The following is a 141,601-nucleotide window of genomic DNA, read 5'->3' on the forward strand; positions in this document are numbered from 1 at the left end:
AAGTTGCTCTGTAGGACAAGAATCAAAGGCTGGCTACAGCAGGGGTGTATCGCCAAAAGTAACGCAGCCCTTTGATCACCTATCTTTGTTTATCCGAATGCTTGAGATGAACTTGAAAGACAGTGGATAAATAGGCTAGAGCTGAAAGCCAGACAGATTTTATTTTCTTATTTTGCATGGCTTTCTGCACCAGAATCCAGTTAATGAGAGCTGCGTTTCTCTTAGTGCAGGAATGCAGGCACATGGCTAAAATGGACTTTTGTCTTCAGGCTGCCTCATGAACCTTTGAGTGATGCAGGTATTTATGACTTTATACCCACATGTTAATTAGCATGTGTTATCTGGGAACAGCAGAGCTGCAGAGCAGTGGAATGGATTCACTGGCTGCTCTGGGTTTCCTTGTCTCTGGAATCTGCCTTTGATAAAAGCTGAGAGTGACGTGAGCAGGGCAGGAGTGAGGCTTTCTGTACAAACACATCACAGTGAGAGCGGGTTTCTCACCAGAACCATAAAAATAAAACACTTGGGCTTTTTGATGAAGAAACAGAACAAAAAATGATTGTGAAGAGATAAAGGAAGGTTTGTGTATTTTTCAGCTACAGTCTAATACCAGCCTCCCATCTTACCCTGTCACTACTCATTCCACACTCACAGAAAAATGAAATTTTGCTGTCATCCTCTATGTTATTACAATGAACAGCTGTAATTCTTCTGCTTGGAGAGAAACTAAGTATTGAGTGGACTTCAGTGACCACGAGAAATTGTCAATGCACAGCTTAACGTCACACTAAATCAGGTGATAAATCCTTTATGTAGCTCTCTATCAGATGTAATTGCTCTGCTGCAGAAGAGGTTTTTTATGATATGTTCAGGCTGGGTTCTAAAAATGTTTGTTTAGGAAAGAGCTATTTATGCTTTGTTATTTTTAAACTGTAGTACCTAGCTCTGAAGATATTTTGTTGTGGTTAGACTTTTTCAAAAAGTCAAAATAAACCAAATAAACCAGTTTGGTTAGGTTTCAAAAATAGAATACATGTGTAAATCAAAGTGCTGTATTTATTGTCTCTGCAGTAGGAATGACTGTTCAAATAGACACAAATTATAGCCTAGATTTTTAATTTTTAAAAAAATTGTCCTCTTTTGGAGCTCAAATGATGCTTATTCAGCTGAGTTTCTATTCCCTGTGCAGGTGGCACTCATCAGTTTAGCATCTCCACATTAAATTTATAAAACATTATTCTATAATTATTTTCATGCTTTGATATTCTCGGTATCCAGTACTACCCCAGATCTCCTGGTGCATCTGTCTTGTGCTCTTTGAAACTTCCTGTGTTCTGAAAGGAGATTTACCCAGACTCTCAATGCTTTCCAAAATTATTTGGAATTCAACTGCTACTCCTGCAACACATTTCCATCAGTGGGGAAAAAACACTTACAGTCACCTGATAAAATACACCTGCACCTGTCAGACACAGTAGAGAACACTGTGAAGCCACGTGGCTTTAGGGATATTTTTCTTTTTCTCAGCTGATCTGTACAAAGAAATGGGCACCGAGGTGTGGAACAGCGAAGGACTCAGAGGATGGGCTGGGTCACGGGGGACAATTGTCTGTGAGCAGGACCTGCACTTGGCAGCTCAGGTCTCACAGCTCTGAGCAGCATTCCTGCACACCACAGCTTCTTGTCACACCAGGAGAAAGTTCAGTCTTGGGCGTAAGCGCTGCAAACGGGAATCCAAAATTCAGGAAAGCCCCGGAGCTCAGCCTGTCCGGAGGAGAGTCTCAGAGAATTGCCTGGGGGAGTGCAGTGCCTTGATTTTCCTGGAAGCAAATTGCATGGCACTGAAATTGGAGAGGCAGCAATGCTCTGCTGCACTGCCCAGAGCCAGGCCAGGGACACTGGAAACTGCTGCAGAGCTCCTGGAAAATTCTAAGAATCTTTCATGTAAGATTATCAGTAAGGAAGGGCTAATATAACTTTATTTTTTCAGCAGGAGATTGTTGTTTACTGTTTATAGAGCTGCACTCTCAGAATAATTTAATTACTTCAAGGCTTAATGAAAAGCTGTTTCAATTTATACTCTGAAGTGTTCTCACACAAACTGGTATTGAAAATCTACATCACTGATCTTTTCATCCAACATATTTATTGTTACTTTTATAGAAAGACACCCAAGAAACATATAAGTATGAACACCTAATAGATTATAGTAAAGAGATTTTCATATGGAAGAGAAAGATTTGGCTCCCAAGATGTGGCTGAAAAGCTGCTGGACAGGGTGAGAACCACTGTAACCAGCCCAACAGCAACCACCTTTGGCTGGATATGGTTAAAGCAAAAAATGGACCATTTTTTCAGGACAAAGCAGCAAAAATAGCACTTTTCATTCCAGAAAACAAATTTACTGCACTGTTAACAGCTTCATTTATAAGGTGTCCTGTTGTAAGGTAATTTATGCAATTTAAATTCACCATGCATAAAAACCCCAAACTAAAAATTGTATTTCCACTCTTTTGAAACTTTAGTGACACAGGGAAATAATAAAGCCTGTCAGCTGGATGATAAAATATAAATAGTTTATGCATCATCATACAAATAAGAGATGCCTTATTTTGCTTCTCCTTTAGGTGGCTAATGGTTGATTTGTCCAAGGCCACTTTCTTCATGGTCTCTGTATGCTGGACTTCTTTTGTATCTAACTTGACTTAAATTTTTTCCTAAGCAATGATCTATTACTCAAACAAACAAACAAACAAACAAAAAAAACCCAAAACAAAACAAACAAACAAACAAAAAAGAACCCAAACAAAGCCAAGCGAAACTTATGCAGGAGTAAGAGGATAATTTGTAGCATAATCAAACCTTGCAGAAGGACAATGCTTTGACTGTGGCTGGATAAAATGGCTAAGTTTACCTACAGCAATCCTTGGCTTGAGGAGGAAGAAAGGAAAATTTGATACCCAAAATTCCGTAGGAAAGTGTGTATATGCATTTCTTTTTCCCAGCCAGCATTCCACTCCTAATTCTTGCTGCTCACTCTTCTGAGGCTTAGAGGTATTGAGGATACAATTAAGGTTATGTGGTGCCACTTCAAACATTTGCTATTTTTTGGAAAATCCCCAAGGAAAGACTGGGAGCACAGGAATATTACACATAGCAAATGGAATCACCACGAACAAGGAAAGGTTTCACTTTTCCATGCTGCTTTCCAGCAGTCAGTGTGAAAACTCTGCTCAAAGATGGGGATCATCCCTCCTGTGTGACAAAGCCACTGAAGGAAAGGGAATTAATCAATGCCCAGGCAGGCTGGCCTCACACCCCAGCGGTGCTGTCACAGCCTGAAGCCCAGTGGTTTTCATTCTGCTTCTGATCACTCCCCAGGCTGCTTTTTATACAGGTAGGAAACTCTGCAGATGGTGAAGACGTAAGATCTGGTTATATGCCTGGACAAATGAAAGGCTAATACCTGGACATTCACACTCTTAACATCTCACCACAAACATAAACCAGATCAGCCTCAGGAAGAATGCTGGTAATTTTTAGTTTATTTTACAAAGTCTGTTCAGGTTTTGTTTCCCTTCTACTTCAGTGCTGTAATGTTTCAGTTTCCCTGTTTGCTTTTCTGTTTCTTTCTTGCAGTTATTGTCTTCCTTTGCATGTGCTGCATTGTTTAACTCTGAACTCTGGCTTGCTTTCCTCCAGATCTGTGTTTACTTGCTCCATGACTACACTCTTTCACTGTTCTAGTCTTCTTTTAAAATAAGTTTAAAACTTTATGAAAGGTCTTCATCAAAACCTCCTCTTCCTGAGGTGGTTTTCCCGCCTTCCCCTCTTTCTTTTCAAGCCCCTCATTGTGTTTGTATTTTATATTACAGTATTTCAAGATTCTTTTGCATATTTTGCTAGAACCTCCAGTACTCTACCGTATTACAAGGACATGCTTAGTCTAAAGCCATGTGAATATTTATTGTACACACTGCTTTGAGTGTATTTTTGTATTTTTTTCTCCTGAGCCAAGTTTTGCAGTCAGATACATGCATATGACTCCTGTTCAAGTTGTATAAATAAACTGGATCTGTGCATCATGGGACTTCCTCAGTTGAAACGTGGAATTGAGAAGTTACTCTGTAAGAATTTGAAAAGAATGATTTAAATTTTGCCCTCAGTGGATATCACCTTAGTCTGGATTTGATTTTCTGGTAGGTCTGAGCCCATGGCAATGGGGAAAATTAGAGAGCAAGGTCTTTTTTTTAATAGCTGAAATCTCACTGTGGGGTTTGTCTGGTAAAAGGATGCTATGAAAGCTTAAATATTTCTTTTAGCAATATCCTCTAAAATGATGGCATGGTTACACTGGAATCAGTGGTAACTTTCAGAATAGATGGGAATCACAGTATTTTAGAGACACGGAATCTTCAGTTTCAGCATTCCAGAGCTCCTAGTTGCCATCCCCATTTCAATCCCCAATTACTTGGCAATCACACCTCTTCCTGGAGGGCACCAGCACCTAAAGACTCAGTTTTGGCATTTTTCTCTTGTTTGGTGCTTAGGAGAGGCAAATCCACCAGTGCTGTGTTTCCTTGTCCTTGCTATGCCTCTCTGAGGTTAATGTGACTTTAGCTGAACTCAGGTTTTGGTTTGTATCAGAACTTTCTCCACAGAGAAATCCAAAATAAGGCTGAGAATTTTGCTGGAGGCTCTTTTTTAGAGTAACGCTTATTTAATTAACAATTAATGTAACTTATGTGACTGTGAACGCAAACGTGTAATGCTCTTTAAAAACAGATCTAGGAGAATTGTTTTCCTTTGCAATGGCTACCCTGAGCAGCTGTATTTTGGGGTGATAATTTGCTTACTATTTTGATGTGCCGTTCTGTACGTTTTCAAAGCTAAAATGAGCGAGTTAACAGCGAGCAGAGCCCTTTGGTACTCCCTACTTTCCCATGGAGGCTGTGTGGAGTTACACAGGGATTGCTGCCTGACAGCTGGTCCCTGTCTCCTCCAGGAAAAGAGCTCGCACGTTACTTCTTATTTATTTATTTATTTTATTTCTCCCCAGATACCTTTCCCAGCAGCTCACACCCCACCCCTCAGCACGTACCGCCCCTTGGGAATTGCTGCCTGCTCCCTTCAGAGCCAGGCTTGGCTTTGCACAGGTAGGAAGGGCTGGCTGTGCCCAGGTAAGCCGGCGCTGGGCTGGCACAGCTCAGGGCTCTGCTCCGCCAGCGCGGCCGCTGCTGTCGGACCGCACCGCTGCCGGCGTCCGCGCATCGGGGCCGATTAATTTACTAATTAATTGTCAAACTCCGGAGGCAGGGCTGCTGCGGGGGGGCAGGGAGGCGGCCGGGGGCTCCTGTGAGGCGGCAGCACTGCGGTTCCCTGAGGCAGCCGGCTCCGCCGCCTCACCGGCGCTCACCCCAGCGCTCGTGCCGCGCTCCCGGGCCGGGTGGCGGCGCGATCCTCTCGGGATCCCCTCCTTCCCTCCCTCAGCCGAGCCCGCGGCGCCTCAGCCGCTCCCAAATGGCGGCGGGGCGGAGCGGCCGATCGATCCGTGGCTCGGCGCTCCCGCGCCAGGCGGGGAGGCGGGGGCGGCCGGGCAGACGGGCGCAGGGCCGGCGTCGAGCGCCGAGCGGGCGATGGGCGGGGATAAATGTCTGCCTGGGCGCGGGGCCGCCATTTTCTCTGAGGCGCGGAACGAGCGGCGCCGGGCGGGACCGGGGCGCTGGGGACCCGGGACACAGGTACGGGTGGCCGCGAAGCGCCAGGGGCGAGCGGGAGAACCGTTCCCCGTATTTCCTCTCTCTGCTCTCCGTTCCGCGCTGGCGCCGCTCCGGGCTCGGCCCCGGGCGCGCTGACCCGGCCGCCGCCTCGGCCGCTCGGCCCCGGCGGACACTGGGGAGGAGGAGGAGAACGGGGGCGGCTTCGGCCCCGCGGAGCTTCTCGGCCGGATTGCCCGGGCCGGGCCGGGGGGAGATCGGTGCTGAGAGGGCCGGGGCGGGGGAGGGTGCCCGCGGGTCGGGGAGAGCGGGGCTGGGTCGCGGCCGCCGCCTGTCAGCGCGGAGCGGTGCGGGTGGGCCCGCAGCGCCCGGGGGGAGCGTCCCGCAGCCCTGGAGCCGTGCCCTGTGCAGGGAGGATGAACAGCGGGCGTCCCGCAGCCCTGGAGCCGTGCCCTGTGCAGGGAGGATGAACAGCGGGCGTCCCGCAGCCCTGGAGCCGTGCCCTGTGCAGGGAGGATGAACAGCGGGCGTCCCGCAGCCCTGGAGCCGTGCCCTGTGCAGGGAGGGTGAGCATCCCGCACAGCTGGAGCCGTGTCCTGCCCACAGCCGGGGCTGTGATGGCCCGGTCTCCTCGGGTCCCCGCTGTGGTGCTGTAGCTTTGTCCCTCTTGTGCTTCCAAAGGGGCTGCCTGACCCTCTTACTGTGATCCAGTGTGCTGAAGTAGGAGTAGAAAACGCTTTTAGGTGTATCAGCACAACTGAATTCTTTCTGGTGGGGCATTCTTTGGTTTTAATTACTTGCTTGCTTATATTTTGCAACTTAAAATCCGTTAGATATTTGCAGGCAGGAGTAAGATAATTTCGTGTGGTGATTCCTTGTCAGCTGTTCAGCCTTGCCGTGTGGCAGTGGTGCTCCTGCAGAGCCCGGGCTTCAGCCCTGTCCTGTTCCCTGCCTCTCTTTGTCTCCAGCCTGACTGCACACACCAGTAACCTGCCTGTCCCACTGCTGTCTGTTGTTCATCTCACCTGTGACAGGCCAAATGACTTGTGTAGGACTGTTTTCCTTCTTAGCCTTGAAGTGACATCCATAAATGCTGGGACTTTGGCTGGCCAGTGAGACTGCAGAGCCAGTTGCAGTGGGATTGCTGCAGCGCAGTTTGTGTTCCAGCTGCAGGATGTAGGTGTGCAGAACCAGAGGGATCTACAGTAGTGTAGAGCTCAAAATCTTTGCAAAACTGAATCCAGCTTGAAATATCTGAAGTTGTTTTTTATTTTAATGCTTCTGGAAACCTCAGTTCCAGCTATTGCCTGAGGGATCACTGCACTGTGCTAAACTGGGATATCATTGGAGTGGGCATGCTTATTCTTCAGGACATGTCTGCAGTGTTGGTGCACAAGGAGGGATTGAGTTGATGAATGTGAGAGTTAATTCCAGGCAATTCACTTAAATCTCTTCTGGGGACACCCACTCAGAATGGAAGTGGCTTTAGTTTGGTTTGTCTTAATGAGAATTTTGTGCAGGGAAACCCTAAGGCTGCAATTAATCATGAAAGACACAGGGATCTCTGTGTGTGCTCATGAAATGACTATGGTGACTGATTAATGTAGTAAGCAATTTAATCTTGGATTATTAAATCAGAAGTGAAGTAGCATCGTTGGGTTGGGGCAGTGATGCTTTCAGAGAATATGGAATATGTTTTTCGTATGGTTTGTTGCTGTTCTTAGTATCTTCAGGACTGGACAACTTATTGTGCAATGCTGCTGATTAACCTGCTTTGACAGAAAAGCTGGAAGTTGCAGAAAAAATGCCTGATTTTTTTTTCCTTTCCAAAGAAGATCTAAACCTTATTTTTTTTTTCAGTTTAATTCCTTTTCCATTTTTTTATTCTTAACCAACTCTGCATTCTGTTCGAATTACGTATGAAGTCACTGCTGTCTCAGGGCCTGAACATACTACATCTTATTAAAATAACTCATTTTCTAAACCACAAACATGACCCATGGAAATCATTGGTCAGCACTTCTTGGTACGCTACATCAGCAGTAATTTCTTCTGGGACATCTACTCCCCTCCTCCTCCCAGATTATTTATGTGGCTCTTTGCACTGTTGGAAAACCAGGAGTTGAGAAGAAAACCAAGTTTTCCTTGTTGGAAAACATGAAATTTGGAGCTGTTGGTTTCCAAGCTCCTGTAGGAGATGGGAATCAAAAGCTGTTAGGTTGAATTATTTTATATAAAGGAGCCTTCAGTCAAGATTCAGTGCAGGAGTTGACTTAATGTTCTGGATACAGGATGTTTAAATTGTTTTTCTATTGCTAATTAAGTTAGTAGAGCAAATGAACTTGGCCAGTTCAATGCAGGTTGGTGTTTGGTTCTGTCTGCACAGTCTGTCCTTTCCTGTGCTGCCAGAGTCCTTCCCTTTGCCACACCTTTGTCACACCTCCAGCACCCCTCTGCTCCTGCTCTCCTTCAACACCCCCAGATGTTTTCCTCCTCCCCTTCCCCTGTTGTCAAGGTTCTTGTCCTGCTCCCCTGTGCTGCCAGCTGGGCACCAGGGAGGGATTTCCTTGCATTTGGCTCCTCACTGGGGATATGCTCCTGCTGTGATGCCCTGGTTGATGGAGAGCCCATACTTCAGCTTCCTATTTCTACATCCTGTGGGAATGTCCTGTTCTTCGTGCCTCTGCCTAACTTTAAAAATGAGAATTACCCAAGAATTGCTGGAGGAGAGGCAGGACAGTTGGGTGCCACGATCACCTGCCACCAGTTGCCCAGGGAATGAGGATAATGGGATTTGTGCAGCTGCATCTCCAAAACTTTCATGGCAGTTCAGGGAAAAAAAAAAAAAAAGGAATGTTTGGCCACTCTGTGCAAAGGAATGATTGAAAAGGATGATTGGGTTGTATGAAATAATTTCCTGGACCGTCTTCTAAATTAGAAGAACAGAAATCTAAAGAGTATGTGATGAAAAACAGTATTTGGTGTTCTATTTATAATAAAACCACCTAATTGCATAAGTTAAAGTGACCTTTATTTGGGGAAGACTTCTAAGAAAAGTCATCAAAACAAGATGAAAAGTTGTGATTTACCAAATTTCAAGCACTGTGACTGAAGCATGATTCCAGTAAGTTTCACATAAGTTTAATTTGTAAACGGACACATTTACATCTACGTTGTACCACCGATTTTGATTGATTTTATGTGATTGCTTATGCAAAACCCTTTGGCATTTTCTGGTATGAAATATATCCACTGTGTATTAAATAAGGTTTTGGAAACATTTAGTCAGCTCTACGAATTAATTGAAAGAGGAGTTGATGTAACAGTAGAGACTTGGCTAAAAATTCTAACTTTATGACAAATTAACAAGGTATTTTAATGATGAGCATGCCTTAGCTCAGGGCTTTTGAGACAGCATGAAGAAGATACAATTTATTCTCTATGGGTAACCCATGTTTTGTGATGTTCTTAGTTTTTCTGAAAAGAAAGTATCTTTTGGCCCAAGTTCTGTGGATAATTCTCCGAGCTCTGCTGGCTCTTGCTGCGTGCGCTGTTTTTTTGTAAACAACTCTTTTGCTTTGAAAAGCAGCTGGCGCACGTTTATTCCTTTAGTGACTTGAATATTGTGTTTGTACTATAAATGTCATCTGTTTTACACAAAGTTGATTTTATTGCAGCAGTGTGTACTGACCTTTTACAGTTTAATAGAATATGGTCATCTTGTGTACTGAAATGCTGCAGTGCACACAGCACATGAGGATAAACAAAGTGCTGGTCTGGAGTCATTTGTAAATGAGAGGCATTTTCAGAGCTGGGAATTGGAACTGATAATTAATACATAGCATGTTTAGGTAAGTATCCTTATTGTCAGGCTTTTAAGTGATGTCCATGCGACTGAATTGTGCATTTTGCTTCTGGGGAGGGGGAGATTTTAACAGCGGGACTCTGGAATTTCGTGGCGCAGCAGGGTGGCCTGTGCAGGTGCGTGCAGGTGCGGCAGCTCTGCCGTTTCTCCTGCGCTGCTCCAGACGCATCCTGGATGCAGCAACGGAGCGGAGCAGCAGCACAGTTCAATCAGAGCTGTTCCGCTTCAGGCAAAAGAGCTGGAGAATCGCCTCGCAAATCATCTGTGCCTGTGGCGAGTGTGGGAGCGGCCGTGCCGGGCGCTGTCCGAGCTGTGCAGGTGGCACCTGGCTCTGCAGCTCCGGCCCCAGCCCGCTCCGAGCCGCTCGCCGTCCCTCCGCGCTGTGCCGTGGCTCTGCGGGTGCCGCCTCCGTTGCTGGCCGCTGCTGTTCTCGCTCGCTGCTCCGTCTCAGGTTGAGCCCCCGTTTCGTACCTGCCGGCGCTTCGTCCCCCAGACGCCGCAGTTGCGAGGAGCGGCTGACAAAGGGCGTTAATGAACGGGGCGTTCCGATGGACGCGCTGGGGTCCCGCAGCGCTTGAGCCATCGGGGCGTTTTTAGTTCAGGGGCGCAGGGAGGTTGCTTCCCCGACTCTCAGCTGCGTGTGGCGTGGGCTTGATCAGATTAATTAAAGCTGGCTCAGAGGCTCAGGCTTTAAGAAATGGCTTGGAGCCCCCCGTTGCGGTCTTCTGTTACGTAATTTTTTTGACTGTAGAGCAAGCTAGAGTTCTGAAAGTGAGGATTTTTGAAACACTGAGCTGAGGGACTACCGAGAGAGATGCAGGATAGTGCAGAACTAGAAGAAAGATGTCTGTGGTGCTTTCGTAGGGGAAAATATTTAAGGTATGTATTGAAATATTTTAACATACGGCAAATTTCCCTTTTTCTGTAATGTCTCTTAAGTTTACTTCCAGTTTATGTCCCTGTCAGCTCTACCAGTAATTTGTGCAGGCTTTTGCATATTCCTCTTTATTCTTCTCAGCCATTTAAGAGTGTTTGCTCAAAGTCTGATCATACTTTCAGTATTTTATAGTAGTTTTTCAGTCTATGAGCACACCACAAAAGGCACTGCTCTTTTTACTCACTTGCTACCTGTATCAGAGATGACTAAATTGTCTTTTTTTTTCTTATTCAGATTTTCTTTGTTTATAAGAAATGTGAGATTATACATAAGAGTTTTTTTGTGAAACTGAAGGAGCTAGTGAGGAGGTGAGGTTAGTGAAGATGTTTGTACTCCCTTTTGTTTGCATGGAGTTGTTGCAGAAATGTAGGAACACACATGGAGAATCCTGCAGAGCAGATGTAGGGGGGACTGTTAGGCTGGAAGTGTTGCTGCGAAGAAAAAATACTGGTTAATCACACTTCAATTTTTTTTTTAAATTCCTAATTTATTGCTACCCAAAAAATGCTGTTTATATTGTTTCCAAATCATTACCATGGAAAGTACACTATTAAAAGTTTCTTGTAAAAGAGAAAGTAAAATGGATTTTTAATTCTACTTAATGTGGAGGTAAGAGTGCCTGTAATTACCTCTTCAGCTTTCACTTGGAAAGGTATATTTTGATACATGGGAACCTGGGGTTATTTAACCTTTACTTCAGAACCTTTGTTTTAAAGTTTCTCTGAAAGTTGCTGATATTCATGGTGCAGGATGTGACTCCACCTTCACAGTGAAGAGGACCTTTTTTTTTTTTTTCCCCCAATTCCTGAAGTTCAGAACTTACCTGGTAATTGTTAATTCCAAGACTACTATTGAGTTAATATTTTCCTTATTTTGATGATTTCTGATAGAAATTGAATACCTTCAGGTCTAATGTATTACATAACCCCATTAAAATATTTTTTCAGTTCTTGTGTATTTCTATTGTAACTTGATGCATTCGTTTTTTGTTTTTTTTTTTTTTGTGAAACTTGAGTTATAAAATTCATGCATTAAAAGTATGTCTAAACTCTCTTTACTGTTGAACTTGCATGAGACTGATGCTTAGTTTTTAAAATAAACACACAGTACTGGGGCCACTGTTTGCAAATAAGGAACATCTCTGATTATTCCAGGACTTGCAGGTTTAACAGAGTTACCAGTCAGTTTTTCTTAGATTGAGGCAGAAAAGTGTGAGAGCACCTGTGCCAGCTCAGTGACTCCCTGCTTTTCCCAAGCTTTTTCCCTCCCCATCTGCCTCCAATGACTTCGGGAAGCTGTGTCCAATCAATCCCGATCTGGAGGATGAGCAGGCAGGAACCTGTTTGTGGTGTTGAGATGGGAGGGTGCAGCTTTCCCTGGTGCCTAATTAGAAAGCTAAGCACTTTTGGTCACCTGCAAGCCAAGCTGCTGGCTATTGAGCAGAGTCTCTTCTGGTTAAACAACATTTCTGCCTTTGTTTGATCACTGGGCTCACAGTTTGAATGCTCAGGTTGGGGTGGTTGTTATCTTGATGTGAAAACATGGAAAAAACCCATTTTGAGTTCAATGCTGGGGAGGGGTTGTTCCAGACCGCAGAAATGGGATAAAAGGAATTCTTCAGAGAATGGGTCGTGTGGTTGGCAGAGAATGAAGTAAATGAAGGAGCTTCCAGTGTGCTGCAGCCAAAAGGAGCAACAATGTGTGCAAGCCTTTAATTTTATGCTGACATTTTAAAGAAATACGCTGAATTCTGAGTGACATCATCCCTCTGTGCTGAGCACTTAGGAGCAGGTAGAAAGCTTAGGCAGGCAGTAGCAGTGCTGCAGCAGAGGCTTGGGCTCAGGGTGATGCAGGGCATTGATTTCAGCTCAGAAGCAGGGCAGAGCTTACTCTTGGATTTCTCCAGCCTTTTAAGCTGCCTGTGTAACTGGCTCGCTGGCAGTCGTGAGGTTATAAAAGGAGAGCCAGCTGATGTTGCAATGTAAGCACTGCCCCTGCAGTGGAAAGACTGTCCTTTGGCATGTTCCCTGCTGCTATTTTTACCTATTCCAGTAAGATCCGCCCTTGTGATGTTGAATTACAGGACAGTACCTGGAATAATTTTCTGTTGCATAGTGCTGTACGTACTGGAGAAAACTTTCAATAAAATTGGGCTGATTGACACTAAAACTGTCTTACACTGAAAAACATTTTTTCTTCTGTCAGCACAAATAATACTGTAGCTGTGACCACAAGAGATTCGCTTTTGTTTGCTTATTTGATTATTTGCTTATTTTTCTTTTTTAAAATTTTGGGTTCCTTTTTTTATTGATTATTTTGTCTTTCTCAGTTTCACATGTGGAGACTCTTAAATAGGCAATGTGGGTTTTAAAGATGGGGTTTAACAGTGTAGTCCAGGAATAAGTGGAGTATGAGCTTTTGTCCTAATTTCTAAAAGGCCACGCTGATGTTGGCTAAATTTTATTTTGTATTCCTGCACACTGTAGGAAATCAATATTTTTTCTGGGAGTAAAATACCTGCCAAAGCACTACCAGTGACAAAATGCTCTGTCTACCCGAGTATTTGTAGCAGAAACTGGAGCAAACAGCAAGAATGCTCTGACAGTGGGACAGGGGGGCTCAGTGGCACCAGTGTCACACAAATGTGTGACTGCCAAAATGTCTTGACAGTTGTAATTACCTCAAATACAAATCTCTCTTGGAACTCAAATACAAGGTGTATTTTCTAAAGCCATCAACATCTGTAGCTCAGAAGTGATTGACAGCACTGAAACCCAAACCTCAAGCTTTTGTCCTGGTTCTTTGTGCATTTAGCAGTAGATTTGGAGCAGAAGCTTTCCAAAGCAATGGTTTGACACTGAAGTGTGATGAGTGATGATTTTTTGTGAATTCAGCATTCCCCTTACAGGCCCCTGCTGGCCTTGCTCCTTCTCCTACTCCTCAGAGCATCTCAGGTGGAAATCCTGCAAGCAGTGAGCTTCCTCCAGGACACAGGGATATTCTTCTCCCTCGGCTCTGCCGTTGTCTTAGGTGAACAATTCTAGTCAGGTTTAATTGAATCTCACATCTGCAGTAACAGCTGGGCTTTTTGGCAACTCTTTTATTTCTTAAACCCTCATTGTGGCCAATTCTGTTAGCAGATGTTCTTACTGATTTTTTTTATCACGTCTCTTTATCTGTCAAGAAAAATAAGTCATTTTTCCTGCCTGACAGCTATTGCTTTGGTGGCAGATAGAAGTACTGCACCTGCTGCTTCAGCCCAACACACTTGTTTTGTGCTGTGCTGTCTCTTTTTGATTTATGCATGACATTTCTTTTTCTTCTTGCTGATTTTACTGTAGAAATGCTTTGGGTTTTCATTCTGTAAATGAAATTTCCCCATCAGTTTTCTCTCCTTTTTTTCATGTAACATTATCTATATTAGTGACTAGTCTCTTGTATCTGGTTATAACTAAAGTTCTTACTTTTTCCTCTGATGTGAGAAAACCAGAATTTCTTCCTTTCCTTCTCCAGTCTCCCTGCTTCTCTTATTCCATGATGGAAGGCATATTTACAGTATTATATATGCCACATTCCTTCATGATTGTTGGAGTCAGGTGTGCTAAGTCTAAGCAGGGTAAATTCACAGTTCAGACTGTCAGTAGATTTTACTTTTAAAATGACTGAAAATGGCTTGAGGTGGAGGTCCCAAAGCATTCATCTGGTTTCTTGTTAATATTTGAGAGTTTGCTGGCTTGGTAAAATCATTGTAGCTTCTTTTTATTTATTAATTTTAATTTTTTCCTGTCTGTTCTGTCCAGAAGAGACGAGGCCTCTAACCAAAAGTGAGCTGGCAATATAAGATCTCTTCTTGATTTTTTTTCCCCCTTGCATTTCTTACAAAGACATAAGGAAGCTGAGACTTACTGGTCTGGAGGAAAGCTTTGTGTGGGGGATGATCCCATGAGGATTTCTTCAGCTTCTCTGTGAATTCTTCCTCTTACAGTTGGTGCTTTTATGCAAGATACAGAGAGCCTTCAGAGGCGTGGCTGCTTGTTGCTGTTTGTTTTGTCTCCAAGATTTGTCAACATTTGTGAGTCAGCAAGGTGTTTGTCTGAGCAAGGAACTGTTGTGCGAGAAAAGAGTGTTGAACACCTATTTAGTTTTTACTTCAGTGGATTTTTAGGTCAGAGATTTTTCTGATGTTCTGGAATAAGAGTGAGATGCTGTTGAGCTGGGTAATTTTTGGATGTTGTGCACTCTGTGTCTCATTACACAAATTCTGCATGAAATAATGAAAGACTGGAAGACCCTGAAAATTCTGAAAGTAGAAGGATTATAATTTATCACTGATGTATTTTTTTTGTTCTTTATTTGGTATGTAGTGCATGTATGTGTTTGTCTATTAAAATGTAAATATCTTCTGGTTTTTTGTCTTCCACAGATGATGTGCTTCATCCTTTTGTCATAGGACTTCGTTGCTGAAAGGAAAACTAAAGGTACAAATAACTTTTCTCGTTGTTATTTTTCTCTTCCTTCTTCTCCTGCCCCATTCTTTCTTTGGAGATGCCTGGGCCTTTCCTTCAGGAAGGGAAGCTCAGCTCAGGTCCGCTCTGTGCTTGTATTCTTGCACTGCTGCTAAAATTCACTTTTTTTTTTTTTTTTTTAATGCCACAAAATCCATGTGGAATTACAGTTGTTCCAGGATTTGCTTTATCAGAAGTGTATATTTAACTTAAGCTCTTGAGTCAGTCTCCCTGGATATTTATTTTGCAGGGGAAAAGCCCTTCCCCAGTTTAGAACTTCAGCTCTTGATATTTGCCTGTCTTCTCCAAACAGCATTTGCCTTTCCGCACAACTGCAGGTCTGTTGGGAATAATCCAGACCTAATGTAAATCATGTCTGTGACATTATCTTCAAACTCTATCTCTAAAACAAAAAGGCTGGTAAGGCACTTTCTTAAATAAATAAAAACCCACCCAAACTAGAACTGTAATTTCATGGGTGTATTTAATAAGATAATGTTAAAATGAAGCATGACTTCTATTGGAGGCTCTTGGGACAGTAAATGTTTGACATAGCCTGAAGTATTGTTTGTTGTATACAGTCTTAAATTTTTAAGTACATTCCGTTTTTATTTGCAGTTTTATTCAGGTTTCTTGGCAAATACAGATGCATACAAGCAAAGAAAATAAAGCTGTTACAGCTGTCCAGGCATTATATTGTGGAAGGATATATCCAGCTATTCCCAGGTGCATTTTGTTATAAAATCCAAGGGAGAATCCTTGGTTTTATCTCCTCCAGAAGATCTCTCAAGGCTGTTTCCAAGGGAGGATCAGTGCTCCAGTCCCTGGGCCCTGCCCTTTGCCCGTCTGGACGAGGTTTCCAAGCTCTTGGAATGACATTATTGACGTCCACGTGGCACTGCAGGCTGGCACAGAGCCCACACTTCATCAAATCAGTTTGTTGGCTGGAAGCTGCCCGGGGTGAAAGCAGGGAGCACCTGGCTCCGGGACAGGCTGGGGCACTGCATCCTGTAGAGATGTACAGATAATTCAGCAGTGTCTGGTGCTTTGCAGTGCTGTTGAACAGCACCACACAGGCTCTCTGTACAGTGAGACATGAGCACAGCTCCCAGCAGCTTCTTTGGTAATCTTCAGGCTGTTCCTTCTCTCAGAGCTCTAAATCTGGGGTGTTCAGTGCTGCTGTCCTCAGTGTTGCTGCGTTTCCTACACGCGACTGAGGGAGGACAGAGCCAGGCATTCTTTGTGCTGAGGTTCTCAGTCACTTTTTTGTTTATTCCTTGAGAACTCGTGTGGGAAGAGCATTTGGTGGATTGCTGACATTTGAGTAATTTTTTTCATCCTTGCTGTAAAGTGGATGAGTTCCAGGCAACTGCAAACACAGTCTGGGGCTTTCAGATTGGGAACAATTGGGGCATGAGCAAGTGCAGAATGCAAATAGGCACATGGCTGGGAAGGTATGTGCACTTGATTGAGAGATTTGGGGGGGGGGAAAGGCTTGTCCAGAGTGTTTTGACCATGTAAAGAAAGACAAAACACTTGTAGTTCCACTTCTGTCTGCAATGCAAGTCCCATGTTAGAGAGATATTCCCTGTAAATCTCCCTTTGGGGGATTCTCCTGAGAAGAATTTAACATTATGGCACAGAAACAAGAAACTGGAGTGACAGGACTGTCATATAATGTGATTCTGATACAATCAGCTATAAAAAGCAGTGTTCAGTGCTTTTTGTTTCTAATAATGAGTTTGAATTTACTGAATTAAAAAGGAGCATGTATTAAATATCACTTCAGCTTTAATAGTCTTCATTATGTTAAGAGCACACTAGATTAAAAATAATGCAAAAATGTACTAAAGAAAAGTAGAAGTTTTATTCCATGGCAGAGTTCTGGTGCTTTGTAAGTAAAACTTGTACAAAATGTATGAGCACTTCCCTTGCTTGCTTTTCCCTTTTCTACTGTTTCAATTCCATAAATTTGTTTGTGAATCTATATAAACTCTGCAGCTGTATGTAAATCCAATTTAAAAGCACTTTGACTGATTAGAAACACCTGCTGTGTTTTTCTTTTTACCTGGGATTGGTTTTTTGCTTTGGGAAAGGCAAAGCTTTGGATTCTGTATCCCTCTTTTAGATTCAGTGTATTCAGTGCTCCTGTTTCTCTAATGTAGGAACTGTGGTTTTGTAGGGCAACTTAGAGATCCACATTTGAATTTCACAGAAATACCCTTTGGAGGGAAATGGGTGTCTGACACGGGAATGATCTGTGTGGAAAGGACAAACCAAACAGATCTTCCTGGGAACTGGCTGGGAGAAGTAGCCTGGAGCTGTTACAGCCACCAGAGAGCAGGCACAGGGTGGCCAAAGGTGCAGATTGTTTTGGTGACAAATTCCTGCTCAGCAGAGCCCAAAGTACAGCCTGCTGCAGCCAGGGAGTCTGACTTGGTTTGTACTCACTAGCCAGAGTTTTAATCTGACAGCAGCTTTTAAATATAAAAAGGTACTAATCTTGCAAATGAGCAAGTCTGAAAGCAGGTTGGGAGTTGTATTGCTCATGTCCTCCTTAATCTAAGGCCCATTTGTTGGAAAAGCAATGTTACTTTTTTTCCTGAAGGCTGAAGTAGTGACTAAAAACAATACTTCTGATAAATAAAGAAAAAGAGCGGAAAAGATACTTACAAGATCAGACCAACAGAGGCAGAAATTGTGTGTTTCAGTTGGTTTTTGTTCTTTTTTTTTTTTTTTTAATTTTTTTCCTGAACACTGATATTTGCTTCTGTTAATTTTTAATTTTTGTCAGTTGTCTTAGGGAGGAGTTTGTTTTTTGACATTGATCTCTTAAAATGAAGGACACATGAAGGAAAAGCACCAACCTTGTAGATGTAAGAGAGATCTGCCTGGGTTGTTACACTGATCCCAACTCATGCCCTGCATTCATATTTCCATAGATCACAGCTTTATTTATTAATATCGGAATGGATCCATATTTACCCTCTACTGCTCTGAAAAGCTACTTTAAAAAATACTGCTGTAGATCACAACAGAGATTTGTCTGGTTTGAATTTTTGGTTTTCCCCCAGATAGTTGGTCACCCAAGCAATATTAGATGAATTAATTGCTATATGGGAGAAGAAAAGGCCACATTTAAATGGATCATTAATCCTTTTGTGTCAGAGATGAAAACTTTGCCTCTAAGCAGCTTTTCAAGCTTATGTTTACTGACAAAAGTGTTCAGTTTGAAATGGGTTCTGGACTTTGTTCTGTGTGCTGTTCTTTGTAGGTGTATCCCATGAAACATGAAATTCCATGAATTTGTGTGGATAAAAATGGCAGCACGTGTGTGTGTTGGCAGGGGGAACTGCTTTGACCTGATTTTAAAAGCTTTGGGTGTTTGTTCCAGAAAAAATAAAGGACAAAGTACCTAAACTCTGGAGTGAGAGTTCAGCTTTGTAACATGTGAACTTCCAGCCTGGTTCATTACCAGTTTTGGCATTTCTTAGGGAGGGGAACTGAAATTTTGAACGGTTCAGACCAGCAGTCTGTCTGCTCATAGAAAAAGTCAGAGTAACTTCCAATACCTTTTGACCTGCAATGAATGGCATGATTGTATTGATTTTATATGAGTGACTGATCTCCAGGAATTTGGTCCTGTCAGATGTGCACATTCCAGAGCTGTTCTGTGCTTGGGTTTAATACTTGTTCGATGATTCATTAGCAGAATCTGTAATGTGTGCAAAAAGCACTAATGAAAAGTGCAGTCTTGGTCACAGTGTGCAAAATTCCTGGGGGACTTGCAGCAATAAATGACATTCTTTTTCTGCTTAGGCTGAACATTTAATATGAAACCAATCAGTATCAGTTTCCCAGCAGCCCTGGATGCACAAGGGGACTGATGTACTTTAATATCTTAAAATATTCTTTGAATGCAGCTGTTGCAGTTTGTCAGTTGGAGAAAGGCTGCTTTTGAAGTCATTTTCATGAAAGTGATGAGCTGCAGGAAGAAAATATTTAAAGAAAATTTTCAGATATATACATGAAAACATCCAGCTGGCAGTGGATTATTGGAGCATGGTGTAAACATAAATCCAGTATCTGGTAATGATTATGTTTCAGAAATATGCTTGTAATTAATTTAAAGGGAGAAAAGCGAGTTTTTCTGGACTATAGTTAGGAAGGTATTATTGTAAAATCTTTCTTCCTTTATTTTAAATTAAATTTCTCTGTAGAACCGAGTTTCGAACATCTTTTCACTGGAGTGAATTGGTGTGGATGTTGGGGGAGCTGGAGAAAATGAATCTAGGGAGTAAAAATGCCTTTAATCGATTACTGTTTGGAGCAAAATACCCAAAGGAAATAAAATCGCTGCCAGGGCCCAGGTTAAAGGACGCTGTAGGGTGGGCTGTGCTCTGCACATGAATTACCTGTTAAGGTGCACTCAAACCTGGGTCCAGAGATGTCCTCCCTGCTTTGTTCTGCTGTTGTGCCGCTTCTGGGCTCTCTGAATGAGCCAGAAATGGTGTGTGGCTGTGCCGTGTCAGCTTGTGTCCTTCACTGTAACCTTCTGTCAGCTCTGAGATGCTCACTTCGGTGCCATGTTAGTTCTCTTCTCTCATTCCTGTGCATGCAGTGAGCTGCTGGTGTTCTGAGGGGATGCTTTTGTATTTGATGTATTGATAGCAATTTGAAACCAGCTTTCTTTGCACTGGAGGGCAGGAGAAAGGTGTAAGTCATTCAGAAATCACCTCCTAAGATGCGGCTTTTCTGGCTGGCTGTTCTTCCGTGATAATAATCTGGAATAAGGCTTGAGAAGTGAGAGCGTGGCTGCCCGTGCTCTGCCAGAATTTGAGTGTTCTTAGCCAGAAGAGGTGTTTGGAACCTCTGGCACCAGTAGCTGCAAGAGTCAGCAGCCGGACAGTTTGGGTTCCTTCAACGAGCTCCACCTTTCCAGCTGCAAGCCCTGGTGCAGTGGATGCCAGAGCAGGTTTAGCAACTTCCCGGCAGGGATCCCTGTCTTTCCCCAGGAGTGTGTGAAGATCTGTTAATCTTCCTTTTCTTCTCCCTTGCCCCTGCACCCTCAGGCCACTTGGCAGGTTTTTGTCAGCTCCAGGCCAGGTCTGACCTCGGTTCTCCTCTTTTCCCTTCAGTGCTGGCTCCTCCGTGAGTACCCTCAGGTTAGGGGGGAAGGAGAGCTAAGGATGGTGTGTGTGTGGTACATCCATTCTCTAGGAAAAGAATTCTCAACACCTGTGAGCAAACCCGGACTGCCAGGGACTTAATCAGCCAAAAGAGACGGCAAAACCCCGCTGATGGCAAGAGAGAGCAGGGCATTGCTGGAGGGGAGAGCTGTGCCAGACGGGCCCGGTTCTGAGACTGCCCAGGCAAAGATCCTGGGAGAGAAGGCTGCAAATGCCTCATTAAAGATAGAACTGACATTTGGATCTGCAGAAGACTAATAACAGTTGCTGTCTGTGTTTTTCTGTGTGTGCAACAACCTTAAAATACGTTACTGTGATCTTCCCTGGTAGGCTGTGCTTCAGTGTGCAGTGTTTGGGAGAGAGAATACCCCGAGAGCAGGGAAGCTTTCTGGGTATGAAGCTTATCTTTTGTCAAAATGCAAGGCTGAATTCTTTGTCATTTCCTGCTTTTGCTGGAATTTTTTAGGAAACGTTGGCAGCATATAAAAATAGTAAATATAAAGGCTGTAATGTTGAGGTATTGTCAGCTTAAATCAGCAGAACAAGGAGGTTTTGATGGTCCTGCTATTTATTCCTTAGCTCAGCAGAAAAATCAAGTTGAGCTCTTCTTTTTGTTTCTTATCTGTTACCTGGAAGGGTTGAGACAAGGAGTTTCCCATAGGGGATAAGAGAAGCTCTCTGGGTTTCATCTTCCCCCTCTTATCTAACAGCTTATCTCAGTTTTTATTGCTGCCATCTCCACAGTTACTCTTTCAGCTGCCATGTACATTATATGGATGCTGTAACTGAACATAACTTGTTTTTCACCTTTCTGGTGCCTAGGAATTTTGGGATGTTGCAGGTGTTCATGTGTGGTGAACTTGGTTGTATTCCTCAGTTTTCTCTCATTTTTCAAAATGTCTCAGTGTCTTTCTATTCCTTATTCCCTTTTTACATCAAATATAAAACTCTGGTCATTTAGGTGCCATACATTGAAAAATTAAAAAGATCCAAGTATCTCAATGCTGTTAGATGATTGGGCATGAAGTTTAAGTTGTACGGACATTTAAATATTTTGAGCCTTTGGACAACTGGACCTGCAGAGCTGATGGATTGGGGAATAACAGGGATTGGCAGGAGGGAAGGTGAGGATATGTTGTCACTGTTCCTTGTCAGTGAAGGAGATACTCAGGAACTGACTGAAAGTTCCCTTTGAGGCTGAGGTTTCTGCTGCTCTGGGCTTTGCATGTGGTGGTAATGATTTCACCTAAACCAAACCTTTCTCTGGAACTTTGTTGTTGCATTTCCTTTCTGGCTGGGTTTAGGTCTGGAGCAAAGTTACTTTCAGAGCTGTGTTGTGAAGGAAAACACTCTTAAATTCAGCTTATCCCTCTGGGCACCCCAGAATGGACACTTCACACTAGTGAAGATGTTTCTTTATCCAAGAATTCCATTGTTTTAACTTCTCAAGTGAAACAAGCAAGGTTGGCTTTTCTCTGCCATAAACGTGAGGAAATGTATTGGAGGGTTCAAATAATTTGCAACCCAGGAGGTGCAGGACCACACATGAAATGAGACTTGAGCAGCTGCAGGTGTTCAGTCATGAAGTGTTGGGTGTTCTGAATAAGTTGTTTGATTTCAGTACAGACTTTGGTTTTGCCTAATTTTGAAGATGTTTAATTTGGAGTTCAAGCTGCATTGCAGTTGGGATAGCTGGGGAAAAATCCAGTGACACCTGCATCTTTGTCCCTGCATGTGCAGAAACCTGTGCTGGTTTGGAAGTGTGCAGGGGAAGGGGTTGTTGGTGTCCTTGTGCTGGAAGATGTTTGTAAAATCATAAAGTGATTGAAAAGGGACCTCAAAGCCCACCCAGCTCCACCCCTGCCATGGCAGGGACACCTCCCACTGTCCCAGGCTGCTCCCAGCCCCAGTGTCCAGCCTGGCCTTGGGCACTGCCAGGGATCCAGGGGCAGCCACAGCTGCTCTGGGCACCCTGTGCCAGGGCCTGCCCACCCTCACAGGGAACAGTTCCATCCCAGTATCCCATCTGAACCTGCTGTCTGTCAGTTTGAAGCCATTCCTTGTGTCCTGTCAATTGTAAATAATCCCTCTCCATTTTCCGTGTTGGCTCCCTTCAGGTACTGGAGGGGTTCAGTTGGGTCACTCTGGAGCCTTCTCTTTCCCAGGCTGAACAATCCCAGTTCTCCCAGACTTCATTTATGCTGAAATATAACTGAACATAATGGGTGTGAGGGTTGAGAATTTTTTTTTTTTTTGCTGTTTCACACTATGTAAATTGTGATAGTATTAAAAAAAAAAAAAACAAAAAACAAATAATCAAAGCCTCAAAATCAGTTATAAAATCAGATTCCTTAATTAATTATTTTTATTGTAATTCCTGTTGAATCTCTTCTTAACAGTCTGGGCTAATGCTTGTGTGACATATGTGGTTTACAGGACTGTTGTGCTGGCTTCTTTCAGAACTCTTGACTCTTATGATCAGGGGAGGGTCAGGTTGGATCTCAGGGGAAGGTTCTACCCCAGAGGGTGCTGGCACTGCCCAGGCTCCCCAGGGAACGGGCACAGCCCCGAGACTGCCAGAGCTCCAGGAACAACGCTCCAGGGATGCTCACTCAGGGATTGTTGGGTGTCTGTGCAGGGACAGGGGTTGGACTGATGATCCAGTCCAGAATATTCTTTGATTCTGTAATCTGGCCATCTTTCTGAAAGGCCCTCAGGCACTGATAATATGGATTAGCCTGATGGTGAAGTGCTCCTGTGAGCGTGAGGTACACATCTATCAGTCTGTTCCTTGTGCTCTGTATGTAGAAATTCCAATGCCTTCAGGAGTCAGGCTGCTTGTGCAGCTGTGACAGCTGTACCCTGCATGTGTAGGTTCATCACATCACATCACAGTGCAGCTTCAGTTGCTTCCAGCAGAGGCTGAGGTGTGTTGTGTCAGGAGGAGAAGGCCCCGCTCCAGAGTGAAGGACATGGCCATTCCCCTGACTCTGCCAATCTTCCGTAGGCTGCGCCAATGGAGCACATCCAGGGAGCTTGGAAGACCATCAGCAATGGGTTTGGACTCAAGGATTCTGTGTTTGATGGCCCCAACTGTATCTCCCCAACCATTGTGCAGCAGTTTGGTTACCAGCGCCGTGCCTCCGACGACGGCAAAATCTCGGACACGTCCAAAACCAGCAACACCATCCGTGTTTTCCTGCCCAACAAGCAGCGCACCGTGGTGAGTCTGTGCTGCCTTCAGCTCAGAAGTCCTGTCCTGTTCCCACTGCTGGGAATGTGGATGTGCATCTGGCACGAGAACTGCCCAGCTTCCAAAGGGTCTTACTGTCCTTAAGTGGTGCTCAGCACTTGGTTGGTTTTAGAGGAGGTATTTTATTTTAGACGTGCGCTCTGTCTGTATTTTGAGAAGCCATAGTGCTCTGCCCCAGTGCTGTGAATTTTCTGATGCACATGAGTACATTAAAACTCATTGTTGGCTGGCCTAGACAATGATGCCTGCATGACGCTTCTGTCATTTTCCTCACTTGGATGCCCACAGTGAAGTGTGGGGGTTAAAGCAGAAGTGAAACTTCTTGAGGGCACACTTCTGTTCACTTTCCTGGGGCTGAGTGTACCTAATAGTCTTACCCAAAGTTCCCTGGAATCTAAATTAAGCCTTTTTCTGTATTTGAGGTAACTCCATTTGTCTGTGTTTCTGTTCCTTCTATGGGCTGCCTACTTGTGTAAAATGCTGCTTAATAGAAACTCAGTCATTGTAAGAAACTGGGAGGTTATAAAATGGCTTCAGAGCGACCTTTGCACACAAGTGCAGTTTTCCTGGAATTTCTAAAGAAAGTGAGAAAATGGACTTCCACTCTTGGAAAAGCTTAAAGAAACGGTGCAGTCACTGCCTAAATGCTTTGTTGTTTTATTTCCCTTTGGTCACAGGTGAATGTGCGAAATGGGATGACCCTGCACGACTGTCTCATGAAGGCACTGAAAGTCAGAGGTCTGCAGCCAGAATGCTGTGCAGTTTTTCGACTTCTTGCAGAACCAAAAGGGTAAGACTGAAACTTCCTCCCAGAGAATGTAAAAATCTTGGGTTTGGAATAGCAGCAGTAATGTTTTCTTCTCCTCTGGCTAATTTCTTTTAAAAGCAGTCTGGTTGTGAACACTTCATGTTGCTTTCTTTGTCCTCTTCTAGGGTAACTGTCAGCTTCCTTTGTATTGGCAATTTCATTTTTGTTTTAAAGCTAAATACTGAAAATATTTAAAATGGAGGGGTTCACTCAAGTGCTTGCAGCCCCTTAAGTGAGGGTTTTGCCATGCTCTAGATGAAGTGATGCCTTCCTTCATGTTTAAGGTGCATTTCTGTGCTGTTTTTGTAGTTGGTAAATTCAGTGTCAGTGGTTCTTAGCCCACTTCCCTGTGTGCTCAGCGTTAAGGCTCTGCATCCCTCTACAGCTTCCCAATGTTTGGATTTCAGTCTCACTTCACATAGTCCCTACTTTTCTGTAGGATGCTGCTATTAAATACCAAATGATTGTTTTACAAGCTGAGGGAGTGAAGGTGTCTCATGGAGCTGGTGCACTGAACTTCGTTTCACACCTCCTAAGGCTCGGCCTTAAAGCTCCCTGCAGCCTCAGGCATTTGTGGGGTTACATCTCTGAGCAGCTGAGGCCATTCTGGGGGCAGTGCCCAAGCACCTGATAATGGCTTTTGTGTCACCGAGTCTGTCACTCATGATTTGTTACATAAATGTATCTCTGTGACTCCACTGAAGATTCCAGGTGCTTTCTGTCAGATATTTTATAAATAAGTAACATGTTAAACTGAGCAGAAAAAGAGGTGACTTGCAATGTATTCCAAGTTGCTTCTGATTTTTTTGAGTGAAAGACTCTGAAATCTATCTAGCTCACAGTAAGAGGCTAGCTGTGCTTTTTTGGGTATTTGTTTTCTCAAGAAAACTCACAAAACATAATTGTTGATGAGGCCAGACTTATCTCCAAAGTGATTTTGTTGTCCCCATTTTCTCCCTCAGAAAGAAAGTGCGTTTGGATTGGAACACAGATGCTGCCTCCCTGATTGGAGAGGAGCTGCGAGTGGACTTCCTTGACCATGTCCCACTCACCACACATAATTTTGTAAGCTTTTCCTGCTCTGTTTTCTGGTGTGAATTGTATCAACTGAACCCCAGATTTGGCCAAAGAATGTTGTGGCCATTAGACAGCTTTTGGCTTTCTGGACACGCAGGGATTTTCAGAAGTCTTGGTTGATTCCTTTGCCCTTTTCCCCCACAAATTGCATTCCCTAAGTATCAATTTGCAGTGAAATGCAAGAATTGTATTTATTACACTGGTGATCCCCAGGTGTCAGAGACTGTCAAAGCTCACGTTCTTCACAGGTCTGATGACTGCCATTTTTGTTTTATGTAAATACCTATGTCTGGAACTGTTGTGCTAAGGTATCCATGTCTTTAAAGTCCAGAAAAGGGAGAAAATTAGCATTTTCAGTCTCTGGCTCATCAGTCAAAAGAGGCTGGATAAGTTCAGCAGCTTTATTGGACTGATGGTCCAATATTTATTATTTGTACTGGATATTCAGGGCTGCTGTTAATTCTGCAGGTCATGACATTATTTTGTGAGCTGATGCTGCCTTGTAATTTGGCAGTGATCTATGGGGGAATGAAAGGCTTTACTTTGTAGTTCCTTCTCAAAAATTGATTATTTATCCCATACAAAATGAATAAATAGAAGGTGGTTTTGTGCTTTATGGTTTTTTAATTTTTAAAAATTGTTTTAAATGATTTTTTTTTACAAAGAGATAATGCTCAACTCTAACAGTTTTACCTTACATTGCTGTCTTCTCCCTGGGAAGGAACTAGGTTCCCATATTTTAGCTTTTTTCTTGTTTTGTTCTAGAAATATATTGTGGCCATCCTAAATTCTAAAGGATTGTCATTTACATCCATTAGAAAGGTTAAGATTGATTTACAAAACCTGAAAGTCACCTTACTTCTATGTTACGTTAAAAAACTACAGAAAATATTATCTGCAGCTGGTCAGCAGAAAATGAATATTTATCTCCAGATCTGGAAGAAGCTGAAATTTGGACCCATCCTCTGCATTAGGTTCTGGGGGAAGAAACCCCTTGGTTCATTTTAATACCTTTTCATACTTCAGAAGCTTTAAAGAAAACAAAGTAGGCTGCCATTTAAAAAAGTAGAAATTCCTTAGATTATTTTGATTACTAAGGAAATTATTTCTCATGCAAGGGATGTTATTGGTTAGTCATAAAAGCCAAGAGTTTTGGCTAATAAAAAAATGAGGTGGGCCTTCCAGTCTGATCCTCTTTCACCTCTTTGGTGCTGCTGAAAACAAACAAAAGCCCCAGCTCTTGGCTCACACAGCTCTGTCACCTTGCTGAGCAAAAAAATTGCTTTTGTATTTGACAGAACATTTGTCCATTTTTTTCCTTGTTTGGTAATTTTGTTTGTAAATAAAGCCTTCAGTGTTTCTAAACTTTGAAACTGGAAATCCATGCTAGAATATTGGAGTGTGGTTTTAAGCTCAGTAGCAACCTGGGGGCTCTGATAGCATTTTAACATGGTTGTTTATTTCTGTCGGGTTCTGAAGGTGCAAATCTCTGTTAATGAAGAGATAATTAGCTGGGATTAATCACTTGCTGTGTTTTCCAGGCTCGGAAGACATTTCTGAAGCTTGCCTTCTGTGACATCTGCCAGAAGTTCCTGCTCAATGGCTTCCGGTGTCAGACGTGTGGCTACAAATTCCACGAGCACTGCAGCACCAAGGTGCCAACCATGTGTGTGGACTGGAGCAACATCAGGCAGCTCTTGTAAGGACTGCTCCTTTTTCATGGCAGCAGCAGTTCTGGGTGACACTTGGTTCTGTGTCTCTGATCTCAGAGATCCTTTTGGGGCTGTTGGGAAGGCACTCCCTGTGATCAATGTGCAGAATGGTGATCTCTTGAAACAGCCAGCAATGAGTGTCTGTTCCCAGGGGAGAAGGCCATGCACATCAACTGCGTTTTGTTCTTGCTCTGGATTTTAATATTCTGGGACAAGCAAACAAACACCTTGAACAACCAGGCAGTTGCTCCAGTGCCCTCTTTTTGAACAGGGGGACAGCAATTCCTCTCACACAACACACGTTAGGAATAAACCAGGCCATGATTCAGTTGGTTTTTAGCTGTTGGAAACATTAGTGTTCTAACACTTCAACTTCTGACAGTGGTGAAAATGGTGAATGGTGGGAAAACAGGTGGAAGACAGTCCTTTCCTAATAACAGTTACAAAAAGTTGAAAATTATTGTGTTAGAAGTCCTTTTATGCAAAAGTGATAAAGCCTGTAATTGTTTTTGTGTGTCTTAGTGGTTGTATTTTTTTATATCTTGGTCATGTAGTTCTGCATTTTCTCGTAGTGTAGGATGACTTGTGCCACTTGGTGCTGCTTGGCTGTAATGGAACTTAACTGTATCAAGTACCCTTTCAGAAAAATCTGAAGTCTGATACTAGAAGATTTTTGTCTCTCAAGTTCTGAAAGAATTCGTGGAACTTTTCTTTGGGAGTCTGAAGGCAGAGGTTTTAGTTGCACACAGAGGAAAAGCATGATGTAAATACAGGAATGTGTTTGTGAAGTTAATCATGCTGCAAAGAAACAGCCCTTTAAAATTTCAGCTTTCAAGAGCATTGTACAGGAGGTAGTGTAGCAGTTGAAATTGTAATTGTTTCTGTTGATATTTCAGATTGTTCCCAAATTCAAATATCAGTGACAGTGGTGTCCCTGCACTACCTCCCTTGACAATGAGACGGATGCGGGAGTCTGTCTCCCGGATACCTGTTAGGTAAGCTTGTATTTCCTGTCATCTCTCTTTTGGGAAATACACTTCTTTCAAAACAATCAGTCCAAAGCAACTAAAGACCCCCAGCTCCTCCAAAGCAGAGCAGTCTGATAGAAGGTTGGGATGAATGTGCAAGGCAGCAACACCACTTCATCACAGGCGATTCTTTCTTGTTCTTAGATCTACCAAAGCATTGATTTGAGATTTTGTATTTTCAAGTTTTAGCCTTGAAATTTTAAGGTAGAGTATTAAAGGCTTTTTGGAGACCTTTGTTTTCCTGCCGAAGAAAATCCAAGGCTCCCTTTTGGTGTTTTTGTGAATTAATTTTATTCTGTCTGATCAGGTAGTGTGCACAGAGTCTCACGGTGGATGATTCACATCCATAACTAAAATAATGCTCTGATATTATGATGATAGATAGGAGTTTAAAGAGAGAAGAGTGGGAACTGAAAATACGCTCCTCTTAAAAAAAATTCTCATACCTAAAGAGAACATTCCTGTAGTTTTAAGTGCTGAAATGAAACCTGTGTCCCTTTCCAAGGGGCCTGGCCCCTGACCCTAACGTGTGCCTGTATTCTTTCCCTTGAAATTCTAGAGGCTGAAGAGAGCAGGCCAGCTTTTGGGTTTTTTTACACTCATTTGAAAAATCTGGTCAGGAATGAGGCACAGAGCACGTAGCTGACTTATAAATGGTTCTATGTATTTATTTCTTTATTTTAATGGGAACTGCATCAGGAATTCATCTTTGCCACCTTACTTTCATTTCCAGTGTTGTTGAACAGTGACTTACTAACTTTTTAGATGTTTGGAAGGGTTTTGTGAAGGCTGGTCTGTTTCAGTTAGGATACATTTTTGTTTTGGGATCCTTATGGTGTGAGTGGCCTTAGCTGTGATTTATAACTCTTTGTTAAGCTGGATTTTAGTCTTGGCCTCCTTTTTAACTGGTGTTGGGTTTCATGACTTCCTTGCTGGCTGTTCTGTGCAAACCATTGAACAGTCTTGCAAATCTTTACAAATTCAGGGCTTAGCTCTTAAGCTGTGCATTTAACAGGCTTGAAATGAGCAGTTTGTTTAATTTCACAGTCCTGAATTCATCTCTCAGAGCCAGTGTTTTGTCAGTCTATTAAATGTGATTTGATGGGAATTGAGGTGAACTGTGGCAAAATTTGTAACAGCAAAAACAGGCCTCCGCTAAACACACAAATATGTGAGCTGACAAGATCTTCAAGTTTTTCAAATTTATTTCTTAAATTAAACTGGGAATGATTCAGCTGACCAAATAGTTTAGTTGATGTGTAAATCTCAGCTTTTTCTCTGCTTGGAATTGTGTGCGTATTGCTTTTGGACAGGTTACACTGAACAGGGTTTTTCCCTTGCCAGAGAGAAAAAAAATAACCACAACTCTGTCTCTCTTTCCTTCTCAGCTCCCAGCACAGGTATTCTACACCTCATGCCTTCACTTTCAACCCATCCAACCCTTCCTCTGAGGGCTCTCTGTCCCAAAGACAGCGCTCCACCTCCACCCCAAACGTGCACATGGTCAGCACCACGATGCCTGTGGACAGCCGGATCATCGAGGTAAGGCTGGGGGCAAAGAGCACAGAGCTCAGCCCAAACTGCCACTGCCTATTCCCAGCCACTGGGGGGTTTTCCTTCCTGCCTTTCTCTCTTTTCCTCACTGTTTGCCTCAGCTGGCTGAATCCCGAGGAGTTCAGGAGGCACATTTGTATGAGAGGTCAATAATTAATTCTTGCAGTCTATCGCCTTTGCTGGAGTAATTGGTAAATTCTAGGGGTGTGTAAAGATAGGGTGGAGCTGAACAACTGAGCTCAGCTTTGTGTAGAAATGCTTTTTTTAGGCATGTCTGAAAATGTTCTTCCAAATTTTAAAATCTGGGTTTGTGGGGTTGCTGGTGTTAATTTTAGATTGGATTCAAGGTGCCCCAAGTTTGGGTGTAGTTCTTGGACTTGGAATGCTCGGGTCAAAGCTTCCTGGTGAGCTATTCTGAGTTACACTTGTATGGAATTAATGGCAATTCTGGGCTTGTGGGCTGATGCCAGCTCTGTCTGAGACTTTCTGCTGTTCTTGCCTTCAAGCACCTTTTTCTTGTGTTTTCCTACCTTGGACTGACAGTGAGGGGCATCTCTTGGAAATCAGGCCTAAAGTGGTTGGGTTTGCTGAATTTTGTTTTGTGATCGCCTTAACAAACTGGTGTGCAGGAAGGGCTGGCAGAAGAAAGTGCTGAGCTGCAGGACTTGGGAGAGAGAGCAAACACTGTTTGCTGCTTTTGCCTCTGGAATAGTTTAAAAATTCTGGAGGCCAAGCAAAAGCCTTTGGCTGTTGAGTTCACCTGTGTCTTCAGATGGTGATTTATGGACTTGAGTGAAGTGTGGAGGTGCTCTGAAGTGAGTTAGAGAATTCCTCTGGACCTTGGCAGCAGAACAAAAGTGCCCTGCTGCCCCAGGAAGCCTTTTTGGTCAGAGGCTTTGTGTCAGCTGGGTTTATGGGGAAAGCTGTCTCCACCTTTTTCTTTGGGTTTCCTGGGCTCCCAGCCCTTTTTGCTGCTTCAGAGGCCTGGCTGACCATCTCTGATGGAACAAACCACAATGAAGCTCTCAAGAAAATCTGAATTACTGACTTTGGTAGGGTGGTGGATCTTGAAGGAGACACTGCCTTCTTTATGCAGAGCAGTAAAGACAGAAATACTTTCTATTCTGCCTCTTTGCATTATCCTAAAAATAGTTCTTGTGTCCTAAAGGCTTTTGAAAGGCCCCAAAGCAAAGCAGAAAGCAGAGACTTTCTAGTACACCAGGACAAAAACCATCATAAAAAAGTGATTACCCAAGGATAGATCCTAGTGAACCTCTGGGTTTGAGCAATACTTAAAAATTTTACTGCACTTAATTATCATTCATCAAGCAAATTAGGTTACTTTTGTTTTTTTCATTTAACCTAACATTGAGTTTTAAATTTTTTTTTATACTTCCTCTGTTCTTTTCTTTTATTTCTTACTGTGTTGGCCTAGAATAACAGCCTGAATGCTTCTCCCAGCTCCTGGTGCAGACGCTTTTGTTTGAGGGGAAGAGTAGGTATTTCCTTGGTGCCTTTTGTTTTCTTGTGATTAACAAGATTGCTATAACTTATAAGCCATGGCAGTGTCCACGTGAAGTGTTTAATCTGGAGCTGATTTGATGAGAATCTTTCCAGCATGTTTATACTCAAATATTTAGGCTGTTAATGGGAAGAGGCAAATTGATAAAGAGTTTCATGTTTAGTTTAGCTGGCTGAATTCATTCTCCTCTGAATGTGAATAGGCTTGGATTAGAATGCATTGGGTCACACAGCCTTTAAAGCAAAACCTTCTCAAAACACATCCATTGTGTGGCTTTTTCCCCTCTGGAAATGATTTTTATTGACTGTACCCATCCAAAGCCCTGGGATTAAGAACATGTTGTACTGCTTTTATTCCCATCAAAGTAACGTTGACAGACTACAGCACTGGGGATGGTGTTATTTGTGTTGTAAGAACAGCTTTGAAAAACAGAGGGTTTGATTTGTTTGCTGTTGAATTCAGAAGCAAATAAGCAAATATTCACATCAGGACTGAAGCTCAAAAATGCTTTTTCAAAGTAAGAGCTCCATATAGATAAGTATGAGAAACAGTTTAAATTCTTTAGTTATCCTTTGCCAGCTTCCTTGAAAGTGATTACATTCTCAGGCTGGTGTACAAAACCAATCACTTTTTGTTATTCTGGCTCTGAAAGGTTTTTATTATCCTTAAATTGAACAAAACTAGTAAATTGAAGAGTTCTTCATTGGTTGTTCATGCAGATTTTAATCTACTCAGATGTGGAGCAGTGGCAATCTGCAAGAAAGCTGTACTTGGTCCAGCCTGCATGAATGCAATTAATTAGCTAAAACAATGTATTTCATAACTGAATCTTTGCTAAGGATAATTTTAATTTGAAACCGTGGAGTGGAATGTGGGCTTGTTCTGTCCTCCTATGAAATCTTACATTTATTATTCTACTAATTAGTTGGAGAGTTTGCATTGACTTCTGTTAACTCTGACAGTGTTTAACCTCTCTGTAGTGCATGTTCTTGCTTTGTACTCACACAGTCCCTGGATATTTTCCCTTTCCTGTTTGTACTTTGGGATAATACAAATGGCAGGTGAGAAAAGCTGTGCAGTGCTGTTTGTCAGAGCTTAGTTCTCTCTTGTGCATGGCTGTAGAGTTGTGTTGTGCCCGTGGCATGAGGTGACACTTGTGGCACTGTCCTGGTGACCTGTGGGAAAACACTGCTCAAATGCCAAATTCCCTGTGGGAATGTGCTTGGGAAAGGAGAGGGGGTTTGTGTAGGGGCACTTCTTTGTGATGGAGCCTTCTTTGGGGGTTGAAGCAGTATGTGGAGTTATTTTACAATGGATATTGAGTTGGAATATTTTGGGGGGGTTGAAAGTCCTATTTTAAGCCAAGAGCTGTTTGGGAGTTTGTCCCCTGGGGACAGAGGCCACCTCAGGAGCTCTGTCCACACCTGGAACATGAGCACGAAGTGCAGGGGGAATGCAGACAGTGTTGCTGCTGGTTCTTCTTGTTTTGTGTTCTTTTTTTTTTTTCTCTTTGTGGTAGCAGTTCTTTCGATATGCTGTGAATCTCTTCCCTGTTTTGTAAGAGCTCACAAATTGCATGGGTTTCCTGCAGGATTGGTGTGATGAACAAATCCCCAATCCTGGAGCTGTTGGCCAGTACTGTATTGCACTTGACCAAAACTGGCACAGCAATTCCCACACCAGCCCTGTTTGTTCCTTTGTGTGCTCTCTTACATTTATTAACTTTATTCTCCATCTTCTGTGTTGCAGGATGCAATTCGAAGCCATAGTGAATCAGGTATGGTTTCAAAAATGAAAACGTTTTCTAGTCTGATTTGATTTGGTTGTTTTCTTGTTCATAAACTCTTTTCTTCTTAAAGCCTCACCCTCTGCTCTGTCTGGAAGTCCTAACAATATGAGCCCAACTGGCTGGTCTCAGCCTAAAACCCCAGTCCCAGCCCAAAGAGAGAGAGCCCCTGGATCTAACACACAAGAAAAAAACAAAATTGTAAGTGAGGTGATAATTCTTTTAAATAAAAAATCAGTTAAACTGTGCTGGGAGGAGTGGTGTGGTGGGATAAATTTCTGCACTAAGAGGTGCAGGTAATCTTGGATTGCTCTGCACTCTGTATACAGGAGCAATTTAATTGTAATTAATTTGGGAATGATGGCACACTTGCCTTGGGTTATAAATAATCAGAACAACGTGTTCTGGGTTGCAGATGAATTTCAAGCAGTGCTGTGACATTGTCAGTGCAGGTCCAAGGATTACCTTTTAAAATCTTTAGAGGTTGCATCTTTATGATTCAGTTTTAATAGATTTAAAATTGGCTTTATTAGTACTATTTCAACTGTGGTGTTTCCATAGAAGGTGGATAATTACAATGCCTTCATTTTCATTGGTGAGTCATGTGTCTCAGGGAAAAAGAGATTTTACAGAATGCAACTTTTCCCTCAAAAGGTTTGATTTAAATGGGGGGAGGGGAGAAGAGTTACAGTAATAATTGATAGTATTTTGATATTTTTGAAGACTGCTAAGCTTTCACTATGAAAATACAGTTGCTTAGTGGGATTCACAGATTTTGCTCACTTAGACATTTGAGAATTTTGCACTCATCTGTTTGGCTTATTCCATTTAAATATGTAAGAGTTCCAGAATTTTAGCATTGTACTTTTGAAGAAACCACTTTCTTAAGTATTTCAGATGTTTAACAATAATTGATCATAAAATATATGTTCCTTTTAGGATCTCAGATTAGGGTTTAATTTCCTAGTGCAGACCATTGTGATAAATAGTTCAAGGCATCCAAGAAAATGTGGGGATTTGTTGTTTGGGGTTTTTTTTAAAAAACCCACCACCCCTCCTAAACTGAGGAGAAAAACAAAAATCCAAACTGCAGGACAAACCCCTCAGGGTTTTCAGATCATCTTGAACTTGTGTGAAGGAAGTTATTTAGGTTTTTTTTGTGTGTATAATGCAAGTGATTAAAAATTAAATCCCTGTGAATTGTTGTTACAGAGGCCTCGTGGACAGAGAGATTCCAGTTATTACTGGGAAATAGAAGCCAGTGAAGTGATGCTCTCCACCAGGATAGGCTCAGGCTCTTTTGGGACAGTTTACAAGGGCAAGTGGCACGGTGAGTCCTCATCTGGGGGGACAGCAACCCAGGGAAGGTGGATTTTATGGTGCTTGAGTGCTCATCTGCCTCCAAAGGCAAAGGGAAAATGGATTTAGGGGTGCTGGGTGCTCATCCTCCACCTTTCTCCAGGCAGAAACAGGAACTGCTTTGTAAGAGCAACACTGGGATTAAAGCAAAGCACAGACACCAAAACCTGAATCTCACAATGGCGTCTCCATTTTCATTCCACTGATCTCTTCATTCCCCTGTTCCACACCAGCTTGCTTTCTGAAAAGGATTTACTTTTTATTAGCTGGGAAATTCCACAGCCTGCTGTTAAATTATGTTTACCTTCTGCCTTTGTGGTTTAGGTGGCATGCTTCATTTCAAGGTGGGATGGAAAGGAAATCAGCATAAATTGTGGAATATTTTTCAATGAAAAACTGCTTAATGGGAGAGTTTGATCTGTAGGTAGTGGGAATACTTTGAAAACAGGCACCCTGAAGAGCTGCAGAATTTGTTTCCAAATTCATGGCTTGTGATTTTGAAAAGAAACACAGAGAAACTCCTCCAGGCCCCAGTTTAAACAGCAGTATTGACAGGGAAGAAAAAAAAGCTGATAAAACAAATCTGGAAACTTAACCTGCTGCCCTCTACTTATAATGAGTAAATACTTGCATGTCTTGAAGCCCAAATACTGTCAGCAGCAAGGGAAAAACACTATTGTTACACTAAAAGTAATGAACAGTTTCTGATTTTCATTATGGAACTGAAATAGCACACAGAAATCAAGAGGAAAAATAAGTTCAGCAAGATTTTGTAATAAAAAATAAATTCATAGTGAGATTTATTTTGATAGAACATTAACACTTCTTCAAGTATCAAGAATTAATTAATTTAAAAATTTCTGTATGAAGGAGAGAATGTTAGGTGTAAACTTCAAATGAAGTTTATACATATAAACACTTCATTTTTTAAATTTGATAATAAAACCACAAAGGTGTGTGTCCATATGTCCTGCAAAAAAGCATTCTAGCCAAATATAGCCCTTAAAAATAGAAGGGAGGTATGTGAATAATTAATTAATGACTTTTTCCATTAGACTGCAGTTCAGCTAAATTAATTGGTTGATACCACAGAAATTTGTCTGCAGGGCAATCTTGACCTTTGTACAAATTAGTAGAGGTGTGCTATGCACAAATGAGGAATTTTAATTACATATCAATGTTATTTTGAAGAGGAAGGGGAAGCTGCATTTTCAGTAACTTTTGTGGTAATTCATTTCCAGGGGATGTAGCAGTGAAGATCCTAAAGGTTGTAGACCCTACCCCAGAACAGTTCCAGGCTTTCAGGAATGAAGTGGCTGTCCTGAGGTGAGATGGTGTTTCACTGCTGAATTCTGATATTCCAGGTGCTGCATTTGACTCCCAGCCCTCCTTGGAGCCTTCTGGCCCACTGTTCTGTGTGTGATAGGCACAAAAAGCACATTTCCAGGGAAGAATAAAAAAGGCAGCCATAGTTCAGAGTATTTTTGTGGTCTCTTAACACCCACATTGTTCAGGCCACACTGGGCAGTAAAGGTGAGGATTAATAAATTCGGCCCTAATTCTCACCACCAGACAACACTTGAACTGTTCCTCTTCAAATTGCAGCATAACTTTTTTTTTCCCCCCTTAAACATAACATTGATCAGTGTAACTGTTTTCTGCTTTCAAATCCTGAGGCTTTTATTGTCTAATGAAGTGTCTGTGATGTTACTCTTGAAAAAGAACCAAGTAGATACAGAAAAACCATCTTCTCATCTGATAATTCCTTTAGGGTTTATAGTTATCCTTTGGTTTCTTCTTGGGATTCAGTCTTCTACCTAAAGCTGGCACTTTCTTCCAGCTTTCAGGGTGATTTCTGTCATTCCAATCTTTTCTAATACCACTTGCAAGTGTGGCTGTTGCTTATCGATGTCAAACCATTTAAATTTTCAGACATCCTTTTCTCAAATGTTGATTTTTAAATAACTAAAGGGAAGTATTGTAACTAAAAAGAAAAAAAAAAACAGCTAAAAAATGGCAACTGTGGTATATTTTAATTATTTGCAAGCCCAAACTTCACTCACACATTGGCCTAAGATTGTGAAGGTGAAATCATTCAGCCAGGGGTGCATTTGAGAAACCTTTGAAAGGATTTTTGACGCAGCTGCTGATTTCTCTTGGTGCTCCTCTGTTAGGAAGACCCGGCACGTGAACATCCTGCTCTTCATGGGCTACATGACCAAGGACAACCTGGCCATTGTCACGCAGTGGTGCGAGGGCAGCAGCCTCTACAAACATCTGCACGTGCAGGAGACCAAGTTCCAGATGTTCCAGCTGATCGACATCGCCCGCCAGACGGCGCAGGGCATGGAGTGAGTGGGGCTGCCTTCGTCCCAGCCCTGCGGAGCGCCCAGACGGGCACCAAGGAGACATTCCCCCCTCAGCACTGCTGGATGTAGCTGTGCTTTCATGTGGTTCTTTTTCCCCACAGATTCTTGCCTTAACTCTTGTCTTTCACCACTTCTGTTTTCTCTGTTTTACCTGCTGTTACAGCTTGAGGTCCTGCTGTAGTGCAACAGGTGAAATCCTGTTCCAAATACAGAACGAAGGGGCTTTTCCTCCCGGGTTACTGTAACACTGCAGCATTTGGCAAACTCACTGATACCCTGTGAGATGAGGGGTGGCTGCTCTGTTCCACAGGACTCACCCAGATGGATTTGGAAGCATTTCCAGCTGTCTGAGTTGCTCCAGGCCCCACCTCTTTGCTTTCAGCCCTTGTTCTGATGTTGGGAGCACAGAAGTGGCTGCTGCTGCTGCCAGAGCTCGTTCATTTTGTAGATCATTGCCCAGGTTTCCAGTCAGACAGCAGAAAACTGGGCCCATTTAAATGAAGGGAGTTTGGAAGAGTCAGCTTCCAAAACAGGGTACAGATTTCATGGATAGGAGGACAGTCTCAGTTCTCCAGGGTTCATGGAACTTGTGCCACTCCTTCCTGACATTTCTTTATTGCACTGAGCACAGCTCCATGTCTTTGTTCCCAAAGTAGACTCGTGGAAAGCCAGAGGTGTGTCAAGGGGTGGGGTGTGTAATAAACTGAATAAACTGTCTGTGGGGAATGAAAGTGCTCTCTGTGAGCAGCCCTGCTAATGGCTCTTCTGCTTTTCCCTTCACAGCTATTTACATGCAAAGAACATCATCCACAGAGACATGAAATCCAATAGTATCCTTCCTGAATCTTGCTTCTCTGCGGGGAGGGAGGGATTTGTTGCTAATGTGGAGCTTTCTGTGGGGGGTTGCAATAGCTATTTTAAATAGATTTATATGTATAAATACCAGTGGGTAATCCCTGTTGATGAGCTAGCAAGGACTGCCCCAGCACATCTGTGTTTGTTTACCACACTTGGGATAAAGATGTGCAACAGCTGTGGCTCCAGAAGGCTCTTATTTTACTTAAATGGGGTTTATTCAGTCCTCTGGTACCCAAATGCTGCTCTCCTCCTTGATGGGAGGTGTGTGTGCCTGTTCATCTGTGTGCACACATGGGTTTGTTTCTGTTTCTTGTGTATTTTTAATATATTTAGAACTCCTCATTTGACTGGCAGAAATGAAGCCAAAAATCTTACTTGAAACACAAGAAAGGGCAGCCTTTTACCATTCTATTTCGTGCATAAATATCTATTTGGTAGCACATCTGGAGTGAAAATGTTGTGAGCTGATGTCTTCCACCTTTGAAATGCCTGCTTTTGGAATTACCAGGACATCCATGGAGCTACCAGCAGGAACTGGGGCTTCCTTCTGTCCAGTGTGAGCAGGATGTTTTGACAGATGTCATCATAAGAAAAATCTGCTGAGTTCAGTAGTTCCAGCATGTCAGTGGATTCCATTTTCAGTTAAACTAAAGAAAAAAACCAAACCAAAACAAACAGAAAACAAACAAACAAACAAAAGCAACAAAAAAAAACAAACAAAAAAAAGAACCCGAGCAAACAAAAAAAAGCCACAAAAAATTCCACAACCAATTATTTTACTGTATAGGAGGCATGAAATTTGTGATTCCTAGTAATGATGATCATTTTTGTGAAATAAATTAGCTCATGGAAATGAGGAGTCAGTCATGTTTATATTTCTGCATTATCTTTCTGAAGTTAAAACATTCTTAAGTGAAATTGTTAAATGGTATCTTCCTAAGATAACCCCAGCAATGAAAATGCTGGTCCCAGTAACAGACCCATGAAGGAGATAATTATAAGTAGTGTGGATATATTTTCAGTTAAAATCATAGTTCAGACTCAGGAAATCTGGCAGAGAACTTTATGGAAATAGATTTTATTTTGATACTTCTCCTTGTAATTGTTTTTTTCTTATTTTTCTGAGTTGTGAGAGCTCTGTACTGTTTCTCTTTCTCAGCAGCAGTTATTTAAGGAGCTGCAGCCATGGAGGGTAATGAACTGTTGATTTGTCCTAGCTCACCATAAAGATAAATCTACAAATAATGCTGGAACATCTGCTCCGGTTTAGTGTTAAATATTAATTTAAGCATGGCTGCCATAAAATCTCTTTTTCTTCGTTTCACATGGAGCACACAGCAGGTTTAAATAAAACAAGCAGCACTTGCTAGTCAGGTCAGAAAATACAGAACTGTTGACTGAATTGTTTGCACTTTCTTTAACAAAAATACAGATATATTTCTTCATGAAGGCCTCACAGTGAAAATAGGAGACTTTGGTCTGGCAACTGTAAAATCCAGGTGGAGTGGGTCCCAGCAGGTGGAGCAGCCCACGGGCTCGATCCTGTGGATGGTGAGCAAAACATTCCCTGCTTTGAAATCTCCTCCTCATGCCTGTCTGCCCCTTGAACATTCAGGCCTGTAAATCCTGTGGAGATCTTTATTCCAGCCCTAGGACGAGTCAAAATGGAAGTGCTGGAAGGATTAATTGTGCAAAGTAGGCACCAGGCATTTTCCATTGGGCTTTGTGAGTTACTTGAAATATTTAGGGCTGCCAGTATATCTGGAAATATGTATTAAAAATATCAGGATGCTTGGCTAAGACAAGCTCTGTGAAATACACACATCACCTGAAACAAACTTCCAGAAACAGGAATGTTCATTTCCTTAAAAAAATGGTACAAAAAGCTAATTTTTAAAAATGTTTCCATAAAAGGGTTTAAAACTAATTTACCCAATGCTAATGAATTTATTTGTATACATGACACAGACCTAGGGGGGGGGAAAAAAAAACCCCAACGTTGCTTATTTGCTTGTTGCAGGCTTTTTAAAAAAATGTATTTATTTTAGTCATTTATAGCCCATCTTTGCTGAGCTGTCATGGAGGGGAGGTTTTTTCTGTTTCCTTGCAAGTTCCTGTGACCCCTTACTGTGGTTTTCATGCTGTTGTACTCTAGTGCTTTGCTCAATAATTCTGAAGGGTTTCTTTAGGAGGGGAAAAAAATCTTAGCCAATGGGAAAGTTCTTTTGCTGCTTCACACCTTGTTTTGTTCAATCATCTGACGTGTTTATTTTAAGAACCTTCATAATTTTGCAAATACGTTAAAATGTTCCTGCATTTCTTCCCTGATCTTCAATATGTGCTGTTTTGTGTTTGGCTTTTGCGTTTCCCGACCATGTTTTGGTACCAGTTTACATGAAATTAGAATTTTGTGGTTTTCCCCTCTAACCTTTGATACCAGGTTAAGAACTGATGGTGAAATTCAGGCTCGGTTCTGTGTAACAGGAGTCAATAAACATTGCAAATCCAAATAATACTTTTTTCTAATGGCAAAATACTTGTTCAGTTGAAGCATTGATATTTTTGTGTGGTCTGATCTGTATTGGTATTTTTAACAAGATGTGAAGTAGTCTTGCTCCAGAGCCTTAGGTAAAGTTATCAAAGATTTGGGGGTACCCTTTGCTCACTCATGTGTAGCTGAGCTCACTGTCTGCTTCCCGAATACTTTCCCTCCTCTTGTGCTTTCTGGTTTTGTTCATCATTTGTTTTTTCCCCCTGCCAGGCCCCCGAAGTGATCCGGATGCAGGACAGCAACCCCTTCAGCTTCCAGTCAGATGTCTACTCCTATGGAATAGTGCTGTATGAGCTGATGACAGGAGAGCTGCCCTACTCCCACATCAACAACAGAGATCAGGTGAGGAACCCTCTGGGAGCACTCCTGTTTATTTCTGGCCGTGGCATGCCCCCTTGGCCTCCAGAAACCAGGATAAGTACAAATGCAAACCAACTGAGGTGGTGTTGACAACCTGCTTTGTTTCAGCAGCAAGTGTGTAACTGAATGTTCACCTCAGTATTGACAGTCTGGGTACTCAAAGGAAAATAAAAAGTCCTTGTTTATGTAAACCTTTGAAGTGCCCTGTTAATATATTCCCAGGTTACAGCTTTTGCTGCACGGTAAAATATTGGTTTGTACAGTTGCAGTTATGGGAAATTGTCATTTTGGTGTTAAATATGCTGCTGCTGCATTGGATTAGTGCTTTTTACTAAGGGGAAAAAACCCAGTATCTATTGTCCAACCTTTGAATATTGAACGTTTATTTAGTTTTTACCAGGCTGTACTGTTAGCAGCCAAACCTGCAGGGCTCTGTTGGTGCCCCTGGGGACTGGGTTCCATCACCTCGGGGGGCATTAAAGCTGCCCAGCAGTGAGGCCCCTTGTGTGACCTGGCTTTGTGCTGTTGTTTTGCAGATCATTTTCATGGTTGGCCGGGGCTATGCTTCCCCAGACCTCAGCAAGCTGTACAAGAACTGCCCCAAAGCCATGAAGAGGCTCGTAGCAGATTGTTTGAAGAAAGTTAGGGAAGAACGACCTCTGTTCCCACAGGTGAGTGGGCTGTCCTGCACAGGTTTATAGAGAGCCATTAGCACACACCAGAGTCTGCTCAGATAGAAATTTTGGTTAATAGGAAGTGCAGCCTGTGTCCTGATTTTGTGTTTATCCATAATGCAGCTTTCTTGGCAGTTTGTGTTTTGTTTGGACTCGTAGGTTCTGTGAAGTCCATGAAACACAACGTGCAGCATGTGCAGGCTGAGGCTGTGCTGGGCTAACGCAGAGCAGGCTTTCAGCACCTGACCTGTCTAGAGATGAGCCAAACCCCACCCTCACACGAAAGAAGTGAAATCTGTCTCTGCATGTCCATGTGATTTTAGAGTAGGCTTGAGGGGAATGAGAGGCCACTCCTCCTTTCCTTCCTCACAACTCTGAACGAGCACACAAAATCCACAGGGGGGAATGTAAATTCATGTGGCAGTTTTTGGTGTCTTTACAAGGGATGCTTTGTTTTCCTATCACTATGGGGATGGGGAAGATACTTTCTTATACTCATTAAATAATTAATTAAATATTAGCAGGTCCAGAAATACAACTTCTTCCTGTTGCAATCAAGCATTGCTTAGAAAGTACTTTCTAAATGTCAGGCACAAGATGCAGTTCCTTCCCTGTTACTCTACTGGAGGATGGTTTCGATGGTCGTTAATTGATCCTAATGTCTGTGAATTGATGAAAAACACCCTCCCAGCCTCTGAAACTCCCTGAGGCCCTCGCAGCACTGACAGTGGGGGGCAGAGTTGGATTCCACCAACTCTGTTTTCAGTGCCCCATGGAGCATTAAAATCAAACTTAGGGCCATAACTGAATTGGGTAAGAGTTGAACAAATGAATGAATGAATGAACGTTTCAATGAAAGAGGGAGCTGCTGGTCCCACAGGGCTCTCTAAGCTGCCATTTCCCCCCAGATCCTGTCGTCCATCGAGCTCTTGCAGCACTCTCTACCCAAAATCAACCGCAGCGCCTCGGAGCCGTCCCTGCACCGCGCCGCCCACACCGAGGACATCAACTCGTGCACGCTGACCTCCACCAGGCTGCCCGTGTTCTGAGCTGTGCTCTCACTGCTCCTGGCCCCTGCTCCCGGCTGGAGCAGCAGGAGGAACACCAGCTGTGCTTCCCAGGCTCCTCCAGCAGGATCCCGCGTCTCCCACTTGTACAAAGAAGCTGCTACGGATTCGTGCAGTTCTCAGCCTGCAGGGACGCAGCTCCTCATTGCCTTTGCTACCATCTCTTGTTCTGGGAGAGGTAACGGACTACAAATCAAGAGATCTATTACTATTTTTTTAATAGATGCACTTGAGCCTTATTTTCCCCTCCCCAGAAGCGATGGCTGTTTCTTTGGCAGTGGTTCTGGCTGGGTTTGCTCTGTGCTCAGTGAGGTGGCTCTGAGGACAGGTGACGTTCTGGTGCTCTGACTGCCCCATGCCATGTGCCACCTCAGCCCGGGGAGTTGTGCCTGGAGTGGGAAGAGGAAATAACTCTGGAAATCAGCTCCTGCCTAAGAGCTTCACCAAGCCAATGAAATAAGTTCAAATGCTAATTCAACACAAAATAGTTTTGCACACAGAAGAAAAACTCTTGCAAAAGGATGGAATCTGTTGTGAATTGTCCTGCTCAGAGAAAGAGGTGAGCCAGTCCTGCTTTGGTCATCTTGAGAAGCCTCCCAGCTGCCTTTGGTACTATGGACCTGTTCCTGCAGCCCAGGCAGGGCTGAGTGAGGAATGCTGGGCTGGGGGCTGGAAGAGGCTGAGGGTGTTCCCACCTCGTGCAGAGGCTGCATCCCGGCGGAAGCTGTCGTCCCAGAGATGCACTAGCAAGAGGAAACTGAGCATATACAGTTTTTCTTGTTGATTTGGGTTTTAATTTTGTTTTTATTGCTCCTGAGAAAATGCATTTATTGTAAGCCAAGGTTCCTCTGATTATCTTATTTTAATAAAATAAATTAAATTTTAGGTTTAAGATTCAATGTCATTATTTTAATGTAGTCATCCACAGTTCTGAGTGGGACATCTGCAGTTGGAAAACTCAAGGAATGACATTCTGAATATTTTTTTTAAAAGTAACTGATAAACAATAGCAGTGCAAGTAAAAACACGGTACAACAAACTCTACATTTCCAGTCCCATGACAAGACAGTTTTTGTGTACTGAAATGATCTTGCAGCAGCTGCTTTGGACACCCACCCTGATGTGCTCTCAGGCTCTTTCCCTGCACCACTTCTGCTCTCTTCTCTTGTTCCTTGAGGTGCAAGTGTTTGTTGGAATTACAGGTGGATGAATCTAAAAATGATTTTTTTTTCAAATAGCAGTTGTTTTTAGGGCACGACTGGAAGCCCAATTTGGGATTTTGCCTTTCTGTGGGTGCACAGGGAGTGGGGATGGGGCTGGCTGTGCCCTCTGCCATCTCTACCCCAAAGCTGCTGCCTTGGCTGGGAGCTGTGTCCAGCTCTCCCTGGAATGCCCAGCCACTGCAGCTTCCCCTCTGCAGCAGCAAAACCCCACAAGGCTCCTGTGAAAGGCAGGAGAGCCACAGAAATCACCTCCAGTTTGTCCTCAAAGTATTCTGTAACACAGCAAGGGTAGAATATTAATCCCTGGGTGATAACTGAGAATGCCCATATGCATTGCTGCCTAAATACAGACTTGAAGGAGACTGCTCCATATAGTTCTGCATGGTTTCTAATAATACTATTGGTATTTGGACTGCAACTGTCTTTAAACATCGTATATCTCTAATTTTCAATTTGCTATAATAAGCTTACAACAGGGAAGAATTCAACCCCAGAAGAGGTAAGCTGGTTTTGCTTCAATTCTGATTTCCCATTAATTTTATTTTTAAACCAAATCCTGTGTCTCTTGAAAGAATGAAGTGTTTTTGATAAGTAGGTTTATTTTAACCAGCACTTGATGTCCAATTAAATGAAAGGTGCCGAGTGAAGAACTTAAGAGACTCAGATATTTTAAGTCCCTGGGTAGCTTTGAAAAATGAGTTCTCTTTTTAATTTCTGCTACTCAGACTATTCCTCATGGCTTCTTGGGGCAAAGGAAATCAGGAATGTCTTGTCTAAGGTAAAGAACATCCTCTCCATAGATTTTTTTTTTTGGTGTATTCCTGACAATATTATTTTCTGAAAAGAAAAAAAATGTGTGTGCAGGAGCAGATGGGAATGTGTGTTAGTGGGAGGGTGAGGGCTGGTGAAGTATTCTGGGGAGTTTGGGTGTCCTTGAAACATTCATCTTAGTGTGTGACATCCCTCGTAGGGATAATTTACCTTCTCCTTTGTAATTAGTGCTGACCAATTGCACTGATTGCACTTAAGACCTTTGCTGGGCCAGTTTTACCAAGAAACTGGGAATTGTTGCTTGTTACAGACACTGCCAAAGCCAGACTTGACTGTGCAGTGAGCACTGCTAAAAACTAACTTTAGAGGGGAGTAACGATGGGAAAGTTTAATTTCCAGGTCACAAGAGGGCACAGCTGGCAGGGGCAGAGGGGAGGAGTTCCTGACCCAGAAATGCCAAGAGCAGCTGAATGGATAATCCTGGAGTCACTGCTCTGGTGCCAGGTGACGATGTCTGAATCCCAGATGAAGGCTCCTGCTCTTCCCTCCCAGCAGGGACCCAGATCCTGGTGTCACCACCCAGGGGTGGCTGTGGTGACCCAGCTGGCAGCAGCTTCCTGCCCACGTCTCTGAACACATTTTGCTTCATAATTTTCCACCCCTGGTGGATCAAGTCTGTGACCAGCACTGATGCACAAGTGGCGATTTCAAGCCTTTCTGCTCTTGGCCTTTCTTTCTTTCTGACACATCTTTAAGTATTATTTTTATGCTTTTATATTGCTATAGATAATAACAAAACCAGTTCCACAGCTGCCTTCCATTGCAACCAAACTGTTCTGAAACAAACCCTGCGTCTCACTTTGTATTTACAAACACTGATGAGTGTCACTCCAGCCCCAGGGGATTTACAAGGACCTGAGTCAGGGCCAGCTCCTGCTCAGGTGTGTCCATGCTGTTACTCAGCAGCCACTTGAGTGCACACCGAGTTCTTGATGTAACTGCAAAGTCAATACAAGTGACTTGGCAGAATTAACTTGGTAGCAGATCTCACAATCAAACTGCCTTCACCACACCAACAGAAGTCATGTTTTTAACAAAGCCAGAATTCAGTAACAATTCTGTTAACTCAGCAGAGATGTGCATTAATCCCTCAGCCCTCCTTAGCTTTCAGCATTGCTGGGGAAAAGGGGAATGGAGGCACTGAGCTGCTGCAGAGCCACTCCTGGATGAGTGAGAACCTCACTCTACTGCTGCAGCTCCCAAGCTCCAGTTTGTGCAGTGAGTTCAGGTTAGCTTTGCCCGAGTTCAGCAATCAGTGCAGCTGCATTTGCTTCCCAGCAGGAGCCCCTGCCGACTCTGAGCACTTGAATTAGTGTAAAACAGGGCTGGGAACTCAACTGGCAGCACCTGGAGAGCCAGGCCCTGCCCAGACCTATGCCCACACACCCAGAGAAGCCACCCAACTCTCCTGTGAACTCTAGGTACTATTTGAGGTATAATGTACCAGCTCCTTTTTAAGGAGAAAACCCTACACTGACCATTATTTGCTGTGGGTTGTGTAGTTATACATTTAGCTGATTTAGTGGAGAAAAAACCCAAAAACATCCAAACTCTGTTTAGCAACAGTTTTTACCAGCTTAAGCTTTCACTGGACCTGTATTTACACTACCACTCGGCTCACAAGACAGCATATGTTAGGCCAGAAAGGGAGAAAACCCTCCTGGGATTAAAGGATTTTTTTCCATGCAGCCAACTTTTTTTTTTAATATATTTTAGTCTTTTTTTTGTTGTTGTTGCCATATAAAAACTATCTGAAAACTTTACCAGGACTGCACAAGTGACCACCAGGGCACGTTTTGTTCTACCTGTGCTGGAGAGAGTAAAAGCATGGCTAATAAATAGCTGCCCTGCTGGGCTCCGAGGGGCTGTGTGTCCTCAGGGGGCAGCAGTGGGATCTTCCTCAGCCCCGGAGAGGTGCATGAACAGCTCCCCCAGCTCCGTGACCTCACTGTCGGTGCCCGGCGCGCTCCTGCTCTCCCTGTCCTCGATAAAATCCCACAGGCGCACGGAATTGAAGAACTGCAACAGAGAAAAAGCTGCCTGAGCACCAGCAGCCAGCACAACGCTGGCCTGGGCACGCATTTCCTCGTTTAAAACCAGTCAGAAGTTGAGATCCCAAAGCTGGGTTTGAGCTCAGGGTGACAGCCAGGCTCTCGTGTCCCAGAACAGGCAGCGAGGGGACACAGCTGGGGCAGAGCCACCACCACTTCCCTGAGGTTTTACCCTTTCCAGCTGCCCTTAGTGCCAGCACAGGAGAGCAGCTTTGAGTTCTGTGGGTGAAAGCCTTAAGGGCAGAATTCCTGTGAGGAAAGGTTTGGACTGGTTGAAAAAACAAGGCAGTGATATTTTGTAGTTAAATGAGAGATGCCTTCTGTCTCCAAGATCAAGGAACAGAGAGGTGCTTTTTGCACTTGTCCTGCATGGCAGGAACCATTCCCAGCAGCACAGGGGACCCCGACATGAGGTCTGGGTGACAGCAGGGCACTCCTTACCCTCACAGTGCCCTCGGAGCTGAGCTGCTTCCTGGGCTTCTCAGGCTCAGCTCGGGTCCCGTCGGGGTAAGCGTGGAGGTAAAGACACTTCCCTCCAAAGGGACACGTTCCTTTCCCTTGCTCAAAGTACTTGCAGGGCTTCTTCCTGAGTTAATCAGAAGAGAGAGGATTATTGCCTTCATGCTGAAAAGGAAGGAGATGAAGTTCAATCCCCACAGCCTCAGTGATGCTCTGGTAACAGCCAGAGCTCTGGCCTCCCATGCCAAGCTGAGAGTAGTGGAACTCTTCCATTTTCCTTCCCTGTCTGCTCTCCTCACTCAGTCACCAACAACCTTCCAGGCAATTATGGCTGAAGGATCCACAGAAGCCACACGAAACCAGTCTGAACTTACCCCACGAAACCAGTCTGAACTTACCCTACTCCCTGCTTAAATGCTTCAATCAGCTCATTTTTTTTCTCCTGCTCTTCCACCCAGTACACACTGGGGATGACAAACTCAGAGATCACTCGGCACTCGGGGCAGGACCTGGAGGAACAAGGCAAAGCAGAGATGCTCTGGTACCTCCCCAGACTGAAACCCTCCACAAATCTGCCACAGTGAGGATCCTCCTGAGGGAAAGGGGATCTTTGTCACCTCAGGCAGCAGACACCTCTTCCCACGTTAGCACAGCACTTTGTCTGCACTTGCTGGGAGCTCCAGTTGGAATAACCCAATTCAGGGCACCCAGGGCTTGCGTTTGTTTCTGGAGCAAAAGCAGCAGGGATCTCCTCAATGTACAGAAACAACCTGTGTTCCTGAGTGCAGCAGGAAGCCAAAACCACAAATGAAGGTGTCTGAGCCTTCTGAAATGCAAGAAGCTGATGGTCACTCCAATGAAATTTGGAGTAAAAGTTATTTCCCACCTTCAGCATGCTTGTAACTTGAGAGATGTTTGAAAAAGGAAACTTCCCTAACTGGATGTTTTAAATTCTCTCATCTGAGGGGGAATGTGTTTGGAACACATTTTTTGTAGAGCTAGAAGATAAAGGCATTTACTGAGACAGATAGAAGTGTGGTTAGTGAGATATTTACCTGGAGCAGGCTGTAATTTAGGGGAAAATCCCATAATTAAGCACATACAAAGGAAACAATGGAGTTCTTGGTTTTGCACATAGGTCAATGCAAGGAGCAGACCTGTGCAAGGTCCCAGCTGTTCCAGAGTCTGCCCTGCCCACTGACCACATAATCGGAGTGGGCTGAGCTGCCAAACTTCCCACGCAGGGCCATGGAATTAAGAGAACTGGTACCAAAGGACACCCAGTGCATCTTGCTGCTTGTCCAGGTAGCTCTCTCAGCCAAGTCCTGGGCCTGGCCAGAACCTGGAGCAGGCTTTGCTGAGCTCTGTTCCCATCTACAGCTTCAGGCTCCCCTGTGAGCAGGTTCAGCCCCTCTCAGGTCCCAGAACTCACTTGATGATGGGGTTCTCAAACTGCTTGGCACACCTCCACTGGCGGATGCAGGACAGGCAGTACGTGTGGGTGCAGTTGGACAGGATCCCAAACCTCCTCTCTGAGGCTGAGGGCTTCTCATACACCACCTCCATGCAGATGCTGCACACCTTGTCCTGGCTGGCCTGGATGGCAAAGGCCCTCTCCATGTCATGCTCAAACGTTGCCATGCACATCTGTCAGGGGAGAGAGTCACTGTGAGTGCCAGCCTGACAGAAAAAGTCCCCTCTGGGAATGATCTACTGCTGGGAAAACGTGGAACACTCACTGAGGGCATCATTCCTACCTGTCACTGTCAGAGTTTAAATTAAAGAACGTTAAATTCAATCATGCATTTCAGCCTTCAGTGTTCTCTCAGCTGTCAGAAATAAAGATGCCAGGGTGCTTCATTCACCCCTTTCTGCATCTCTGTCAGAGAACAGGGATTGAATTATTTGATGCTTCAAACATCCCAAAAAACATCTCACTGAATGGGTGCCACACTCAAGGTGTTCCTCTGATTACAATTAAGGCCACGTTCATTCACCAGGTGCTAGTTTTTAACCAGTTAAGGAATTAGTGTCTTATTTCAGGCTTTCCTCCAGCACTTCTCATCCCAGCAGTGCCAATCCACAACCCATTCCCACTCCCACAGCACTGCAAGGTGGGTCAGAGACCTCCCAGAGACATTCTCCTGGGAGACTTTCAGGGTGCTGTGGGAGAAGGCTGCAGGCCAGTCTCTGATGAGGATGAAATGGGAAAAACCACAAGCTGCTACCTTCAGCATCATTGCCAATTCAGCTCCAGGGGCTTGGGCTGACCACTCTTAGCACCATTCTTTAGACAAACAGTACACCAGAAGCTCTTTGCAAAAAAGCCCTTCTGCAAAGCCCATCTTTAGAGCAGCCAGCCCCAGCCACGCCCTGAGCAGAGCAGCTCTCCCAGCTCCCCCTTTACCATCTCGTGGGCCTTCCTCTGCTCCTGGTCGAAGGGGTGCAGCACCTGGAGGCCGCAGATCTCGCAGAGCTGCCCGTGCAGGTAGAGGCAGCGCTCCCCGAAGTGGCAGGTGCCCGCAGCAGCGTAGGGACACAGCTGCTCTGCAGCCCCAGGGCAGCCACCGGCCCCTGGCTCCTCCAGCCCGCTGCAGATGGCCTCCAGGTACGAGTGGGGCTTGGCCTCCTCGCTGTCCCCAGGGTCACTGCAGCACACCATGGCCCCGGGGGCACTGGGCCGCTGCTTCTCCTCGCTGGAGCCGCACAGATCTGGAGGGACAAGCACAGGGCACCGCGCTCAACCCCCGCCAGCTCCTTTCTCTCCAAACTGCACGTTTTCTTCCCAATGGACTCTCAGCTCTGAGCCTTTTCTGCTCATGAATCACAGGGATTTTCCCAAGCTACCTACCGACGAGTTCAGCTGCCGTGTTTATTCAGGTGTTTTCTGGTCACAAATAGACCAAAAAAATCACAGAATCATTAAGGCTGGAAAAGACCTCCAGGATCATCAAGTTAGAGCAATCCCCACTTTGTCACCCAGCCCAGAGCACGGAGTGACACATCCAGGTAGCTTCTGGACACCTCCAGGGATGAGGACTCCCTTCCAGTGCCTGACCATCCTTTCCATGACAAACTTCTTCCTGATGCCCAGCCTGAAGCTCCCCAGGCTTGAGGGATCAAACAGTTCCTCTTGTCCTGTTGTTGATTATCTGGGAGCAGAGCCCGACATTCCCCCACTCCATCCTCCTGTCAGGGGGGACAAAACATTTCCCTCTCATCTCTCAGGGAGCAGAATGGAAGCAGACACTTCACAGAACCACGGAAAAGGATGACAAGCAGAATGTCTGCAGGAAGGAGGCTCCAGGAGGGAGTTCTGGCTGGCCTTGAAACTCCAACAATCACGGGAGACGACACCACCTCCCTCCCTCCCTCCCGCAGCCCCAAGGCTGAGCAGAGCAGCCTCCCACTCACTTCTGTCCCGGAGCACCAGTGTCTTCTTCTCCCTCCTGCTGCGCAGGGCGGTGGGGCCGGGCTCGAGGGGCGCCCGGGGGCTGCACGGGGCCGCGGCTCCGCCCGCCGCCGGGAGCCTCACGTGGTCATACCTGCGGCAGGAAAACCGGGATCAGGGCACCGGGACACTCAACCCGACAGCTGCTCTGGGCAAGGAAAGGATCCCAAACATCCGGCAGGACCGGGGAGACACCCCAGTAAAACTAGGGAGACACTCCAACGGGCAGGGCAGGGAACTCCGAGGTCAACTCCAGGCTCCTCAGCCAGCAGGGAACGCTTTCAGGAATGATCCAGGGGCTGCCCTGTGGCACATCCCTGACAGATCCATGCCCGGTATTCCCTAGAGCATTCCTGTGGGAGTTTTACCCTGAAGACTCCAGGGAAAGCTGTGGAACTGCTCAGCCTCCCCACCACCACAGGGGGACACGAGGAGGGGGCTTTGCTCTGAGGCAGAGCTGAAAGTCTCCAAAATTGTGCCCTGGAATGTGCAGGAGGGTGGCTGGGAGCTGCACAAGGAGCTTCCAGCCTGTCCATGGCCTTTCCATGAACACCTGCAGCGCTGACTGCAAGAACTGCACGGAAAACACACGTGAAACACAAAACTCAATTTCTACAGAGTAAACCAACCCCTGAAACTGAGCCAGAGCAAAACTCTGCTACTGGGTGAGGAAGCTGCTTTCGGCTCTGGCAAAACTCTCATTTAAGGAGTGATTTCATTCCCCGGGTGCTCTTGGCTCACTCTGTGACTGCCCTGGGGTGACTCTGACAGGACAGGAGCCCTCCAGGTGCCCAGGGAGCGGGGGTTACCTGCAGCGGGAGCCGTAGGCACACTGCCCCTTCTGGTAGTACTTGCAGATAGTGGAGGACTTGCTGGTGGCCAAATCATGGGAGAAGAGGCACTTGCTTCCCTCCCGACACACGCCCTGCAAGTAGTATCTGTGGAGAAGCGCGGGTCAGAGCCGGCACTGCCGGCAGCAGGAACGGTTCGGTTTGGTTTGTTTTTACAGCATCCCCGAGGCTGGAAAAGCCCTCCCACCCACCGAGCCCAAGCTGTGCCCGATACCCAAGCTGCCCCCAGAGCAGAGCGCTCCATGGCCACCTCCAGGGATGAGGACTCCGAACACTCCCCGGGCAGCCCCTGCCATTATCCGGGCGCCCTTTCAGTGAACAAAACTTCCCTGAGGAGCCTTTCTACGCTGACCCCGCTTGTTTCCCGGGCACCCGCGGGGGACAGCGCGGGGTCGGCGCAGGGGAGGGGACAAGGGCTGCTCGGGGGGCATCCACGACCTCCGCTCGGCACGGGCGGGCCCCGGACGGAGTGGGGGGGGGGGCACGAGAGCGGCGTCAGAGGGCAGTGAAGGCGCGGGGCAGGGGCTGAGGGTGCGTGAGGGCTGCGAAGGCTCCGGGCCCGGCCGGGCCGCGCTCACCTGCACGTCACCTGCTTCGTGCTCATCGTGCCCCGCACTGCCGGGCCCGGCCGGCTCCTCACGCCGCGCACGGAGGTTCCGCGGCGCGAGGCTGGGGGGGGGGGGGGGGGAGCGCGTGACCGCGGCCCCGCCCCTAGGGAGCGTTTCCGGCCGGCCGGTTTTTGCCGGCGCGCCGGGTCATGGCGCTGCTGCGCGTGCGCCACTGCAGCGCTCTCCTGTACTGCCGGCGCGCGCCGCTGCGTTGCCCCGCGTGCGGCGGGGACCTGCGGTGCGCCGGGCTGGCCGCCGCGCCTGTCCGCCTGCGCAGCCCCTTCCGGCATGGCCACGGGCAGCCCCGCGCCTTCCTCATTAGGCCCAGCCACGGCACCTTCCTGGAGTAACCGCCAGGGGGCGCTGCGGGAGCGGGGACGGGCGTGAGGGGAAAACGGCGGGAACGGGCACGGCAATGGGAGGGGAAAGAGGATGGGAATAGGGCATGGAAATAGAGGGGAAGGGGGAGGGAAATAGAGAATGGAAATGGGAGGGGAAAAGGGAGGGAATTGGGGAATGGGAGGGGAAAGGGGCGGACACTGAGACGGAATGGGGCGGGGAAAGGGCCGGAGAAAGGAACGAATAGGAAGGGAAAGGGAGGGGAAAAGACAAAGGGAAGGAAATGAAATAGGAAGACGAGATAGAGAGAAGGACAGGGGAAGGGAAAAAGTAAGGAAGAGGGAAGGGACGGGACAGGGCTCACGCCCGCTCTGGGAGCACAGTTACCTTTTTGCGGGTGTCCGTGGAGCTCTGCCTGTGCCGGGCTGGACAGGACACTCCTGTCCCTCACAGCCCCTCTGCTTGTCTTCCAGCGGCTACGACGGGCACAGCGACCTCCACGTGGGGATCACCAATTCCCAGGGTAACCAGCGCCCTGCGGGGCCCTGCCAAGCCGTGCCCCCTCCCTCTCCCCGCAGGAGCCAGATCTGCCCCGTGTCCCCTCGGGTCACCCCGTTCCCTGCTGCCCTGGGAATTCCAGCTCGGAACATCCCGGGATGGGGTCATTGGCAATGGTCCCACCTTGCAGCAGAGCTCCAAAGCAAATGTATTCCCCTGAATGGATTAGACAGGCATTGAATGGAATAAACAGGTGCCTTCTACCCCTGGAATAACGGCTAGCCTTGCTGTAAAGAATTTATGGTTTAATTGAGTTTAACACGGTTTCTGCTAATTCTAAATACACCCCTAATTACAAAACATTTTAAAAAGCTGCATTTAAAATCCTATTGGGTTCTACCTAGAGTAGGCCCATCCTGCAAAACATCATTTCAGATGTGTATTTAATACAAAGCCTCTGGCAGTTAAAAATGAAGCCAGATTGTCCTAAAGTTTCTCCGATTATTAAAAGAGCCAATTTTTTTTTTTTCCAAACCGCACTATGAAAATGAGACCAAGTTTTTTGCTGGAAGTCAGGCCCGCATTTTCTACTGGGCTGATGGGAAGCTGATTCAGAAGAAAACCCCACAAGGGCTCTGTGTGTGCTCCCCAGCAGCCCATTGCTGTGTTTGCAGGCGTGGTGTACAACTACGACCAGGAGGGTGTGCACAGGGCTGGCACTGGCTGGGAGCAGTGCATCAGCATCCCCTTGGTGCAGCCGGACATGTGGGAGCTCCTGCAGCACTGGGACAGCCTCCTGGAGGAATTCTCCTTGGAAGAGGCCTGGCTCCCAAACAGGTGTGTAGCTAACAGCTGGGGTAGTTTTGGGATGGGGCTTGGGGTTCATTCACAGCCTGGTGTCCTTTGGGACACACGTTCCTGGCAGCCCAGCCTGGATCAGCCTCAGCCTGGCCTGGATGGACAGAATGTTCTGAATTTTAAGTAAAATTCAGCTGCTGGAATGTAAAAGGTCTAAAGCAAGAGGTGGGTTTAGGGAATTTTGCATTAAAGCCCCATTCAGTGAAACATTACCTGCATACTGCTGAGTACAAAAGTCCAGGCACAATTCCATAACTGTTTTTCTAGGCTTCAGCAGTTTGAGGTGTATTTGTATTTAAAGCCTGAGCACAGTGATGGGATTCTTGACCAGCTGTTGCTTTTGATGTCGTGGTGAGAAATGGAAACCAGGCTGATGTCCAGCTCTTGTGGTGACAGAGCAGCTCTCCAGGAAAACATTAGTCCTGGGATTGTCCTTCAGTGAGAGCAGCTGTAACAGAGCCTGGGTATCACTGAATGAATGTAACCATAATACAAAAGGAAAAAAAACAATAAATCAAAAGCATTTTTTAGCAATTCTCTATGTACTGACTATAAAGTTTCAGGGATCAAACATTACCCCCCTAAAGGTGATGGAAAATTTGATTTAGAGCAGAATTTTTACATGTTTACAGTGCTGGTAAAGCCAGCGGAATTTGTGTCACTTTTACAGTTCCAGGTAATATTAAAACTGCCTTGGTGTCAAAAAATCACTGGCAGAAGGTGAGAGATGTGTGCATCCCTTCTTCTCCAGGCTTTTCCCTGGTTTCCATCTGCCACCTCCTGACACAGTGACCTTTTTCCACAACCACACCAGTGACCACTGAATTGAAAACAACTCTTAATTAAATCCTCTATTTTTTCAGTGGACAGGAACTGTACCAAACTAATCCTTTAACTCCTTTGGGTTCAGGCCAAGCCTAATTCTGGTTTTCTTGATAGCTTTTCAGTTACTGAAGGGTAGTAGAAAACATGATGATAGAAGGATTTTAAATGAGCTCCCACACACCCGTGGTGTGGGCACACAATTGTGGCACACAGTTAACTCTGGGGCTGCAGGAAAGAGCTGGCAACAATAGCTGGAAGAGCAAAGGTTAACAAGGTGAAAGCCCAATAAGTATAAGAAGATGGGAACTAATTTTTGTCAAGTCTTGCAGCCCTCTCATAGAGTTCAGGCTGGGAAGTACCACATGTAATGGATATACTGAACCATTGGGATCCATGGAAGTACCTGGGGAGTGTTCCTTGAGTAAAAACTCCCCAAGAGTGGGGCTGAGAGGGAGTGCCCTGCTCAGGTGTTTGGGTCAGTAGGAGTGCCCTGCTCAGGTGTTTGGGGCAGTAGGAGTGCCCTGCTCGGGAGGTGTTTGGGTCAGTAGGAGTGCCCTGCTCGGGAGGTGTTTGGGTCAGTAGGAGTGCCCTGCTCAGGTGTTTGGGTCAGTAGGAGTGCCCTGCTCAGGTGTTTGGGTCAGTAGGAGTGCCCTGCTCAGGTGTTTGGGGCAGTAGGAGTGCCCTGCTCGGGAGGTGTTTGGGTCAGTAGGAGTGCCCTGCTCGGGAGGTGTTTGGGTCAGTAGGAGTGCCCTGCTCAGGTGTTTGGGTCAGTAGGAGTGCCCTGCTCAGGTGTTTGGGTCAGTAGGAGTGCTCTGCTCGGGAGGTGTTTGGGGCAGTAGGAGTGCTCTGCTCAGGTGTTTGGGTCAGTAGGAGTGCCCTGCTCGGGAGGTGTTTGGGTCAGTAGGAGTGCCCTGCTCGGGAGGTGTTTGGGGCAGTAGGAGTGCCCTGCTCAGGTGTTTGGGTCAGTAGGAGTGCTCTGCTCGGGAGGTGTTTGGGGCAGTAGGAGTGCCCTGCTCGGGAGGTGTTTGGGGCAGTAGGAGTGCTCTGCTCGGGAGGTGTTTGGGGCAGTAGGAGTGCCCTGCTCGGGAGGTGTTTGGGTCAGTAGGAGTGCCCTGCTCGGGAGGTGTTTGGGGCAGTAGGAGTGCCCTGCTCAGGTGTTTGGGTCAGTAGGAGTGCTCTGCTCGGGAGGTGTTTGGGGCAGTAGGAGTGCTCTGCTCGGGAGGTGTTTGGGGCAGTAGGAGTGCTCTGCTCGGGAGGTGTTTGGGGCAGTAGGAGTGCTCTGCTCAGGTGTTTGGGTCAGTAGGAGTGCTCTGCTCGGGAGGTGTTTGGGGCAGTAGGAGTGCTCTGCTCGGGAGGTGTTTGGGGCAGTAGGAGTGCCCTGCTCAGGAGGTTTTCATTTTTCCAGGTATGAGGAGCAGCAGCACAACTGCTTCACCTTTGCCTTGGCCTTTGTCAACCGCATGCGGCAAGGCCGGGGCCAGGACCTCCTGAGCAAGGCCCAGTTCACCGAGAGCTTCCTGCTCCCCCACACCAGGGAGGCCTCCAGGTACCTCACTGTGCACCAGCAGCTGGCTCACACAGACATCTACATTGTGCCCTTGGCTGAGCAGGAGCAGGACAGTGTGGCTGCAAACCACAGCTTGCTGGAGTAGCAGTGGGAAAGGAAGGGTTGAGGCTCCACAGCTCAGGGTTTGAGGTCTACTGTGGGTACAAACACCATTAACTTCACCCTGCACCTCGGGGAGGGATCAGGATACTGAGCTTGTGCACTCCGGTGAAGTAACACACACACCGTGTACACATGACAGAGAATTTCCACGGGAACCATTCCTGTGGAAAAACGTTTTCTGATTTAGCATTCCCTGTGTGCTCTGTTCTTCAAAGACACTTCACTCCAGAAATCAGAACTGCTGTGGAATTCAGGGCTTTACAAATGAACTGTGGGAACTTCAGCTGTAGGAAACCAAAATGGCCTTTTCCTGTCACATTTGTTTACCGAGTAAAGAAAAGGGAACATATGCTTGTGTGCTGCTGAAATCCCAAATCTATGTCTTGCTGTTAATTTGTTTTAATTACTAATACCAACAAATAAATCCAGCCTCTCCACCCATCAAGATTGCTTGTTTCATTCTGAACTGCATGGTAAAGAAGCCAAGGTGGAATTCAGACACCTCCATGTGAAGCTGCAAATCCCAAGAGAAGAAACACATCTCATCCAGATGGGGAAAGGTGCCCAGGCCCCAGAATAAATTTAAATTCTGGGAGAAGTTCCTCAATTCTGAGCTGTGATAGCAAAAGGAAGTTCCAGGGACCCAACTGCAACAACCAAACCTCTGCCCAAATCCAAATCTCAATTTGCCAACCCTGTGAAATCAGGTTTGTGCTGCCATAATATCAGAAATACCATTCCCAATGACTGCAGTGTAGCCACCACTCAAACATGCCATGCACCTCTTAATTTTATTTTATATTTTGAGTTGGGACATAGCTTTTATTTTTTTTCCCTTTCATCTGTTCAGTTACATTTTACAGTAAAACATTCTCTCCAGTAAACATGATACACCTCAATTTAAACAGCATTTATACACACCAAGTGAGTATGGTGGTAGAAAATATTCTGAAGCAACAGTTCATCACCAGATCCAGTGAAAAACAAGAAGAAGTGGTTTCTAAAAAGTGAGGTTTACTTGTGCAGTCAATTAAAATTCATCCTGCTCACTGCGCTCACGGGAGGAAACCCAACGAGTCACGATCAGCTCCTGAAATAAAACCCAGCACTTCTTATGGGAAAAAAAAACCCCAAAGCTACAGCAAAGCAGTGAGGGACAGGGACTAGGTCTGTAACACTGATGTGTATTATGTAACCACTGAGATGGTAGTAGATGACTGTGTTTGTTCCTGAAGTGAGCTGAACTCACACACACTTTGCCCCTTTTTTTTCTGGACTTATCTTAGCCCTGCCCTCTCCAGGTTTTTTAGAAACCCTTATCTGCCCATGCAAATGCTTACATGTACAGCATCAGTAACATTCACATTCAGATTAAGAGGTTTTAAGTCTATAAAGATCCTGCAATGCACTTTTCATAGCTTGGGGCATGAAGGAATTTAATTTGATTGCAGGTGTGTGTGCAAAATCCCAATCAAGCCAAAGAACAAAGCACAGTTGTCCCAAGGAACTGCAAAAAAGCAGGAACCACTCACCTGAACCTTGATTCTCTTCATGCACTCTGGGGTTGACATCTCCTCTGCAGTCATGTCAGAAGGTCTGATCAAATAGCACAGCATGAGCTCCTGGGGGCAGCCAGGAAACAGGAATTTCAGTGGACTGTGGAAGCACCAAGCAGCTCACACAGAGAATCTCTGGGAAATTTCAGTCCCACTGCTCAAAGAACTATCCTGGGAGATGGAAAGGGCTTTAAAAACAGAAGTGGCAATCAGGAAACAAGCATCCCTTGGGTCTTCCTGCTGTTCCTCGCACAGCTTTCAACATTCCTACAGGTGGCAGAACTTTCATAATTATTATTTAGTAATAATTCTTTCAGGCTTCACCTGGATATTGACAAAGGAAACTTCTCTCCCTACTGGCAGCTCAACACATTGTTCAGCAGGAGATTCTCTTGCCAGCCTCACTCCAAATCCTGCCCTTTGGAGCCAAACTTTATCATCCCCAAGCTGTTGTTACCCCAGAACTTGTACCTTAGAAGCATTTGCAGTTGTTCTGTTCAGCCCAGACAGGGACATCCAGCTGAGGGGTCTGCGAAGGGAACCTTCAAAATTATCATCCACCAATTCAGCAATGACAGAGTAACTGGAAAACACAGCAGGACAAGTCACAGAAAGGGAACTGTCATTTTCTGACATCAACTCAAGATCTAGAGGTTAAAAACTGTCATTAAACAATCTGCCAGCTTGCAAGCTGTGAAATTGAGTCCTTTTTCTAGAAGGAAAAAGAGGAGAAATACCAAAGTTGTGGATGTGCCCAATGGTGCCTCCCCCCACACCCTTCTGATGTTGGCAGCATTCTGTTTGTTAATGCCAAGCTGACATTTATAACCAATTTATTATCTAGGAGTTCAACCGGACTAGACAACAAATAAGGACAATTATCATCCCTTAGAAGTTCTCCCAAATTATGTAAATTACCCAGACCACGTATTTTTCTAAGTCAGTATTTAAAAAATCCAATTATTTTCCTGAGTGCACCATCATATGAGTACTAAATCCACTGCAACTAGTAAATTTTAATGCCTGTTAAATTTAAAATCAAAGAAATGGTGTCATTTAGCTCCTCTGCTAAAAGGATTTTCACATTCCCAGTGTTCACTGGCAACGTATTTTGAGTGATGAATATGTGCTGAACCAGTGAAGATGCTAAACTGGTGTGAGTGAATTTAACTGGAAGCAAAGGAATGAGCCAGAAACACAAGTGTCAAACCTGGCATGGTAGAAGGGGGGCCCTTTTCGATACAGCACTGAAATGAAAGAGAAACACCTCAGTTACATCAGAGTTTCAATGAGTTTAATACTAATTGCCCATCAATATTGTCTAATGTTCTGTAAATTTTAATTACACAAGACAAAACTTCAACTCTTCCCAGTTCTGCCAAGAGTTAGGTTGTCCCAGCAAGTGGAGAGAGGCAAGAGCAGCAGAGTGACTCAGGGCAGGTCAAAGGTAAGGCAGAAGAACCAGAGGAATTGGGAATTGTTGTAGGAAGGAGTTCAGGATGGAATTTTTCAGCAGGGATGATGAATTCAGCCAGAGCTACATACTGACCTAGAGAACTTGTTCAGCACAACCCCCAGACTGTGTCACCACTTCAGCAGCACTGAAACACCTGCTGGGTTGCACACATCCAGAAATACCTCACTTCAATGCACATTCTCCTGTAATAACAGGCATTACTGCACTGCTTATGTTGATATGAGCTAAATGGAGCTCCTGAATTCCTCAGCAAGGACACCACTAATTACTTCTGTAATATTAAACCCCCAACCAACAGTAAAAAAAGCCAAGTCCATTCTCCATCTCCCCCAAAAACTCCACACAAAGAACCAGTCTTAGCAGTAAGTTCAGCAGAAGTCCAGCTTCTCTTAGATGGGATGAATGGTGCATGAACTTTAATGTGAATTGGGGTCTGGATTCAAACCTGTTACTCTAGAGACTGTCAGATTAACACTGAAGGGGATGTGTTTAGAAAGGGACAGAGAAAGTTGGGAAGCCAATTTCAGTGCAATCCTGTAGGAATTATGAACCTCATGAAGCCAACCAGGCCTTCCATGCTGTCTCTTCTCCCACTGGATATGGGATGTTCCTTTCCACTCACATCCCAACATCACTGCTAACCCCAAATGTCCTTTGCCAACCGCAAGCAGAAAATGCTGCTCCAGTCCTGCAGCTCCTCACTGAACTCCTCTCTGGGCCTGGAGCTCTGCCTTGACTGGAGGAAGGGTGAGCAGGAAACGATCCCATTTTTGGGGAGGTACTCACAGAGATCTGTGCCATACTTCAGCCCCACCTTGGGCACCCAGCCCTTGCCCCTGAAGTAGTGGTAGGCCATGTAGGTGGTTTTGAAATCAGGCTTTACCTCACTGAACACTTCCCACAGCTTCGTGATGCTCAGGGGCTCCTGCAAACCACACAGCAAGGTCAGTGCACTGATATAAACCAGCCATGCTCTGCTGCACAGCCAAATATCAAATGTCACACCAGCCAAATAGCAAATACCACAGGCTGCTGCACACAGCACCAACTGCAGACACTAAAACACAGCACCCCGAAATTCAAGACAAGAACCTGGGGCTCCACTGAGTGGGTCTTTTAGGCAGTTCTCAATCAGTCCCATAATACCCCTCTTAAAGGAAAGGCTGGCAAATCTTAAACTAAAAGCACAGGTTTGAATTATTATGGCATTACATGAATAATAGCTTCATATAATGAATGTTTAAAATTCCAAGTTTTGCCATCTCAGGTGCAATTATTCACCATATTATTTCTGCTCTATTTCCTCCCTAAGTTACAACAAAAATCCTTTCTCTGCAGACAGACAGTGCTTAATTTTATTTGTCTTAGTAAACTTAAAGCTTTCAGACCTGTATTTCCTAAACAGAAATACCATTACTTCTAAGAAAATCTTCCCATTCCTCTGTTTGGTATTTCCACCTCCAGAATTAACAGCACAGATCACTGCCATACAAGTAAAGATTCAGACCAAACCATATCCAGAGAAAAAGCATCCCCAGTAATCCAAAATTAATCCAATCTCTTACCTCACCATAATAAATGCTTAAACATCCCAGAGCATACACTAAGAAAAAAGCCTGAAAAAACAAACAGAGTCAGTTTAACTGATAGCTACATTCCTCCTGTAGTTTATACACAAAGCCCTGCAAGAACAAAGGCTTCATTAATTAATTTTCTACAATGTCATCTCTGAAGGCATGGTGTTAAAACTAACATATAAGTATATTTAGAAACTGCAGAATTGCAATAGGATTCATATAAATGTTGTACTCCTGGTACTTCTGTATTTAAGTCCTGTCGTTGGTCTCCAAGTCAGTGGGATTACTCACCTAAAGCAAATAGGAATGGACCCTACTTTTTAACCATCTCATGTAATTATCACATCTTATTAAAGCTAAGTTTACTGATTAAGACAATCCCAGTACTTAGGAGACACAGGAGGACCCTGTATTTTAGAAACATGTTTTAAGTAACACTGTAATATAGATGAATATTTACTTTTTCAGATGAAAAGCAAATTAACTTGCACCGTGCTTGACACATACCTCTTCTAAGCTGAGCTGCAAGTATTCAAACATCCTAAATGGGTTTTTTCTGCATACTAATACTTCCTTCTTGACAAGCTACGAGAAAAAAATGACCGTTATTAAAATGTTGAAGTGGAGAAAATACTGAATTCTGAAAGTAGCTTTTTCTAAAAGATTAGGATATTTTTCTTACATTCCCTTGTTCATGAGTGGAATCATCTTCAGGACAGGAGCTTCCTTCTTCCTCCTCTTGCACCAGCACATACTCTGGAGCACATTCCCTTGAGTCCATCCCCTCCCAAGCCCTCTGCTCAGGGCTCTGCTTCACCTCACAACCACAGAGCACAGGAAGGTCCCTGTGGCAGGACCCTTCAGCCATTTCCCTGAAATCTCCCTGCTCCTGCTCCCTGGAACCAGTCCCAGGACCCAGAGCTGCATCTCCTCCCTCCTCAGAGCCCCCGTTCTGGTCCTCAGGGCTTCGGGCTCCTTCACTGGCAGCAGATTTCCTGCTCAGTTCTGCATTTCCTGGGTTTGGGCCCCCTCTGGTGCAGCTGTCCCCAGTTTGTTCAGCCCCATGCCCTCTGGAGAAGGGCAGCCCCAGGGGTTTGGTGTAATTCTCCAGGATTCTGGTGACAGAGCACTCGTCGAGACCCTGCTCCTGCAGGACACTTTTAGCCCATTGCACACGGCGCTGGTACCTGGGAACATAAGAAATGAGGGATTCTAGGGATTCCATCCTTTCATTAACACTTTTAAACCCCAGAAGGTTTGGCACTGTTCACAGACACCCCCCAGCAGCTGCTGGGCACAAATGTGATCGATGCAATGGGGCTCCAGTTTTTTAGGGAGCTTCATGAACATCAGGATTCTGCTCCTCCTCTGTCTTTGTTTGGCCTTTTCAGTTTCTCAGCCAGCAGACACCATTGATGAGCCCTACCCAAGCTGCTGTGCAGGTTCAAGGAGCAGAAACCTCAGCAGGCAGAAAGTCCCCTCTCCATGAAAGCCTTTAAGCCTGAATTCCCCATAAAACCACGCTGGAATTGCAGGATTAAAACATGGAACAAGAGCCCTCTCACTTCAGCTTTTACACAGCCAAGGACTGAGAGCAGAAACTGCAAAACTCTGCTTTAACTGCCTTGGAAACAGCAATGGCACAGCAGAAACACCAGTGGAAAAATCTCCAGCAGAAACCACCTTTTTGAACCAACCCCCTCAGTTTTATCCCTGAGAAACAACAATAATCCCATCACTGAGATCCTGACAACTTTCAGCGACTACTTCTAATGCTTTTCAACTATGACAGAGAAGGAACTTTATGGTTCCTTCTCTTGGCAAATAACATTAATATCCAGTTGAAACATGACTTCACTCTGTCAAAGTGCAAATCTTGTACAGTATTTTTTATTTCACTGAACAAAATCCTCAGGCAGTAATTTCAGCCCAGGTAACAAAGGCAATTAAATTGCAAATTCCATGTGTCAACACAAATAAAAGTCCTCCTGCAGGCTCCTGATAAAGATGGATAATTCAGTGCTGTGCTCTTTGTTATATAAAAGACACTCTTCTTTATCCTATTATTTAATTACCATTTAATTTGCACTTGCAGGTCTCCACTGAGGCAGTGCCTTTTGTGCACCAATAAAATCTCACTTTTATTGATGCTCAGCATCTGCAAGCAGTAGTAACTGCAGTAGCATTAGTAATACTATAGTTACTGTTTTTCCTACCTAAAACTGAGGGCCGCAGGAGCATAAGTTTCAAATTTAAGTGAATGTTTTTTGTTATCGTAAGATTAAAACCAACTGAGTAACTCACTTGCGTATGCTTAATAGTTTATACACTGCTTAAGCCAAACAAAAATAAATATGTGGTCCAGCACTGCTTTGCTAAGTGTACAAACTGCCAATGTTAACTTTAAAGATGTAATTATACTTAGAAAATATCAATGTATTGTGGAAGTTCAAGAGCTGCTTCAGCTACACCATAAAAATCCCATATGGAAATGGAAGAGATATTTTACATAGCCTGCCCTGGAAACTTCTTTTCCTGCTCCTCACCTGAAGAGTGTTTATTATTGTTATTAATTAATCACCCATTCTATGCATGCACTCAGCCTTGGCTTCTATGCAGCAATCAACACCTACAAGCTAACATGAAAAATCGCCCTGGGCATCATCCCCTACCCTATTTCTACTTCTTCTAAAATGACTTATAAATGAAGTATCTATAACATTATACATATATATGTAATCTATATGTAATATAAATGAGAGAAGAAATAAAAGCAAGTCACTCTCATTATTTTTACAGCCAACAACCTGAAACTCAGTATGAGAAACAGAAACCAGAATAATCTGTTTCCTAAAAACACCAAGAAAAAGGCAAATTAACTTACTTTTGAGATGTAATTATGGGCATGTTTGTGTTAACACCTGTGTAGAGAAAAATCAGATATTGTTTCATCAATAGAAAGATGGTTTTGGGTGATTTTGATCCCTGGAGTGATCTGCAGCCTAGGAATTAACTGCATTTTCAGTCCTCAAAGCCATTTTGGTCCCACTTTTCGAGCAGGGACACGGCAGAACCAGGAAAGGGATAAATGCAGCAGCCTGCACAGTGAAGAACTAAATACACTTTTTTCTCCAGACAGTTATGGAGGGACAGAATAAAATTCAGTGAGGACTGTCATGGGAGAGAGGTGAGTAAAGAATGAGTTTTTATATAGACAGCCAAGAGCAGACTGAAAACTTCACCGATCCTTCCTTCATCATTTCAGGGACACCAAAATCTGCAAACTAAACCTGCAAGGAAAACTAATCTGCAAGGAAAATTAAGGGGAAAAAAAGACCCAGGATGATCCCTTTACTTCAGTCTTCCCAAACAACAACTCAGTGAAGGTTTGGGAGAATGCACTAAGGAATTTTCCACATGGATTTCACATTGTTGGATTTTTCCTAGGCACGAGATATAGGGAGAGAAAGATAACCTTCACTTGATCCAATCCAGCAGATTATCCTTCTGCATGTAATTTATAAAATACACCTTCAACGAGTGAGGAAAGGTGAGAGGAGCAGTGCTGAGGTACAAACAGCCCCATTTACCTCTCCACTTGGCCACCAGCAGAGGATCTGAAATGTTGAACACTGGCCGGCTCCTGGACAGGATCCCTTTTCCAAAATAGCCCTGCAAAGGACAGGAAAAACCCCAAATTATCTCATGGCACAAAAACTGACTTCTTTCCCAGTTATACAATGTGGAATTGTGAGATCAGCTAGAACAAACAGCTGAACTCAAGCATTTCAGGTCTGCCTAAGCCTGTTTAGCTGCTGGTGACTGGTTCAGTGTTAAACACCTGATTTAACCAAGTGTTTAAATCTCATTTAGGCCTGGAGAGTGCTGGGTCTTTTTTCCTGAATTCTAAATATTTGTTAGCCAACATCTCCCAGCAAATGTTTGAAAACAACACCTGAAATCAAAGAGACACCACTGCATTAGAATGCTGCTGAAATGGTACTCAGACACAAAAAGCTTAACACAGCTCATTTTATACAGGAATAAATCACTCTGAAGTGAAAAGAATTATACACACATTTATAAAACATTAATATTTCAACCCCCTGAGCTCTAAAACCAAGAAAATGCTTTGAAAAGTTGCATGAAATGTTGAAAGGAGACATAAACATGAAGGCTTTCCAGCTGCTTCTTAGCTGACAATGTCACTTCATTCCAAAATTTGCTTGGATGAGAAAGACTTTTCACATTTGATACAGAGTATAATTTTTTTTGTACTTATTTCAGGAGAGAAGGGAAATACAGAGAATCACAGCAGACGAAAGGGGCAGGAAAGCATAATGGCAGCAGATTTGAACCAGTATTATGTTTTACCCACATTTAAAACACAACAAATATTGTGCAAACAGAACAGCAGCACCTTGTTGTAAAGCTGTTCAATATCCTCGGGGTTCCTCACAATCACATTGTTGTTAATGATCTCAGCCTGGCACAGCCTGAAATCCTTCCCCCCCACATCCACAGGAAAGGGAGCCTCGTACGACTCGAAAACTCTTCTTTTCCTTCTCGGGGGGTGGAAAACTGCTTCTGCCATTTCTTAATTTATCCTCCTAAAAAGTGGAAAGATTTAACACTTGGGAATTAAGGTACACTCATTTTTCTGCGTTTCAGCAAAACCCCTTCTACAATAGCAAAATCTCCGTGGATCCTACAGGGTAACACAGGTTTAATTCTGTAACTCTTACACCAAACAAACAAACAAACAAACAAACAAACACACACAGGCAGGCAGCGCTGGAGATCTCTCATCTGGCTCTGGGGCATCCAGGGATGCTCCACAGCCCGGAGTTTATACAGGAAACTCCAGTAATAAAGGAGTAAAACACATTCAGGAACAAAGCAGAGCAACGAGCACAAGAGCAGAAACCACCCAAATAAATAAAAATGAACCGTTCTGAGCAGCGTGAGCCCCAGGAGCATTACAGCGCTCTCAGAGCAGGCGGGATTGTCGGGGTGCGTGCGCAGGCCCGGGGCTGGCTGGGCGCTCCTGGGACTCCCTCCCGCTCGGATGTTCTGAGATATTCACACATTTCTGTGCCCGGCACTCAGGGAACACATCCTGCGGGAACAGCCGCGCCTGGCAGCATTCCCTGCCTAAAACCGGGATCCGCTCGGTGAGGAACAGCGGCGCCGGGATCCCCCCCGGGGCTGTCCAGGATCCCCTCACGCTGGCCGGGCCCTGCTGCAGGACCCGCTCCCGCCGCCCGCGCGCCCCACGCACCGTCACGCGCACCGCGCCTGCGCACTGAGCCCGCGCGGGAACGGCCCCGCCTTAGCCCCGCCCCGAGCCTCGACCGGGGATCCCGCCCCGCCCCGTTCCCGGTCCCGCCCCGTTCCCGGTCCCGCCCCGTTCCCGGTCCCGCCCCGTTCCCGGTCCCGCCCCGTTCCCGGTCCCGCCCCGCTCCGTTCCCGGTCCCGCCCCGTTCTCGCTCCCGCTCCATCCTCGCTGCGCGGGCCCGGTGCCGCTCTGGCAGAGGTGGGGACGCGGTGTCCCGACCCCGAGTGAGGGATGCTCCTGGCAGGGAAGGACGGGGAATGTGCTCCTGGCTCCGCTGCGGGGCTGTCTCCGCCGGGATGCGGTGATGTCCCCGCCCCACGAGCAGGGGCAGGAGACACACAAGGAGATGATTTATTCGCGGTGTGGGGGACGCAGGGACAATGTTCCACTCATTTGACTCAGTGGCCACCCGGGACACGGCGCTGCTGTCCCACCAGGTGAGGCTGATCCTGGGCTCAGGACCAGCTCTGCAGGGCGTGCTTGTGCAACAATAAAATAAAAACACCTGAATAAAATACAAAGCATTTTCACAATTTGGGACCCGGCGTCCCTTTTTCTACAACTTGAGCCTTGCTCACCACGCCCACAGTCACACCTCCACCCACGACACACCTGCTCCTGTTTTGAGGTTACGCTGGGAGGTGCCACTGTCACACAAAGAGGATCCAGACAATTTGGCTCCAGGGACAGACTCTCAGCACAGAATTCTGATTACCAGCAGAGATCAGTGAATTCCCCGCTGAAAAGTTGTAATAATGCGTCCTTCTTAGGAGGTATTTTATCTCTCATTCCTGTTTTTATGGCAAGCCAAAGGGCAGGCAATAGTGGTTACAAGGCCAGACAGGAATTATTTCACAAAACGTGAGAATACTCAGCTTGTGTTCTTACAGTTATTGCCTACAGAGGTTCACTTGATACACCAGCTCAGGACTTTTAATTTGCTTTGATATTGATTCACATAAAAAGTGCTGAAACCAAACCTCAGAGGGGCCTGATGTATTCCTGTCACCAAATACAGAGCTGCTCTGGTAACTTCAGGTTCATTCTCAGAGCTCTGCCATTAAAATACCCAAATTAAAATATTCCAGGCAACAAAATGAAAGTGATCCAGCATCAAAGATGTCACTCTGATTCAAAATTCCTTCTAAATTGGTCAAACGAAGTGTCACTTGAATGAAAGCGGGGTTTATCTCTGCTAGTTGTATCTGTATTTTCTCTTTGTGCAGACACATTTACTATGAGACGTTCACTGCAGGGAGAAGCAGACAAAACACGAGGAGCTACAGGCCACTCACATTTCATTATCAGTGTGCAGCCTTGGAGGGAACCCACAGCCAGACCCTCAGTTAACCCAGTCACACTCCTAATTCTTCGACCAGATATCTGCTCCTGTTCCTGATAAATCATACTGCAGACAGAACTTGCAGTCTGAAGGACAAGCTTTGGAGTCACACCACAATTCTTTTATCTTTCAATTTCTTCTATCAATAATTGTACAATCACTTTCAGAAATGTCTGCAGGCTCCCTTTTTATGATGAGGCAGCAGACGAGCAGGCAGCACCCCAATGACAGGCTCTGAACTGCAGCCCTCGAGGTCACAGTGGAGCCCGGGGGGGCGGAAATGTCACGCTGCTGTCAGGAGCCATGGGGAGAGGGACAAGGCTGAAATAACCCAGTCTAGAAACGGTAAAATGCACAAGACAGACCTGCATTGTCCTGAAGGACCGCTGGAATACGGGAGGAGTAAAATACATTGCAAAAAAAAATGTTGTACCTGTGGGCGAGGACAATGCTGAGGATTGTACTGAGGCTGGGACTTTTCAGAGCAGGTTAAACAAACGTATTTCAGGAGCAGCACAAATAAAGCTAATCCTGCCTCGAGACACAGGGCTGCGCTAAGAGCACCGGAGTTCCCTTTCCCGGGAGTTTTGGGGATTTATTTTCCCTTCCCGCTGTGCCTGCAGTGCGGCAGGGAATGCGAGCTCCCTGCTGCCCTGCAGGGAGAGGCTGAGCTCCCGCAGCTCCTGCCGAGCATCCCTCCATCTCCCCCTCTGCGCTCGGGAATGGCAGGGAGGGAGCGGAGAATTCCGTGCTGCCTCCGGCTGATTCCCTGCTCTAACGCAGGGTATTCAATTGCTTACTATTTCTTGATGCTCAGCTGATTTATTGCGCCATTAAATTAAGGTCCGAGCCGATGTCAGCTTCCCGACGAGGCCGATACGGCTCTTCCCTAAATGCCCGTGGCTGTAACCCTTCACGCAGTCGCCTTCGCTGCCCGGTTTTCAGCGGTGCTGCCTGGCTCTCAATGTCCCGCTGTGTGCGCTGCCAGCCCCAGAAATTCCAAGCTGTATGGATATAAACGTGGATGTGTCATGGCATCCATGTCAGACCCGGGGCACCCACGGGAACCCCTCCGAACTCCCAGGATCTTCCCAGGGGAAAGATGCTCCTGCTCTGTGCTGTCCTAGGATTTCTCAGGCCCTGGGGGAGGAATAGGGCTGAAAACCAGTTCCAGTGGCAAGACACGATCTCCCTTTGAGCCAGGCTCATTGAACTCCTCCCGTGACCACACACGTGGTGGTTTCCTTGAAAATCTGCACAACATTTGCAATGCTGTGCTCTCAGCCTGCCTGTGGTTTGTGTCCTTCCACAAGCACTGCTCCATTGCACAGCCCATCTGGAATCATTTGGAAGAAATATTCCATTTCTAAAATAGGAGCTCATTTTATGTTATATGAACTAATATTTAACAGCTAATATTAACTAGTTACTGCGCTATGAAGTTTCTACCCCAGTAAAATGGAGTTGCCATGTGCAGGAAGGAATCAGGGGAGTTTTGTTATCCAAGGTGTTTTTTTGAGTGTTTGGGAATTTTAGAGGCAGTTGGGAGTTAATTCTCAGTCCTACCTCAGCCAAAACATACAGGCCAGGTACTCCTTAAATACATATTTTACGTGCTTAGGCTTATTAAAAGAAACAGAAATGTCAGCCTGTAAAACTACTTGCCCATGTAGAAAGCTACTCATAAAATCATAAAAGAATGATCTGTTCTTACAGTGTCTTTAGGTAATTTTGGAATCCGTGCCAAAAAAGAAAAAGGTTTTGCATGGAATCCCATGAAATTCAAGTCATGATTTGTCATTTTAATAATTTCTGTCTGGCTTTGACAGTACATTCATGTAAAATTTTGTTATCCCATCCGAGTTGTAATCCACAAAACCCCCATGATGACTCTCTCCTTTCTGAATAAAGCCCTTTTCTTTCTCACAAGGTGATGTGGACAGCAGTGGGAGGATGGGCTGTAGTTATTTACATTAGCCAGTTCCAGTTTCCCCAGACTGACAGAAATTCCCATGGAAATTCTGGTTACATTAACTTTGACAGAGATATGGGACTGTTTTTGGAAACTTAAAAAAAAAAAAAACCCAAAACAACTAGGGAATACTTTTCATTTTTATTAACATGCAGCATCTTAATTTTGTTTATTAAAGAAATAAATCAAGGTTAGTTTCTGCTTCATTTCAGATGGTTTTCACAGGAGACAAAAAAAGAGAAGTCAAATATTGGCCAAGCATAGGCCCAGTGAGGAGTCCCATAATAGCAGCAATCCCGAGGTGGATGGCAGTGAAGGGAGCAGCATGAGAAAAGAGGACTTTAGAAATGAGTATGTCTTGAGTCTGTTTACTTCAGCCATGGACAGTGACTGTGTGTCCTTGGAGAACAAACACACTTGGATGTGGAATTCTTGTAGGACCCATCCCATCCCATTATCCCATCCCATCCCATCCCATTATCCCATCCCATCCCATCCCATCCCATCCCATTATCCCATCCCATCCCATCCCATCCCATCCCATCCCATCCCATCCCATCCCATCCCATTATCCCATCCCATCCCATCCCATCCCATCCCATCCCATCCCATCCCATCCCATCCCATCCCATTATCCCATCCCATCCCATCCCATCCCATCCCATCCCATCCCATCCCATCCCATCCCATTATCCCATCCCATCCCATCCCATTATCCCATCCCATCCCATCCCATCCCATCCCATCCCATCCCATCCCATCCCATCCCATCCCATCCCATTATCCCATCCCATCCCATCCCATCCCATCCCATCCCATCCCATCCCATCCCATCCCATCCCATTATCCCATCCCATCCCATCCCATTATCCCATCCCATCCCATCCCATCCCATCCCATCCCATCCCATCCCATCCCATCCCATTATCCCATCCCATCCCATCCCATCCCATCCCATCCCATCCCATCCCATCCCATCCCATCCCATCCCATTATCCCATCCCATCCCATCCCATTATCCCATCCCATCCCATCCCATCCCATCCCATCCCATCCCATCCCATCCCATCCCATCCCATTATCCCATCCCATCCCATCCCATCCCATCCCATCCCATCCCATCCCATCCCATCCCATCCCATCCCATTATCCCATCCCATCCCATCCCATTATCCCATCCCATCCCATCCCATCCCATCCCATCCCATCCCATCCCATCCCATCCCATCCCATCCCTCTGAGTCACTCCTTGTTCTCATTTTGTGTTCTAGATACCTTTGAAAATGATGGGAACATTCATTTTCTCTGCATCCAGTCTCCCCAAAGCCACTCCTTTCCTTCTCCCCCTGGAAACAAATGCAAAAGCTCTGAGCTGGCCATTCCAGGGGGGATTAGAGGCACTTAAACCCCCTGATTTTCACCCAGCCCTGGAGCTCCAGTCCTAGATTTATTTACCTTTTGCTGAAGAACCATTTGTTTCTGCGTGGGTCATTAGTTTTTCTGCTCCATCAGTGCTCCATCAGAGCTGTTCAATGAGGCAAAGCTTCTGTTTGGCCAAATCCTGACTCCATCACCTTCACCACGTGTGGCTCAGCCCTGGGCTGGGCACAAAGCTCCAGGTTCCAGCAGGACGAGCTCTAAAAGTTCATTTTTTGAGTGTGTATTTCAGTTGGAAAGAGCACAGTGTGAGCTGGGTGTCTCCACTAGGTGTCCATGTTTCAGCAATTTTCGTTTAGGGCTCCACTCAGCCCCGTGCAAAATGCAGAGTAATTGTTCTGCTCCACTGCAAGATGTAAATGGGAGATAGATTTTCATATTAGTCAAGTGTGCACCTGGGCTTGCACTAAAAAGGCACAAAACACTCAAAAACCTCTTTTGAATTGAACATCTTAGACACTCAAACCAGTCCTATAAGGGCTGGCAGACTTTTCAGATATTGATCCTTGCCTCTCTTGCTTTTTCTAATGTTTTTCAAATCATTACGTGCTTTGTATTAACTTGTAGGAACAAAATAGAAAAAGCTTTCCAGATTTTAGTGGGTTTTAAAAATCCTTTTTGTTTGACTTCCAGTTCTTCTCTTCACTTTTTTGCATTCAGGTGAGCACAGAGCTCTAAAGCAGTGGCTCAGATTTTTAGAAACACCTGCCTAATTGTCAAATAACTGCTTTGCTCATTACATTTCTCTTCAAATATTGATGCCTAATATTTACCTACTTTTCCCGGGTATCTAATGGATGCTGGAAGGCAGAGTTCTGTGCACTAAGTGAGCACATGGACTTTTTAATTCTCCCAATTCTAAACAAACTGTAAGTAGCAGCCTTTGGGCCTCAGGGCTCATTTACTGAAGATGTTTTTCACTGCTTGTCTTTGTGATTTGCAACCCAGTTCATTAATAAGAGGTCAGAGAGCAGTAATTTTGTACAGATAGGAGGGATTTCCAGGGAGCTGAAAAGAAGGCCTTATTTAAGATTACTAAATTCCGTTCTAGGAATAACCCAGCAGATTTTTTTTTTTTTCTGTTTTTCTTCTGGTTTCCCAGGCATTTTCAGTTTGTTAAATGTAAGGGATAGAATATTTTAGAATTTTAGGGAATGCTACGTGCCAGACCATTTTAAGGCAGCTTCCAGGACCACATGCAAATGAGGCTCTAGTGATTTATAATTCCCATAGCTGTGAGTGTAACATCTAAAACTGAGTTGGACTCCAAAACTTTTACCTCATTTACAATGCTAAGGAAGCAGAATAGGTTATTTTATTATCTAACAAAATGAAAATCTGGTGTCACTCCATCTAATTAGGACTGTGCCTGATCGAAGAATGTGCTTGAAGGTTTCTGCACAGGAACAGTCCTATGGAACTCAGATTTTACCTGAAACGTGTCTCAGATCTCATCCCAAATGCTCTCTAGGTTCATGTGTCACAGCTGACGGAGGGACAAAACAACAAACAAATCAAGAAAAAACCCTAAATCGTCACATTCTAAGAACTGAAATAAATAAACCAACTTGTTGCCAAAGGTATATATGTTTTTAAATGCAAAAATACCACCCCGAAACAACCAGACCAGAACATCCTCTTGTGGAATATATCCCCATCTGGAATATTTACTTTCCGTTTGTTTAATAACAGGAAAAGGCTTGTTGCTCTTTTGTTGAGTTTCATGTGTCAGCATCTTAATATTCCTCTGGTATTCTTGAAATTTTACCAGGAAGAAAACAGTGCCATGGCCTACACTAGGAAATGTTCTGTTTATTTGAAATGCCTTTATGAGCACACGAAGGCAAACAATTACTGTCATAAACGGAGGGAGCAACTCCTGATGGCTTGGTTGTCTCATCTGCACTTTTTTTTGTGCAGATCCTCGGCTCATTTGTCCCTGCCCTTCCTGTGTTCTGCTCCTCACCTCTCTCTGCACCTTCTGAATTCCAGTGCAGGTTAAATCCCTTTTTCCATGCCCCCATTTCCCAGTGGGCTCTGCTGCTCTTCCATTCGTGGGAATGTTGGGTTGAAGGTTTATCACCCATCTGCTGCTGGGACCACATTTGATGATCCCTGTGGGCCCTTTCCAGCTCAGAATATTCTGATGATATTCTGAACATTGTCACAAACCTGGAAGTGAAGGGCTGATCTTTAATTACATGGACTCTGGAAGAAATAATGACAAAGAGCTTTCAAAGCTCTTTAAAGCTTCTTATATAAGTGTTTGAATTTATTTCGGCTTTGCCTGTTTTATTGTGGCAAATGTACCAACTGTGGCAAATTTTGTGCCTAATCGTGTCAAAAAAAGACAGTTTTATTCCTGTAGGGCAGACTTACAGACTGTATAAACCAGGCCAGTTCTCTTCACACAGCTCTGGTGTGCTGTGGGTTTGTTTAAACAGTGACTAAGCCACAAACAGCCACTGACTGGATTCCCCAGGAGCAGAACTGTGGGGACAGGAGTGTCTCCCACCCAGGCTCCAGATTAAAAAAAAAAAAAGGAAAAAGAAAAAGAAAAAGTAAATAACTCATAAAAGGAAGTACAAACAACAGAGAAATCTTGTTTCCATCTGCCAAGCTGTGTGCAGGATAGGCAGGCTAGAAAGAATGGGCAGCGTTATGGGGCTTTTTGTGGGTTTGGGGAGCATCTCACATGCCTGGATGTGAGCTGGGGAGGATGTGTGACCTCCACCATGTGCTTCTGCATCTTCCCTGAGCTGCACAGCAAATCTCTGGCACAGACACCAAAATTTCAGAGGTGAACATCAGGCGCAGAGAGCCAGGGCTTTGTTCTTGCCCTACACTTTTGTGGGGCGGGGGCTGTTTTCAAATGCAGCAAAATAAAATCTTGCTCCTGCCCGAGTCCCCAGTGCTGCTGCAATGCAAATATTGTGGCAGTGCGTGCGATTTTGTAAAGTTACTCAGTGGAAAGTCTCACAGGGCCAGAATTAGCAGGAGTTTTGTAAAGTTCCTATTACCAATCTATGGAATTTATACCAAAGGTGTTGAAATCACTTATGCTGCTGCTGACTCACTTCCCCAGGGAGGGCTGCTGACCTCAGAAATGCCCTCACACAAGTCCAGGGCACAGAGTTGCCATCTGTGCCATGCACAACATCCTGAACTCTCAACTCAGCTTCATCCTAAAATTCTTTCTTAATGTGCCCTGCAAGCCCCAGTCTGTTTGAAATGCCACTTTGTTTTATAATCTGCTCTGACTCAGATGTTGAGTTGGAGTGGTATTTACAAAATATCTGTATCACCCTGGATTTATCTTGCCAAGAAAAGTTAAATGGTTACAGATTAAAAAGATTTTATAAGCGCGATATGCCACAGTAAACATTAGTAAAAGTTGTTCTAAAACTATTTCTGTCTTTTGTTGAGGAAAAAAATAATTATTGAAGCTTGAAGGGGAAGACTGCTTAGTAAAAGGAAGGAGAATTAAGCGTAGTGAGGTTCTAAAGGAACTCTGGTTTGCTGATTAAGTGCTTTTTCCAGAAATGTAACTAACGTTTCCTTCTTTTTAAATTCTTAAATCAGGCCCAAGTGCCAGCAAATGGCTTTCTTTACTGTGTCTGGAGGTTTATTTTTAGTCCCAAGGAGGGTATAGACAGCAGGCTGCAAACCAAGACATTTGCAGGCCAAATAAACTTCCCCACACTTGAACTCTGGGTGTCAGCTCATCCATCTCCCTGTGGCTCAGCTCATTTTCTGTCAGAAAAGCCTTTGCAGTCCCATCTGCCAAGGCTCTGTAGCTCCTCACACCCCAGTCTGTTCACATCTTTCTGAGAGCATCTCCCAGTTCTGCAGCTTCAGGATTTTACCAGGGCTGAATTTTGGAGTGGGAGACTCAGAGTGAGCAGGAATTTCATTTTTTTTGCCTGGTAAACATCTGACAGCAGAACTGCCTGGCACGGGGTGTTATTTATTCCCTGTGCAAGTTGGGGGGTGCTGAGCACAGCCCCCACTCTGTCCTGTCAGAACTGAAATATCAGTGGGTGTGTGACACAGGAAATAGCTCACAGGTCTGCCACCAAAATTTACCACCATCAGATGACAACCAGGTGGAAAATACAGATTTTTTTTTTTTTTAGGTGCCTGCTGGGCTGTTGGTGCAGTTTTTCTGAGCAGGCTGTTGCCTTATTGTAAATGGAGAGATCCAAGAGCTCCAGCTTTTAAAGGAATGGTTTTCCTCTCCTGGGGAGGGTATTTGTGCCCACCAGTGCTGTTTGCCAGACTCCAGCTGGTGCTGAGCCACTGCTTTTTCCTCCTGCTCCCATCTTGTTGAATCAACACTCTGATGGTGCAGGCAGGGCTGGGGTCGTCAGCCTGGAGTGTTTGTCACACCATTAAGGGACAGAACATCCTCTCTGGTGTCACCTGGCTCTCAGCAGGGCTGGAACAGGGAGTGGGTTCATGCTCAGACTCTCTGAGATCCACTCACGAGCTGTTTGGTTTGGATGAAGTGCAGCTCCCCTCAGAAAATGAGGGGGAAATGAGACAGAAAAATGAGAAAATGAAATGAGAAAAAATGAAAAATGAAATGAGAAAATTTCAGAAAATGAGACAGCTCTCAGTGCTGCTACTTCAGGAAAGCTCTGCCCTCTGTTCATCTCTGCTAAGAAGCTAAAAAGCATGGATTTTTTTTTTTTTCATTTTTTTCTCATACTGTAGAGTTAGCACAACTCCAAGGGAGTGAACTGCTGGTTACTGCTCACCCCCTGAACCCACAGACAGAATTGTTTGCTGAGTTTCAGCCAGTCCCACCTGCACAAAGTCATCGTGGCAGGTGGGTCACTGAGGGTTTGCTGACATGGGGCACAGCATGGAGGAATTTGAGGGCGTAATCTGACCTCTGGAACCTATTAATTTTGGGTACATGCAAAGGGCATGGAAAACTCTGATCCTGTGCTCCACTGCCGGCCTTGGCAACCAAAATGTTTCTGCAATGTCTGTAGGCAATGTAATTTTTTCTCCACATAAATATGTGATTATTGTCCTCTAAAACCCATCAAAGTGATGTGTCCAGCACCACAGAAACCATACAAAGTAAATATCCTTGGATTCAGGCAAAAATCTTGGGATGTGAGAGTGCTGGATCCCATGTCCATTACCAGCAGGGTTACCCAGCGACAGCCTGATGGCAGAAATGGGAATTTAGGGAAACTCTTGCAAACTCTGACCACAACTCATTGCAAGACTGGAGCAGGATTGCATCAATTCCTGCAATGGGTGTCCGAGCCCCCCGAGAGAGCAGAGTCTGATTAAAAAATGACTCGTGGTTGCATTCCAATACTTGGAATAAATAAACCAGCAACTGGCTCTTGTGCAAGGTCTATACACTTTCCTCACAGACTTTCACAAAAATGCCACATTTCTGACACCTTTCCAGCAGGCTTTTAGAGGCACCAGGCTCCTTGGCAGATTGAAAATCTGAATTCTGGGTTCTGTTGCCCATTCTGACAGGCACTGGACAAGGAACACCTCAGTTACTCAATCCTCTGCAAAAAAGAATGAAGTCACTCCCATATCACTAACTTTGGTGTTAACAGAGAATAGTAGTGTTGTTTAAGACCTATTATTTATTATAATTACTTTTAAGAATCCTTTAAAAGCAACTTGTTGACAAAATTAATTCCAAAGTGATTTTGTATTCACAGCAATAGCAGCATCTATCTAGATGCAAATTTACTCCTTCATCCTGTTAAGTATTTATAATGCACACTTAAAATCCCCATAAACCTCCCTGTTCCATAAGGAATATTATGCTGTCATAGGTAAGCAGCAGGAATTTGAAAAGGCTCTCTAATGCACTCTTAATCAAAGTCTTCTCAGATTTTTATGGATGGAAAATTGAAGTATCCAAATGTGCCAAAAAAGGAAAAGTCAGGAATTGCTAAACTGTACCAGACTCCAGGTAGTTCTAACCTGCAGTGTGAGCTTTCCTCCTGCTTCAAAGGAAGATGTGAAAAATGAATGTTAGAATGTTCTGTATTTGTGCAGAATCTTCTGTCTGCTAGAATGGGAGCCGTGGCTGAGGGAGAAATGAGTGGAATTTGGCAAACAGACCTGAACTGCCTGGGTTGGAGCTCGTTCTCACCAGGCAATAGCCAGGTTACACTACATTTCAGAGGGAAGGACCCCTGCCCTTGATGCCAGCTCTGAAGCTGTGGATGCAGCAGGAGAACTTCTCCCCTTCCAGCTCTGCTCCACAAACCAAATTTTGGAAATGTGCTCTGACCTCCCTCCAGTGCCAGCCCTGCTGCTCCTTCCCTCGTGTGATCTGCTCAGAGGGGTGCAGAATAACCACACACAGCACTGGAAGGCTGGCTGGAACTCAGGTTAGTTCTGCCTCTTGTTTTGTAGCTAAGAGATTCAGGATTTGGGAAGATCTGGAGCCCCTCACTGGAATTTAGATTGTTGCAGTTTTATCTCACCTCTGGTTCTTCCACATATCAGAAACTCAAGGTAAACTCCACTGTTTAGTCTCTGTCACGTTGCTGCAAGCTACATCATGCCAATGCACAAAAATAATTTAAATAAATGGAATTTGCTACTTAAGATATAATAACAACATCTATTTGCACCACAAGATGTCCAAATCCAGGTTGCTGAATTAGAGTTCAGGGGTGGGCTGTGCATGACATTCCATGAGGCAAAATTTTTCAAAATTAGGTTCTAATTATCAGTGAAGAAAGCAGGCAGTGGATACCGAGTTACCCCACGAGAAAAGCAGGAGTCTGCTGGACCTTATCCTTGCACAGCCAAAACAAAAAGGAGGTGCCAGAGCACGAGCTCCCCTCGGAGATACCCAGTGCTGACCTGGGACACACAGGGACACTGAAATGTCCTGGTGGCACTATCAGGACGTGGAACTCTGTGTGGTTGTGATTTCCCACCTGTTTGCAGAATTTCCAGCAGCTGTCAGCTCACACTGGAGTAAACCCAGTCCTCAGGGAAGGAGGGAAGAGTTGCTGCATCAGCTGCTCTGAAAAATCAGAGCAGACACAGCAAATGAATGCTTTAAAACACAGGAACAATGTTAATAGCATTAATTCTAGGAGAGGTCTTTTCAGACCAGGGTCCAGAATGTTCATTTGATGGAACTAGTGCTGCAATGTTTACAAGCATAAAAGAGGTGAAAGGCATAAAAAGGATTTTAGCCCATACTGAGATGTGTTCTGCAGCAAAATTGCTGGGTCTCTTTAGGTCTGTACTGATCATTAATATCAATATGTCCTCAAAATAAATTTTCTGATGATGCTGAAGTGAATTCCTCCCTTCTGCTAAAACTGAGAACATCACAGAGGACTCTGAAAGCATGCCTGATCTGAACCATCTCCTGCTCTGATTCCATGAAATGCTTTTAAGCTTCTTTCAAGGCTCAAAAATCTGCCACTGTGTATTTCTTCATTCTGAATTGCTGAACATAAATAGAATGATAAATCCTAGAAGAGCTGCTTGCCATAAAGGAAAAATTCAGTGTTTCTCAAGCTTCTAGAACTTCCCTGCAGCAGTGTCACACAGGCAGTGCCAGCCAAAGTTCCAGCTCTTGTCCCTTTACCCTTCCTGCCTCAGAAACATTGATTTGCTCCTCACATGGCTACCAGGAAGGAGGGAATATTCTGAGGAAAGAGAAATGACTGGAGAAAAAAGAGGGAGATAAATGTCAGGAATTCCATACAATTCACTGCAGGAACACAGGACAAACCCCTTACTCCTATTTAGGCCCTTCTCTAGTCATGAGAAACTCTTGTAATAAGAGAAAGAGGCACCTCAGGAAGATTAAGGGACTTTAAATTTTACCTTAAAATCCAGGGTACATTTGCCTTTAAGATCCCAACAAACAGAACTTCATGGAAAAAGTATTCTCTGATTTATGGTCTTTCAATCTTCTTGATTTTTTGACTCAAGCTTTTTATCTTATTTGTGTTCCATTATTTTCAGTTGCATTTGCAAACCCAGTCCCTCGTGTCCTTCCCCATGGGAACGTTCTCTGACCTCTCAACATGGAAAATTTGGTCACTGAGCTTCATTCACAGGCTGGCAGAGCTGGGGGTGCTCACCTGGAGAGGAGAAGGCTCCAGGCAGAGCTCAGAGCTCCTGCCAGGGCCTGAAGGGGCTCCAGGAGAGCTGGAGAGGGACTGGAGACAAGGGATGGAGGGACAGGACACAGGGAATGGCTTCACATGGACAGAGGGCAGGACTGGATGAGTTATGGGGCAGGAATTCCTGGCTGGGAGGGTGGGGAGGGGCTGGGATGGAATTCCCAAGGAAGTTTTGGCTGCCCCTGGATCCCTGGCAGTGCCCAAAGCCAGGTTGGACATTGGGGTTTGGAGCAGCCTGGGACAGTGGAAGGTGTCCCTGCCATGGCAGGGGTGGGATGGGATGATTTATGGTCCCTTCAAACCCAAACCAGTCTGGGATTTCTGTGGTTCCCTCCAACCCAAACCAGTCTGGGATTTCTGTGGTTCCCATCACTCTGAAGGCCTGGGAAGGCCACCAGGGGCAAGTGTACCACAGGCAGGTCTCCCCAGTTTGGAGTTGCATCAAACCCCTGCTGTTAACAATATTAATGAGATTTTGTCTGGTCCTGAGGTGAAACTTTCACTGTCCTTTTCAAACAGCCCGATTGCAAGGCCCTGTTGCATCAACATGAGGTTTCAAAATAGAGTAAAAACCAGCTTGGCTTTAGATTATTTATTTATTTGGGACTAATGTCTTAAAGAGCAGCAGCATTCCTGACAGCCAGAGGATTCCAAGCATCTGTCCTTAGCTTTCCAGTGACCCTGGGGAAGCAACCCATCATCCACATATTTTAATTGCCACAGGGCTTTGTGGGCTGTGCAGGGGTGGGAATGCAGGCAAGAATAATTCTGGGTCTATAATTAATCCTATTTGTTGTACAAGTGTGATTTATGGGGCAGCCTGGGCGCTGTGGGAATAAAGGAGCTGTTCCACAGAGGTGTGGAGGGCTGTGATTGGAGGGAAGGAGAATCCAGAGCAATTTCTCTGTTTAATAAAGCAGGAATATTGGAAAGGCTCTCATAAAGCACAGTAGTGTCCTGCCAAGAATTATCCCTTGGTTTTCTGCGGCCTGAGGATTATTCCAAGAGTGACCCCAGAGTTGGTCTTTTTTTTTTTTTTTTTTTGACCACAGAGTTCAGGATTCACCAAGAATTTTGATTCAAGACTGAAGCAGAAGTCTAAGCTTGCTAAACTGAGGCTCCCAGGTCTTACAATGGGTGGAACAGAAGCAGATGATGCCCTGCTCACCTCTGCTCCTTCCCACAAGGATGTGTTCGCCCCTTTTTCCCAAAGAAGCGCCAAAAAGAAGGGAACAAACCACTCTGCCACAAGTTACTTTTCCACTTTGGCATAAGCACATGAAGTATAATCTGGTTATTATTTCATGCACAGCCTCTTTTGGAACATAATCTTCTTTTAAAACAGAATTGGATAATTTAACATTTTTCCTGTCTGATCCCTTCTGCTTCTTCCATGATGATTCTTCATTAACAAGCACTCTGTATCCAATTCCAGAATCAATCAGGCCACCAAAATTAGCACACCAGGAGCCTCCTTTTGTCATAAATGTCGTGTGGACAGCACAAGTGGTCCCCTGACAGTCCTGTCACTGCTGCTCCATCACTTCCCTTTTGCAACCCTGCCCCTGTGCTGAGTCACCCATGTGGTGACCAGACCCTGCATGCTGTTGGCCAACAGGTTTCACTTCCAGAAGTGCCTGTAAACAATTAATTTTCCTGTCCAGGCTCGGTGCTTGGCATGGGGCAATTGCAAAAGGCAATTCCCCTCCTCTGCTGAGTCAGGGTACAACAATTTCTGCACCTGTGTTGGTTGGAAGAATACGGCAACTTGAATTCTCTGTATTTAAACTTCTGGGTAAAATGGAAAGAGGAGAGATTTGTCACCTGTCCCCTCAGCCAGCATCCTGCCATCCCCCTTGATTGCCTCAGAGTTCTGGCTCTATTCCACTCGCTAATTTGGATGCAAAGCTGTCCCTAACACAGTTGCATACAAATAGCTGTCATTTGCTAAGACAAGAAATTATTCCATTCCTTCTCCTGTGAAAGCTTAACAATTACTCTAGAAATTAGGAGGCCAATCTATAATTATCCCTAATCAGCAGCAGCTCAGCTCTGGTGTTATCTGCAGCTCCTGGTACACAAAACGTCAGGGTCCAAATTCAGTGCAAATGTCTGCGGCTGCCACGGGAGCCTGAGCTGGGAAAATGTAACAGGGGCTGTGCACATTGCAAAAAAGATTTCAGAAATGGTACTGTGTTAAACTATAATAATTCTAGAACTTGGGAAATAGGCTGATGCTGGCCTTGCTTCAGGAGGCAGCTGTTATTTCTGCTTCATACAAATGTTAAAAAAAAAAAGTCATACAAATGTTCCTTGAAAAAAAAAATGCATTGTATTGGACATGAACCAAGAGATCTTCCATAGCAGCAAAACTATTGATTATTGCCCAGGGGATGAACTATGTATGAACATACTATGAACTATATGCATGGCACAGCCAAATTTGCATGAAGCAGCCCAGCTGTCACCTTGTTCTTACAGCAAAAGACCAGAAATTTCATGAGCACTGTTGTCAGTAGGCTCAGCAGCACCAGGAGGGAATGGCTGCAAATTCTGGATTAACCTGGGCCCTAAAAGAGGCTTTCCAGGCTGGTGTCTGCAGAGAGAGGCTCCTCAACCAGCCTTGCTGCTGTTGAGATCCCACTGCTCTGCAGGTGAACAGATTTCATTCTCCAGAGATCTGATCCATCTCACCTCTATACAAGGAGGAGGAAACAAATGGGTTAGACATAACCTGAGTAGGATTCCAGAAATCCAGCCTTTCTTCTCAAATCCTTGGAAGAATGTGCCAGAAGCAGCTGAATTAGACTGTTGACCCCACTGATTGCATTTCTTAGAGCTACTCCTTGGAAAAAAGCAATAACAATTCTTCCTATCAAGTCTCCCCAGCTCCTGGGTGGTTGTGAGGTAGAGCCAGGTTATTAAATCTGGAGGATTGGACATCTAGAATACCTCTGTCAAAGATGTCACAAATAACCCCAAGAGAGCTCTGTGTACCTGCTGGGGTGGCACATGGGGAACATATTCCCCATAACTCCTCTGCCACTTGGGAAAACCTGCTGGTCACACCATGGTCCCAAGGACAAACCCTTTATTATGAGGGACCCTGTGCCCTCCTGCATCAGAGCACTGATTGCAGGAAAGTGCCTCAGAGGCCATGTGGATGGCACAAGAAATTTAAAATGAGTTGTCGCTTTGTTGAATTAGGAAAAATACCAAATATTTCACGGAGTAAATGCTCCTGTTGTCATCTTCACGAGCAGAGCAGTGGCATCCAGCCATAAATTCGGTGGTGCTCACTTTTCAGTGACTGGAAAGGCTTTTCCTGTCCAGAGGCAGCCATAAAACAACGTGACACTGAGTGATCAGCCACAAAAAGTTCACAGGCCTCCTTCAAGACGAGGAAGCAGGAGGAGAAACCCAGGGATCAGAGCAGCTTAGCTCACTTCAGATGTTTAGATGTCACCCAGCTGCCTGCTGGAACAGCTGGGGGAAAATGCACAGTCAGAAGTCAAGAGAGGGAGCTGCAGAGAGCTGGTGGAAACACGAGCCCCAGCTCTCCTCTGCTCAGCATTTCTCAAGCTGTTTATCCAAATAGTGCTGAGATTTCAGCAGGATGGCAGTAATTCTTCCCAGGGTGACTCTGTTTACAGAGCAGCACCTCGGGAGGAGTGATTTCCCTCTCCTGTCCCTGACAGCTGGCACGTCACCTCTGCTGTCCCCTCCTCTGGTGCCAGCACAGCTTTTCCTCTGCTGTGAGCAGCCAGCAAAGCCCCTGCCCCATCAATCTGCCCTGACTGATGTCGGGGGAGGATGTGCAAATCACCTCTCTGCACACAGAGGGAATTCTCTGGAGCTGCTGCCCCGGACAGAGTTTGTCCCACTCGGACTTTGTGCAGAGCAGCCTCTCTCAGAACATGACTCACAACCACTTCTGCCATCATCTGAGGATGTTCAGGCACAACAAATAGCATGTGACCCGAGGCCAATCACAGCTGGGAATTTGGATTAAAAATAAAAGAGGAATGAGAACATTTGTCACAGAATACTCTGTCCTTCACGGAGAAGGAAATTTTCTAGCAGGGAATAAAAACAGCATTTATTTTTATTAAAAGTGCTTCTGTTTCACTCTGTTTTTTTCTGACCCTAAGAGCACCTCTCCCTCGTGGGTTTAGCTTAGTGAAACAACACAATGTATGTTCTTTCTCAGACTGGGAAGAGGGAATGTCGTGCCTGTGAGAAGCTTCCTGCACCTTGCACTTCTGAGCAGAGTGAAAAAGGAATTGGATTGAGATCCTTTATACGTGTGGGAGAGATCCTCCTACCAAACAGGGCCAGAAAAAGGAGGAAAGTTTACACATTTGTTGTCTGGAGTTAAAGTTTGGGGAGTGTCCAAGCTGGGTTTGGTAAAGAGGGTTATCTCCTTGGATTAATTGTCATCCAGCCCAGCAGGGATGGAACACTCCTTGTGGATACAAGGTCCAGGCAGGGCTCTGCTCTGAGTGCTCACCTTGTTTTCCACAGGAACACTGAAGAATCAGGGGGTGAGCACCATGCACAACCACCAGACTGAAGGGTTTGGTTTTTTATTTTTGGGTTTTGGGGTTTTGTTAAATTTTTTTGTCGACTTGCTTTTGTTTTTTGATAGCACCCATTTTCTGCATCGCTTCTCTCAGAACAGGACCATGAGCTGAGCAAACTCCGAGCTGCTCATGGGCACCCTGGAAAGGGCCTGTGCCACTCACTCCTCTTGAGCAGAGCTGCTGCTCCTCCGTTAATCAGTCACCCATCCCAGGGCTGGGCTCTGCTCTGCTCTGCTCTGCTCTGCTCTGCTCTGCTCTGCTCTGCTCTGCTGTGGTTACACATTCACCCACCCTGGGCTCCCCAGGCACAGCAACACCAGCACAGCCTGCAAGTCACAAAGTTCCCTGGCTGATGATTTCGTCATTCCTTTATCAGCTGGCAGGGAAGCAGTGCTATCAATCTGGCAGTGGCACTCTGCTCACGGATTGTCACTCCACTATTTTGTCTATATGCCCGATCCTACACAATCCAGCCAAGGAATTTTGCTCGCTCAGCTCCACCAGCACTTTAGGCTCTGCAAAGCTCTGTAAACACAAGCTCTCCCAGAGAAGAAATCCAAGAGCACGCTGTGGCAGGGGAAAAAATATGCTTTAAATACATTTAGTTAGAATTACTTAAACACTTCATCAGTCAAGTGACAAACAAAAAGCAAGATCTTATTTATAATCCCTCTTTGCTTTGGGTGTAGTAAGAGGTTAGTGGATGGCAGGAAACTAAAATCATAGTTTATTTTTCCACCTGCTTACCTCTATTACACTGGGGCCAGCATTGTGTTAGGCTCAGTGCATTCCAGAACAGAGCCCAGGCAGTGTGGGAGCAATAATGCAACATCATAATATTTTCTGGGAGCAACTGCAAAACCTGAGGGGGAGGCTTGAAGGATCCCTTCAGCTATAAGTTATTGCACACATTTTTCTTTTCCCTGATAACAGGGAAAACAACTGTGCTGAAAAATAGATAAACATTGATTTCCTTGGTTTACATCAGGAGCAGATTTCCAGGAGCACTGAGTCAGAAGAATGATTTCTTTCTTATAGTTCTATTTTCTTTCTGTTGAAATCAATTATTAGATCAAAGGAAATCTGTGGTGATTATTAGGCTGAAATCCTCAGCCTCTGCTGAACTAGTCCAGTGTGTATTTCTGTTTTCTATTACTTGAAGACAGAAATAATGTGGAAAACTCAGTAAAAATCAGGATTTGAAGCAAGGCTGAATTTAGCATGATGCCCACGGTTACTCCAGGTCAAATGAAGAATCAAGTTGTTCTCAGCTCTGAAGGACAGGAATTCAAAGGAGAACACTTGGGATATCAGGGATAGATTTAAGAGAAGAAGGGTGGGGGGCTGGTGAAGGACCTGAATACCACATTTAGAACAGAGAATTAGAAGCAAAATGTTAAAAGGGCATCAGAGATTGAATCCATTCTCCCACTCCAAAGCAGGAGCTGAGAGTCCTGAGCTATTCCTGGCAGACCAAAAGGGAAAAGCAGAAGCTGGGGTAGAGAATCTGAAAGAGTGGCTGCTGGAGAAGAGCATTCTGTGGGGTTTCCTCTTTTATTGGAGGTTTATTTGAGGGCAGAGGCACAAAGCTTTGTGTGCCACCCCGCTGGACAATGGCAGGCGTAGCCTGTCCTGCTGCACCATCTCCTGCTTTTTATGAGCAGATCTGGGTCCTGCATGTTCCCACACAGTCAAACAGAAATTCAGTCTGTTGTCTCAAAGGTGGGGTTTGCTTGGCAGCTCCAGGGCTGGAAATGTTGGTACCAGGGAGATGGAAAAAACCCAAGAAATTTAAGCTAAATTAAGAGCACACCTGGATAGAACCCTCTTGGCTTGCAGCTCCTGCTGTGGAGGGGCAGTGGGGGGGACATTTATGCCTTTATACTGTTTGTTTCAATGCTTAAACCTTTGCTAATGAGACCAGAATGGACATAAATATATAGAACAAACCTTTGTCTCTTTGAAAGTGATGAAACTGCAGCTCGTTCACAGGGACCAGCAGAGCAGCACTGGCTGCAGCAGCAGCAGCAGCTGAAGGTGTGACATCTGTTGCCCAATTCCAGCTGTTAATGGCTTTCTGTGTTGCCTTCTAAAGGAGCAATTTCCCACATTTGAATATCCTACCACACTTGAATGAAAATTCTGCCTTGTAGACCCTTCCCCTTCTGCTCTTGGATGCACCCAGTGAAGATTTCCAGCTCAGCCACCCATGATTTGCAAACACTGCTGTTCCTTCCAGCCCTGATTGCATGGTATCCCCATGGCAGATGCAATTGCCTAAGAGAAACAAACATTAAGAAAGCATTTAATGTATTGTTGCTTGTCCTCTGGTAATAAATGCAACAGCTGGAAGCAAAGAGGGGAACTGTCACCTGGAACAGGCAGTTCCAAGCACCCAACATTTTGGGAGAGGGCCCAGTAACGTGCACAGTGCAATCTGAAATGGGCCCCGAGGGAAGGCTGGCTCAGGCTTTTGGGAAGGCAAATTTGAACTGTTTTTCTTGAATATTATGATAAATATTGCCACCAGATCACATCTGTATCACAAACTCACACTGATCCTCTTTTATGGGATGGATTCATACTGAGAGCTCTAAATTCAGACTTACAAACCTTGCAGTTATTTTGTTTTCTGAAAATTCTGGAAGTCCTTTTGCCATCCTCCTGTGAATAATGAGCAAAAGATCCCCCTCCAAGGGTCTCCTGCTGGGTGGAGCTGAACAAATCTCAGCACTTCCAGCCAGGTTTTATCCAGGCCTTAGGAAAAGCCAGGGACAAATGTCTGCAGTGACACAAAATCTTTGCAGCACTCAGGCACCCTGAACACTTGGAAACAGCCTTGGCAACCCCATTCCAGTATGGACAGAAGCAAACAAAACCACATCAAAGTGGAGTTTTTGTATAATAGAGTAAAATTCTAGATTTTTTTCCCGGCAGACCCAAAATTTCTTGTGCCTTGTGATTTTTTTTTTTTTTTTTTGCTCAGTACAAGGTTATTTTACAAGTCTCATGGATGTGAAGGTGAGAAGTAAAGAAAGAGAAAAGAATGAATTAATGACATGAGCTTTGCTGGGTTCCATGCATAAATTATATTATTTAGTTATAGTAGCAGATTTCTTTGAAATGTCATAGATTAAATGAGAGAAGGAAGCTTCTGTACATGACTGGAAAAAAGATTTGGGGTGGCACATGATTGTGGAGACTGGGATTTGTCTCGTTTTTCTTCAGTGATCTAAAATTTCCACCCAGAGCCTGCAGAAGGAGCAGCACTTCCAGAGAACAAGGCAAAATCCAGCATGAAACATCAGTCCCTGCAGGAGATTAATGCCAGGGTGAGCTCCCCCCATCCTAGAATGAGTTTAATTGGATGCTTGGCTCTTGAGCAAACTTAAATTAAGGATTAGGAAATCAAGCCATGACATAAATGCACATTTTTCCTTTGTAAATAGTCAAAGAGTTAAAGGAGAGGATCTAGAGGGAACCTAGAAATTCATTCAGAATCAGATGATGGCAGAAAAAAAATAAATCTGACTCTCTTTGGTGTAACTTAAACATCCTTTTTTCCTACACAAATGAAGCCTTGCTAATTAGCCAGGACACCTTTCCAGTGTCTTGTGCCATGCTTTTTCCTGCAGTGTTTAGATCATTGATGTCCATTAACTCCTGAAATATCAGAGAGAATGTTAAGGAAAAAAAAATATATATTACTTCTCTAAAAGGAAAAGAATGTTATGAAAACAAACTGCGGCTTTTTAGGACTTTTTGCAATTTCCTGAGGCTTTTTCTTGAACTGGGGAACATCAAGTCCTCCCTCTGCAGCAATTCGTGGGAACAGTGGGCTGTGCAGAGCCACTGGCTCAGCCCACGACAGGGAGAGGCAGATTTGTACCATCATGAGTTCCAAAATGCCTCTGCAAGGAGCTGCTGCCTCCAAGGCACAGCTGGCTTTTGGGAAGGTCCTGGCAGCCAGGGCTTGGAAATGGCACCAGGAAAACCCAGCCTGGATGGGGTGGGGGCTGGTTCACTGCAGCATTGGAAGGGGGAAGCCACCCTTTTCTTCAAGGAAAGAAATCCATGAGAGAAGTGAGGGGCTTTGCTTTGGGGGTTTCCCAGTTCTCCTTCTCAGGCATCTGTGGGCTGCCAGTGCCATGAAATCCCAGCACAAACCAGTGGTGGACAGTGGTGCTGAGAGCCAAGCAGATGTTTTGGCTACCAAGCAGATGTTTTGGCCTCCAAGCCACCACCTTTTTTCAGCCACAGCAGCCTGGGGATCTGCACGTCCTCCTGCCACACTGCCTTTAATCCATGGCTGGGGATGGCAGCGGAGAGTTTGGCCTTGTGGGGGTAAAACTTCACATTTCTGGTTGCTGAACCTTGTTGTGTGGATTCCAGGCATTTGTCCCACCAGCTCAGGATCAGCTTGGATTTAAAACTTGGCTCCAGAACGCTCAGGTCCCTGATGGGATTTAGAATTTCTAGGTGCACTGTGTATTTTGTTGTCCCAGTCATTAAGTAAATGGCACCCAGAAAACCCCTCATGCACCCCAGCTGGAATGATCTCTCAGTTTGGCAGCAAACTATTAAAAAGAAAAGATTCCAAAAATAATTTTAAATACATTTTTGCACCTGCAATAGTTTCAGCTTTCAGTGCTTCCCCAACTTGTTTATAGGAATGTTACATTGCACAGCACATGTACTGCTTCCCCTTCACTCACAAGGTCAATTATTCTGTCAAAAAAGGAAATTAAATTAAATTAACGTGGCACGATTTCAGTCTTGACAAAAAAAATACTTGTTGTGTTGCTGTTGGCTGGATACACTAAGATGGTCAGTTAAACAAAGCAGAGATTAATTAGCTATTTGGAGGTGGAATAACCTGTAATTGCCTTGGTCCTTTCTTAAGAAAGAAAATAATAGAAGAAATTTTTCCTTCCTGGGTCCTCTGAGGCCTCACTTTTCTGTGATCCATGAGTTCTTAAAGATAATAATTTAATGGTTCAGGTTGTTTAGTTATTTCCTTAAATACTCCAGAGTAAATTTCCTTGCAGCTCGCTCACTTGAATGTGTCTAACCCAGCTGAACATATTTAACCTATTCTCTTCCTCCTCTCTATACTCCAGCTTATTGCTAATTTTAATTGTTCTAAACATCTGGTGGGAGTTAACCTCTTGCTGTGAAGACTTAAGCAAAGAAACTATTGAACAATTAATCTTTATTCTTCTGTTATTTCCTCTCTCCCCTTGGCAGTACTGGGATTTTTATCTTTTTGTTTGTTTTAAAGCACAGAATCTTTTCTCATCTCCTTTAGTGCCTCTTGCAAGCTGTCATTTTCTGCTTTAATATTGGAACACCACTGGATATTTCCCACCCTGGGCCTGCACAAACAGAAAGGAAATGTTTGATTTGAGAGTCAGAGTGGAAAAGGCTGCCCAACAAAGCTGCAGTGATGTGCCCCAGCCCAGAAACTGGGGGCATGACATTGCTTGCAGGACATATCACCAGAGGGATTCATTTTAATTTACTGGTTATTAACAGCTACACTGACCTGAGGTGATTTAGGGTACCTGGATTTAGGCCCTGGATAACCCTCAGGACCTGAGAAAGTAACACTCAAAACCACCAGAAGGGGAAAAAAAAGAGAGAAAAAAAAGTTAAAACCCCAGAGAGTTGCCCCTCACCTCCAAGTGAGCACACAGCTGGGGAAATAGAATTTTAAAGGAAAAATCCCAGTTTAGCTTTCTTGTTTGTAAAGTAAATTATTTCTAGTGGTGATTTATAATGGATTTTTCCTTGGAAAAAAGGAAATTTTCTGGTGTCCTGGAGGAGATCCTGTAAGAGGGGAATGGAGGATGAGGTTTGGCGTGCAACTTTTGGATGATCTGAGGCTGATCCCTCACCTGCAGCCCCACTGCTCCAGCCTCCTCCAGCAGTAAAACAAATGAAGTTGGCACGGGCTGTTGTGAGTTACTTGGAGGAATTTGCTGGGAGGTCACTCCTGAACTGCCTTTCTCCTAGGGCTGGGTCATTCCTGGTGCTGCAAACCCGGCATGGCCAGGCAGAACAAGGAGTTTCCTTTGGTGAAGGTGCAGTTGGCAGGCTGAGATGTTATCTTTGCAAACCACATTTGAAAGACGTATTAAAACGCCCAATAAAACACGCTGGCTTCTTAATCCATTGAGCAATTCCTCATTTCACACGGTGGCAGCGGCATTAAAACGCAGCTGGGGCAATTTCTAAGGGCATCAGGAGATAGAGTGATATGACAACATCCTTGTGCCCTGCAGTCCTGACGTACAAAAGGAGCTCCTGAGCTCGAGGAGCTCTTGTGTGTCTGAGCAGAGTGGGACAGGCTTGATTTTGAACCAAAAGTTCTTTGCCCTGCACCTATCAAAATGAAATTTTGCTCCTCTGGCTGTCAGGCAGGATGTACCCACTGCCTGTGGTTTAAAACTCACCAGGCATGCCAAGAATATATTAGTTTGCTCTTGGCAGCAGGAATTGTATTTGTGTAGCAACAAGCTTTAAAACCCAGTTAAGAAACATTGTCTGATCTGCAGCATGGGACTCGTTTGTTTTGTTGTTGTCATTTTACTGAAAATGAAAAAAAAAATAAAATGAGCACAAGACATTTCTCTGAAAATCTGGAGGGCACTTTGGAATGTCTTTAAAAAAATTAAAAAAACAAAAACAAGCAACGAACACCATGACAGATTGGGTAACAGCTCCATCTCCTCCTTCTGGAAGGCTCATTTATTTAGAACGTAAAGGAGAGTGTTTGTTGTGTCTCCTGGACACGCTGCTGTCCCTGCACTGCCTCGCTGTGTGAGTTGCACAAGCATTTCAACACCAGGGCTCTGAAATCCAGATTTAAGTGTGCACAGCCCAGCTGCTTTTTGCTCAGCACTTCTGGATCCCAGACCTGGGAATGCCAAACTCGGAGAGGCCGAGGAGTGAAAGCTGCAGTGTGAGGGACAAGGATTTCAAGTCCCTGCTCTGCCCCCCAGATGAGCACGGGACTTTCTGTGTCTGTTCACGCGTGCAAAGTGTGAGAGGTCCATCAGGAAAAACAATGGCAGAGAAACTGCCTGCACTGCCCACCATACCTGCTGGAGGGAGGGAGATTAAATTCCAGTGTTGTGGCTCGAAATGAGAGTCTGGCTGAGCCTCACAAGGGCTTTTCTTGATGCAGTCACGGGAGTTTTGGACTGTCTCATTTTTGCCCCAGTGCAGACTAAAGCCTCGGTTTATGGATTGCATTGACATCTGCTTTTACCAGGGGGTTCTCCTGTTTCCACACTTAGCACGGAAAGTGCCCGTGAGTTCTCAGCTCCCTCCCACCCAGAGCTGCCAGGAGAAGATTTTGCTCCTCCTGGAGCTGCCAAGATGCTCCTTGGCCAGGTGACCTCAGGATGGCTGGAGAGGGCAGGAGCAGCTGGGGCTGCACAGCTCCCTGCCCTGGCACAATGGGCTGGGGGAAGGAAATGCTGTTCTGGTTTGTATCCTCAGCCCCTTGGCTGCAAACCAAAGTGCCAGAACTCTGAGCAGGACGGGCTCTCACAGCCAGCCAGGGACAGCAGGATGCAGGGGACAGGAACTGGGGACAATGGGAAGAATCTGGGGTGCAGCAAGAGCCACAGGCTGGCCCCTGCCTTGCACTGGCACTGCTCCTGGTGCTTTATGGGGTGACTTGAACCAGGAAAAGCAGGCAGACGCCTTGGGATGACAACGTCTCCTCTCTCCCTCTTGTTTTAATATTACCCACAACTGGATAATAATGTTCCTGCGAGTGGAAGTTTGAGGATTCTGTCTGTACAGAAAGAAATTTCTCAGGCGCTGGAACCCTGTGAGGCTTGATCCCAGCCCAGGATGGCAGTGCTGGGAGCGCAGGATTCACACCGTGCTCATGGCAATCCCTTTTCATTAGTCTTAATTTAAATCACATTGCCTTTACTGATTTTCAGACATCCCTTCTGCATATCTGGGGCAGGTATGCCCAGTGTTCCATTCAGGATCAAATCCTGCTCACTTTGGGCACCCAAACCCCTCCTCCCTGGTAACCATGAAACTCATCTCTACATCATTCCATGGAGGCCAATCCTGCAAGTCCTGGCTCAAAGACTTCTCCTGGAAACCTTGTGTGATTGAGATTGAACAGAGGCAAGACCACGAACCCTTGAATGGTGTCACTTCTAACACAAATGGGATTTTTCTCTAAACATGAGCAGCTTCCCCATTCTCGGCTTGGTCCCAGATTTGAGGCTGTTCCCTTGCACTGGGCAGTTCCCAGTGAAACTCTGGGTTAATTGCGTGCTAGGCTTGGTGCTGGTTAAGCTCAGCTTTATTGTGTACCAAAGGAAGTGCAGAGCAAACAGGGAGGAGAGATTATATATAAAATTCATAACTGGGTGTTTTACAGCCCACTGGTTCCTCCCTCACAATATATCCCTGCCCACAGCAGGGAAATTGGAATTAGATGTTCCTAAAGGTCCATTCCAACCCAACCCAACCCAACCCTTTCTGTGATAATATTTGAGTTAAGTTATATCATTTCCAATATTGACAATTTCTTGTGGTTCCACTTATGTTGGACCTGGCAGGTGAACACCTCACAATGTCCTGCAAGGAGCAAATGAAAAGTGCTGCCTTTGGGGAGCCATGAATAGCTGACATCAGAAAATACCCTCTTTGTGATAAAGAATTTTTACACCTGAGTGCCAAAAGTGCCCTCTTCAGCTCCCAGACTCTCCAAGTAACTCCTACAAGCCATCTTTGCAATCCTGTAGTGCTTTCAAAATCCATTTCTTAGCACAACTTCATCCCCTGTAACTTCATTTCGGTGTGATGCCATTTCCTCCAAGGCCATTTTAGCATTTGAATTGCACTTATGGGCAGACTCTGCACCTTGGAATTGCAGTGGGAAATGCAGAGTCCTTACAGCAGAGTCCACCCAGAAAAGAAGGTGAAGAGCTCCCAGTTAAATTTCCACCACCTTCATTTATTTTTATTTTTTGTCAATACCAACTGCAGAATAAAAAAGGCTATTAATTTCCTAGGAATTTAATTAATATGTTTTAATTTTAATATTTAGAGCAAATCTGTCTCTGGTAGTCATTTTTATAGTCTTTTTCACAGAACTGCAAGTGCAAGCTTAATAGGATGACTCAGGGAATTTTATTCCATAAATAGGTCTTGCAAAGGCAAAGCACTGTGGAAGTCCCATCTTCCTTGAATCTGGCTTTGTTACCCCTGTTTATATTTTATTGCAAAAATGCATAGACTAAAAATATCAAATATTTTACTCAAGATGTTCAGGAAGAGTTGAGATCCAGAGGAACCTGCACATCACTGTGCCTTTCCTACCAGTCTAGAAGAAATCCCATTAATCCACATGAAAACATAAAAACGGAAGAGAAAAGAAGAAATATTCAGCTGGGGAAATATTCAGCTAAAGAGCTCCTGGATCTTTTGATTAAAGTTCAGCTAAGAGACAGCAAATTTAACATAATCTGGATTCCAGCACACAATTCCTTTGGATTGCACACATCTTAAATTACCTTCGACTCCACGACTCTCATCATTCCTTTCCTTTCATTTATTCTGGTTTGAGGCTGAACTGGGAAGGGATTTTGTGAATCTGCATTCTTTCCAAAAGGACCCCAGTTGGAATTGTGAACGTGAACAGCTTTGAATTTTTGTCTCTGCACAAATGTTCAGGGTGCTGCTTGTGGGTCAAGGCTCGTGGTTTGGGTTCTGTGCCATGGCAGGACGAGAAGGAAACCCAGCAACCAAAGTTCACCAAGAGCAGCTGATTTCAAGGGATCTCATTGATCAGTCCCTGATACCATCCTGTAATCAGTGGAGACCCAAATCCAGTTTTTAAGGTTTAGACCCCAAAATTTGCCCTTTCTACAGGAGCCACCTCCTTCTCTCTGCTGAGATTTTCATTTATTACAGCAGGAAGAAGACAGATCTCCCTTGCCAGCAAGCAGATGTTCACCAAGGAGGTTTTACTAACTGATCAATTGCAAAATCCCTCTCTGCAATCCTTTAGAAAATCAGATGCCCTCTGTCCTTCCTCCCACTCCAGCTTAGTTGCCAAAACTTACATACAAAATTATTACTGTAATGTTTTATAGTCACTGGGAAAAAAATATCCATTTGGTCCTACAGGATGATGTGAAATGAATCTGTGGCCTCAAAAGAAAAAAAATAGTCTATTAAAAGTAGCTCTTTTTCCTCCCTCCTCCCTCTCCCAGGCCCCTTTTACTCCCCTCCCCCAACAATAAAGGATGTTTTGGAACAGCCTTTTCAGGAAACATTTCCACAGCAAAATGCAGCATCATTTATAATATTTAAAGCTACATTTTTGTTGAGATGGCTTGGCAGGCTTTGCTTGCAAATCTGGCAGGATATGGCCAGCTGAGAGTTAGCACTAACAAACCGAGGATATGCTGACACAACAGAATGCTTTAATCATCCTTGCAGCAAGCAGGACAAGATCTGCTCCTGCACTGCCAGCTCTTCCCAGTGTGAGAACCAATGGTGCTGCGTGCTCCTCCTTCCCTCCCCTGCCTCTGGAGACTTCACTTCTCCCTTGCTGTCTCCACTGAACTAAAAAAACCTCATTGGGTAACAGCATATAACTTAATGAGCAATGGATATTCCTCTTGGCCAACGCTGTTATGAAAATGCTCCCCATTTCCAGCACCATAAGGAAGTTTAATAATTAAGAAGAAAGCCCTTAACCAGTTTGTGCCTCAATAGAAGGGTTATTTTCACTAGCAGCTAAAGCTCTTTTTTGGCTTTACCCGTTTCTAAAGCAGGGCTGAGAGCCACGTTCAGTTAGCAAAATCCTAATTAGGAACTCGTCCCGTCTGAGAGTTGGGAACTGATGTCAGCCATTTGCAGAAACCAGTCAAAGTGAATTAATTTCACATTTAAAAGAAGCCCTGAAGCATTTGACCCCAAAAATCTGAGCGTTACTGCCTTGACTAATGCTTGCCCAGAGAATCCCTGCTACATGACCTAGCCAAGCTACAGACTTGCAGTGCTTCAATATTCACCACATTAAGCAATAAAGAGATGAAGTGAAAGAGACTGCGAATTGAACAAACCTTTCCTATTTTGGGAGCATATAAATTTATAGATTCTGTTTACTGGCTTTGGTACCCTAAAACTTCTTGCAAACACCAAGTCCATGGGGTTCTTGCAAAGAAACAAAGGTAAAACCCTGGAAGACCGTGCACACCCACACATCTAACACTGTTAAATTGCATCCAGTGCTGTGGAATCATTTCCTCCTTTCTTCCTTCGTTGGGTCAGTCGTTGCCTCCTGAGTGTTTACTTCAAGCCACTGAAGATGTGCTGCCTAATTTCCTCTCCATACCCTGCGTATCCAAACGAAAACCCAGAAGTTCAGCAATTGTTTTTCCTACAGCCATCGTTTCCAGGGCTGGGTAGTTCTGAGAAGAATGGAAGTGCATTTCTTGTATCCGTGGGGTTGGATACTCCCCTGTGCAGCTGATTTTTAATCACTGGTTTCAGACAAGGCTCTTGGAATGGGATTTATGATGAGAGCCACAATTTTTTCCAGTCCTTGAAGGAGAACCTGAACTGTTGGACAGGTGCATGACTGAGCTGCTGATCCAGGAGGTGTTTGCTGGGGTTGTTCCCCCTCAGTTTGTTTTCCTTCTCCTATAAATCTCTAGCTGCAGCTTTGTATTGCTTGTGTTTACGAAGTCGACATTACATCAGTTTAAGGGATATGACCTCTTATTTAAAAGCAAAAAAGTCCCATTAAAACATACTCAACCTCACTCTAGAGTTTACAGCTGCAAATCAAATATTGAATCCTGATCCCTCAGGGATTACTTGTACCCACAGTGTCTGGAACCTGGGGTGTGTCACACAGGGTGGGACAGCAGCTCTTGGGAAGCCCATTGCCCATTTCCCATTTCCCATTTCCCAGTGGTTTGGAGTGCTGAGGGTTGGCTATGTTGGGAGAAGGTTCTGCTAGGGTGTGCTGAGGGCTGGTGAATTACCTGCAGCAGGGGGAGAAATGGGTTTTCCTCACTGTCATGGAAGCTGTGACTAAAATGGTCTGGGCTGCCTTTGCCATGACAATGGGGATGCTGGAAATGCTTTTCTCTCCTCTCGATTTTCATTCCAGGCCCTCACAGCGACATTTGCTGGAGACATGGTCACCAATGCTGTTTGAAGAAGGTAATTTTTCCTGATGATCAGGGACCTCTGACCTCCTACAAGGAATGTTCAGACGAGGGCAACGGGCTGCATGTGTGCAGGGACTTCAAATGACTTTCTCTGAACTCAATTTACCTCCAGTTTTTCCTCAGAAAAAGCAGATCAGTGTGAAATACAAGACAGAATAACAGCCCAGAAGTTCCAAAGCCTGTGGGAATCTCCAGGATCCCACATCATCCCTGAGGATAAGATGATGCAGTGCACAGATGACTAAGGAACAGCACACCACCAGCAAAATCAAGCTCTTCAAAAGCAGGCATGTACCAGCTGATTGCTTCTATTCTTGAGTTGTTAAATGTTTTTTAGTAGCACTGAAGATCAAAACCCAAATTGTTCATTTATGGCATAACCCATTCTACCCAAAACTCTAGAGAGTCTGAAAGTATTACAACCTACTGATGAACTCCCATTAGCAAGTTTTTGTTTTTAATAAATAAAGTCCCATAGAAACAGAAAGTATTTACAATTAGATCAAAATTCTGAATATAATTCACAAGAGAAAATGCTATTTTTTGAGAAAATGTTTTCATATCCTCATAACAGTCATTTGTTCTAAATTAGTACAAAGCAGTTGTCCATTAAATGAACATTTTTCCCTTAAGACCTATTCTTGTAGAAAAGTATTTCAGGCAAAACTTCTTAACCATGATGTAACCACTTAGAAACAGAACATGTCAGTGATTAGTAACTCACAATAAAATTAACACTTTGCATGGCTTGAGGAAAACATGGTGAATAATATAAATATGTGAGAGAAGACAGGGTGTAGGGAGAACAATATATTTTATTAGAGCAGCTGATACAGTTGAAAGATAAGTAGAGGCTTTGGGGCATTCAGTGCCTTCATCCTCATAAAGGATAACACCCATTCCTGCAAAACTCTTCTGATTGTGATTATATTACCACTCTCAAAATACAGGGATTTTTGGACTGAGTGGCTCAGACACTGTCACTGCTGAATGGACAGTTTCAAAAATATTGCTCCTTGCAAGAGTGGGATGAAGCTCTTTGGTTAATGTGCTGCTGGGTTACACAGGTTTTTTTTCAGTACTTTAACAAAGTACTGAACTCAATTTTCTTGTCAGAGCAACTCTGCCACTTATTTTCAAATAATTTTGAATATTACTTCTGTAAGGACATGCCCTAGAATTCCTTTCTATTTGAAACTCCTTCTGGACTTCCATTTCAAGGGAAGCCAGTGGGAAATTGGATTGTTTAAGAAATGCAGGCTCAGACTGATGGTTCTTGCTGGGTGTTGCTGTTACAGGAATTCGGTGCTGGAGCTGGGGTCCATCCCAGTGCCAGCTTATCTCTGATCCACCCTCCACGGGAGGGGTAAGCTCTGCAGAATTCTCCCACTAAGGGATGGAAGGCAAGGCTTCAAATGAACAGTGAAACACCAACCAGAGAGAGAATATTTTCCTGTGCATTGTAGCAGCCATAGAAATGTAATTCCTGCCAGTGCCACGCTCAGCTGGAACCACCTGAAACGTGCAGCAGCCCTGCAGTGCTGAGCGTGAGCTGCAGCCCTGTGTTTGCTCCAGGGCCATCCTTTCTGAGCTACCTGAAATGACCTCGCTGCAAACCTGGCAGGATCAAAGCTCTTCTCTGCAGCCTCGCAGTGACTTCATCTCAGTGCAATTCCACCTCTGGGCTCTACACCTGGAGGCTGAATGATCCAATTCCCCAAACTTCCTTATGGGAATAATGCTCACTACTGACCTCAGGCCCAGAGCTTACCTGAAATAGGCAGCAGGAAACATTTCCAGGTGTGGAAAGCGTGAGCTGAAGGATTAATTTTAATATTTACCTCTCTCAGCTTCTTTATTGCATGATTTGCATCAGCTTAAGAGTTTCAAGGGCTACATTAGGAGCAAAGCCAAATTCAACTCTCTGAAGATCCTACTCACACCTACATCACCTCCTTGTCCACTTAGGAATCACCACTCCCCTTGTCTCAGTTTAAGGCACGTTTTTTGCTACACAAATAAATTATAGACATGGGGAGGAAACCAAGGATATTGGGGACCTCTCCTTATTTTGATAAATAAGTTACAAATAGTGGTTTTTTTCCCCAGTGTTCCCTCTTCTGGTTCACCCCCTCTTTATTTTGTCAGGGATCACATTCACAAACTATCAGATGTGTGCAGGTGAAATGTGAATCTCTCATCTCAGTACCAAGAATATCCCAAAACGACATTGTTAGGAAATTTATCTTCTGTTAAATTTATTCACTCTGCTGTGCTCTGCTCCCTGTGGATCTCTTAGGTGACACCGTAGGGCAACAAATGAGAGAAAACCAGAAACCTCAACAGCAGGAACATCTCCCAGCATCCTTGGATGAATGTCTAGAGCTCAAGTCGAATTCAGGGTGCAGGTTTCCCTCACAGCTTTATCTTTACACAAGAATTAATCCAAACCTTGCTTTTGTTTAGGAGTTAATTTGTCACAACCTTGCAATTTTCCGTGATCTTTTGACTGTTGTTCAATGGCAGTTTATCAAATAACTGGGGCAGGTCTCAGGCCGGGAGGTTTGTACCAACCCATTCCAGCTGAGCTCTGGCTGCTGTGGGCTGGGAATTGGAGTGGCTGCTGCTCCACCTGCCTCACACCTACATGAGCAGAGGAATCAAAAGGACTCTGTGCACGTTCCTCCCTTAATTAGCTCTTGAAATGGCTAATCTCATTTTCCAGTTTGCCCACAAATGAGTGGCCTGATTTTTCCTTACACCGAGCCCCCTTTACAGAGCTCTGGCAGTGTCGAATCTTATTATGGAAGGCACAAATATTTTCAGACCTGACACTTCTCCCTTTGACCTTTGAAACTCGTCTGGGAATCTACACTAATCTGTGACTGAATTTTGTTTTGCTGCTGCCTCGGGAGCACAAAATCGAATGTTTTCAATACTTCAAACATTTCCCTGGAAATGTTCAAGGAGAAAGGTTTTTATTTAGTTGAAAATTTAACTGCATGCTCGAGTGAAGCATCGATCATACTTGGACAAGCAATTTTAAGAAATAATGTAGTTAAAAAATTAATTCTGAAAATACTGCCAACAATTTCATGATATAGATACTTTTAATATTAAAAGTAAATTGTAAATGTGTCTTTATAAACAATATGCATAAAATAGATCTACTATACTAAGCTCTCTCTTCTTAAATGCTGTTTCACAGTAATTTCTTAGGTACGCAAAGTTTTTCCCTCCAAGAAATAGTGCAATCTGAAGAACATACATTATGTCAGGGGATGAAGAACTGCTCTGCTCATTAATACAAGTCCTTGTAGATCTCTTGTAGCAGGGGATGGAGGCTCATGTCCGTCTCGGTTTTCTTGATGACCTGCAGGAGCTGCACGTGCTCCGTGACGATCTGCCTGAGGTCCGTCATTTTCTGCAGCAGCTTTGCAAAGAGCTGCGAGGACTCGGGGTGGTTCAGCTTCAGCTGCAGCTCCAGGGCTTGCAAAAGGTTGTCCTGGATGTCTTCAATGGGCTTCACATTTAACAACCCCGGGCGGTCTGGGGAGAAAAAAGGCTTGTGAGCTGATCAGCATCGTACCATGGGGTTTGCGCATCCATTTCTTACGTGTTTCCTAGCAAATTACAGATGGTGTTTCCTGGGAGCTGGCTGACCATCAGGTAGTTTGGAACATTTCACTGGGATTTGCTCAAAGGGGTTTTAGGACTAGTTTTGGAAACATTTCCCCTGGGCAATCTGGGAAAAAAAGCGTTGTGAGTTTACGAGCATCACAGCATCAATCCCATGAATTAATTTCTTACATATTTCTTGACAAATTAAGCCTTTACAGATGGCATTGCCTGAGAGCTGTTTGATCATCAGGTAGTTTGTAAGGTTTCACTGGGATTTGCTCAGAGGGGTTTTAGAACTAGCTGTATACTCTAGAACTAGGTTTATAATCCACTGCAGCAGATTTTCCACAGTAAAGTGGGAATGTGTGGGGAAAAAAAAAGAGTGAGATAGTTGGGGGATAAACAAACTCTATCAGGTTATTCACTTCTGAAAGTCAGCTTATACTCTGATGGATTTGCATGTAGCTGCTGCTGCTAAAAGGTGGATGTGAACCCACCAAAATTAAAATGAAAGAAAGAAAGAAAAAAAAGAAGCATAAAGTCAACTTCTGCAGTTTATTTGATTCTCCAGCACTGAAAGTTAATGACATGTTGAATGTCTAAGTTTGTTAACTACTCACATGTGAAAGTGATCACCATGGATTTGTTACTGCTACAATACTTAATGCTGGGTAACACATCCCAAATAGCATAATGCATCATGAAAAGAGTCAATAATTTAAATAAAATTTGCTGTGTAGCTATGAAATTAATTTCATAGGTTGATCAATAAAAAGCAATGCCTACTGCAAGTCTTAAATCACTTCCCTGAGGCAATAATTCCATTTCAGCAAGGACAGGAGGTTGATATCTATTAAAAATGTGAAAAATAAGCTGTTATTTCCTGTGATCTTTGTAACCTTTCTGAGCACAGAGTTCTCCTAACTCAGCTCAACTCGTGCTGCACGCTGGCAAAAAGGCTGAGAGAAAACAAAGCTCTTTATAAATACACCGTGGCTTTACTTCATGGGGAGAAAAAAAAAAAACTGCAGTGTAAACTAAAAGGCAAAGCTGGCAGGAAAACGAATGAGTACACAGCCAGGAAAATGAAGGGCACTGATCAGGAAAGGATACTCAGCTCTCCAAGAGGTGAGGTTCAGGCAGAGTTTCTCAAAGAGAGGAATAAAAGTAATTTTGAATGTGAACCTGGATATTTGTTTGTCAGTATGCTTGTCTTGCAGACATCATTTATTTATCTCATCAGCTGATAACCCCATAAAATCTGGTTCACAAAGTCTGGGAGTAAATATAACAAAAGGTTCCTTTTTATGACTTTCCTTTGGCAATATTTTTGTGCAGTTTTTTAAAGATACCCAAATAATTTTGATAAATCTAAGATATTTATTTTTCAATCACCTGAATGCATTGCTTGGACTGCAGAATCGAGTTGACATCTTTCTGAAAGTTGCCAAATTTCAGCCCTTCAAAGCTGGTAATAATTTGGGGTTGGGATAGCTTTAAATTTTCCTTGTGTGCTGCAGCTGAACTCCGAGCTAGCTGGGCATGACTCAGTGTGCAGGGACAGAAAAAATCAGAGAGCACAAAGATGTGGCCTTGATTTCCTCTGAGATTCATCTCCGCTTCCCCCTGCTCCTTTGGAGTGGGAATTTTTTTGGGGTGTGAGTTTTTCAGGAGCAAATCCCAACTCAAATATTGTGCTTCAGAGCCCAGAAGGAAACTCCACTGGGTCTGGAATTTATCAGGAGCCCCATAAATTGAAGTTCATTGAGACTGCAGTGGCTAAAATCCTGAAACCCCTTGAAAAACTCCAATCTGATGATTTTCTAATGACCCAGTGGAACCAGAGGCAGAAAAGATGACTCTGACAAAAGCCTAGGAGATCATCAGATGTTATTTTTAAATAAGCTAATTCAAGTGGAAGGAAAATTCCCATTGAAGGCAAGAGCAATTTTTCATGAATGAGAACTTCAGGATTCAGGCAGTGTTTTTGGGGTGTTGACAGTTTGCTATACTTTCTCAGTAAAAACCTCTTGCAGAGGAAAATGCTGCTTCTGTTCCAAGAAACTTATCTAAATCAGGAAGAAACGGAAGTAAGAGGCAGAAGCTTAAACATCCAGCTTTTATAGTATATTCCAAGCTGTTAAAATGCTCTTAAATACATATGCTCCAGACCAATTTGGTTTTGTACCAGAAGGTGAATTTTGTGCAGTAAGGAGATGCAGAGGGATGTGCCTTGCAGGAAAAAGGAAAATACTAGGAAAGCACCACAGATCCCTGTTATTTATTATGTTTTTTCATCTACTTTTTCTCCATGTTTTCATTCATTGTCCTAAGACTGCTTCAACTGGTTTGAAAACTCTGCAAGAAACTGCTCTAAGTCAGAAAATGTTCACAGTGACTGGGAAAGGCCAATAACCCCAAAGTTCTGAGTGTCAGCAGCACCACTCTGTGTAAATTAGTATTCCATAATCTTAGGGGAAAACACTCTGTTTGTTTATTTACTTACTGGATGCCTCTTTCCTGTCCCTATCCATAATTGCAATTTTTTTTACCTGTTCCTCATATATTTGCCACCTGCATATCTTTGCATTTCATTATCTTTGAATGAACACATTTTGCATTTAAATGTACATTCTAAAAAAACAGGTAAAGATCTGGCTGAGTGAACACATGTTCTCCTTCCTTTTTCTTTTGCTGATGCAGATGTGACTCAGCAGTTTGGGGTTTGTCTTCTGAGACTGTCACAAATATTGTAGTCACCAGGCCTTTGGTTCAATGTTTCCAGTGATGATCTGCAGTTCTTGCTTTGATTACAAAGCATTTCTTTGTTCCAACAAAGTGCAGGATTTGTGTGGCAGCAAAATAAGAATTACTTCTTGGTAAGAGTCAAACTTCAAATTTTACTGATCTGAGGATGCAGCAAAATGATGGAATACAGCGTTTGCACCAGGAGCAGGGATTTGTGGCTTAAAATTTAGGGTAAAAAACACACAGAAAACAGAGCAAGTGACTTGAGAAACATCTCTGGATTTAAATACCAGTTTGACAGCACATGGACTGGCAGAGTGTGGGTCTTTACAGGGACACTCTGCCCCAAACATTCCTGTATCCAACCACTGCAGAAGATAATAGACAAAAATTCAAGTCCATCCATGCTACAAAATTCCCTTTTGAGCTTTTTCTTTGCTTGACAACAGCCTGCTTGAGTGAGTTTGCTCAGTTTGTGAATGTGAATTGTCCCAATAAGGCTTGGAGTGTTATCTTTCCTGCCCAAACAGAGCCATCCAACTTGTTCTCCTGAAGACTTCTTGTGACAGAGTTCATTTTCAGCTCAGGTGGATGTGATACTTTTAAAGTTTTCTTTCAGTTCTTTTCATGTACAGCAGAGCACTCACTACAGACTGAGGATCAGTCTCAGGGGCACAGAGGAAGAATATCTCCTGAAAAAGCTTTCCAGTCTCATTTAACCAGAGTGTGTCTTTTAAAGTCACCACAGCTGGCAGGACGGGAGGATGTTGTGAGGAGGGTTTGGTGCTGCTGTTGGTGGCCAAAAGCATTTCTGTGGTATAAACAAGGTGAAATCCTGAGCTCACACACAGCCTCTCTGTCTGATCAGCATTAAAATCAGAATACAAGACTTTGTTTGCCATTTACTTTGTTTTACAGCACCAACAGTAAGAGCAGCTGTCCAGAAATGAGTTCAGAGAAACATTTGGAGTAGATGAGGCAGAGAGAGGCTGCACTGAGCAGCTCAGGAACAGGAAAACCAACAGTGGGAGTGGGAGAATTTTCCATCTGTTGCTATTACACTTAATTTGTCAGCTCCTGATTGCTGTGACTTGGGCTTTTTGCCTTTTTAGATAACATGCAAAAGCAGCTGTTTGGTTATCAAAAGGCTGAAGAGTTTTATAGGATTTGTGGGCAAATTCCAAACACTTCCCAACAAAAAGCTTTCTCCGTGTGATGTTCCAGCTGGAATTCTCTTTCCCTTCCCCTTCTCCTCTTCTGTTAGAGCTGCACAATTGCCAGCCCCCTTGGAGCCAGCAGAATTAGCATAATTTCACTAGGTAATAACAGATTCACTGACATTTAGAGCCCCTGGCTGGGATCATTTTGGGTTTCACCAGCTGGTTTTCTGTTAGAGATGTTTGTACGCAGGATTTCGTGGAGGGATTTAAGCGTTGCAGGATTCCTGCAGCAAGTCAAGTCCTTGAGGTGCTCTGGTTTTGAAATCCTGTTCTCAGTGAAATCATCCTGCTATATTCAAATAATTCTTACAGAAATACAATTTTGCAAGGGTGTAGCTCTTACAGAAATGTCCGAGACAGCTGAGAAACAGGACTCAGTTTTATATCACACAAGGTATTTTAGTCCCACAGAATGCATCCAGCTCTATAGATATCATATCTGCCTGTAAATTCCATGATAAAAACTTTCTTTAATTGGCAACAAAGCTTAATTGTTTTCAAAACATAAACATCTTTTTTTTTTTCCCCAAGCAACTATCACTCTTTTTGGGAAAAAAAAAAAAAGAAGTTCTGAAAAAACATAGGGAGGTCTTTGTTTTCAAGAAATTAGAAGATCTTCCTAGAAAGGACTGATTTGGATTTATATGGATTTATATGGCTCTGTAGATTTGCTTCAGAGTTTTGCTACAGTTACTTGATTCACATTCATTAGTTCTTTACAGGTCTCTGTTTACAAATGATTCTGGATAAAAAGAGGCACGCTGAGAAATCTGGTTCAAGTTAATTATTGTACGTGAATAATTGCACTCCTGCAATGTAAAATGTGAGATTGGCTACATCATTCCTGTTTCCTATGGTGGAAACCAAGCACTGCTGAGGACAGGGCTTTGCAGAATACAAGTTCCCTTTTTTGCAGTCAGGAGTGAATTTTGAGAGGCCTTTTTCTCATCTGTCACATTTCATTATATCAAAACCCACAGAATATTGGCATGTTTTGAGTAGTGCCCTGATGGGCTTGAATAATTTCTCCTCTCCCATCAAAACCAACCAAAAATACACCAGCAGGGTGTTTTCCTTCCTGAATTAATGCAGAGCCCTCAGGGATCATGGTTCCTGAGGTCTGCACAAGGAAATTTCTGGGAGGAATTCTTGTCGGAAGTGGCATTAACGGGATAAATTATATTGTGACCCTTTATTTTTCCTGAATGAAACATGGTGCCAGGAGGAACTGGAGGTGATTTTAAATGCAGTTATACCTAAGAGTGCCCTCCCAGCAGCAGGGCTGCTTTTGGAACAATAGCACGAGGTTGTGTTTGATTGCTGCAATGTAATTTAATAACAAAATCCTCGCTGTTGCTCTGCAGAGGAGCCGAATCCAGAGCACTCAGCACATTCCTGCCATGGATATGTGCAGTTCCATGTTGGGCCAAAATACACACGAATCAGTCGGGCAGGATTTTATTTGTGCAACATCACTGCCTTGGGAGTGTTGGCCAAAGTAACAGAGCTTCCATGTGCCTGGGATATCTCTGAAGATGTCTAAGTGAAAGAAACCCTGGTAGGCATCAGGAATTCACAAAGCAGAGAAGTGACATCACCTCAGGAGCAGAGAACTCACGGACTGGTGCAGAAAAGCTGAAATTCAGTGGTTTTTCAGTGAAGTGTTGGATGTGGGCAATCCGATACCTGGGATTTCAGGTTCGTGCTTTGCTCAAAGTGTGATGTGTGAAGCAGAGCAGCTGAGGAAAGCTGAAGAGATCCACAGTGCTTGGGTGTTTTTTTTTTTTTTGCTTCCGAGAAATGCATTTCCTCCTCCTTTTAAAGGCAAACAGAACCTTGCACAAATGGAAGAGCAATGAAAAGCACCATAATAAGCCCAATACCACCTATCCTTTGGAAATGTTCTGGAGTCAAAGCTATTTGTGGTCAATTAGCAAGCCACACAATTTAATTGCAGGTTTAAAAAAAAAAAATCCCCTTCAGAATTTTAGCTCCTGCCAGTGAAATTCCACCCTTCCTGTTTTCCAAAAGATAGCCCTGATTTGGTTTTCTGCCTAAATGATGACTCAGCAGGCATTTTCAGCTCCATCACTAATACCAGGGCATTTCCATTTTCAGTTTCTGTCTGAAGCTGAATAAAGGGCAAACAACAAAAAGAAATTTGAAAATGACTGAGAAGACACTGTGTAAATGCACTCACTCCCAGCCTGCTGTGCTGAGCACTTCACTGTTTGGGCAGGAGCTAAAGGTGTCAATTCTATCCTCTAAAATCCCATATAAACAAGAGAGGGCTTACCTCCACTTAGGATAATGACAGCTATAAATATTGCCAGGTCACTGTCATCTAATTCCAGTGCATTGAACTTCACAGCAAACTCAAACTTGGGCTCCATAAAGTCACAAAAAGGTTTCCTCAGGCTCTTCAGGAACTCCCGCGTCATGAACCCTTGTCCATCGGATATAAGAACCCCATCCTTATTCATCAGAGAGGCCAGCAGGGTGTAAATGATCTCATGGACCCCGTATTTCAGGAGAGTTACTTGGTCGTTCAGGTCGAGGTTGATGAATCCCGGGATGTTCTTGGCGAACTCGGTGATCTCCTGCACGGCCTCCACGGAGCGGAACTGGCAGCGCTGGAAGATGCGGATGGCCACCTCCTTGTTCTCCTCCTGCAGGGGGGACACGTGCTTGCACTTGATCTGGTCCTCTCCCATCATTAAAGAGTTCATGTCATAAATAACGAAGGGCTGAAAACAAAAGGAAATTCCATTTACTCCCAAATGTCCTTCCCAAGAGCGTCTGACTCCTGAGAAACCCAAAGAGAAGTGAGCAGAAATTCCTCAGACATCTCTGAGGAACCTATCAAGGCTTCCCCAAATAGTTACATTGTCCTGAGAGACCTATCAGGGGTTCCCAAATAAATGGTCCTAAACCTATCAAGGGTTCCCCAAATAGTTAAAATGTCCTAAACCTATAAAGGGTTCCCAAATATATTGCCCTAAACCTTACAAGGGTTCCCCAAATAGTTAAATTGTCCTCAACTTATCAAGGGTTCCCCAGATAGTTAAATTGTCCTGAGAAACCTTACAAGGGTTCCCCAAATAGTTAAATTGTCCTAAACCAATCAAGGGTTCCACCAATTAATTAAATTGTCCTGAGAAACTTATCATGGGTTTCCAAATAAATTGTCCTAGACTTATCAAGGGCCCCCCAAATAATTAAATTGTCCTAAACCTATCAAGGGTCCCCAAATAAATGGTCCTAAACCTATCAAGGGTTCCCCAAATAGCTGAATTGTCCTGAGAAACCTATCAAATGTTCCCCAAATCATGAAATTGTCCTGAGAAACTTATCAAGGGTTTCCAAATAAATAGCCCTAAACTTACTAAGGGTTCCCCAAATAGTTAAATTGCCCTAAACCTATCAAGACTTCCCCAAGTAGTTAAATTGTCCTAAATTTATCAAGGGTTCCCAAATAAACTGTCCTAAACTTGTCAAAGGTTCCCCAAATAGTTGAATTATCCTGAGGAACCTTACAAGGGTTACCAAATAAATTGTCCTGAGAAACCTTACAAGGATTCCCCAAATAGTTAAATAGTCCTAAACCTATGAAAACAAATATTGCCACAATGTCAAAATGATTTATAGAAAGGCCAAGAAAAGTGGGGGAAAGAACACTCTTTTAAAGTATGCAGGAGTTTTTGCCTTTTCCTTTGCTTGTTTGCCTTTTGTTTTATAAAATGTTCTGTAATTCCAGAATTCAAAGTTTGGAATGTTTAACGAAAGGTTAAAATGATATTACTTTTACCTCAATTATAACAGCTTCTATAAAAGAGAATTCAATGAGTGTAAAGAAACCTTTTTTTCTTTTTTTTTTTTTTTTTTTTAGAAAGACAGAGAATATTCCAATTTTTGATTCCTTTATTCACTTTCATGTTCCTTTCATGTTCTATCCTAGGAAACCCTGCAAGTAATATCAACTTTATGGTATTGATTATCTGGTAAATGTAACGTTTTGCTGTTAACTCCTTTAAAAATAACAACATTAGGACATATTTAAACCCACTGAACTTGTCTTTGGGAAAGAAAAAACAAATACCATGCTACAAACCACAATTCACAACACAAGAATTAAATAAACTCAACTGGAACAAATCAATTTTGAAAGCAGCTTAGAAAAAGTAGTGCCAGAATACTTGCATTAGGATCTGGAAACAATCTGTTCCACAATATGCAAAGGAAGCTCCTGGGTTTATAGAAGTGGTTATGTGAGGATTTCTCCAATTCATTTGAAGAATCTTTCCCTCAGAGGATTAATGACTGAAGAGTTCATTGCTGCACTGAACAAATCCCACTGATATGAAGAGGTTTGTTAACATACTTGATTAATCAATTAAAATACAAGGGATTATAGTCCAACAATTGGACTAAATAAATAATTTTTAAAACTGAAGGTCATTTATGATTGCAGATTGTAATGCCTCATAGGGATGCTCATTCTCATGGTTTTATATTTACAGCTCCAGACCACGACATTCCAGGAGGGACAGTGTGAAGGATTAAATTATTTTCCCACTTGCACTGAGGATTTCAGTATGAAACTGGAACAACAAACACACTGCACTGAGAAAAGCCAGGAGGAGAAGGAATTTTTCAGGTAATGACATTTTTGGCAGCAGCAAAACCATTAAATATCTATCTGCACATATGGATGTGCACACATGTGGAATACTGGAATAACAAGACTGCAGAAAATGCTTTTAAAATGCATATTTTGGTTCTAGCAGGTAATTTCTTTCTGTTCTTTCTAGTGGGAGCACCAAGTACAAGAAAAAGTCATTATTAGTTCATGTCCATGTGCTTTAGAAAGCCTCTATTATACCACTGGCCTATTCATGATAGATGAAAATCAAGACAGAGTTCAAAATAACCAAAGATTTTTTAAATATAGAGATTCAGATGTATTTGAGAGTAGAATCCACTGTCCAATGAGCTCTGTATATCCCAGGAGCTGATGAAGAACTCATTCTAGTTTTGACACACTCACTTGCATATCCAAATGTTTTAAATTAATTGGGATCATACGACAACTAAAAAAAGAAGATGAATTTAAACTATGCCTGTAATAAACTTGTAACATAGTGAACATGGTAAACACTGATGTTCCAGAGCACCAAATCCATTGATAAAAACATGAAAGTTGTAAGCATTAAATACTGAGTGTCACTCTTTCAGTGGTATTTTCAGAAAAGTCTTGAAAATGGGCAGCACTGAAAAACTGGATGCTGTCTACTGGCTCATTGCTATTTCTAATGTGCCAAAGTTTTAAAAATTCCAAGAAAAAAGGAGAATTAATTGATGTAATTATACATTTACTGGGTGAGAATTGCAGTGGTGGAACTTCCAGAGGAGAGCAGGTTGCACATCAGTTTCTGCAGCACAAATAAACTTAGCTAATTCAAAATTTAGGTATTTCATGCTGAAAAGTTACTCACGTTGTAAGTGCCCACTATATCTAAAGCTTTTATGTGAGGGGTACACCCAATTTCTGGACAACATTAAAATTATTATTTTAATTGCCTTTAAGGAAAGGAAGAAATACCTGTTTCGGAGCCTGAAATACCTCTGTGTTCTTTGCTGCCTTTGAAATTATTAAGGAAAATAAAATACAGTCTCTGTTGTACTCCTGTCAATAAAATTTCTGTCAATGAATCTAGAAAATACATCAAGCTAAGAACTACAAGTTTTGGAAAACTATTTTGCTCAGTGGGTATTAAAATATCGTTACCAAAATGGTCAGATATTATTTATCCTCCTCTCACTGATACAGAAGATTTCTATGCCTTGCAAAATAAGTTTCCAAGGAAACTCACAAACCCACTTAAAAGTTCCTTACTTTTCCAAGGTTTTCCTGTCCATCCTCCTAAAATTCCAACTGCACCCACACAGGGCACTGATGTGACCTGAGCTAACCCAGAGGAAAGCAGGAATTCATCAGAGCATCATCAGGATGAGCATCACCACAGTTCAACCTCGTGGCTGGAATCATTTGCCACTTAGGAAAAGGATCATTCCTCAGGGAACAGCAATTCCTGACAGCTCGAGAGCCACCTTAAACAGATAGTGTGGGAGATAACCTCTGGGCAAGGAGAAGGAAAACGGGAAGAGAGGATCAGGGAATACACAAAGGTTAAGGTGACCTTCAAATTCTTGTCCGGGTTTCAAGTATTTTATTAGGTGAACTTGGAGTTTTTTCAAATAATGTTTACTTATTCTATCTAAAAACATTTCCTGTGTTTCAGACACAGCTTGAAATGCGTAACTGCCAACAGCAAAGTGGGATTTTTTTTTTTCAGGTTGGGTGTCCTGCGTTTTGTTTTTTTTAAGAGCTGCGTTGTCAACTTGGTAAATCATTTATTTGGAAAAAAAGGAAGAAGCAAAAAGGAGAGGGAACTGACTGATTTGTCTGTCGTCTTCCCTGTCAGGATGGCCCTCGCCTTGGCCTTGGTCAGAGGGAAGGATTTGATGTAGGAGTCGTACAGGTGCTTGGCCAGCGCCCGCAGGTCGGCGGATTCGGGGTTTAGCTGGTCGATGTCGCTGGAGATCTCTGCCAGCAGCTTCTCCTTCTCTGCCTGTGGCATCCTCCCGAACCTGATGGCTGAGGGACATCACAAGAGTTACAAAAAGGCACATTTCAATGTCTGTTCTGCCACCTTTCTGCACCTCAAAAAGCACAGTTGAATTTTCAGTCGCCTTTTGGCTCGGGCGCCTGAAGGTTGTGTTAAATAGGGTTAGGCAAGCAAGGAAAGAGGGTTTCTGCAGTCACTCAGGCAAAACAGCTGAAGAGCTTGGAAGAAATGTAAACTGACCAATCTCACAGAGGAAACCAGCTCTGTGCCCATTATAATAGCTTGCTTAGAAATGCAAACCTGCTGTCAGCTGCTGGTGAACCCCCCTGGTTCTACATCCAACCTACATAAAATGAGAAGAATATTTTAAGATATAAAAGTTCTGTTGGCCCAGGGTAGGAACCACCAATGAGCCTTGTATTGTTTTGAGCAAATCACCGTATGAGCCTGAGATTCTTCATTTGCTTAGAAACAAAACCCTCACATGCCTTGCAGGAGCAAATTCCTAAATAAGCTCAGCAGAATTTAACGTAGCAAGTGTCATAAGATGTTAAGATGAGGATTAAGGAATGGGGAAGGAGGTTGTACAGGGAATAAAAAGCTGGAAAATGCTGAGTTGTTTGTGTTACCTCTATGTAGGTGCAGTATTGAAAAGCCAGGAAATGATTCTACCTCATCATATGAGCCCCAAATTGCTCAAACCTCCTCTGCACCTCCTACTTTTCCATCCATGCACTTCTTAGCCAAGACTATTTATTAATATAGGGACTGACTGGAGAACGTTTCCAAAGAGCCATCAAAATCAAGACTGATTTATCATATGATATTTCAATAAACAGAATTTATTTTGTTTTATGAAAACAAAACAGAACAAAAGAGCATCCAAACAAAAAAACGGAAGGAAGAAATCAAGGTTTTTGCATTTTGGCCCTAGGGGAAAATAGAAATATTACGAATATTTTTTCAGTGATTAGTGAGTTCCTTGGATAAAGGAAAAGTGCTGCTAAGATCATATAGAGATGATTTTACTGGGGATGTTTATTTTGGAAACAAGCAGCCACTTTTCTTTGAGTTTGCTGCAATGTGTTGATGGGCAAACAGGACATTTTTTCCCAAGAACAAATAATTATGCCAGAATTACAACACATTCCCCCTCTCCATTTTTCCTAGATTATATTTATTGATCAGTTGTCTTATTTCATGGCTGTAGAAACAAAGTTGTTTATTTTTATGACTGAAACTCCTCTCTCAGCAACCTCAGTCTGTGAGTGACATGTGCTGGATATTTCAGCATTACTTGGGTGTCCTTTATATTAAATTATACTGAGCACCCGTAGGAAATTATTCTGGGTCTGTTCCTGGGAGCTGAGGTTTGCAAAAGCAGGGTCATAAGCAGGGAACCCACTGGGAGAGGACTCCATTCCATCAAAAGAAAAGGTGATTAGGACTCAAATGTATTTTAAATATAAGATTTCATTATAAAGCATATTTTAAATATAACAATTCATTAACAACAAGGAGGGGAGGCCTGCGGATCAAGCATTCTTATCTTACAATTTCATAGACATAGGATCTATTTTTTTAAACAATGAATTATTCTAAATTTTTGGTGAGATATCAGATGCAGCAGATTCCGTTCAATGTTTATTAGCATTGAAGGCAAAATTTGGGGCAAAATCAATTTTGTGGGACTAGCCTAGCAGTTTCCTTTTGCAAAAATCCTTCTCACTGTCATTTTCAGGGGCCCTGAGACAAAAATCAGAGAGGAGTCAGGCAGCGAGAGGTTTATGGGAGGAATTGGGAAAGGGGGATTTTTGGATGAGGGGAGGAGGGTCTGAGGGTGATGCCATTTCCAAAGGTTAGGCTGGGAAAAGGAGAGTGAGGAGGGAAGGGCAGGGAAAAGCCTGGGAGAGCCCTGGAAAGCTGAGGGGCTCAGTGGCAGCTTGTCTCCCAGCAATCCCAGGCTCTGCAGGTCCGGGCAGGAGCTGCAGATGGAGTGTGGGGTTCTCTCCTTCCTTCAGCAGCTCCTCCTTTTCCTTGCATTTGCAGGATTCTCCAAATGTCAGGGAGAGAGAGCCAACAGTGTGCACAGTCAGTGCCCAGTGCTGCATTCTATCCTTTGGCTTTCTGTGGAAGAACTGCAACATTTATCCTTAGTCCAGGCTTTACCACTCGGAGAAGTTAAATGTGAAAACGATGATTGTTTGTAGGCTGTTCTGTAGGGCACCGCTCCTCTGATTGTCTGGATTATTTCTGGGCATAAAGGAGACCCCAAAGAGCCCATTAGTAGAGTTTGTTACATTAGAAACCACAAGGTAAAGCCAGGATGGGTACCTGTCTGGTTTTAGTGGAGATGTGCCCAGATTGAGCAATCCCCTGCTCCCAGAACTGATGATAAAGACATTGCCATGTGTTCTTTCTTTATCATTCCAGTAGCTGGGTTAATACCAGCAGTACTTTCAGCAGAAGAGAACAAAATAATGGTTTAAAATTGATATTTTAAAACTGAAAGAATCAAGCTTCTGCTCAGTGGCACTTCAGAACACAATCTGCACAACTCAGGGTTAAGCCCAGAGCAGCACTGTGGCTAGAGAAGGAAAGGAAAACAATGTTCCAAGCATGAGAACGCCACTGTCTTCTTTAACCTTTAGCCAAGTGGTATGGAGCATTTCTACGTGAAAAAATGTGGCTGTAGCTGCTGAGTGTCTCCTTGCAGTCCTCCTTTTGTCCTGATCATTTTGCAATAATCCATCCACACAAGGACAGGCACAGACTGGAACCCTCAGGCACAAATAACCCACATTCTGCTTCAAAGCATTTAAAATTCTGATAATTTCCCTACCCGAGTGGCTGAAGTGTAATCTGGAGATGCAACATCAAAATGTGTCCCAGTGTCATTGGTGAAACCCCCTGGCTCCACCTCCAATCTACATAAAATGCAAAGAATATTTAAGATATTAAAGTTCTGTTGGAACGTTAATTCCAAGGATGGGAACCTGGGTAGGAACACGTCCAGTGTTGCATTTCTTTATGCTTCTGGGTCCTCAAAGGTGAAATTCAGCTCTTTTTTATAAATTTGTTTATAAATTATGAAGGAATGAGGGTGTTTTGTGCAAGGCAATGTAACTAGAGCAGGCAAAATAAAAAAAAAAGGCAAGTGTAGAAGGCAAAGTTTGCATAGAAACTCTGAGTCCTTGTTGGGAGAACTCCTGGCTGGAGCAAAGAAAAATTGTTCCTTGGAACCCTGGGGCAAATGGCTTTGCCCTTTTCCTGCCTCCCCTGGCTCCTAGAACCTTGTTGGTGCCACAGCTGCTGCCTGGGCAGTGGCTAAAGAGGGAAAAGCCACAGGTGAAATGTGAATTTTAAAGCTGTTCTCGATGTTGTAAGCCAGAGAGAATGGTCTGGGCCATCCCTTCCTGATGGACCTGCCCACGGATCCCACGGACACAACTGTGAGCTGTGCTGCCAGGTCAGGGGAGAATTTGGCAGGCACCTTGAAAGTAAGAATAAAAAACCTTCCTGAATTACTATAAAAATACCCACAGTAGCATTTCAAAATTAGATTTATTTTTAAGTGTTACTGTTGCATCCCAGGAATTTGAAAACCGTATTTTCTATTAACAAAACATTTCCCAGACCAATTTACATTCAGTGCATGTATTAACTTTGCAAACCACAGTTCCAGCTTTCCTCTTGGGGACAGCACACTCATTTTTTATATTGAAAATAATGAAAGTTCTAAAAAAACCACAGAGAAATTATTTTCCCAGTCATGTTTGCAATTCTTTACCCTTAGAATTACATAAGTCTCTATGTTATGACATATAATTCCTGTTTTTACTCAGCTTTGCCAAAGCAAGGCAACAAAGAATCTTCATTATGTCCTTCTGCCCAAACATTCATAAGTATTTCCACATGAATTGCTCTGTTAATTTTAAATTTCAGAGGGATTTTCTTCTAGATCAGTATTGTGATATTCTTCATGCCATTACTCATGGTAAAAAAAGCAACCACAGATATAGGTGTCCTAGGAAGGAGGAGGACAGGGGTTTTCAAAACTGCACAATTCATGAAAATGACTATTTTAATTTCAAATATCTTGTGTTTCAGTATGAGAAGTGCTAACTCAGTGATGCCAACAGCCCTTGGTAAGTGACCTTAAATTCAAGTTGCTGTTGCTCACAAAGCTTCAGATCCTCTAATCCAGCTTTCATAATGAAGTTTTTGGCTTCCAAGAAAGGCATGTTGAGCTCCAGCAGGCAAAAGGGTCCAGTCAGAAAATAAGACAGTGAAGTGGAAAATAGCAATTGCACAAGGAATATATTCAGGAAGAAATAGCAATTACACAAGGAATCTATTCAGGAGGAACTACCAATGGGCAGGAATGATGGAGAGTAAAACCAACTCATGCTCCATTATGTATCAAAGCAAGAAAAGAAAATCTCCACTGTAAAGGTGGAGAATCCTCCATCTTGTCCCATACCTATTACTGTATTCTAAAAACTCCAGTTTCAACACCCTGCATCATGTGAAATCATACACTTTTAACTCCACACCTGTGACTTTAACTCCATCACTCAAATTTGGAAGCTTTCTCCAAGGCCTCAGGTGAAAAGCAGTGTTTTCCAGGGGGTCAGTGCCAGAAAGCACAGAAAACTCAAAAACCCCCACATTTCTGGGATCCAACATTCCACCTATCTGATTTTGATATTAAAGCAATCTCAAATCATACAGAGGTTCCTACACTCAGGGCAATCTCTCTGACATGTATTTCTAAACTGTGGGCACTCCAGCAGCACATTCAGGAGTTGTGTTGATGTTCCATGTTATTTTTCAGATGAAGAACTGCTGGCCGAAGCTCCACGTGCACTCACCATTGTGTGACATTCCAACAGCCAGACATTTCTGAAACCTGCAGTACTGACATTTATTCCTGCTTTTCTTATGGATCCGGCAGTTCAGATCACACCTGTCGTAAATGAGCTTTAACCTGATTGTTCTTCGAAAAAAGCCCTGCAGAAAACAGAACAAAACATGGGAAAAGGTGCAGGAAACTGCCAGTGCCATCCTGGCCCTTCTCCACCCACCCAGAACACCTGACAGGTGGATTTCCAAGGGAAGCAAAGCTCCTGTTGCCACCCCCTCTGCTCCTGCCCTGCTCTCACCTGTTGTGCCCCACTCAGTTTGACCGAGGGATAAAATTCTCAGAAAGCTGGAGAAGCTTTAGGGAGTCAGTGAGGCTTAAAGGACATCAGGGATGTCATTTAAGAGCACAACTCCAAAGGAAGCAAAGCTCCATTTGTCCCACTGCTCGTGGGGACAATTATTACTAACCAAACGAGACATTTTCAAAATTTAAAGTTCACTACCAATGTAGAAAATTTGCTGTAAGCCACGACAAACCAAAAGTTCTGCCAACAGCAGTTCAGTTTCTAGTAAATGAAAGTGGTTCGGGGTTATTTGTCTTTTTACAGTTTAAAGATGCTTTTATGGATCAGTCATAACTAATTAATAAAGTTTATCCAGAGTTATCACCCTTTTTGCGATGTAAAAATTATTTTTATCCTTACAGGGATAATAAAAGCATAATGCCAACTTTTATTTATATAATTAACTTTAATTTAAGTAATGTACTTTGAACTTATTGCTTTATGTGTGTTCCTAATTCACTGCTAAGAATTGTGTTGAAACTCTGGATTGGTTCTTTCCTTTTAGTTATTTTCCTCAAGATACTGAAAATGGAGAAGATGGGAATTTCACATTAAAATCTAATATTTTTCTTTGAACTCAACGAATTATAAAGAATTTAATTCTCTGACATTTCTTTTCTTGTTCTTGAGGACTGATATTTTTACACCATTCATTTGTCCTTTACATGCTATAAACACTAAATATCACTGACATTAAAAAAATCAGTGGGGTTTTAAAGGAGAAATCACACTCCTCAAGACCATCAGACTTCTCTGTAGTCACCTAAAATGTGTAAAATGGGTAAAGAAACTCAAATCAATCAGAATAACAGAGCCTGAATTTTAATTGCTCAAAGTTTTGGAGTTGGGCACGAGTTTGCTCTTGCTGTGTTCTAAGAATTCAGATTTTCTGCACATGATGTCCAAGACAGCATGATTGAAAGAAGGGGAAAAAAATGCACAAAAATTTGAATAGCTCAATACCATTGACAAGAAAAAAAGCCAGCTAGGTTTTAAAAAACTCTGCTTATTAAGCTATAAATTATACCCAGGAAAATTAACGTAAACACCTACAACTGTATTATTTTTTTTTAAAAGCACAAAGGTGTGATTTTCCCAAGCGATTATTTAGATGAAAACAAGGTCAGCTGTTCAGAGAAATGCTGTTGTGGCAGCTCACCTTGCAGCCTTCGCAGGCGTGCACGCCGTAGTGGAAGCCCGAGGCTTTGTCCCCGCACACGCGGCACTCGATGGCCATCAGCGAGTTGGACGCCTCCTCGTGAGGCTTGTTGTACAGCTGGACTTTTTCTGAGAAATAGGGGGGGGAAGGAGGCTCCATCTTGATGGCACCTGTGCACAGAGAGGAGTGGAGTGATAAACTCCAGCTGAACTCGCGGAGGGAGCAGCGGGGAGCAGCCACGAGGCATCCCGGCGATGCTGGGCCGCTCCGCCGCGAAGCCGCGCGCAAAGGCTGCACAAGGAGCTGGAGCTGCATTGGAAGCTGGAAAAGCTGGAAGGGGCAGATTCTGATGGAGAAAGTGTATTACAGATCCAGCTTTCAGCTCTGCAGTGTGGGATGGTTATAAGAAAGATATTAAAAAATTATTGTATGGAGAACTCAGGCTTTCCTCGGTCTCCACCCGGTTTATTACTTTAAGGTGTTGAGAACTCCTACAGGGAGATGAGCTGGAGTGTCTAATCTATCTTAAAAATATTCAAGTGTCTAATAGAGTGATATTTTAAATAACAGATTATTCAAAAATATATACATGACAAAATATTATCGATATTTCAATTAATTTAATTATTAATTAATTAAATTAATTAATTCTCCTGCGGAGAACTGTTGAAATTCGAGTGCAGTTTAAATTTTCTCTTCTGAAAATTTCTAATTAAGAGAGCAATTTCTAATATTGAATTATCTCAAACAAGTAAATATGACATCTTTAAATCAATCATCACTGGTCATAGAAGACAGCTGTGACATTTGAAAGTTACATTACATCAGGAGTGATGTAACACAGTATTAAAAATGGTGAATATTTTTATTTTTCCAGATGAGCTATACTATACAAACTAGAAACAGTTATTCCTCTATAAACTGGGAAAAAATTATCTAAGTAAAGATAAGGAGGATTTATACTATCTGAACTCTGCTACACTCTTAAAAACTACTTGGCATTAAAGTGTTATGAATATTTCTAATTAAACAAAAGAAAAATAATTGACTAGCTTGAAAAATGTCCATTCATTTATTACAGTAAGTAGTGCATTGATACACAGCACCTGCTTCATTGTACCACCAAAACTAAATACCACAATTTCCCCAGCAATAATTCCCTGAAAGAGTTATGTAGAGATTACTACAAATAAAAGAGAGGTCAGATGTAAGCAGAAGTGGATCCTCAAAAGAGTTCCAAGCGCAGCAACCTCACATTCCTACTCTGAGCAGGAATGCAGTAACAATTTATTTAGGAATAGGTCACTTCCTTTCTTGAAAGGAGAATTTGGTGTAAATTTGCCAGTGTAAATTGTGCAAGAGCAGCATATTTCATAGCAAGCAAATAATACAGGAGCTGGGATAGAGTTGTAACAGTGCTGTGGCTCAGGTGTAGCCAATATTTCTAATCCATCTGTTTCTGAGGCTGTTTGGAATTTAAAGGCAGTACACATTAATAATTCAGATGATCTTTCTGCTGGGCATCCTTCAACATTCAGGGTGTTTATTCTGCACTGTGTGCACTGAGCTTCGAAGGAAAAGCTGCACACAAAGTACAGGAATAGGAGACAACAGAGGGGTCCATGTGTCTAATAACATGCAATTTTGGATAATTTATGATACCTTTCCTAAACTCCAGCTGCTGCTCTGGCAGGGTGACGGTCTGCTATGAGTATTTTCTCTTTTCTATCTGCCCTGCAAGAACACCTCTGCTGACACAGGAGATCTGAATTCTAAATCCATTTGCTGTTAGCACAAGTTCCAGGGAGTGAAGGAAACATGGGCATGAGGGAAACGCTTCCAAAAAGGCAAAGCTTACTTTGGCAATCCTGGAGCTTGATATCATATTTATAATCCAGGCCTGACTGGTCAGCTCTGGCAAGAGGAAGATCCTCATAGTGTGGGGAGGAAATGCTCGAGAAGTCAACGGTGGTGAAGGGCTTGATGTCAAAGGAATGTGTGTGATCATCCATGGCTGACAGATCCACAGGGCTGATTCCAAAATTCAGGGGCCAAAACGGCATTTCTGTGTCAACCATTGTAATCCCTGCAAACACCAACAAGAAAAAGACATTTTAGAAGGACTTGTTCATCTCCAATTCGTCCAGCCCCAAGTTGAGTTCCAGGTGTCCCATGTCCACAGACTTGAGATGAAAACTTTAACTGCATCTCTCCATAGCATGCATATAGATAAAATTAGAAGACTTCCACAAACGATTCTGATTTTTTGCAAATTCTAAGCATGATTCTTTCCAAGTGCCTAAAAATCTCAAGGATTTTTATATTAAGAAAAAAACCCAAAGCAGCCGGTATTAAATAGTGGTGGTTTTCCTCCAAATAACCAGAAATATTTGAAAACTGTGCTCATTCTAGTTTGCCAAAAGTTTAATCCCCGTTTTGAACCCAAGGATCAAGGAAATGTAAGTTACAACTTTTCAAATTCCATATATATTTATGCAAACCTTGAAAGCAGTAAAGAAATAAGAAACTTCTGAAAAAACCTTCTGAAAATTGAGTGAATTTAGACTGAGATATGAAATGTTTTTCTAAGTCCTCTTCTGACATATAACTGAACCAAAATCCTTGATTTAGACAGATTTCAACTATGAAAAAGTTTGTAAGTTACAGCAAGTGCAAAGGTTATTTTATAACCAGTGTCTGTGTTTAATTTTCCACAATTTATAAAAAGAACATTCTACCCTAAAAATAGAAGAGATGTTTCAGAACTAAAATAGCTTGGTCACTTTGGCTGTTTAATTTGGACTTTAGACCCAATCAAGTGAGTGGCCTTTAACCTCTAGATAGCATAAACTTTGATTTGATCTGCTTGGAATCAAAACTACTCTGTCACACAGCCAAAAGTGCTGTTGCAAAATGGAGATGTTGGAAGAGAGGTGCTCCAGGATTTGGAGCTCAGCCTGTTTTTGACAGGTAAGTGAAGCTGGGACTGCCCTGCCCATCAGCTCTGCTGCAATGCCAGTGTCTAGAAATGGCTGCACTTCTCTTTGCCTTCCCTCAGGAATGTCACCAGCATTCTTCCCACTTCTAGGACTCCCAGGACAACCCTTCTGTTCTTCTGGCTCGATGTTGACAACAAAGGCTGCAAAGGATCTCTTTAATTCTTCAGTTTGAGAGGAGAGATTCTCACTGCAGTGGGAACAAAGCGGTGCTGCTGGATCCCACTGGCTGGGATGCTATGGACGTTATCCTTAGTGGAAGTAAGGAAACAACAGGATTCTTAATTGCCACAAGTGGCAAATCCCTGGGGAAAATACATGACAGCTTGTCAGAGAACCTTGGTGTTGTGTGCCATCTCCCAGATGATCAAGTTTCACGTCCAGGGCTCACATCATGAGCTCTGCCCAGGCTCCCCAGGGAATGGTGACATTCCCGAGGCTGCCAGAGCTCCAGGAGTGTTTGGACACTGCTGTCAGGGATGCCCAGGGTGGGATTTTGGAGTGGCTGTGTAAGGCCAGGAGTTGGACTGGATGATCCTTGGGGGTCCCTTCCAACTGAGGAGATTCTCACATTCTGTGACATTTTCTGTGAGTGTAAAGTGCAAATCCCTGGCCATCAACACTGGGAAATGTCCTCCTGAAACAGATTTCCCAACGAAACAATAAACCAGAACAGACTCCTTCCTCGGAGACCATTTCCTGTAATGACTAGGCAGAAATCAAGAGACATTTTAAATTGGTTTACATTCCTTTAGGCAAGTGACATTGAGGGTTATTGCTTTCTGCTGGAGCCCTGCCTCAAGGGTGAAGGATGGCTCCAGCACATTCCCAGTTACAGCCCAGGATTCCCAGGGATTCCCAGGTTGCTGTGTGGACATGGAATAACTGCAGAGAATCAAAAGGCAGGAGGACTCTCCCCTAGAGCTGCCCTTGCACAGAGGCAGCACCTGGAGAGGTTCAGCACCTGCTGAGAGGCCAGGACAAGCTCGGGCCACTCACCGAGGAGAGATGAACTCCATCACCTGCCCCTGATCTCACTGAAAAATAACAGTTTTCCTGCACTCCCCATCAAACTCCTAAAAACATTCTCACAATCTCGAGGCCTCACCACTTTGTCTTTCCAAGTTGAAAAGCTTCAGTTTGCAAACCCCTGGGAGCTGAACAGCGAGTTAGAGCTGAGCTGGAGTTCCACCTCACTCAGCCGATGGCTGGGAGCTTCTGGAGAGGTCAATGATGCATTACATGAGTAATTCTGTGAAACTCCTGCATCATTACAATCCAGAGTGTGCATGAACTGCCCCGTGCACAGATATCTCACAGCTTAGAAAAACTCAGATAAGTAGGTGAGTCCAGAGGTCTGGCTTGGCACACACAGTCTAAGAGCTTGTAGTAATTCCTTATCAGAAATCTTGTCTCCCAGTCAGCACAGCCAAATCATTTCAACCAAAAAAATGCCAGAGTGGCTTCGTGGCAAAAGTATTTCTAGCCTAGAACCATGATGGTTTCGATTCTTATTACATTTTAGAAGAAACAAACTAAAATTAAATAATTAACCAGTAGCCTGTTGTTTTAAGCATCACTGAATAGAAAGGGTTTGGTTTCATGTATGCTGATTTTTCCCTACTAATTGTTCTTTTCTCTGTGTCCGTCCAAATCACACACATGCTCCACATGCTGAGAACAGAGGAAGTACAAATGCCAAGATCACCCCAAAGAGAAAACCAGGGAATTGTGGCTGCACCTATCAGCTACTGAGTAATTCTGCTTCATCCCACTCCTGTTTCTGCTCTAAGGTTATAAAATCTGGAGCCAGCAGCCATTTACAAATCTTTAGTCAAAAGCCTATGAATTCCACCCCTTCCAGAGGGTAACATCCCATGGCTCTCAAAATCCCAGAGTAATATTTTTCATAAGCATTTCTGAGTGATGAGAATTTCCAGGTTTGCTCAGGTTTTGGATATAAAACACAAAGCATCTTGTTACAGTTTTAAACTTCCAATCTTCACATTCGATTTAAGCAAATTATGGGTGTCTTGTTGAATTTAACAGAATTTTCTGTTACAATAGAAACAATTAATTTCAATTTTCAGATGAATTTATATTAGAGATACTAAAATGAAGGAAACATTTTCCATGCTATTTTTATTCTCACATTATTGAAAATTAAAATGTGAAAACTGTTCCCATCTTTAATGGTTATTTCACAAATACTTCCATTTTGCATGCAGCTTTACTTGATTTTTGCTGTGTACTTTCTCTTTTTCCCTCCCCAGAAAAAAGGAATGACAGCATTTCCCTCTGGGGAAAAAAAAAATCAACTAATTGTAGTCTTCTCATGGCTTTAAGGAACCAGAAAAACAACAGCCAAGATTTAAAAAATCCAATGGACAAGTACAATGAATAGACTACAGGATGCTTTTATGCTTGTGTGACATCCACGTAATAGATATGTAAGTATTTATCTGATTTAGAAGATTTTCATGTGCAAAAATCCTTCTCAGCCAGCAAGAGGCTGTGCAGAACAGCAGCAGAGATGTTATTCAGGAAGTCAGATGGAAGAGCTTGGACATTTAATCCTCCAAAAGAGCAGGAGTGAAAGAGATAATGCTGCTGAGATAGTATTTAATTCTGAGATATGGAGCTTTGCAAGTGCCTTCACTGTGTTTAATCTGCTGTGGAACTGCTCAAGGTTATGTGCAAGAAAGCAAAGGCACCGAACTCACCCGGCACAGCCACCCTTGGTTATTCTGCTGCTGATAGGCAGAAATCTCACCTCATCAATCACCTCATCCCCTAATTGGTCTGCTCTCCAGTTCCTCAGACAGTTATTCCCTCCATTTCTCCTACTAGGAAAACATCAAATCTAGGAGAGGAGATTGCCATGGAATGAAAAACATCCTGGATCACGAGCTGCTCTTTACCATAAACACTACCTGTGCTCAGGTAACCTGAAGGGCCTGTTGTGCTGCATTCTAGACACGCTCCTTCCAGACAAAACTACCAAAATATGACCCTACAGGTATTTAATGAAGCAACCAGAACATCCCAACCGACAGGGGCTACAGAAATCAAGAAGACAAAAACAAATAGGTAAAGCCTCTCAGCTCTGAAACATTATTAAAATCAAGGAAGGCATAATGACATGACACGGGCGGGTATAAATGGGGACAAATTGATACATGAAGTAAATAATGCCGTGGGTTTTTCTTAATGAAGATGAAATTCGTGGAATAGATTGGGTTTTCTCTCACGTATAAATGTGTCAGAGTTTGACAAGTAAACTCATATGAAAGTCCTGAAGAACTTAATGGGACTTTTGCCAATTAATTTAATTAAGGCAGCTCAGACCCTCTGTGGAATAATGCCCTACATAAGTTGGTTAAGATCACACAATCATTCTCAGCTTTTAGGAGAAATTTAGAGATGGTGATGGGGCAGCTCGATACCCCATAGATTCAATTTATTTATCTATTTGGAAGAGTAACAACATATTTCATGTGTGCCTTGCAAAACCACATCTCCCCTCAGCGATGGCACCACACGCACTGGGTTAAAGACCTGCACTGGTGTTTGAGAGGAGAAGGCTGCAGAAGGGCTGTGCAAAGGGAGCAGACAGTCTTGTGATAACCCCTTGCACTCCCCTCCCAACAACTCAGCTCCCTCATTGCCTCTGACACACAAATTCTGTGTGGCAATGCTCGAGCAGCTCAGGGCAGCATTTCATCAGCGCTGCTCTCAGGTCCCACATGTGGGGCATTATTGAACTCCAGGTTATTGAGAGAAAATCACATCTTACTGCATCTGCTTTTTCCTGGAAAAAAATAAAAAACCCTCACACTTTTATCTCAGTTCTCTGTTTCTCCAGTGAAAGAACATTCCCTTTCCTCCCTACCCTCCATTCTCTGTGCTATTCATAAAACATCACTCTTCTTCAGCAGATGTGGGATTAGTCCACAGATTTTTACAGATTTTTTACAGTGGAGCTCTCAGCTTTAAATCTTTAGGAGATACCTTCCTCAATAATGACAATTACGTCTTTTTTACTATTAGAAACTGCCATTATAATGGACTTTATCTAATAGACCACATTTGAATCAAACAGAGATAATTTAGTTTTGGATTAACCAAACTCTGTGGATTTTTTGCCTCTCAAACTATGACTCGAAGCTGTTGTCCATTGTTGTTTCACACATTCCTGGCCGGCACATTCCCAATTTTCCCTTGTTTCCTGGCACAGGACCTGAACCTCTCTGTGTCCTGTTGCTGCAGAGTCAGCAGAGGGAGCACAACGTAACTAAAAAAAAAAAACCCTCTTTCCAAGAACTCTGCTGGCACAGCCAGTGATGCTCCTAAACAAACAAGGAAAAAAAAAAGGATGGAAAAAGAGCCTCGGTGGCTGATGCCCCCAATTCTGTGTTTGACAAAATCAGGACTCTGCCAACTGCAGCAGGAAAAGCAAAATCACAGCAAAACAAAACAAAACAAACAACAAAAACAAAAACCCAAACCAAAACAAAAATCCACAACCCCCCCCCCCAAAAAAAAAACACACACAAAAAAATCTATAAAGCCTTGCATTTAAAAAATCCATTATAGAATTTTATTGTTTAAAAGGAGAGATATAAAGGTGCTTTTTAATTATTTTTTTTTCTTTTGGTCCATGTACATACTCAGAACATTGTTAGAATTCAGGGCAGAAAATGTTTCAATGATGTAATTAAGAACAAAAACGCTGAACAGCAATATTGGTAGGATTAAAATAATTATCCAAAGCAGTCATTTCCCAAACAAATTACACATTAGGAACCACTATGGATGTGGGAAAAGGGTCCAGGCTACTGAAAGAATAAGTATTATTAAATTTTTGATTGTAAATTCAAAGTGTTTTTGAAGCCACAGTGTTGCCCCCTGCACCCAGCCTGGAGCCAGGCACACTCCTGGCCTCACCAGACCTGGGAATTTCCTTTTCAAGCATGAATTTATCAAAAACACTTACAGGAATGAAAACTGACCTCACGACAGGTCAGAAGAAGCAAATTTTTATGGGTTTGTTTCAATTAAAGAACTGTAAACCAAAGCTCCCCATGCCTTAATTTAGCTGTGAAAACAAAGATGATACCCAGTGTCTCTAGCAAATGCTGAGTAATAAAAATAATAAATAAGTAAATAATAAATTTATTATTAATAAAAAGTTACTTAGTGAAAAAATGAGTTCACAGATGACCAACAATGGCAATTTTTGACATGGATGACTTTAAAGGCATTGCTGACACCAAGCACATCAAGACAAGAGATGACTTTTTCTCCCCTGTCCTCAGGTCCATCTCCAAAGCCATCTAAAAATGGCTCCAAAAAATTAACATGTCCACCTGAAAATGTCAGAAAGATGCCACACAGAGAACAGCCTCTGGAAAGAACGGAATAAACACTCAGTGTTTATAATAAATAAAATCACAGGAGGGTTCTGGACCACACCTCAAGGGTTAATCACTGAGCAGGAGGAGCAGGAGCTGGGGAAAGGCTCCTGTCCCACCCACTGTCCCAACCTGCAGAACCAGCACAGGGCCCAAATTCTGAGAGCAAGAGGAAAAGCAGCGAGCCGGGGCTGAGTGGAATGTCAAAGGTGTGCCAGCAAACCCAGGACAGGTCCAACCCTGCTGAGGGATGCTCATTTCTGTCCCATCTCCCAGTCTGGCCAGCACTGGCATCAGAAACCCCTGTGGTGCCAGGGCTGCAGAGCCCAGTGACAGCCACGTCCTTCAAAAAAACCAAATTAAAGGTAAAGGGGGAGGCAACCCATTCATCCTCCCAGCAAGGCTGCACAGTAAAACGCCAGGAGAAATTGGATAAATCCAAACACTTGGAAAGGCCGAAAGAAAGCAACTCATAAATCAGTAGGAAATGTATTTTATTCCTAGAGCTGAATTATAACTGCAAGCTGTGCTCACTAAAAGCGCGGTCCATAAAATTTACCACAAGTTTTAAGAGGCAGTTGTTAATGGAAACAAGGAAGAAAAGCCCATTCAGGTAATAATGGAGCTGCTTAGTGTTAAATATTTTAAATATATTTTCTCTTCCGTGGAACTCACACAAAATGGCCTGGTTTTCTTGGAATAGCAGCATTTTATACCCTTGCAGCAACATAAACCCTTCTAAATATAATTGCAAATGAGAAACAAGTTCAAAAATGCCACAGGCCACTCAGATATCTCCCAAATTCTCCCATCCTATTTTGATTTGTTAATGTAGGGTCTGTTACATTCTGATGCTGGATAGAGATCCATGAAACTTCAGGTTATTCCAGGGTATGTATGAAAGAAGGGCTGTGCTCAAGTTGCTTAAACAGAAATTGAGAATATTGGACAAGGGAAATTTCTGTGTAAGAAATACTGATTTATACATCTGAAAAACTCAGGGGAGATAGGTCAGATTTAAAAGGAACAGCACTTCAAAATCACGGAAAACTTAACTTCAGGTTCCTGGGAGTGACAGAGTTGGGCTCCTGGTGGTAAAATCTGACTACAAGAGAAATAAAAGTGCTCTACTGCAGTCACAGCACTGGCAGTGAGGTGAGGAGATGGTTTCTGTTAAATCAGACTCAAAGTTTGTGGGAAAGGATCCTCAAACTGTTCTTAGAAATCCCTGGGCAGAGAAACTGCACTTTCTTAGTTCCAGTCATGCTTTGTGAGGCACCATGTGCTGAAATTTAAAGTAATCCCGATGAAAGGCTTCTCTTCCAATGCTTTTTGTTCAAAAACCTCTTTAAAAATCCCTCCCACTCTTCAAAATAGAAATGATTGTTATTTTGTTTCTTTGAACAAAAAAAACACAAAAAAACCCCCCAAAACCAAAAAACCCAACAAAACAAAACAAAACAAACCCCAACAAAAACAACAAAACATCTCCAGAAGCATAAAAATCTGAAAAATAAAGTATCATCTGGTTGGTGATATAAAATCAGGATAAACCTCTGAGGATTCAAAGACCATAAATTGGCATTTACGAGGTGCCTTGGTAGAGCTGAGATGTGGCTGCTGCTGGTTCTGAGCGATCGGAGGGGAGCAGAAACAGCCAGCACGTCCCCGGCTTGTGCTGGCACTATTGTAAAAATGCCTCATTATATAAAATGTAGGCGTTGCTCTCTATGAATCATTGTGATTTAAAATAGGATCCTGATAGACAGGCAATGAATCACTTTGGATTTTGTAATCAGCAAGGGCTGACTTCTTGGAAGAGCCCTTTGCCCCCTTTGGCGTGCAGCTGAGGGGAAGGTCTGCTCCAGCCCTGGAGGTGCCTCCCGGGGCTGAAGGAAGTCATTGATTCTAAAATATCCCCAAAAACGCCGTGTGGGACACCAGATAGCAGAGCTTTGTCAGCTGGAACAGCACCACACAATTCAATTGATAAGAGTGTGAACATTCTCAGGCCCGTGCTTGGCTCCAAGGCTCGACATATTTTAAAAATTGGCATTTATTTATACAGGGCAGGTTTTGTATCGCTGGGTCTAGCAAACGTTTTTCCAACTACAGGAAATTAATGTAGTTCCAAAACGCCGTATCTGCCATTAAAAGTATTTTAAGAGCAAATGACCCATTCAGAAGTTTCATCTGCACGACTTGTGACTGTGCTTTCGGGTGTCAAACTTGCTCTGAAGTCAACAGAAAGTTTTCCAGCTTTGACAGAAATTCAGTGTTTAGAGCAAAATTAAGCAAAACACTCATTTTGAATATTGTATCCATGCTAATGGAGTCGAAACACCTGCCTGAAGTTAAGCACTTTTAAAAACTCAGTTTTTGGCTAATAAAGGACTTCTTTAGCGAAGATATGTTATTAAAATCCGTCTCATAGACACAGATAAATCAATGTGTGTTTTAATGCACATCCATAAGAAATCAGGGTCTCATAAAATGCCCTATTTCCTGTGTGAAACCACTGTCTCAGTGGCAAGGCTGTGCCCAGAGTTCATAAAATAAACTCCCAGTGGCACTGTCAGCCAGGAGCCTGCTGATGTTTCAGTGGGGAACAGCTTTGCCTGAAGCCTTCAAGTGCAGCACAAAACCATTTATTGAGTTCATCCTGCACTCACACATGACAAAACCTTTCTTGAGTTTATCCTGTGCTTACACATGGTGTGTTATATGAAAGTTTGCCAGTTCCTCTGTGGCTCCCTAAGCCTGTGTGAGATTTTCAGGATTTCAGGTAGTGTGGCAGAGCACAAACCTGTGTGAGCACCACAGTTATTCACAGGACAATCTCCTGCTCCACTGCTTATCTGGTTTCATTAGCTCATTATCAGCATGTCTCTTAATGCAGTTTAATATATTAATAATAGACTCCATTCTTTTGAAATGGTGCTTAGCCAATAATTAACAGCTAAGGTACCAATTTAGTACAGAATTTTAAATAGTTGTACTTCATTATTCAGAATTCAGAACATGAAGTTTGTATTTGTTTTTGAAATGTAAATGACTTTAATAGTAAATTTTATGTGCATGGTATCCAGTTAATCTTCTTCTTTAAAAATATTGTAAATGCAATAAATATGATACTAGTCCTGAAGAATGTTTGTAATTTTAATGCTGAAATAACCACATCAAGTTTTCTCAATGCGTGTTGTAGTAGGGAATTTAGGGATGAAGAATACTTTTGGGAAGAAGCCTGGGATTTTTTTCTCTCCTCAGACTCTGTCATGTCAGTGCTTTTTAATGTTCACAAGACAGTAAACTTCAGAATTGTTTCCAAGAGATGAGCTAATAAGGCACACAACTGGACTGGGGTGAAATACACTCATTAATATCCTAAATGCAGTTCCTTGCCATGGCAGAATACTGAATACTCCCACAGGAAGAGGAGGAGGAGGAGGAGGGAAAAAAATGCCATATGAATTTAAAATCATACTTGAATTAAATCCCACTTTTAAAGTTTTTCCTGGCAGTCAAACACACTGCAAATTATCCATAAAAATGCTTCTCTCCTATTGGGATGAGTAGTTTCCATCACAATTCTCATCTTCTCAACACTGAAAATGCAAAACGTATTTGAATACAGCAAGACTGGATGGAAGGCCCACATGATTTGGCTGAATGTTGAGTTTTGGCAAAATATTTGAATCTGTTGGACAATCATCAAGTTGTAAAAGTGAAAAAGCACCATGTTGCAAAACTCATTCATGAACGTAAACATGTTGAGCACTATTCCTGCATTAAACACAGAGAGCTGCATGGAACAGCAAATACACTTGCCTATAGAGAATTATATAGAATTATATAGAATTTTGGGTACATGTCAGTGTGTGTCAGTGGCTCCAGAGCCACTGTGATGTCAAGGCAACTCAAACACACCAAAGCCTGAGAAAGCAGATAAACAGCACCAAAGAGGGCTGAACATTCACCACTCTCCTCTTTCAGCTTCCCCTCAAATTCATCATCTCACACACAAACCACAAATCACACCCTGCAGTCTTGCCCATAGACTCTGGGATATTTGTTAAGCGGAATGGTTTGTTTTTAATTTGTTGGGCATCATCAGATTTTGTGGGGAATGCAGTTATTTACACACAGTTATTGAAGGGTATTTTCACTGGGGGCTGAAGTTCTTCTAGCAGACCTTCCTAAGCTTGGAGGGGAACTAGAGGTGACATCCTAATGTTATCCTGTCAAATAAATACCAGGAAAGTAAAAGGGAGCCAAAAAATTGATTATATCCAACAGCAGGCTTTCTACACTGAGTACCCAAGTAAGCAATGTAATAACAAAGACACATGAACTTTTGTACACCTATCATCTGTTGCACAAATGGATCTCTTTCATCTTTTAAATTAGAAAAGGGAAAAAAAAAAAAGCAAACCCTTCTCAACTGTACAAACTGCAAAGCATCCAACATCCAACCTGCTCAGCCACTTTCCAGCAGCAGAGCAATCCCTTGTCACCTGACTCCTGTACTTTTGACCCTCCAAAAAATTCCCAGCTGAAACATGTTGACATGTTTTCACATGTGATTCAATAATGATTGCTCTCAATAGTGCTGGATACTTATCACAGGTTTAGATCAATGTTCTTTGCCTCTCATGTGCTCCATCTTTCAAAGTATTAATTTTTCTCAGGAGCTTTCCAGCTGTCCTGAAGTCAAGGTGACTCCAGGCTGGGAGTGTGGGCACAGGGAGGGTGAGCTGTTGTAACTGCAATTGCAACACTCTCAGGAGTGTTTCATGAACACCAGGAAACTAATGGGGACTTCTGCTTGAAATTTAAGTTACCTTGAACAGTTTCACTTCTGAGTCTTCTGTTGGGCTACAAGCTTCAAGAGAGTCTTCCCCACTCTTCTTTTTTTGGGGTCGGTATAAAATACAATATTAAGTAACATTGGGCTCGGTGTTTTATTCCAGAAGAAAAATAGGTGGGAAATTTTTGAAGGAAATTAAGCATTGAGAATTGTTATTATAAATATTAATTTTAAAGCCTGTGTTTGACTAAATAATAGCAAACTAAAACATCCACTATGAAAAATGGGAATTAAGTTAGCACCAACATTCCTCCTTTTTTGCTGCTGTATTTCTAACTTTCAGCAAATAAGAGGAATTTCATTAGGATTTTTCTGTTTTACATACTTCAGAAAAGCTTTGTGCAAAATGGTACTTCAAACTATAGTAACTGCTGAGCAGAGAAAAAAACCAAAAACGCCAAACAGCCTCAGATCCAGCACCCAGGATGTGAGTTACTGTGAAATAACTATACCAGAAAGCCCCAGATCAGAACTGCTTTGAGTCCTAAACTAAATAAAATGGATTCATACTGTAAGTTTACGGGCTCCATGCAGTCCTGCATGTCACTTTATACATTGGGCAAATCACATCCTTCTCAGTGATGCCATTTTCCTTCCTGCCATCTGAAAGTGATGAACTCAACTCCCTCTGCCCCTGAGAAAGAGAATAATACCACAGTCCGTGCCTCCGACAGGGGATTATCAGCTCAACCTCGGGTGATAATTAAAGAAGAGGACTTGAATCCTCTTGCCACCCACCCCTCGCAGTTTCCTCAGAAAAGCTCCCCCCCCCCCCCACCCAACACAGCACAGAATTGATGGAAATATTGAATTATCTTCCAAATGTACTTTTCAAGGGGGAAAAAAAAACCAAGATACCATTCTTTTCAGAAGACAGAAGTAACTTACTGAAAACACAATGGGGAAGTGCTGTCTGAACCTGAACTAAAAGATGAATATTCCCCCTGCAGCCCTTTAATAATAATAAAAAAGACAAAATATTTGTGGGGAAAGAACACGATTTCATCTTTTATTTAATTTCAAAATCATTAATGCACTTCAAAAAGAACTTAAATATAACCTGCATAATGATACATTAATATGAAATTCTATAAAGTCCTGACTTTGTTACAGTTTCAAAAACCTACTGAATTTTCTAATAAGATATCTGGCATGGTTTTTGGATTTTATAATGTGTCTGAAAACTAAAAGGAAGAAATTTCTTTGATCTTATTTTCTGTTGGATTATTCTTTCTCTGTGTTGTTAACATCCTAAGAATATGTCTGATATGATTTTTTCCTACTTTTGTCAACCTGTCTGTTTCGAAGTCAAATTTTTCCAATACCATCATGGAAGGGGGTTCCGTGCTCCATGTTTGTTCCATGAAGGAACAAACATTTTCACCTGCCAAAGTGTGGAAAATGATTCCACACTTGTGAGCTGCCTGTCACTCCTGTAAGTGTCCCTCATTCCCAAAGCAGGGGGTTGTTGTATTTGTATTTGTTTAAAAATGTGCTTAAATATGTGTTTAAATATCTGTGTCTGCCAATAAACAGAACTCCATGGCTTTTGCTACTGTTCTTTGCCTCTGTAACAATCCAAACATTTAAAAAACTGTCTATGATGTTATTATTAATATTGATGATCTTCAACCCACAGTGTCAGCACATGGCAAGTGACACTCCCAGGACCACTGTCACTGTCCCAGCCATGCTGTTCAAGGAAGATGGAAACTGGCCTTGCTATTTTTGACAAGAAATGTTCAAGAGTTAAAATGACATCATTTGAGGACACAAACGGAAAGCGGAGGATCCACGGCTAAGAACAGTTCAGGAGAAAGCTATTTATGTCTAATTTCACAATTCTGCTATTTTTAACAGCTAATCCTAACTAGTCTTTTTTTTTTTTTTTTTTTTTTTTTTGCAGCTGGAAAGAATCTACCCGTGCTTGACTGAATCAATGAAGCCCCTGCACTTTGTATTTTGCACAGAAGTGCTGTGGAGAGAGTGGAGTGTCAGAAAATGTCAGTGTGGCCCTGCTACCACGGATCTGGAATCCTGTGAAACTCTGAGAGGACAAGTGTCCAGAGAGACCCCAGCCCATGGAAACTCACCTGCTTTCATTAAAAACCTGAACTGCCATCCTGTCTTTGACAACATTTGCTGCTTTCACTGGAGGAGAAAAGTGTATAATCAAGTTCTAACAGTGTTTCAAAAAGATTAATAATTATAGGGTTATGCAACATTAACAATAGTGGTACCAGCAAAGCAGCTGTGTTAAATTTTAACAGCATTGAAAAGAGGGGAAGAAAGAGATTGAGAAAATTTCAGTTCCCTCCTTTGTCATGTGTTCTTGTCATCGTCTTGGTTTTTGCTATATTTAAATTGCTGTAGGAAATTCTTCTGCAAGGAATCTAAGAGGGCAGCTAAAAGCAAATCCTTCAGCTTCATGTTGTGATCAATATAAGGATACACCATAATTCAAGCCAAAAATGTAGAGTTAAATATTATGATTGATAACACTGATAGCTAATTTCTTGCCTTTTTTTTTCCTACTGAAAAATACATTAATTAACTTCCTGAGAAGGGCTGTTTTGAATAATTATGTGTAACTATATTTCTTTAATCTAAATACATGTGGCAATCTCACACACAAATCACAAATGACACACTGCAGTTTTGCCCATAGACTCTGGGATATTTGATAACTGGATTGGTTTCTTTTGAAACCAGCAATTTATCTTCAATTGGGTCAGAATACCAACAGTTAACATTGCAATAAATGATCACTGTCATACCCCCATTTTTCTTTTTAAGGAGACTACTTTTCTAGGCAAGCAAGTTTGGTGTAAAGAACTAAAAGTCATTGCTGTGACTTTTTGTAACCCCTCCAGCAGGCGTGTGAGCAGCTCAACATGGGGCTCTGATGTAGACTGAGGGTGAGCTCCTGGCACTTTTTTACTGCTCTCAGTTTTCTTTAGTTGCCAAACAAATCTCAATAGTTACACATTTCTGTATGCTGATGGTCGATCTCTTTAAAGATGCAGCTGTATTTAAAAAGAATTGTATTGAAATACTATTGAGCAAAAAGCAGAAAGCAAATTGTGAAGGGACATCTGGATTGCCTCCAGTGAGGTGGAGTGTAACAGAGCACTGAGTGTCAGGGTAGACACTCCTGATGCAAAACTCCCCCTGGAACCTTTGGGATCACCTCCAATCCAGGAGATCAGAAGGGGTCTCCAGCACTGAGTGCTTCCCACACCCTTCCCTTCCCGTCCTTTGCTAACAGAGCTGAGAACATCTGCTTTAAACCTTATCCCTACACTCTGTACAAACTGGGGATTTATTTTGCATCAGCTTTGGTGACTCTTCACCAGCAATGATGTGCTTGTGTAGAGGGACGTGAGCAGGATGGAAACCAGCACAAACAACATCGATCTAATTCCATTCCACCCACCCACACTGGCAGAATTTGTCAATTTAGAGCCCGGTGTTGATCTCTCACCTCCACTTTCTGCTATCAATTCAGCATCACAGATTAGGCTAAACACCAGAATATTTGTAAAGCAGCCTGGTTTTCACTGGGCTCCAAGCAGTCAGTGTTAACCTCAGGGCACACCTTCCCCACACAAGGGACTAATGCAGAACTAATACAATCAGAAATTGGTCTAATTCTGATTCCTCACTGTTTCTGATGCAATCTGGCATTGGACTTGGATCACTTCAGAACCATGGATTATTTTTTTACATCTTTCTCTATATACGGCCATTGAGTGAGGCAAGATAATTTGGAGACAAATACTGGCTCCTTTGAACCTGGTTGTAAAATTTCCACCAGCTCACTTAATTTACCTTTCACAGGACAGCAATGGCAGCATCTGTTCTGAACAGGAATGCTGGGCCTCCTGGTTAATATCTGCCCACAACAATCCAAAATCTCCACCAACACAGACACTCAGAGCATGCAGGTACCACACAGAACTTCTCCTTCCTCAGACAATCACAGGGAATCGCTGCTCTGTAATCTGAAATGGGGGAAAAAGTGCAAACTGTTGATCCTGACACCACAGTAAGACATGGAGTGAGCAATTAAAAGCTTCCTCCCGAGATTTCCATCTCAGTGAAAGCAGAGAATGTTGCCAGTTCTACTGTGTTTGTCAGCTCCCCTGGATTATCAATGGGCCACGTGCTGTGAATCACAGCGCTCAGCCGGATCTCCGATCTTGCCAGTTGTGTCTTGCTTTTCCTATTTGTTCTGGGATGTTAAAACCACTATTGTAAGCAGTTCAAAAATACATGCTGGAAAATTGTTAATGCCCTAGTCATACAATGTCATTTTGAAGCTCCCTGGGAATTTAGATTTGCACAGCTTATTAGGATATGACCTTTCCCTTGATTTTTTTTATTTTAAGATCAAGTTAAGATGAAATTTCCCAGTGGGAGTTGCTGTGTTTCCTTCACAGATAAGGAAAAGAGCAATGGCAGCTCTGTATAGAGACAAATTCATACATTTCTGCAGCATGGACAACCCTGTGGGCTTGACAGACATCCAGTGCATTCCTAGAGGCTGAGAGGGAATTAACCAAAAAACCCCCAGAATTTTAACAAAGGTATTTCCCTGAATCACTTTTTTTTTTTTTTTTTCCCCTCCCAGTGTCATCTGAGAGTAAACTGTGAGGAGTTTTAAGGCCTGTGGACTTGCATTCAGACCACCAGGGCAGCACTGACTTTCTGGAATACATTCCTATTCCTCTGTAGAATATTTACCTCCACAGCATTCCTTTTAGCTCTTCACAATATAGATTCTGTCTCAGAAATTCACACACTTCCCTGGGATTACATGAACCTTATCTAAAAGCAGGAGGTTGTAGAATTAAATATCAAAATTAGTGCTATGGTCTGATTACCAGCTCCCAATCACAGTGGTTAAATATTTATTATATATTATGTATAATATACATTTTTGATAGGTTAAAACAGGGGTAGTCCAACACTTCTTAGTGTTTTTGCCTTTATGTCAATGAAAGCAACAACGAGAATTACTTAAAAAACTAGAAGTAGAATGAGGTTTCTTGTATTTTAAAATTTTCAAATGCTCAAGGTGATAAAAAAACAACAACTGTTGATAATTTCTTATTCAGGAGAGAATAATTTTCCCACTATAAGTAAAATGGATTGGTCAATTAAAGACACGACCAAAAAGAATGACACTTTTTGCTTTTCGGGTATTTGGGGAGGAAGTTTTATACATTGAGCCTTTGCTAGGCAAACAACGTTTTTTGTCAGCTATACAGATGCCATAAGAAGAAAAGGAAGTGATGATGAAATAAAGTGAATTACTTTTTGTATAACTGGCTGGCTTAATGGTTTGGGGCGGGCACCGTGCACGAAACATTCCTGCAAGGATGCCTCAGTAAAAAGGGAGGGTTTGGAGGTCACGGCAATGACAAAGCCGACAAAACCCTACAAGGATTCCAAGGAACCTGAAATGGGCCCCGCCGCCTTTACGAGTTTCCGTGTCTGCAGCAGCCCAGGAGCGATGCCCAGCCCTGGAACGCTCCGAGGGAGCCCTTGGCGTTTCCCTGCCCCGGCTGGGAGCAGGGGGATCTCCCCAGAGCTCAGTTTGCGTTTCCAGCAGCGGCTCTTCCTCCTTCCACGGCTGACAAGAGGTACCGCAGCAGGCAGCAGACAGCCTTCCCATGGTGTCCAGGCAGGACTCAGCCTGCAACTGATCCCAGCCTAATCTGCCTCTCCTGGGCAAATCCAAAGTCATTATTTGCATCACCAGCCCAAGACCTCTCCGACACTCCACTCGTGTGTCCAACAAGAGGGCAAACAAATCGCCGCCGATAGCATTCGCTGCCTATCGCTGGGGAGCCCTCTGATGTCACACAGGCTCAGCTCTCCTGCCAACAAACCCACCAGAAAAATAAAAGTACAGCAGGAAGAAACGGCCAGCTGAACTCTCTGTGCCTACAGGAAGGAATCTAATGGATAACATCACCTCTAATCCAGCAGTGTTTGAAGAGTGATTCAACAGACATGGAGTATCTTTTTTACTGTGGTGACACAGGGCCAGTGCAGATGCATAGTGCGAGCACTAAAAGTTTATTTACAGAGGGCAGGACTGCTCATTTCATGTGAACACATTCAGGCCATGATAAAGAGCTTTGTCTCCCATTAGTAATTTAAAGGATTGTGATTTGCTACTCCCAACACACCTATAATTGAATTCCTCAGTCATAAAATCACTGGTGCCAAACAAGTCCTGATATCTTTTATCAAGCCTCTTTTTTTCTTGTCATTTGTTAACATATTTCTTATGGAGCTTTTCTTCTTTTTATAGATACATTTGCTTTAGTTATAAATTAACCCTGGAATTTACTCTCCCGGAGGCCACAAACTGCTTTTTTATTCTCTTGGAAAATTTCAGGCTCTATGAATTGATGATTTGAAACAATTTTTCAATATCAGCTGGTGATTCAGATACAGAGGAAGGAAATTGAAAAGATTGACAAAGTAGTTGAGACTAAAGTGGAAATGTTTAGATGCCTTTCTGGGCCTAGAAGCCATGATTGATTTACCAAAAGGGAAATGTTTCCCTGGGGGATTTCTGGTGCTTCCAGTTCCCTGTAGTAAAATACTCCGATCCAGCCTCACTCTGAAAGGAGGAACTTCTAAGAAGTCCCGTATTTCAGTGGTTCCAGAAGCTGGCCAGCACATCCCAAAGGTATGCAGATTTTGGAACACGTTCTAAAAAAACAATATTTATTTAACAGATTGATTCATATAATGCCCATTAAAAAATAATTTTTCAGTTGATAATGTTATTGTAAAGAAAGAAAAGCTTGCAATATTCACTGTTTCCTATCGTGGCTCTGTTGGGCTCCTTTTCTTCACCCCAAGGGCTTTAGAAACTCTTGGCTTTTTTCAGCCAGAACTGACTAAAAATGTAGAAGAGTTTGAACACGAAGGGCTGAAATCGTTGTTGATGTCACCACTGAAAGAGCAACAATTTGAGTGCAGCTTGTGAAAAAAAAATATTAAAAAAAATCCAAATGGAGCATTACAAAAAGACATCCATAAGAAACTAAGGGAATTGGTTCTACTGCTCAAAGAACTATTCAGATAAGAGCAGAGTGACACTTTTTAACAGCCACAATAATTTCCACATTATTTCCTTTCTTTCTCCTTCTGTATTAGTCTTATTACAAACCACTGAAGTTGGAAAATTTTGATTTTGATTTTGATTTGATATTAACACACCAGATATCCACTTTTATGGTTTAATTCCCATTTTAGCCAAGGTTTTCCAAGGTGGAGAAAATTAAAAAAAATATGCCTTAAAGGTTCAGAAAATAGGAAAAGATCTTCCAGAACTCTGCATTTCTGGATTACTCTTCCAGTTGGGAATGGCTGTGGTCGTGCTGCTGCCTCCACTCACGTAACGAGGTGATGACTTCACAGCATCCCAGCATGGTTTGGGTTGGAAGGGACCTCAAAACTCATCCCAGCCATGGGCAGGGACACCTTCCACTGTCCCAGCTGGACCCAATTCCTGTCCAACCCGGCCTTGGGCACTTCCAGGGAAGGGGCAGCCACAGCTTCTCTGGGCACCCTGTGCCAGGGCCTCACCACTCTCCTAATTATGAGTTTCCCTCTCATATCCATCCTAAATCCACTCTCTTTTTGTTTACTCAGTTTGAGGTGGGTTAAAAATGGCAAGTTTTGTCTTTGAAGATTTCCTTTAAAAATTACTCTTTAATTAAGAGTAACAAAAGGGCTTGAGGAGCGCTGGGGTATTTTACCTAAATAAATAAATTCTTTCCCCATCTCTGGTTTTCCATATTGGAGACAATGCCCTTACAAAGGTAAGCAGAGCTTCCTCCTGTCGATGCTGTTTCTGAGGTTGCCAGTCAATTATTTGAAGTTAAAATATTAAAATTTTCATCTGAAATTGTGCTTTTAGTCTCTGAATTGCCTGATTTTTATTATGAAGTCAATGTCTCATTCTTTTAAAAAACCTTATAGTTTATTCTGTATTTCTTCTTGAATGCTTCACCTGTTTAATTGCCTATAAAAGGTTCTTGAAGTTTCTTTTTTAAGTCTCAACAAAACATGATAATTTCAGCTCCTTTAATTGAAGCAATGATCGCAGAGCTGAAAGGATTTAACACTTGAAATATTTATCAACTTTTACGGCAGAAATGAAATTTAAAATAGTGCCAACACTGTAAAATATTTTTGCTCCCAAATTGTCAGGTGTTAAGATACACCTTCACCTTTTAGATTTTACACTTCTGTGTAAAATGCTTTCCATTCAGTTACCACAAAATTGAAATTCCATGGGTTTTTTTGTTGAATTTGGGGCAAATCAATCAGCATGGCCCTGCTGTCCTTTGCAATGCCACTCAAAGCAGGAGATGGTGAGCAGAGCTCAGGCTGCCCCGAAGGACCAGAACCATTAATTAAACCCAGCTCTAACCCCCTTCTCTCACACCTTGTGCACAGTTTTCAGAACTTTGTTTGCCCTCTGCGCTTTCACTGGAGCCAGGAGGCATTTCCAGAGCAAACAGTTTGTGATAGATCCTTTACAGGTGAGTTACAATGTTGTCTCTAGTTCTTGGAACAGACAGTAGACCAATACAAAACTCAAAGTATTTTTCAGAGCACTGACTCTATCATATACAAGTATTGTTCTAACACCTGCTCAGGACAGATGTATAAATAAAGAATTTTGCCATCACAAGCTCCCAGAACTTGTTTCACAGGGGTGAGAAAAATATTTGGAGAAGTTTAAAAGATTTTGGGCTTTATTTCTTTTATTTATTTACATGACAGCCAAATGAACAGACAACATGGACTAAAATGACCTACAGAGCTTTTTCTTTTCATGAATTTCTGACTTCTGCTTTGCCAAATACACAATTTCTGTCTCATGTGCCACAAGCTTTCTTAGAAAGATCTCCACATTACAAATCACTCATCTTTTAGAGCTAATAATCCATGAGTGGAACTTTAAGCACAGATCATCTTGCTCTGAGGGCAGGAAGAAACTTCAAAAGAAATGATAACAAATCTGAAAGGCATTTTGGCTGGTTCCATTTCAGCTCTTCCCAAAAACTGAAGGGCACCAGGACTCCCACTCTGGCCATGCTTGTCCCACTCCCATTGCCAAACTGAGTTACAATTTGTAAATGGCCTCTTGCAAAAGGTCCGTGGCCCCTGCTGGCTCCTAGATTATTTCAGGGAAGTGACTGAATGGCTCTTAATTAGTTGAGCTAAAACTGGAGCAGGGACAGTTCTAAGAATTTATCCACTGAACCTTCCACTTCCTGCACCTGTGCCCAAATTCCAGCACTCTGATTTATTGGGTTCAAGCCTTTGTGTCCAATGAGACTGAGGAATATCATTGGTTCGGGGTTTTGTCTTGGTTTTACTCAAATCCACTCAGTTATGGAATTGTGAACCAGCTTTTCTTCCTACCTGTGGTGCCAGTTTCTCCTGGGAATACCTGTAGTGGACTCTCACAGCTCTGGAGGTGTTCAGCACAGTGAGAACCTGAACAAGGCTCTCCTAAATAATACCAAAGGTGCTTTTCTCTTGTACATCCCTATACTGAGCACTAATAAAGGCACTGACCCCTTTTTCCCAAATTTGAAATTCATTGCAGTTAAATATCTGTGCAGAAACCCCTGTAGAGATGGAAAACTCCAAAAGACAAGTTCCATTCTTGATAATGATCAAATTCCTGTACTTGCCATCCAGCAGAGGCATTTGCCCATCCATCTTCGTGTCTCATAAAAGCACAGGAAATATTTTGCTGCTTCAAGATTCCACAAAATAAGAATGGCAATACTGCAGCGAACGGGAAAGCAGTTGTGTTCATTTTTCTAATTATTCATATTTCTAATTATTAACAATAATCACATCTCCTACTCCGAGAACAGTGAACAACATACTGGCACCTCAAAATTACCTCCAGCTTTTAGCATAATCCACATGGTCCATGGATATAGAGGAAAACTCCCCTTTCATCAGATTTGCTGCTCAGCACCAAAGGACACAAGGGCACCTGTTCCAAAGAATGGCTTTTAGAAGGTGCAGGGATGAAAATCCTGTGGGCTCTGTCAGTAACTCTTCTCACTGTCACACTCCTCTCTGGAGCGTATTTCCCATTTGTTTTCTCAGATTTAATTTCAGGAATTCTTACTCAGAGGATGTTTTCTTCCAGGAGCTGTACAACAGTTTAAATGACATCCTGGGAGCAGACAACAGTGCTATTTAGTTTTTAGCCTCCATTGTCTTTATTTCATTTCTATATTCATAGCTAAATAAGTTCTCTATCACTCCAGAGAATTCCTTTCTTCCATAGAGTAACTGCCAGGTATAATTACTACATTCATTAGCCTTTCCTGGAGTAATTGTCAGGAAAGTGGCAACCATGCTTGCATCAATTTCTTCTTCCTCCTTGCTTTTCCTGCTTTCCTTCCAGGACAATTAAAGGTTCTCTCTCGTTTCTCTTCCTTTGTTCACCTCAACCCTTTTCTTCCCATTATTCTTCCCTTCAAAATTCTGGGGAGGAAAGGGAGAGGTGGTCCCTCTGTTTTAGCATCTTGCAATTCGTTGTGGTTTTAGTTTTTGTTGTTTTTTTTTTTTAAATTCAAATCCACTCCCTCTGCCATTCTGTGGAGATCTCCAGCCCAGCTCTTCCACCAGTGCCAACAGAAGAGCTGCCCTCGCGTCTCAGGGTCAAGCTGGAGCAGAAATTCAAAATTGCCATATGCTTTCTAACATTGTGCTGTGCCTTCCTGTTCTTGGAGAGGGGAGGAGACAGGAATCTGCTGCCCAGCCTGCTCCAGGACAGCAAACGGGGAGCATGGAGCAGTTATTGTTATTGGAACTCACCTCGGGCTGCAGCAATGCTCACTGTTCCCAGAGACAGCAAAGCTGTCACTTGGTGTTAGCACATCACACGGCTCCTGCTCTCAGAGGAGTCAGGAGTGAGGCTAGATTTAAAAAACAGAGCAAACTTGGGCAGAAAAAGAACAATGAGCAAGGATGCCAAAATACAGTGAAAGACCACGTTATGGCATTGTCAGCATATCTTAAACCAAGAAAAGCTGAAAATCTCAGAAGAGACCAGAGAGAAGAATTCAAAATCAAGAAGGTTCCAACAATAAACTTTAAGCTTTGAGAATGAAATTCAAACATCTGTATTTTTTTAAAGAATTCCCCTGGTTTTAATAGTTCCATTGGCAAAAATAAAAAGGTTTACGTAAATAAAGAAGTCCAGCAGGCATCGCTAATCTGCCCACTGCTTTCCTTTGAAATTTCCTTTAATTAATTAATTAATTAATTAATTTCCTTTCCTGATATTCACTGTGGACTGCTTCTTCCCATTTTCCCAACTCCCTGCTCTGCTGGGCCTCCAAAGTCCCACACTGGCCTTCGATCCCTGCCTTAATCCACCACTGCAATTAATCTAATCACACTGCACACCAGTAGCCTCTATTAAGATTAAAGATAATCTTGCTATTTCACAAGATTAAAAAAGCCAGAGCCAGTCCTATCATTGCACATTACCCCACCTATTCTGTATAAATTCTGTTTTATGAATATTAGAAAAGAGGAGGGTGCTGGTAATGCTGTTATCTTTTAAAAGCAGAACTGAGAAAATACACAGCAGCTTTCTGGGTTTTTGTCTGATCTCTCACCTACTCGAAATTGGCACCAAAGAAAGAATGGGAAGAAGTGCACATGACTTCCACATCCTCAGTGTTACATCATGAAGGATGAAACAGCAGATTATGTACAGCTCACACTGCTGCTGTGCTGTGTGCAACTCTTCCCTTGCATAAAAAATGCCCTTCTCAACAGAACTGTGACTCATGAAAAAATTGACAGATACCAATGAAAACAGTGACAGACTCATTTCATAATGGGACCTGTTACTGTGGACTCTGATATTCTCCTGCTAAGTGGGTTTTTTAATACAAATTAAGCATGTAGATCTTTAATATTCCATTTTTGGATTACGATTTTCGTTGCCAAAGTTTTTTTTCAAGACGACGTCTGCAAGAAAATATCTTTGCTGTAGGAAAAGTGGGTTCTTGCTGCTGAAGGGTTTCCCAGTACTTCAAGCACTGTCAAGAATTCCTGCCCACGCCAGCTGTGCTGTAATCGCTATTTCTTAATAAATCAGTAATCCTGATCTAAGAAAATAATTCCTCAAATGTCAT

The 141,601-nt window shown here is 43.5% G+C and overlaps 5 protein-coding genes across 12 annotated transcripts; 2 read left to right on the plus strand and 3 right to left on the minus strand.

The window, feature by feature from the left end:
- The first annotated feature begins 5,643 nt into the window (after positions 1-5,643).
- RAF1 (Raf-1 proto-oncogene, serine/threonine kinase) lies at positions 5,644-43,076 on the plus strand. 3 transcript variants are annotated; one of them, XM_062500793.1, is made up of 19 exons: positions 5,644-5,741; positions 14,943-14,997; positions 23,221-23,436; positions 24,144-24,256; positions 25,237-25,339; positions 26,893-27,050; positions 27,960-28,058; positions 29,480-29,633; positions 31,081-31,140; positions 32,917-32,944; positions 33,027-33,154; positions 34,166-34,283; positions 35,554-35,638; positions 36,487-36,663; positions 37,465-37,511; positions 38,972-39,090; positions 40,301-40,432; positions 40,987-41,121; positions 42,033-43,076. In XM_062500793.1, exons 3-19 carry the CDS (start codon positions 23,230-23,232, stop codon positions 42,171-42,173), a joined length of 2,004 nt encoding a protein of 667 aa, XP_062356777.1. In that variant the 5' UTR covers positions 5,644-5,741; positions 14,943-14,997; positions 23,221-23,229; the 3' UTR covers positions 42,174-43,076. The 3 variants fall into 3 exon arrangements, with proteins under 3 accessions (XP_062356777.1, XP_062356778.1, XP_062356780.1); XM_062500794.1 differs by lacking the exon at positions 31,081-31,140; XM_062500796.1 differs by lacking the exons at positions 27,960-28,058; positions 31,081-31,140.
- On the minus strand, positions 42,393-51,711 carry MKRN2 (makorin ring finger protein 2). Of its 2 annotated transcripts, XR_009933570.1 has the most exons (9): positions 51,636-51,711; positions 51,016-51,144; positions 50,170-50,300; positions 49,163-49,467; positions 48,188-48,402; positions 47,154-47,264; positions 46,738-46,882; positions 46,051-46,264; positions 42,393-43,686 (listed from the first exon to the last, which is right to left on the minus strand). XR_009933570.1 is itself a non-coding variant. In XM_062500797.1 (8 exons), the coding sequence occupies exons 1-8, from the start codon at positions 51,659-51,661 to the stop codon at positions 46,121-46,123; spliced, it is 1,206 nt and encodes a 401-aa protein (XP_062356781.1). In that variant the 5' UTR covers positions 51,662-51,711; the 3' UTR covers positions 42,393-46,120. The 2 variants fall into 2 exon arrangements, 1 of the variants encoding a protein (XP_062356781.1); XM_062500797.1 differs by having other exon boundaries at positions 42,393-46,264.
- Positions 51,712-51,814: 103 nt separating this feature from the next.
- On the plus strand, positions 51,815-56,267 carry MKRN2OS (MKRN2 opposite strand). Its single transcript, XM_062500533.1, has 4 exons — positions 51,815-52,011; positions 52,478-52,527; positions 53,177-53,339; positions 55,591-56,267. The coding sequence occupies exons 1-4, from the start codon at positions 51,815-51,817 to the stop codon at positions 55,835-55,837; spliced, it is 657 nt and encodes a 218-aa protein (XP_062356517.1). The 3' UTR covers positions 55,838-56,267.
- On the minus strand, positions 53,318-65,714 carry TSEN2 (tRNA splicing endonuclease subunit 2). Of its 5 annotated transcripts, XM_062500528.1 has the most exons (12): positions 65,415-65,714; positions 64,885-65,074; positions 64,055-64,136; positions 63,349-63,385; positions 61,147-61,651; positions 60,972-61,049; positions 60,453-60,503; positions 59,674-59,812; positions 58,621-58,657; positions 57,882-57,993; positions 57,387-57,476; positions 53,318-53,808 (listed from the first exon to the last, which is right to left on the minus strand). In XM_062500528.1, exons 2-12 carry the CDS (start codon positions 65,056-65,058, stop codon positions 53,656-53,658), a joined length of 1,458 nt encoding a protein of 485 aa, XP_062356512.1. In that variant the 5' UTR covers positions 65,059-65,074; positions 65,415-65,714; the 3' UTR covers positions 53,318-53,655. The 5 variants fall into 5 exon arrangements, 4 of the variants coding, with proteins under 4 accessions (XP_062356512.1, XP_062356515.1, XP_062356513.1 ...); XM_062500531.1 differs by having other exon boundaries at positions 53,786-53,830; positions 64,885-65,714; XM_062500529.1 differs by lacking the exon at positions 53,318-53,808 and adding an exon at positions 56,634-56,944 and having other exon boundaries at positions 64,885-65,714.
- A 33,103-nt stretch (positions 65,715-98,817) lies between these two features.
- PPARG (peroxisome proliferator activated receptor gamma) lies at positions 98,818-118,193 on the minus strand. Its single transcript, XM_062500441.1, has 6 exons — positions 117,962-118,193; positions 116,104-116,273; positions 114,609-114,747; positions 109,564-109,763; positions 105,402-105,852; positions 98,818-99,065 (listed from the first exon to the last, which is right to left on the minus strand). The coding sequence occupies exons 1-6, from the start codon at positions 118,179-118,181 to the stop codon at positions 98,818-98,820; spliced, it is 1,428 nt and encodes a 475-aa protein (XP_062356425.1). The 5' UTR covers positions 118,182-118,193.
- Between the last annotated feature and the right edge of the window lie 23,408 nt (positions 118,194-141,601).

This window comes from Cinclus cinclus, chromosome 12 (assembly GCF_963662255.1).
Source record: "Cinclus cinclus chromosome 12, bCinCin1.1, whole genome shotgun sequence".
Taxonomy (NCBI): Eukaryota; Metazoa; Chordata; class Aves; order Passeriformes; family Cinclidae; genus Cinclus; species Cinclus cinclus.

Bases quoted from the DNA above. Each gene is read 5' to 3' on its own strand.
- RAF1 (XM_062500793.1), top strand. From the start codon at position 23,230: ATGGAGCACATCCAGGGAGCTTGGAAGACCATCAGCAATGGGTTTGGA. The intron at 32,945-33,026 runs GTATGGTTTCAA...TTCTTCTTAAAG, and splicing joins TCGAAGCCATAGTGAATCAG to CCTCACCCTCTGCTCTGTCT. The intron at 39,091-40,300 runs GTGAGCAAAACA...TCCCCCTGCCAG, and splicing joins CGGGCTCGATCCTGTGGATG to GCCCCCGAAGTGATCCGGAT.
- MKRN2 (XM_062500797.1), bottom strand. From the start codon at position 51,661: ATGAGCACGAAGCAGGTGACGTGCAG. The intron at 51,145-51,635 runs GTGAGCGCGGCC...GCTTCTCCACAG, and splicing joins ACGAAGCAGGTGACGTGCAG to ATACTACTTGCAGGGCGTGT. The intron at 49,468-50,169 runs GTGAGTGGGAGG...TTGTCCCTCCAG, and splicing joins ACTGGTGCTCCGGGACAGAA to ATCTGTGCGGCTCCAGCGAG.
- MKRN2OS (XM_062500533.1), top strand. From the start codon at position 51,815: ATGGCGCTGCTGCGCGTGCGCCACTGCAGCGCTCTCCTGTACTGCCGG. The intron at 52,012-52,477 runs GTAACCGCCAGG...CTTGTCTTCCAG, and splicing joins AGCCACGGCACCTTCCTGGA to CGGCTACGACGGGCACAGCG. The intron at 52,528-53,176 runs GTAACCAGCGCC...CTGTGTTTGCAG, and splicing joins GGGGATCACCAATTCCCAGG to GCGTGGTGTACAACTACGAC.
- TSEN2 (XM_062500528.1), bottom strand. From the start codon at position 65,058: ATGGCAGAAGCAGTTTTCCACCCCCCGAGAAGGAAAAGAAGAGTTTTC. The intron at 60,504-60,971 runs GTATGTGTCAAG...TTGTTTTTTCAG, and splicing joins TGCAGCTCAGCTTAGAAGAG to GCTTTTTTCTTAGTGTATGC. The intron at 59,813-60,452 runs GTAAGAGATTGG...TGTGGTTTGCAG, and splicing joins TAAGCATTTATTATGGTGAG to GAGCCCCTGAGCATCACGAA.
- PPARG (XM_062500441.1), bottom strand. From the start codon at position 118,181: ATGGTTGACACAGAAATGCCGTTTTGGCCCCTGAATTTTGGAATCAGC. The intron at 114,748-116,103 runs GTGAGCTGCCAC...TGTTTTCTGCAG, and splicing joins ACGCCTGCGAAGGCTGCAAG to GGCTTTTTTCGAAGAACAAT. The intron at 99,066-105,401 runs GTAAGCCCTCTC...TTTTCTCCCCAG, and splicing joins TGTCATTATCCTAAGTGGAG to ACCGCCCGGGGTTGTTAAAT.